Source organism: Peromyscus maniculatus, chromosome 15 (assembly GCF_049852395.1).
Source record: "Peromyscus maniculatus bairdii isolate BWxNUB_F1_BW_parent chromosome 15, HU_Pman_BW_mat_3.1, whole genome shotgun sequence".
In the NCBI taxonomy this organism is placed as follows: domain Eukaryota; kingdom Metazoa; phylum Chordata; class Mammalia; order Rodentia; family Cricetidae; genus Peromyscus; species Peromyscus maniculatus.
Genome location: NC_134866.1, coordinates 55,696,308 through 55,840,486, shown reverse-complemented (window position 1 = coordinate 55,840,486; position 144,179 = coordinate 55,696,308). Strand labels below are relative to the sequence as shown.

Here is a 144,179-nt window from a genome sequence, read left to right as displayed (position 1 = left end):
ATGCACACATGCACACATGTGCACGCACACACTGCTACATTGGAACTAAGCTGCATTGCACAATGCAGCCAACATTCTTAGTCACAGATTATCACATATTATGTGTTCCCCTAATACATGGGAGGGTGATGATTATAGACCCTTCTGGTTGCTGCTGTTTTTCTAGGACCATAGGAAATGTGTGGGTGTTTGCCCGTACATGTCTGTGCATGTGGTGTCTTCAAAGGCCAGAAAGAGGCGTCAGATCCCCTAGACATGGAGTTACATACAGTTGTGAGCTGCCATGTAGGTCCCGTGGAAGAGTAGCCACCGCTCCTAACTGCTGAGCCATCTCCCTGGCCCCAACTTCAGATATTTTGCAAATTATAATGTCTGAACTCTTTAAGGAAACAGTTAAGAGGTAGATTGTTTACAGATGTTTATCTGCAAACCTTGTTTCAAAAGTTCAACACACACACACACACACACACACACACACACACACACACACACACATATGCCCAGGTACTAAGCCTTATACTTGCACTCTGAACTCCTAACACAACACAGTGCAGGGTTTTGTTGATGAGGAACTGGCCATTTCTCAGAGGAGGCATTGGGGACATTTCTTAATGGTACAGAACAAAACTGTAGTTCCCTAGACCTGTTGTTCTGTGTAACCTGAAGCTCTAGGTCCTGTTCCTGACTACATGACTAAACAATTACTCCTAAAGTGGCAGCAGCCAATCCAGGCTTTCCTTTTGGAGCCGAGCTTTTGCTAACACTCACTTCTATCCATTGCTTAACCATGTGGCACTTGTTGAAACTATTTAAGAGACTCTCAATGTATTTTGAGCGAAGCTCCTAGTTCTGCAGAAACTTTAAGCATCTCAATAGTGGGGTCACTGAGGTTAGTGAAAGACTCTAGATGTCCTTGCCTTGTGGTTCTGGAGGTAAAGTGAAGGATTCCTGGGATTCATGGTAGGGTCATCTTGAGCCCACAGTTCAGGCTATCATAAATAAGTCCTAACTCTGCTTTACCTGTTAGTCATTCCTCTTATAATTGTCACTTTACTGGAAGTCAATGACTCACTTATTTAGAAGCTCCTCTTTCTATTAGTTGTCAGCATATTCTCTCAAAGCCATGCTGAAGGATCTATAGAAGAAAGAAAGAAACATGGATTCTCACAATTGATGGCATAGCACAGGCCTATTGCTCTTCTCCTTAAGGCTGGAGGTAAATCCTGATTGGAGGAGGATTGAGTGGTGGCATTATGGGAAGAGACATCAGCCAAGATGTCTGGTCATCATCCCCATCTTAAATTTTGTTCCTGGCTCAGAATACCGATGAGTACCAAAGTCTCCCTTAGCTTACAAAGCAAATCCCTCCATCCTGGAGGAGTAAAATTATATTAAAAGAAAAACCACATGTTACATATAATCCAAAGCCAGAGCAGAGAAGATAAGTGCTATAGAACAATCCTTTTTTACACTATGAATATGTACTACTCTCATTAGTTAATAAAAACCTGACAGGCTATTAGTTGGGCCGGAAGTCATGTGGAAAAGCCAAACTAAGTATGCCAGGAAGAGGAAGGGCAGAGTCACCAGCCAGATACAGAGGAAGCAAGATGAGAATGTTGTACCAAGGCATGTGGTTAAATATAGATAAGAATTATGGGTTAATTTAAGTGTAAGAGCTAGTTAGTAATAAGCCTGAGCTACTGGCCAAGCATTTATAAGTAATATTAAGCCTCTGAGTCAATTATTTGGGAAGCAGCTGTTGGGTATTTGGGACTTGCTGATGGAACAGAAACTTCCACCTACAGATAAGAGAGAAGAACATGTTAGCAATTTAAGGCATAGAAGACTATGAAAAGAAGTATGTGGAAATATTGAGGTCATTAAAACAAAGAATACAATATAGGAGAAAAATGTGATAGAGAACTTGAATGAATTCATGAGTTGGAAGACAAGATTAAGGGACTTTTTTTCCCTGGGAGAGAGATGTTCTAGAATATTATTTTAAGGTGTGTTACTTTTGTTTATGTTACATTTCTTTAATTCTGTGAAGCTGTGCTACTGTGCCTGTCTAAAACACCTGATAGTTTAATAAAGAACTGAACGGCCAACAGCAAGGCAGGAGAAAGGATAGGTGAGGTTGGAAGGCAGAGAGAAGATATAGAAGGAGAAATCTGGGAGGAGGAAGAAGAAGGAACAAGAGAGAAGGAGGAGGACCCAGGGGCAGCCACCCAACTACACAGCCAACCATGGAGTAAGAGTAAGATTTACAGAAGTAAGAGAATGGGAAAAGCACAGAGGCAAAAGGTAGACAGCATAATTTAAGGAAAACTGGCAAGAAGCCAAGCTAAGGCTGGACATTTATAATTAAGAGTAAGCCTCTGTGTGTGATTTATTTGGGAGTTGGTTGTTCCCCCGCCCCCCGAAAAGAGCAAAAACAAACAGCAATAGAGAGAAGGAAAGGAAAAGAGATAAAATACAAGAGAAAACCAGCACATGAGGAAGCCAGAAGTGTCGATTTCCTGGTAATAAGAGTCAGAAAAAAGAATGGCAAAGCTGAGACTTGGAAATTTTTGAAGTAAGGGAGATAATGTTCCTACAATTCAGGGACCTGGCACATCCTCAGCTGAAGGATCTGTAGCACAGTGTTCACTGACACAGCCATTGTAGGACCTCCTATCAGCTACACTTTACACAAGAGTTTGCGGATCTGTGTACATTTCATATCCAGAAAATCCATGCGGTGTGTGTGTGTGTGTGTGTGTGTGTGTGTGTACCTCACTGAGGGCTACACACCTCACACCCCATTCCCAGGTGGGAGCCTCTACCTCAAAGTGGCCTGGCCAGGAGCTATTTCGGTCGCTGAGTCCACAGGTTGAGTCCCAGGCCTGGACTAGGCTGTCCCCACAGCTGTTCCCTGGTCACGCTGCCTGTCTGTTGGCCTGTCCGAGGCTCTTCACTGCCCGGTTCAATGTTTCAACAACCTTGTCTTTCAGAGGACTGGGGTCAGGGACCGCATTGTACCTTCTCGGTTCTGTTTCCTCTGTTGCCACAGCTCAGCTGCCTTGTTTTACCCTTCGGTTAGAGCAGTGGTTCTCAACCTCTCCCACTCCACTGGGACCTTTAACACAGCTCCTCATGTTGTGACCCCCGAACATAAAACTATTTTTGTTGCTACTTCATGATTGTAATTTTGCTACTCTTATCAATCATAATGTAAATAACTGTGTTTTCTGTAACCCCTGTGAAAAGGGTATTTGACCTTCAAGGGATCATGACTCACAGATTGAGAATTGCTATATTAGAGGGACGTGGAGAAATACCTGGAGTTAGCATATCTGTTTGAAGGGCTTAGCATGACATTTATGTGAACATCTCATTTTTTAAACCCCATAATCCATAGTATGGATTAGTGTTTTACTTGTGTAAGTGATAATCTCAAAATGGGATCGATGGTCAGAGTATTAAAGACATGAAAGTAGGACTGTTTTGGCTAAAGTAGAGATAAGGGCCATGAGCTCTACTATCCTGCCTAATTCTCCTGTGAAGACCCCTGAGAAGGCATCATGTAGAGCCTGTATTCCAGCACATAAAACCCAAGATGTGACCACCTGACTGAGTTCCTAGCTTAAGCAAAGAAGAAAAGGCTGTACCTAAAAGCATCACATAGCTCCCCACAGCTCTGCAGGTATGGAGGATCAAAATGGCTTCACCAGGGGAAAACCGCAAGTCTCGGCTGGGTTGGGCTCCTTTCTCTCTCACTTGGCGTCAGGCTCTTCTGCAAGGCTCTCTGGCAGGTTAGCTGGACTTGTCCAGGGTTTTAAGAGACCAAGTTCTTTCTTTTTTTTTTTTTTGTCATTGTATTTTTATTCACATTGTGTGTTTTAGCATTTCTCCAGAGGATCAGGAAGAGGCAGATTGGAAGACTGAGGCACAAGGACAAGGGGGATGGGTCCCTAATTCCCCTATAACCCCTTCTGGCCCAACCACAGGGGAGCAAACATATGGTGTTGGAGGGTCAGGGGAGGCACAATCATCCCTCTCCTGGAAGGATGCATAAAGCTGCACTCATGCACACAGATAAAATCCCTCCCCATTTCAGGGGTCATTACAGAGAAGCAAAGCATGTGGACTCAAGGGGTAGGAGAAGGAAGCAACAATGCCCTGTTGTGGATAGGCAGTTGTCCCCATCCTGTCCCATCCCTACTCTGTGCCCAAAGTCCATTGAGCACCCCTCCTCTTTGTGTGGCCGTTCTCCCACGGCCTCCAGCTCCTTCCTGCTGCCAGGGACAAAAAGACAAAGGGCACAAAGCAGAGGGCTAAAGTCCACCCCTCAGTCCTTGTCCCTCATGTTGGATCATCTGTCCCCTGAGTGACATGGTAAAGGGTAAGAGCAAGTAGAAGTAGATGTGGCCCAGGTCCTTGGTGGCTTTTTGGAGGCACACACTTCTGGTTATTGTAGATCACCCATCTACCTTCCTTTTTGATGTGACAGACATAGTGAGTACACATGGTAGAGGCACCCATGTGACTAATGAAGGCTAAGAGCTGATACTTTCCAGGACCATCCTGGAGTTTGGGTCTCATAGCTCAGACTCAGCTGAGAACCCTATGAGATGTCCATGGTGGCTTCTGCATCTAGGTCATCAATGTGACTGAAGAGCCAGTCTACAGCCCATTCTAAACTATTGTTCCTTTCCCACAGAGCTTTCAGGTCCTGATCTATTGAGAAGCCCATAGAGACAATGGTGGTCACACAGTCCTCTGGTGGGGGATCGGTGGCTGCAGTTGTATAGGCATCCATAGGCAAGTCTATTTCCACCAACTGTGTGATGACTGAGTCATCCAGCATGGGTGCTATCCGTTCAACTGAAGTGACCAGGGCTGCGGTAATGTCAGGCATTCCCCCTCTCTAGGCTTTTGCCGTGTGTCCCTCAGCTGGTAGATATCTAGTCCTCTGGGATGTCAATGGACACATGCAGTTTCTTGGACACCCAGTCTAAGCCAAGAGGTGGACTTCTGGATGACTAAGGGAGTCAGAGAAGGTGGCAAACCACGTGAGACACATTCTTTTTAAGACTAAGCTTGGAGCTAAAAGAATTCCACTTCTACCATACTTTGGTGGTTAAATTGACAGGATCTAGGATCATCTATTAGAGAAACCTCTGGGCATGTCTATGACAGTGTTTGTAGATTGGGGAAATTGGGATGGGATGATTCACTCTAAATGTGGGCAGTACCAGCCTAGGTGTGGGATTCTGCAATAAGTAAAAAGAAGAAAGTATGTGGATTGCTGGTATGCATCTCTCTCTGCTTCCCAAGTACAAATGGCCAGTTCCTGTTGCCACTCCTTCCCACCATGGTGGACTGCACTTTGAACGGTGTGCCCAAGGAAACCCTTCCTTAAGCTGCTTTTTTTTTTTTCAGGTATTTTGCCATCATAACAAAGAAAGTAGTGAATAGAATCTCAACTGGCCAAAGCTGTCATATACCAGCCCAGGTTCAGAGGAAGAGAAACAGATTCCACTTCCTGGTGGAGGTGTCAAAAGTTTGAGGCTGCCGTCAATCCTTGGTAATGACCACCTGTGTGTCAGGAACAGTGTTAGGATCCCTCAATGCAAAACCAAACACATCTGTAATTCCAGCACTTCAGAGGCTGATGCAGGAGGAGGCAGAGTTCCAGGCCACCCTGGCTATACAATACAGCCATAGCTTATATGAACAAAAGAAGAATAAAAACCTGAATAGGACACAACCCTGCCCTGAGGAGTTTACAGTTACACAGTTTACAAAATGAGCGAAGGGGTCAGAGCAGAAGGAGGGTCAGTGTGAAGCAGATCACAAGCTCAACAATCTCAACAGGCAGTTCTGAAAACGGGGTGGGGGTTAGGGTGGAGGGGGGCTGCAAATCCAGGGTCCCACCCCAACAGTGTCTGCAGCTCTGAAAACAGGAGATGTAAATCCAGGGTCTCATCCCACCCCACCCCACCCCACCAGTGTCCTGTATCAGTTACTGAGCATTGCCAGGTTTGCTAAGAATCAGGCCGAGTTCTGTTAGCCTCATTGCTGATTCTCACACCAACTTCACTGCAGCAGCCCCCACACACTAGAATCTTCTCCATGCTTCTTATTTGATCACATAATTCCTTGGGTCAGTCATGTCTCAACACCTGCCCCTATTTACTGATATATGCCATTTCATAGATGCTTCAAAAGAGGCCTTTAGTGATGGACAGAGAGCATGTCAACCCAACGTTAGATGCTCTGAACTGTTCCTCTTGACTCATTTCTTTAGTTAAATTTCTGGTGCCTTTTCTTGGGCTATGAGGCAGCTATAGGTTTGTAGGTTCCAGGAGGATTGAAGTGACGTGTTTAAAGCTGCCTTTGTTTTGTTTTTATCAGAAGATGGAAAGATCTCCCATGTTTATGGATCAGTAGGATTAATACAGTAACAATGGCCATCTTACCAAAAGCTCTGTATCAGGGCTTGCCTGAAAGACACAACTAGGAAGCTGTTTTTAGCTCCATTTTAGAATATATTTTTTTAAAGCTTTCTTAGGTTTTGGGTGGAAATTCTTGCTACCACATTGGGCTCCAAAATGTAGTCAGAAGTTCTCCTGTGTCCCGCCCAGCCCTGAGGTACTTCAGCTACTTATAAAATAATCACTTAGAGGCTTATATTAAATACCAGCTGTATGGGATTCCCCCCCCCCCTCTATCCTGCACTGCCATAGGCCAATGCAGGTTTTTTTTATCAACCAATCAGAGCAACACATATTCACAGCACACAGAAAGACATCCCACAGCAATTGTAGGTGCCAGAGGGGCCAAGGACATGACAAGAAAACCCACAGAAAGAGCTAACTTGAGCTCACAGGGGCTCACTGAGTCTGAACTGACAACAAGGGAGCCTGCCTGGGACCAAACTAGGCCCTCTTCATAGATGAGACAGTTGTGTAGCTTGGTCTACTTGTGAGACTCCTAACACTGGGAGCAAGGTCTATCTCTAATGCTTTGGCTGGCTCTTGGGAAAGTGCTTAGTACTGCTGCAACTTGATAAGCCATGTTTTGTTGATGTCCATGGGAGGCAATGATAGGGGAGGAGGGAGGGGAAACTTCAGTGGGGATATAGAATAAATAAATAAATTTAATTAATATTAATAAAAAAAGACTGACCAAGTACGTTCTTGTTGTGTTTAAGAAAGCAAATGATGAAACTTGAGTCTGTTCCTGCCTCAGAGATTTGTCACCTAGATAGGATTTTAAAACTATTTTTTTAAACCTGACTGATAAAGTGATACTCAAATAAAAGTAGCATATAGAAAAATAGAATAACAATGAAATGAATAAGAAAATCTCTACAATCAAAAAATTTGGTTACTTTTAGGTAAAAAAGTTTTAAAAACATCTTTGTAGAAAATCTTAGATTTATAGTAAAATTGAATGGCTAAGAGTGGGGTATACTAGTTACCTTACAACCCAACATGAAGACATCGTTATTGTGGGTGGGAGTATAGCTCTGTCTAGTGGGTGCTTGTCTAGTGTGCTGGAGGCCAGGGATGGAGCCCCAACGCTGAATAAACCAGGTGTGGTGGCACACAAAGCCCACTTGAGAGTGTATGTCAAGGTGTGATAATTTCAGCACTTCGATACTGTGTACAGTAGCACTCACCTGAATGCAATGGTTTTGTTGTTTTGTTTTTCATGAGCCTAAAAAAAGCCTGCTTTTGTTTCATTCCCTGTTTCCTACCTGTTTATAAACACCCACAAACTGGGATAGACCATTGCCCTAATATTGGACATTCAGATTTTCACTTATCATGCAGGAATTTTTAAAATTAGTTCCTGGAAATAGCTTTCCAGGTTCTTGGTAGCACCGGGGGTTAGTTTGGATGGAAGTGATGTGGGGTGGCCTCCTGGAAGCAATCTCCTGGACAAAAGGCTTTTGTCTGAAGGCTGAAGGCCTGTGCTGCCCAGAGAGAGCCAGTTTCTGGTTTCTGCATGGCCTTGGCACCTGGAGGCGGCTAGGGCCAACTCTTCCTTGCTGGCCAGAGCATTTATTCCTCTCTCTCAGCCATCCAGGGACCATCCCTCCATCCCTCAGGGCCCCACCCCCCACCAAACTCCCACCCCACCGAGCTTTTACAGCAGTGGTTCTCAACCTGTGGTTTGTGACCACCTTGGGGTCACACATTAGATATGCTGCCTATCAGATATTTACATTGTGAGTCATAATAGCAAAATTATAGTTATGAAGTAGCAATGAAATAATTTTATGGTTGTGGGGGGGGGGGTCACCACAACATGAGGAACTGTATTAAAGGCCAAAGCATTAGGAAGTTTGAGAACCACTGCTCTAGAGTCTAAAGTTTAGCCCACACCTGGTGCCTGGCACCTGTTTGTTTTCCTGCTGTTAGGGGCTGTTGGCTTCATGGGGAAACCAGACATAGTGTTGGCAGAAGTGAGCTGGAGCTGTGAAGAAAGATTTTGACAAAATACATCACTGTGATTACCGAGCAAGTTCAAACTGCATCCTGGAATTTGCAAACGATGCCAGTCTGTCCAGAAGGTTCTACCAGAGGGCAAACGATTACAAGCATGACACCCCTTTGCACGTCTCATGAACATGGTCCACAGACCGTGTGGTGATAACAACACCTGTGTGTTGTGGGACTGGTGGGGTAAAGCTGAGTGGCTGTAGAGCCCCAGGGCGCCCGTCTTTCCACAGCAGCGCCTGTTCTACATCAAGAGTCATTCCTGTGCTGTGGGATCATTGCTGCTACTTTAAAGTCACAAGCCTGGGACTCAAGCTCTCAAGGCTGATGCAGCCTCACGTGGCTCATACAGGACATGCTTTCCTGGCTTGCTCTGGCTGCCTAAGGATGAGCCAGGCAGCATTCCAAGTCTGTTCACTGAGGGCAGGTTTGTGAGCGCAGGCCTGCAAGCTACTGTGAGAGGCCTTGTTTGTTTTGCCCTAGAGTCCAGTCTGTCCCCTGACCTCTAACCCAGAACTATTTGTTCCAGCCATTTCTCAGTCTGACACTCTAGTTGAAAACAAAGTGAAGGAAAGCTCTCTCTCTCTTCGATCACTCAGGGATCAATGGGAGCCTGTTACCATTATGGTTACTACAGTTCCTACACGTTGGAGAGGGGATGAGTCAGTTAGCCTTGAAGCAAGTAGCAAAATATACTGAAGTTCAGAGGCTGGCAGGTCACCAGTAGCAGGAAACTGCAAGGAGCAAGAAACCAGAGAGCTGGCCAGAGCACTTCCTTCCTCCTCGTAGGCTGTGCGTGCTCAGGCAGCTGACTCTCCCTCCCTGTTCCTTCTCTGAACTGGTCACAGAGCACGTCTCAGAACAGTTTCAAGGATTCCAGGGGAGAATCAGAGGAAAGCTCCAAACACCCCAGCCTCCAGCTCAGTTAGCCAGGAGATTAGAGCATAGCCCATTTGTGGGCTTGCCTGTAGCAGGAATCTTAGAAGGTCTTATTAATAAAATCAAACCTGAGGCCAGTTATTGGGGTGAATCCTGGAAGATCAGAGAAGCAGAACAAGCTACAGCTACCTCACCTTGCCAATTCCTCAGCTGATCCTGTTTCCGCAGACTGGAAGCCTCTGAGTCCTCATCCAGAATGAATCTCAGCTGAACCACTGCTCGAAAGCCTGAAGCTTACCCAGCCAAAAGCTTCTAGTTCCTGGTCTTCACGCCTTATACACCTTTTTGCCACCACTCCCTGGGATTAAAGGCTCACTTCTTGGGATTAAAGGCGTGTGTCACCATGCCTGGCTGTTTCCAATGTGGCCTTGAGCTCACAGAGATCCAGAAAGATTTCTGCCTCTGGAATGCTAGGATTAAAGGTGTGAGTGCCACCATTTTCTGGCCTCCGTATCTAGTGGCTGTTCTGTCTCTGACCCCAGATAAGTTTATTGGGTGCACAATATTTTGGGGAACACAATATCACCACACTTGCCCGTGTTACAGAACAGCCCCAGATCTCCCCATGGCCAGACCAGCAGAGCCCCTCTCCAATAAATGTCCGGTCACCTTAGAAACCTCCTCAGTAACATGATTGTGCCTTGTGATCGTGACCTAAGTGCATCTCCGATCTGCTAGAGGACCTGGCAAAAACCCAAACCTGTTGCTGGCCAGAGTTTTCTGAGACTCACTTCCAGACCCAGAAATAATTGAGGTTTGAGCTCAGACTCCTCAGAGCTGACTGGGTTTTACTTCATTTCCTCCTCATCCTTGGTCAGCCTGCTTTTTTTTTTTCCAGGTGGGCGAAGAGTTTGGTAAAGAAAGAAGGAGCACAGTTAGCTGCCATCTCAGCCGTGGCTAAGCCATGAGTAACTCTGCTAGCAGAGCCAGGATCTGGTACCTCCCCCTATGTGCCCCCCAACCCTTTCTGCTTATGCAGAGCAGTGAGAAATTATATGGGATTACTTAAGCATGAGTTTCTGTCAGCTGTAAAATTTCATACAAATCCATTAATGAGAGTGGTGATGGTCAGTTTTCCTACCTTTTGAAAGGTCTTGCCCCCTTTACAGACCACACACACACACACACACACACACACACACACACACACACACACACACACACACACACACACACACACACACACACACACACATCACAAATGCACCTGCCACATCACATCCTAGTGTTCCTTGCAGGCCTTGCAGCCGGGCCTGACTGCTACCAATCTCAAAGCTCACAGAATTCAGAAATTGTTGGTCTATGCATCCAGGCTGCTGCTTATCCCAGAGTGTCCAGGAGATGGCGCTGCACTCGCACGGACGCACTGGACGGCACTGGCTATCAGGAAGCCAAAGCGTCACTGTGGGTCGGGAAGTGGGTCCGCGCGTGCACCGGAGCAGCCCTGGCATACGCAAACGATGACACACAGGCTTGACGAGGCCTTTGTCAGAAGCAATGGGATCTGGCGTCACCACCCAATGGAAAACAAAGTGCTTCTGCCTGGCTGGCCAGAGACCATGGTTGCTCACCGCTGATGTCTGGCTTTTACAGGCAGCATGAGTTCATGTGGAATTTCAGAACCTTGCTGTGACTCAGGTTTACTTTCTGTAAACTAGGGTCAACATTCCACTTCCCTTCACTTGGGCCATTAATTGAACTTTTAGCTCACCAATTGATCTGGTCCTTACTGAAGGCTTTTGAGTATTTTGTAAGTAACATTTCTTTCCTTCTCTTTTTAAAAAATTTATTTTGAGATAAGGTCTCAGTCTGCATGACTTGGAACTGGCTATGTAGACCAGCCTGACCTCCAGATCCACCTGCCTCTATCTCCCAGAATGTTGAGATTAAAGGCATGCCTCACCACCCCCACGTCTTATCCCTCCCCCCCACACCCCCAGCAACACTTGGCACAGATCTGTAGTATGAAATTTTTAGCACTCAGCCCTTCAAAAATGGGTTAGTCTCAAATATCACATTGCTCTGCCTTTGCCTTGAGGGCAGGGGAGTGACCTCCATAGAGTGCCTGAAACTTTTGATGGTATTAAACCCTATATACACTATTTTAATATACATATATACCTTATCATGTATGTGGCTGTGTCTTTTGTAGTTTGAGAAGCCATAGAAAAACTAGTGCAGGCTTTTCCTTTCTTCACAATTTGATGGCTAGAAGATCCGCCGTCCTTATAGATGTAGATCTTAGCAGCCCCAGCATACATTTATTTCTTTCCTTATTAGTGGAGATCTTTATCCACTTAGACATTTTACAGCTCTTCTTTGGTGTATCTGAATTGTAGGCGTCATCCTCTTACACTTTGTGGACTGTAATTGAGTAAAGCTGAGTTGGACACAGTCAAGCACTGCAATACAGTAGTCATTCTGACTAATGGGTGGGTAGCATATACAGTGTCTATACAGAGGCTAGATGATTCAGACCATAGGCTGGACTGTGTGAGACAGGATGAGATTTCATCACAATACTCAATGGTGTGGGTATGTATTTTAAACCTGAAATGTATGTTTTTAGAACTTTCTATTTAAGACTTTTGGAATATTGTTGACTGTGAGACTAACTGAAACAATAAAAATGAAATAGTGAATAAGAGGGAAATGAACATCTACTAATGAACATCTACTGTCTACGTGCATATGTACTTGTAGAGAAATTCACGTGAATTTCTTGCAGCAGGAAGCCCCAGAGGGGATTGCTCACGAGGACAGTGATGACCGCGCCAGGTGTGCTGCTGACTGGTGTCAATCTGCTCCCGAGTCTGGCGGGACTGGATACACGTGGGAAAGACACCGGATGTGGCTAGACACAGAGGAGCAGCAAAGCCAGCAGAGCTGGGAATGTTCATGACCCAGAAGAAGCTGGGTGACAGGAGCACCCCGGGAGACTAGCTTCGGGGCTCGGCGGTAGGGGTTGGGCTCGGGAAGGAGTTGACAGCTTCCCAGGATCCTGTGGTCAGTGCTTCCCTCTAGAGTTCTCTCTGTTCCTGAAGTGTCTCTACTCCTATTTAAAGGGAAATACACCTCCAGCAAGTTCCCCAAACTCCAAGTCTAATTCCGTTTAACTTGTCCCTCAGTTTTCTCCTCATCTTAGAGACTTTTTTTGGCTTGTGAAACCCCATCTCATTTACCTTCAAACATTCTCTTCACAGAAATCTTTATGTACATTGTCTATGTGGATAACATGCGCTTGTTATACAGGTTTTGGTTCTTTCTCGGGTTTTCACTTAGGAAAAGGATAATCTTTGGGACAGAATAAAGTGGGAACCTTCTTGTGGTCTCTCTTGGGCCTTCTCTTTTCTCTTTCTTCTTGGCCTCACTGGTGTGGGCTCTGCAGATAACCTGTTTAACTTTGGCTTTAATGGAGGAGTTGGACGAGGGCCAAGGCAGGGGTGAGTGCACAAGCTGGGTACCTTGCAGACACAAGAATATGATATCTCATGTGAGCAACTAAACAAGCAAACACATAAGCAAAACAGAGAAAGCAAACACTTTGGAAAAACAAGTCCAATAGATTTCACTTTGTCCAACTAAACTCCTCTTTGCCCCACAGTACACAGGGAAAATAATGCCCACATGTACACTCGTTGCTGTGCATGAATGCAGGGCTGTGAAGAGGTAGGCTTCTCTCCTCTTTTCTTCCTCACAAGAGAGACATTGGGGTTGAAGGAAATGAAAGAACTCTGGTTCTCTCTGAGTTTGTGTTGGTATGTCCTCTGTGGGAGCGGGGACAAATGCAGACTAAAACTAAGTTATGACTGACCCAGACATGGGGCGGTGGAGAAAACAACCATGATCAGTACACACATACTTCCACATGTATGTCCATGGTTCCTCTGTCACTTTTTAAAGTAGTGGTTGCGACCCCAAAAGACCATCAGAAAACACAGACATTTATGATTCATAACAGTAGCAAAATTATAGTTATAGTTATGAAGTAGCAACAAAAATAATTTTATGGCTGGGAGGTCACCATGACATGAGGAACTGTAAAGGGCTGCAGCATCAGGAAGGTTGTGAACCACTTTTAAAGAGCTTTTGTTTGAAAAAAATTTTATTTTATTTATGTGTATGTGTCTGTGTGGGGGTTGGGCACACATGACTGCAGTTGCTCTTAGAGGCCAGAAGAGGGCTTTGGATCCCTTAAAGTTGGAACCATGGGCAGTTGTGAAATGCCTGATGTGGGTGCTCAGAACTGAATTTAACCTCGCTGGAAGAGTAGCAAGTGCTCTTTGCCACTGAGCCATCTCTCCAGCCCCATGTGTTGCTTTTTAATCTGACTTTGGTATGGAGGGCAAGGTGGATTTGAGTGACATCAGCAAGCTTGAGGGAATTTCCTGAGCACTTGTGTGTGTATCAGCTGCGTGACTACGGTCACTTTGAAAATGACTTCAAATCTCTGCCTCCCAAACCTTTGTGAACTAACAGAGAAAACTAGTTTCGAGGCTGAAAAGTGATTCATTGCCTTTTCTAGAGTCAACAAGGTCAGGTACCACTCATGATCAAGAAGGTCTTGCCCGTAGGACTGTGAGCACATTCCCAGCTCTCAGGTGAATTTATACCCCTGAATGAGTCTGCCCAAAGAATCCCACTCTCCTGCAATACAGCCAAGAGAATGATTGGAAATTGCTCCATGTTCTCAGGCTGATTGGGTTTATGTAATTAGAGGATTGTAGAATGTCAGCCAGACTTTTTATTACGCACGCCCCTTCCCTTCCTGAGGACTGTTTGCATAATGGAGATTTCCTGTCTGCATCTTCAATGTCTAATTCTCTTGGTTGCTCAAGTATTTGCGGCCATGCTTTACTGACTCATGCCCAGATGCCAGTGGTAAAACTGATGACTGCAGAATGAAAAGAAGTCAGCAAGGAAACCCCAGGACTTGTCCCTCAGCCTGCCCCATGGGCTCCTGCTGAATCTTCAGAACAAGTTGCTAACAGTAAACTTTAGAATTGATAGTCCCCCTGGCCATTCTTCCTCATGTGGAACAGAATAAAGACATGTCACAGGGTACAGCCAATGGAAGTGGTCGTGTCGAACCTTCCTAGAGCCGAGCTTTCAGCTCTGGGCCAGCTGGCTCCCCAAAGCCCTGTCACTGCCGAGGCTTCACAGGAAACAGCTGAGTCACAGCTTTGCAGCTTCTCTACAATTATACGTGTTATCACCTCATCTGACACCGAAAGGGGGTGGGCGGGACATGAGACACACAGTAGAAATAAGCTCTTTGGTTCCAGGACAACTGCTTTCATGAGATGAGGGCTCCTTTGAAGAAGTCTGGGGCTGATTTTAAAGACAGGAGAGCCCCTTCCTGTGAGGAAAGGCAAAGAGCGGAGGGTCTCACGCCCTGGCAGTCTCTCATTCCTTCTAGGTGCCGTGCTTTACGTTGTGCTGGGCAGCCTGGCACACTACTGCTCTCTTCTTTTCTCACAGCTTCTTTGCTGGTCATCTCTGTGCCTTTTATTTTTAATTTTTAGAGACAGACACTCATGTTGCCCAGGCTTGCCTTGAACTCTTTATGTAAACAAGGATGACCTTGAATTTCTGGTCCTCCTGCCTCTACCTCCCAAGTGCTGGGGTTATGAGCTTGCATCACCAGTTTCTTTCTGCTTCAATTCTTGTCCTTCAGAGTATCTTACTTCCCTTCTGAATTGTACACACAGTGTCCTCAGGTCATTCTCTTGGTACATCATGTCTCTGACTGGAGGTTCTTTCAAGTAGAAGCAATGCCTTCAAATGTCTTATGTCCCTCACATCACATTTTCCTGCCCATGGGTGATCTGCAGTACAGGGAGTCTCTGATCTGAGATCGCACTCACTTCTTGCTTGTGGAAACCAAATGCCCTTTGAATGAGCTCAGAACAAAACCCCTTCCTCCGAAGCCTAGGCCAATGGCCCCTAGAATAGCCAGGCCACGCAAACTAATTAAATTTCACATTTGACCTCTACCGAAACATGACTTGCTGGTTCATCTCCTATTAGATGACAAATCCGGATGCTTCTATTGCATGGTTGCTGTTTGCCACCTGCTTCCTGGCCAGGTTTCCAGGTAACCTTAATGGTTATGTGCTTCTGGGGAAGGAGGGGTGGAAGATAGCTCACCTCTTTGGTAAGTGGCTTTAAAAATATAACAGCAGCCACGAGCTATTAAAGAGCAGTCTCTCTCTGGCTGCTAAGGCCCTGTTTGCTGTGAGACAGGAGCCCTCTATGGCCTCCACAGAAGGCAGCTGAAAGGGTAGAAGACTGATTTCTTCTTTGTAGGGCCTTCCATCTGGGATGTGGGAGGGAGACTGCTTGGGGAAATGGTGACCAAGGTTTATCTCTCCATATGCTCATCAGGCATGTGTGAAGCTAGACAAACTCCCTTTCCACAACTAATTCCCAAGCTGTGGGGTGGACAGTTTATCTTCTTGGGCCCTACAAAGTGTCAAAGACCTTGAGGACAAGGGGTTGAAATGCCTCCGGCCTTTCTGCCCACTCTCATTTCCATTTAAACATTGCCAGGGCAATGGGCCAAGATCATGTGCCTGTTTTAATTTGATGGAGGCACCAGGTGACTAATCATCCAGGCCTGCTTTGGTACAGGCGAGGCCAACCGAGACCTGCCTGTCCAATGGGAGGGAATCCTTTGTGTGAAGGCATGGGGCTTTCCTTCCTGAGAGCAGTGAGCATGGACCTCATGTTTATAAAATCCAAGGTTTACGGCATCTTCTTGTGAGTGCAGAGAAAGATGGGTACAGATAAGGTGCCCAGTAGATCTCATTTTTGTGGTATATTTCTTTGGCATTAAGTGTTCACATAGTCATTAGTTGCTAATAGCTGATAAATTAATCTCCAATTTTCTCTAGCATTTTCTAACCATTCTCTAGCATTTTCTAACCGCGCTGCTTAGGGTACAATGGTCCCGCCATTTATATACAGCCACCATGTTGCCACCCTGTCAACCCCACTGCAGGTCTTGCCCATAAGCTCCTCCATCTTTTAGTGTATACTGCTTCTTATAGCTGATGGAGAATTCTGTTACATAGTAACTACTAGGTCTTAAACAAAAATGTCAGTGTTCATCTTATATAGTACTTCTATGTAGGACCCAAATAGAATATGTACGTACGGCTTTTAGAAGACACAGAAGTGGGGTCATACAAGGCTTTACATATGTGAACCATAACTACATATGTATTTGGTGTTCACTGATTCTATGAAAATCAGGATCCCAGGTTGTCCTCAAACTGAAGAAAGAACTTCATTAATTCGATTTCAGGACTCTCAAAGTACTGGGCTCATAATTTTATTTTATTTTCTTCTTCTTTTCCTTCTTTTTGTTTTTTGTTTTTTGAGACAAGGTTTCTCTGTGTAGTTTTGGTGCCTGTCCTGGATCTCACGCTGTAGACCAGGCTGGCCTTGAACTCACAGAGATCCTCCTGGCTCTGCTTCCCAAGTGCGGGGATTAAAGGTGTGGGCCACCGCCGCCTGGCCATAGTTGTCTTAATTATTTGGAGTCCTGCAAGGGTGGAATGATAGGGACCTAATGGTTTATGTTGAGGCAGACTGAGGCTTGACAAGGCCCAGATCTCCAGCAGGATTTAACTCAGTCCTATCAGTGTTAGTTTCCCCCGGGAGCTCAGAGAACAAAAGCCCACCAGTCTCTAGAAAGATCTCAGAGTCCTCACAAATCAAAACTACCAAGGTTCATTTTCTACTTCACTCCCAATCTCAACTCAGAAACAAAGGCTATTCAAAGCCACAGATAAATATTAAGTTCTTCAGTGGTGGTTACTTGGTTGATAAAATACTTTCAACTTTGCTCCCATGTGTGGCCATCTTAAGCCTGTACTTGGCTTGCTAGCTTAGCGTAGTAGGCAAGGTGGCTGCAGAGGTGACCACTGGAGAGAATGTGTGCCCGCAGCTGGGAACAGCTCTAGCTGGCCTGCTTAGCCCAGGGCCAAAGAAAAAAAGGGACTGTTACAGCAAAGCTCGTGTGGTGGGTGGATTTCAAAGCACAGAGAAGAGTTCCTGTTAGTCTCTGAGTGCTGGTGCGCAGTTTATGATTTTACACATTCGTCTTCTGGCTGGATGGCTGCAGGCAAACAGACAGCTCATTAGGAAAATAACCAAAGAGCTAAATATAATAGAGGAAGTAGGCTAGGCAGAACCTGGGCAGACAAGAATGGCTCACAGGAGATCAGAGCCCAAGCCAAACCAGTGTGTGTGTCTCTGAGACCAGCTATCCAGGGCTTTGTCAAACCAGGAAGGGAGGAAGTTTCAAAGGACCTTTTGTGGAACACACAGAGCTCTGGCCCCTGAGATTCAAATCAGGATCTGGAAACTTGTGTAGCAACCACCTGCATAATGCTTAGAGACAAGCCAGAGTTTGCCCGCTCTACCCCGCCCACCTCCGCCCCACTGATACTACCTTTCTCTTTACGAGCTCTATGGTTTCCCTATTGCTAGGAAAGATTGTTTAAAATAAAATGAAACCTTCCAATTGCAATATAAAGTATAAAAGTTATTGGCTTATATATATAAAATGAAACATGGTAGATAATATTTTTTGTTAGGTGTTTTCAACAATCTATATAGGAAATATATTTTTAAACTAAGGCACTTTGTTTCTATTATAGATTATACTATGTGGAAGCAGTAAAAGGAGTGCATTAGAGTACAGAATAATATATATAATAAATATTTATTCACGGTCTTCCAACAAAATTTCAAACTCTGTCTGTCTGTCTGTCTGTCTGCCTGCCTATCATCTCTAACCAAAACAGAAATATGAATAGATCAGCATTAAACTTGGTAAAATTTGAAGTAAAACTTAACTTACAGAATCTTATTTATTTTGACCTCCAGTTTCTCTTGGTAGCTCATACCTTCAATGCATAGTATTGTTTTTTCTTTTCTAGAAAACGGACAGCGATGCTTTTGTGTTCTTTCCTATCTTCTGTATTATAAACAGTCTCAGAAAACCCAGGCACTGTGTCGATGCTTACTTACAGTTTTGCTCCTGGGTCTCACTGAGTTGTCAATCAGTACACAGTTCTTGTTTTGCTCAAGCAACTTAGTTTTATTAGAGCACATCACCAAGGGCTCTGGGATCTAGACTGGATGCTGTAAGGAGACCATACCAAATAGTGGACGACCTCATGCCATCCTTGCTCCTGTCCCACTTTCTCTTCTGTGGATGGTCCTTTGGGTTCTCTGAGACTCAGCTTTTGCAGCTGCTTACCTTACAGAGTTGCTATGGGCATCAAACAAAGGGATGGCTGTCAAAACACTACTCAAACCTAAATTAAGTGCTATTATTGGTAAAGTTTCTATTTTCTACCGGGACAAAGGACATTGGTAGTCACTCATTTGGTATGTTTTCTTCCTATTCTTGACATTTATTTAACATGCTTCCCCTTTCTATTTTTGTACATGGTTCTCTTAGAATTTTTATAAGTTTAAATGATTCTGTCATTATTGAGTCAGAGCTGAGTCAGCCATTGAGAACAAGGATCAGCTGAAACTTGGGCCAGAATTGCCTCAAATCCCCTAGGACCAGACTATACAGTCAGTGCTTGGTGGAGACAAAGAGTCTTGCTTCATTGTAAAGTGCTAAATGAAACCCTGAGCTGAAGTTATAAGCACAAGATACTAGGGTATATAACTAGGGAACTACATGGACAGCCCCTTCAAAGTCAGAAACATCTAGAACAGATGCAGAGGGCAACTTTGAACCTTTAGGCCTGGTAACCTATAATCATCCTTGAAGACAAGAGGATCATCATCTCAGCTGAACAAAAGAAGCCAACCAGTGAATCAGACCTATGGTTACGCAATGGCTTGCCTTGCAGTTTGGAAAGCTTGCTGACAATAGGTGCGCTCTCTCTCTCCACCCTTTCATTGAAGTTTCTTGGCCCAGGAGGGTTGAATCTCTGTTCAAGGCCCATTTCTAAACTGAATTCTTTAAGCATTGGTCATTATTACCTGTCTTGTTTCTATTGTGACTGATGTATTTATAAACCAGCTGTTCAAATTTATCTGTGAAGTCTAACTGGTACTGAGACTCTCAATCTTTGGTTTGGAACCATGGCCTCATTTTAAATATGATGTAGCCTTTGGCTCCCTTGCAGAATGATGATGTTGTATGCTTAAAATCACAAGGCAAAACACACAAGACATCAAGAAAACCAAGTACGTATATGTACTGCTCTACTGGTATGTTTAATAAGTATTTCATACTCAAAATGTCGGAGGAATTGTTTTGCATAGTTACTTTAAGGTGTTGGTAGCAGCTGTCAGCACCAGTAACTATGGTGCTTTGAGACTGAGAGTGGTTCTAAACTTCATCTGCAGCTAGTAAGGACATCCAGGTCCTTTCCATCTCCAGAACTAGGGACTCTCAGACTTCTTCCTCACAGTTCTCTTTCATAGCTATAGGCACTAGAGTAAGCACCAACCACAGTGGGTTCCTTGCTGCCCGTCCAAAGCACAATCACATGGACAGCACTGCCTATGTCTTCTTGATATATCTACTTTTAAAACCGAGGTTTCAAGGTTGGGGGTGAGGGTCACACACACACACACACCAGCTTTCACAGCTTATCCTCAACGGGCCGGCTTTATAATACAGTTTAATGGCAAGAACTGGCAAAGCTGGATTGGAATCTACAGTGAATGCACACGGCACTTGGACCAGGGCTTTGCTAAGATGACCAGATATCCAACACCGATGAGCAAAGTTTGACATTATTTTCACAGCCTCTTGACTATGCGGGCATCCAGGCTTTTTAAAGGAAGTCGAGAAGGTTGGCACAAAAGTGGGCCAATGGCTGCCCATCAGCTGAGGCTCACATCCATGGGTGCGGTGAGAGCGGGCGGAAGGAAGAGATGCGAAATGTCTGGGCTCAGGCACGAACCCAGCCTGGATAGACTTTTGCATAACTTCAGCCCCACATCCTTGACCTGGGCAGAGTGTGGGCTTGATGAAAAAACTACCTTACCAGCAAGGAGATATCATGTGGTAGAAAAAAATGCAAGAGTGGTAGCTCATACCTGTGACCCCAGCACCTCTGAGGCTGAGGCAGCACGGCTGACATGGGTGTCAGGGTGCTGTGACCACAAGATCAAGACATCCTTACAGTAAATAAACACGTCTATAAGGGATGGCTTTATTCTAAGGACTCAAATGAGGCAAAGGAGAAACTGATTTTTACATTAGGCAGCTCAACTCAAATAAAAGCAAAAGGACTTAATGGCTTCCAGAAATCACACACTTTAACCTGTTTAGTGGTAGAGTTTTAATTTTGGCATAGTTCTTAGGAGAGATTGTTATCAATGTCTTTTTAAAATATGTCTAACTTTGTCAGTAAATTATATTTTCATTAGTTAACTTTAATGCACAAAGATAGGCATGTATGTAAAAAATGTATCATACACATACTTTATGGTTCTTTCTGTGAACATGTTAATAGGTCCATATAAAAAGAAGCTAGATAAACATCACTTTAGAAAATGAAGAAAGGGTACTAAATGGAAGGCCTGATATCAGAGTGCTCATGCTTCCTTGTTTGTCTCTGAGTCATGAGCACGTTCTTTCTAGATAAATATCCGAGGGAGCTACAAGGCTCTGGTGGAGGCCGAGTCAAAGCTACACAAGGGACCAGAAAGTTTAGGAAATGTGGAAAGGAAAGCATGTCCAAAGAACAACAAATCTACTTTGGAAAGAAGCCCTTCTCTGAACTGGAGAAAAAACATGTAGTTGACAATGGAAACCCCAAACATTGTGAAGGGTTGCCCACTGGCTCTGGATAGTGGGTCTCATGGACTACTGCAACTGTTAGCATGTTTTCTGGATGCCATGTGCTTCAAAGGCGTGTGAGTGTATCCTGTCACTTTCTTGTGATGTCTATCCTTCTGAGGAGCAGTATATTCGCGTTCGTTCTGAGCTTGATGGTCACAGCATCTTGTGGAAACTCCCTAGCTCTGCTTAGTGCCATCCTGTCCATTCACATGTGCTGAGCCTGATCCTGGAGTTGCTGCTACCCCTTTCACAGAGGTTCATGATTAAAACCCCAGCCATGGCTCTATACAGAGATACACTTTCTCATTTTGATCATGGGAATTACAGCATCATCAAATTTCACTAGATCTTGTCTTTGTAATGTTGTCAATGGAACTGTAAAACATTTAGGATTTTTTGCTCTCATGAAGAACGTGTTCCCTGCTTTGCTTTATAGAAGTCATTTCCTTCCTGGAACATAAAAAACAAAACACTGCACACAGCGTTCTGGGAACTGTGGGAGGATTAAGAATGACCTTTAGCTGGTGAGTGAGGCAGCACAACTCCAGAAGATTCTGACCTATTTTCTTTTCATGTGTATCATGTTGCACCTCTATGGAAACACGGGCAAATCCCATGCCAGCCTCGGGCAGGTCCTTAGAATTCTCAGCAGACTGGTCTAGTTATGTAAAGTCCGGGGGAGAACCCAGCTAAAATCTGCAGACGGTGTCACCTATTCAGAGTGGGGCTTGATGTCCTTTAGAAAAAGGGGCATAAACTACTGTGCTGACATGATAATAATACCTTTTTCTTACACAGGGAGCACTTGATAGCTGGAAGAACACTTTCACAGTAGCGTCATTTGAGCCTTCAGACAGAAGCTTACAGAGCAATATGACACTTATGTGCTACACAATTACATAACGTAATTAACACAGAAGAACACTCCTTTTTCAAAAAACCATGTATGTATCAAATAGTTAATAAAATAACCTGACAATTAAGGGATGGATCACGTTACACAAATCAAAAAAAGATGAACATTTAAAAATATCCGCTGTGCTGTGAACTGGTATGAAACAGACACATAGACCAATGGAGTAGAGTATAGGACCCACAGAAGAGCACACCAAGTCACAGCCACCTAATCTTTGCCAAAGGTGCCAAGAACACAGATAGGAAGAAACAAAGCCTCTTCTACAGATCATGTGGGGAAAGTGGGTGTCCACAGGCAAAATGGTGAAACCAGATCCACCCAAAATGGATCAAAAACCTTAATGGAATACTTATCTTCTAAACTAAATTCTAAAATTTATTGAGGAAAATACAAGCAACATACTTCAAGATATAGGCAGAGGCGAGAATGCTGCAACAGCCCAGGAAGGAATCACATGGATGGACAGTGAAATCAAAAAGCTCTCATCAGCAGAGATCCACAGAATGGGAGAAAATCCTTTGCAGCTACTTCTGAGCTGGGATTAATATTCAGAGTTTAAAAATTAGAACTCTTAAAAATTAGACTCAAAAAGACAAACATCAGATACATTCTCTTATTTAGAGAATGCAGATTTAAATTATACACATGTACATGTCTGTATATAGAACATGGAAGTACAAAGTAGACTACCAGAGGAGGGCGAAGGAAAGGTCATAGAGTCCGTGTGACATGAAAGCTGAAGGCACACTGTTTGGGGGAGCAAGTGGCTAAGCAAGGAGAAAGGGGGCTCTCAAGGGGGGAGGGGAGCAGTGAACAAGAAGAAAGTCTAATGACACACACACACTCTGTGTGTGTGTGTGTGTGCGTGTGTGTGTGTGTGTGTGTGTGTGTGTGTGTGTGTGTGTGTGTGCAAATGCCACAACGAAACTGATTTTTTGTATGGTGTGTGTGTGTGTGTGTGTGTGTGTGTGTGTGTGTGTGTGTGTGCAAATGCCACAACGAAACTGATTTTTTGTATGGCAATCCAAAATCAATAATAGTTAAAAAATACCTGACTACTATGAGCCTGGCACTGCACAGGGATTTTGACATACATTGTTTCCTTGATATGTAAATCAGGTTGGCTGTGGTTTTACCTAGGGCCCATGGTTAATGGTATGACCTGAGAGGCAAGTCCAGGGTTTATATAGCCTCCAAACCTGCCCTCTTGCCATTTTATGACCTTATATTGGACTACAGGATGAATAAATACTACTCATGATTTCTTCTGTCTCTTAACATCCCTCAGCTTAATGGGGTCACCCTGTGTCTAACTTTCTGTAGATCCTTTTACCATGCTGTCATTATCTTCACAATCACTGTCCCAGCAGTGGAGATTGATCCTTCACTGACCCACTTACTGTATCTTATTATGGTGACTCGTAAATTTTTCTCCTTACTGATGTTACCATATGTTCTTTGAAAGAAGGGCTTAAGTCTTTACTCATTTTTTATCTTTAGCATCCCCCCCACCCGCCCTGCAGTACTCTGCATCTATTTCTCTCTTCAATAAATGTTTTGAAGAGAAGACAATTTCTCTTAATTCAGGGATTTTATGAGCTGGAAAGCCTAGAAAAACGATTATTCTTCCTAAGAGGGGGAGGAGGCATAGAGTATGTTTACTTTACTCATACAAAACCCATCACAGGATCCTCTTTCTCTGTCCGTCCGTCCGTCCCTCCCTCCCTATGTGTGTCTGTCTGTCTCTTTCTCTTTTTGAGACAGGGTCTCATGTAGCTCAGGCTGGCCTCAAACTTGCTATGTAGTCAGGGATGTCCTTAAACTGCTAGTCCTCTTGCCTGTACTTTCTGAGTGCTGGGATTACAGGTGTGTTTCATTCTACTTATATGTGGTGCTCTGGATGAACCCAGGGCTTGACTAATGCTTGGCAGGGTCTCTTCCAACTGAGCTACATTCCCAGCACCTACAATGACTTCTAAAATATGAAATTTTGATTTAAAAAGTCTATCTACAAGAAAACTAGGAAACACCTGAATGTCTAATCACATAATCTGTCCAATATGGTGAACATGCATAAAGATGAGGGAGGTGTGAGAACTAAGACCTACCTGCAGACTCATCTGAAGGGTGACAAGAGCCCCAGGATGCCCTTCTTTAATACAGGGACCAGGGACACAGAGACACAGGAGGAAGGCAGAGCCTCCCCTGGGACCTGGCTCTGTTTTTCACAGAAGGAAAGGATGGCCAGACAGATGGCAGGAAGTTATTGGGCAAGATATGTTTATTTTCTCTGAAAATAGACAGCCTATTTAGAAGGTTAACGGGAGTATAAAAAGCGGAACAGCAGACAGCTTTGCCTCGGCTGAGCAGATTCAAACCACAAGCAAACTAAACAAAAACAACAAAGATGTACAGCTGGTGTGTCTGTCCATCACGATCCTTACTGACTGACAGTCTGCCTGGGTAGGCACTCCTCTGCAGGGTCAGAGAGTGTAGCACATACTGCTAACCATTTTGTGAGCAGTAAGAGCCCATCTGCAGACTGCAGCCCAGTTTGCCCTGCTGACTCATCTCCACAAGGTTTCAACCTAGCAAGCCAGGAGGACCTCTCTCCTCTAGAACTCAGCAATGTTTCACATGTACTCACAGACGTCAGCAACGCCAACCTCAAATGAATGCAGAGTCCCGAACACTGATGCAGACACTGTACTTCAAAGGATGAAGGATAAACTCTTAAACTTTTTTATTACATTTATTTATTGGGGAGGTGATACATGTGCCCCAGTGCTTGTGTGGCTATCAGAGGGCCTTGAACTTGGGTCATTAGGCTTAGCAGTAAATAGCCATGACTGAGCTATCTTGCAAGCCCAAATAAAATCTTAGGAAAGACTGTTCCAGAAAACCAGAGTTTCTTTTGCATATTTGTCTATGTTCTCAAAAGAAAAAAAAAAAAAAGCCCTCTATCACTGACCCATATCCCCCACCTTCAGGTAATTACTTAGGTAAATGTTTTCTACCAGGCTGAGGGCTGTTCACCTCTGGAGTGATTTTCATCTTATCTTACTCTGAATACACTATGGATTTAAAAACAGTTTTTAATGAAAATACATTATGAATAATGAAAAACTGGGTTTGTACATTGTATTTTCCCTTAGTTTTTGAGTGCTTTTCTCTTGTATTAAGTTGGGCTTTAAATTGCTAATGGGTTAAATGAAATTAAATGAAACATAGAAGTAAAGAAATATATGAGAAATACAGTGAAAGAAAAATAGAGAAAAGATAGTAAGATAAAAGAATGATGAAAGAAATTGAAGATAATGAAACCATCAATGTAATGAAATCACATTAGAACAGATACGGAAAATGCACTCAATGGCTGGAGGTCAGACTGCAGAGAATAAAATAGCTTTTAAGCAGGGGGCAAAAAAATGGAATTAAATAAAAAGAAGATGACAGCTGCTATATACAATCACCTGCCAACCAGGAATAATGGTTGTCTTTGAAATAGAGAACAGGATAAGGAAGCAGGGAAGAATGCCTAAAGTAAAGTCAAAACTCCACTGAAGTCAAGTATGATGCAATTGTGCACATAAGAGGTCTCAGGCGTTAAAGCCTCGACTGAGATAATCAACAGGGAGGCGCATACTAACACCAGTAAGCTCTGATGCACAGAAACAATATAAGGATGTTGTGAATAACTCGGAAAAAGCAAACTTCATATAAGGGAAAGAAGAACAGGTTGATCTTGGGTTTTTCAACAGAAACAGTCGATTAGTAAAGTGAGGGGGAGGGATATAACAAAACTTTGGTAAATAATGAGTTAAAATACAGTCTCAGGGAAGGGGACCGCAAAGGCAGAGCCTTGGGTCATTTGAAACACAGGGCAAAACAAACAAACCCAGAGTCTTGGTTAAAGAACCAAGCATATTACTGGAAACCCTAGACCTATAAACACCATGTAACATGGACATGTTACGTAGTACAGCATAGAGACCACAGCCTGCACAGGGAGATGAAGCAGCCGCCGTTTCTTCCTCCCCATTCACTGTGGGGCGCCATAGCTGCCTCTAAAGTTGCCAAATTCAAGAAACAATCTTAATTTCTCACATCCAGAAATTAACAATGCTGTATTAAAAGTTTTTTTTTAAATTTGGAAGATTTCTGAGTATTCATTAAATAATCTTCATAATTTTAGGTTTTTAAGAGATTTTATGAGGCAAAGTAGGGCAGAGACTGTACAAGGGGTCAGCTATTAAATGTAATACACTTAGATACATGAGAATTCCTCTGGATATTGTTGCTGAGAATTCCAGATTTTCATAATTAGGACTAAATAGTCTAAATCTCAGGAATGATTATAATATTAAAATAGGCTATAAATCATGAAAAAAATATGCAGCTGTTAAAAGAATAAACCAGATCATGAGGGAATATCACAGAATAATGTTCAGGCATTGTTAAGTAAAAGCTTACATTTGATATCCTATGTGGACAGTAGAAAGAAAACTTCACGGATATGTGTTCTTGTAGTTACTTCTAACATCTGACTCCGGTGCATTGGAGTGGGGAGTTTCTACTTTTACTATGCCCAGCGTTACTGTTCGGGATTTTGCACAGTGCCTTTCCTTTCCTTTTCTGTTTATTCTAATTCTTTCCTTTTGTTTGTTTGAGACAGGGTCTCTCGATGTCTGGACGGCCTGGAACTCACTATGCAGACTAGGCTGGCCTTGAATTATAGAAATCCACCTGCTTTTGCCTCCCGAGTGCTGGGATTAAAGGCATGCACCACCACATCCCATCCAACCCCTCAATTCTTTCTCTTGCAATTTTTAAAAACTTTGAAGTATAATCACATAATTTTCCTCTCCCATCTCTTCTCCCCAACCATATTCTTTGATCTTTTTCATGTTCACAGCCTTTTTTATTGTTATATATATATGTGCACAAACCTAAAAATACCACCTGCTGGGTCTGTTTACTATTGCATGTATGCATCTGATTTCAGGGTTAACCATTTAGTATTAGGGGCTCATCCTGGATGACTTGTTCTCCCTCCCATTAGTTACCTGTAGTTCTCTGTTTAGGGGTGGGGCCCACCATGAGAGTTCCACCTTTCATGTTAGCATGTGTTATTGTTCAGGTCTATTTAGGCATCCATATTGTTGAGGTATCATGGGTATACCTTCCATGTCATTTTTAGGAGACACAATTTTGAAGTAGACTTCTCAGTCCTCTGGCTCCTAAAACTTTCCATTCAGTCTTTTGTGATGTCCCCTGAGCCTTAGGCATGGGGCTGTGTTATAACTATATATATATATATATATAACTGGGGCTGGGCACCCTAGGACCAGTTGCTCTCGCATTTAAGCAGTTGTTTTTTATCTGCGGCAAAGAGAAGCTTTTTTGATGAGGATTCTTTTGCTAAGCTAGACTTATCTGTGGGTGTAAGGATACATATTTAGGATACAGTTAGGAATTATACTAGTTTAGTGAAATAGTGCTAGGCTCTTCTCTAAGATTCATGATCTCATTAGCCCTGGACAGTTGGCTAGGTTTCCAGTACCATGATTTCCCTCCCGTTGAGCATGGCTTACATCCAGTTAGCGGCTCGGTCACCTCACCTCCAAGATAGAAGTGCTACTAGTGCGCCCGCAGGGATCCCCACGCTGGCTATTGCTGTGCTTCACGGGCATCAACAGCTGGAGAACTGATCCCCCTTCTCTAAGCAGATGCACAGCACTTTCCCATACTGTGAAAGCTAGTCCTAGGGAGGAAGTTCTGGGTCAGATCCAGTCCAGACCACACTTCTATCAACAGACTAAAGAAGGCAAAGGCTATGTTTTCATTTTATGCTAGATCACCATTAAGTCATGGGCTGGGAGTTAGAAAGACAATCAGGTCAAACCACTTTGCTTAAGAGCTGTTAGCTCATTTCCTGTCCCCATCCTGACCAAGTTGCTGGGAGACACTCAGGACCTGTTGTCCAACCCTGACCCTTTTGCCCTGGCCTGCTTTGTTGTCACGGGGTGCTCTGACCTGATAGGCCTCTAGCCTCATTATTGGGTTTCTAGCATACGCTTTATTTACCTCGGCAATCGGTTTTGATGCCTGGTAGTTGTTTTGGCTTGGCACTGACTTTCGGATTGCAGGCCTTTTGAAGGCAGTGAGTATGCTCTGTGTGTCAGTGCTGCCATAGGGCAAATGTGTCCTGTCTCAACGGACGGATGATTCTCTTCACTAAGGCAAGAGTCCTAGAGGCGAGCCATCATACTTCTCAAAGCTGATTACTTGTCATGTTTCCTTCCTTTTGGCCTTGGGCAGGCAATCAGAGGCAGGACCCTGACTAGGCATATTATAGATTGCTGTATGGTATTCAGTCTACAGCTTCATACTTTCTTCAGAAATAAGAGTTCTGAAGAAATAAGGGAAACTCTTCAGAAATAAGGGTTCAAGTCTACTATTTATTTTTTAATTAAAAACAAAAATGTGGGCATAGGCCTGCCATCCTAGTCCTAAAGAGGGTGTGGCTGAAGGGCTACAGTGGATCCAGCAGAGAAATGTTTGGCATGTTATTTAACCTGAGTCTGTACCCCATGTATTAGGTTATAAATCACTGGCTTTCATCTTGGGTCCTCTCTTTCTCTTCTTTCACTCTATCACCCTTTCAAGACAATTTCTCAGCCTAGAAACGGTTACACATGGTTACAGCTGTGGAGTCAGTCGGGAAGCAGATTCTCTGGACAGGTTACGATGGTTACAGCTGTGGAGTCAGCCGGGAAGCAGATTCTCTGGACAGGTTAAGGTCGGACACAGCTGCAGCTCAGCCAACAGCCTGACTCTCACCTTTCTAGGGACATTAAGCTGGAGCCACCCAGCTAAGCTGTTTCTCGAGTCCGCACGCTCAGAAACCACACGGGACAATAGATGCGAACCATTTAACCACAGCCATGTGTTTGTAAGTAACTAGGCATTTGTGGAGAACACTCAATGATAACAAAGAGGCAATTTCAGAAATACCCTTGTAATCACCATCATACACAGCCTTTGCAAATTTTAGGTCACCACCATGTCAGACCTCACAGGACACAGGAAATGGTGCAACGGATCATTCTGGAGTTTCTCTGTGATTCAACTTTTCCTTTTTTCTTTTTAGAGAAAGGAAACCCAAAAAAGTACAAAAACTATTTCTTTTTAAAAAAATTATGTGAAAGCTATATATCTTTAATCTCTTACCTAGGGTTTAGAATAGCTAACAATGAATACTGCCAAGTAAAAAAGTTCACAAAATGAAGACTTCATGGACTACAGTTGTGGGCTGAGAAGAGTATGGCACTTATTTGAGTATGACGGTCAGCTATGCTGTAACTGAATGCACAGAGCAACCATCAAGGCAAAGAAGCAGCTGTGTAGAGTTCTGCTTAGGGTTGAAGGGGGTTCCAATATATAATGCTACAAATGCCAGCAGCAGTGACCATACTTGGCACCAATAGGTAAAAAACTAGCCTGGCCATTGTGGGTGGCATCTCACTTCCAGGCAGGGCACAACCAGGTGGGGTGAGGGAGGCGGATGTGGTTACTCACTAGCTGGAGTCCTAGAGGGCTGCTAGTGACCTGTGGAATGGCCTCAAGGGAAGGGCTGGGAAGCAGAAGAGGGGTGCAGTTCCAGAAGAGGCAGGTGTTCATCCTCCGAGAGGGGACAAAGCAGTGGGGAGGACGTGCCCCAGCAATTTTACCTCCTGCCAGAATGGTTTACTTCAGTTTTCCTCGGGAAAATCTAAACTTCATAGAGGAAGAATGTTGATGGCCTGTGAGGTGTTAGCGGGTCCCATCTTGGGGACCAGCACCAAGTCAGAGGACAAACCCTGAAAGCAGGCTTACAGGAATTGGGGTCTAGTAGAGACACTTGGCCTGTATTCTTGCCTGTCTCATCCAATATGACCCTTTTGGCCCATTTCTTCTTCGTAGGTCATTACATCTCACACTAAAGATAGTTTAAAGCAAGAATCAAATGATGCCCGAGGAGTACTGTCAAAGTGGCAAATAAATACTGCCATTCCCCTCCTCCAAGCCTTTGGCATTTTCTTCTTGTTTGGTTACTGGTATCCTATATTCCCACCAATAACATAATCACAGATGGCCCGGCTACTGACAGCAGAGAGAACCGGTGACAGTTTTAATAATACAGGCGTTCTCTTTTTCTGTGTGGCCTAGATTTCTTGCTCTAACTCCAGAAGCATCTACCTAGAGAAGGCAGCAGCAGAGCTGGCTGTTGTGTGCTCATTATGCACCAGGTTCTCACCTCGTGGAAGACAGGCATCATGACCATCCCTGGGAAAGGAAGTCACCAGCCTTCCCCTGCCCACATCTCTTTATGTGAAGCCTCTTGGGCCAGCTGAGGTTCACTGGCCCATTAAAATGGTATCAGTCCATTTTGGAAGCTTTCCTCTGCAGGGATTAGCAACACAAGAAGGCTACTTGATAAGAAGCTCAAGTACCCAAACGCCTCTGATCAGGCCAGAAAATGAAGTGTCTGGCTCTCAGGAGAGCAGCATTCATGTCTCTGGCTTTACCTCTCCAGAAATGGTGAACAGAGGTGGAGCAGCACCAGAGGAACAAACGCAATGCAAGAGGGAAAGCCTGTCCTGGCTTATGAACAGACACAGGGAGCCAACAGTTTCTCTAAGTGGTCTCTTTCTTCCTGGCTCTCCCTTCTCAAGCTCCTGCCATTAGCTTCAGCTGCTTCCTTTGCAAGGTACGCATGTTCCTTCATTGCTAAGCCTCCTTATTTCTCATTCCCAAAGCCAAACCCTATTGTGTCACATTTTGCATAATTCACACTTGTCTTGTTCAGTGATGTTTTCCTGTTCCCAAACACAAAACTGAGGACCACATAAATATTTGAAACACAGACTAAACTAAGAAATTATGCAACAAGGCTTATCAGAGGACTTCCTGACAGTTTTTGTTGATGTCCCAAGATAGTTGACAGCATCTACCTCTGTCTAACTCCCTAATAGAAGCTAGACCCTGCAAAGAGGACTTTGCAGAGGGTGTATCCCTCCCTTTCGCTTCTGGATCCTCTCTTTGGTCTAAGGAACAGAGGTGAAAGTCAGTGAATACTAAACACTTCCTAAAGGTTTCCACAGACAGTGGAAGGCATGCTCTTCCTTACGAATGGAAAAGCTTCATGATGGTCTCTAAGAATGACTGGTGACTCCTCAAGTTGGTGAGGGACTCTGAAGTTTGATGTAAGTCTATAGCACAGTAGTGATGCATCTGGGAAGTTACTGCATCCTTAGTGAGGGCCAAAGTGCTTATCTAAGGGTGAGAACCTAGATATCATTTCTCTAGTTTACATGATGGTCTAGTTATTTAAAAAGAAGTTTTAGGGGGCTGGAGAGATGGCTCAGAGGTTAAGAGCACTGATTGCTCTTCCAGAGGTCCTGAGTTCAATTCCCAGCACCCACATGGTGGCTCACAACCATCTGTAATGAGATCTGGCACCCTCTCCTATATACATAATAAATAAATAAATCTTTAAAAAAAAAAAAAAGAAGTCTTAGATGTCTAGTTTTCTGCCCTCCAAAGCCAAAGATAGCCTATGAGAGGAAGATGCAGGCGGTTGGGGGAGGAGGGAATGGGGGCTGCCAAGGATGGCCAAAGGAGGGGCTTGGCCAGCAGCCAGAGGCAACAGAAAGGTCTGAGATGCCCAAGAACTTGACAGTATTTGGATGAAACCAAAAGCAATTTCATAGGTGCCATCCAAGACCTCTGTTGCCCCATGGCCTTCACCTGCCCCTTCCTTTCACCCTGCTGCAAGCTGAATGGTAAGAGGAGGGGATGGCAGTGCTTGGCTGTTAGCCTAAAGCAAGCTGGAGTTGGAAGAGAGGCGAGGCTCTAATTTTAAACACACTGTAAAAGTTCTGGCAATTATACAAGACTGGACTTATAAGGTACTGAAATGAGACCCATGCTACAAGAGACTAGGTAGCTGCTCTGGAGAAATTATGGGACCTGCCACAATTTCCTCTCTGAAGGCAGCTTACAGCGGGGCATGTGAGAACAAGCAATGTTGCTTTAGGATTACAGTATTTGGTCACTCTAGTTCAGTGCAACAATGTTTGCTAATCCATCCCAAATCATATCCTATGTTGCCAGAAAGGCCAGAGTTGAGGCAAATTGCCCTGGGTCACATGTTGACAATTCCACAATTAAGATTCATGGCAGGATGTAGGCCTACAAAGCATTTCAACTGCTACCTAAGCTTTTGGTGTATTGCTTTGCAGCCCGTTTCTGAGCTGGTGAAACAGGGTAAGCCTATACCTTTAGTCAAAGACAAATGAATAATGTTAAGATATGCATATGGACAGAGTGGAGGAGCAGGGTTGTTCATTCAAGCAAGGGAAGGGAGGAGCAAGTGGGAGGTGGTAATTGGCTCCTACAGCAATAGAGGCTTGTCAACAGCACAGAAGGGAAGGATGAGGGTGGATGTTGGAGTGGCATGCCAGCAGTCCCTAGTGTCCGTCACAGCTGTTCTCAGCTGCAGTGTCTATAGTCTAGGTGTCCATAGACCCCTGGAGACCCTCTCGATTCTCCTAGGCAAATCTGATGTAAATGAACTCCTTTTGCGAGAGGAGAAGACTACAGATACAAGGAGTCCTTTTCCCAGCAGCCTTGCCCCAAGGCACCTCACCTGCCATGAACCCTCTTAAGGACCCTCTACAAGGAAGTGGTAGGAAGCACTGTGCTTATAAACAAAAAGGCTTTTTAAACTCTGTTCTTTTTGTGCAAGTTGGGAATTCTTTTTGACCATTAGTACAATGAGAATCAGACACAACAAGTCACTTAGAAAAAAATGACTTTAAAAAAAAGATTTATGTGTACCTGTGAGTGCCTGTATATACGTCTGTGTGCCACATATGTATTCATGGAGACCAGAAAAGGACACTGGATTCCCTGGAACCAGAGTTTCATGTAGTTGTGAGCCTCCTGACCTGGCGTCCTCTGCAAGAACAGCAAGTGCTCTTAATCTGCTTGAGCCATCTTTCCAGCCCCAAAAGTGATTGAAAAATTCTACTTAAGCTGGGCAGTGGTGGTAGACGCCTTTAATTCTAGCTCTTGGGAGGTAGAGGCTGGAGGATCTCTGAGTTCAAGGCTAGCCTGGTCTAAAAGAATCTACTTAAAAGTAAATAAAACATTTCAGTTACAGTTTTTTAATATATAAATTGGATTGCTATACATTCAAGTATGGATTTAAATTAGAAAAACACAACCCTGTCCTTTATAAAGATAACTGGAAGAGAGAATGGACAATATTCACAGTTTAGCTCGTTTGGAACAAATCTACATCAACACCATGTGTAGGTTACTGGTAGTCATGGTGCTAAGTTAATGTGGTACTTAAAAACTAGGACCAAAGCCTTTAAAACACTCTGCGCTGTGTGTGTCTACCACAGGGGTTCAGTTGCCATCATGTCATTCTCTGAATGAACTCAATGCAGTTGTTCATTGAAACTACATACAAATAAAAGATGGAAAGGAATAATTCTCAAATACTTAATAAAACACAGAGAGAAAATGTACTAGGTTCCAGGTACACCTCCATATTACCATAACCCCCGAGGTATCTTATCCTACTTCCAGGCTGAGGACAGAGGCCTTTTCCACTCAGTCACAATCTGTAGTTTGTGAGTAGCAGAGCCTCGATTCTCAGCCACCCGTTTAACTTAACTTCATGCTCTGCACCGCTGTAGCCAAATGCCTGTGCTTGTCTGGTACACCTCCCGCGTGTGTGTCAGTTTCTAGTGGCAGCTGTTCCCCTACCTGGGGCCACATCTTGCTCTGCCATGTGCTGTCACTAAGCTTCATCAATTACAAGTTGAAGGCAGTTTTTGGTGAATGTGATTGACGGGCTTCACTATCATTACCTTACAGAAATACCTGAGTCCTTCTACTATCCTCAGAGTGTCTACCATTTGGAAGGCTGAGCAAGTGCTAAATGTAAAATAAATGTCAATAAAAGCATGTGTTGAATTTAAAGAAACATTGCTAGAGATGCTGGGATTATGCTGGAACATTGGCATACCAACTTTAGACTGTTATCTTTTACCACGACCTTGAGAGATGAGAGAAAGCCATTGAGCAAAACCATTGGGCCATCTAGATAGCTCAGCAGGTTAAGGTGCTAGCTGCCAAGCCTGATGACCTAAGTTCAATGTCTGGGACCCACGTAGTGAAAGGAGAGAAATGACTCTTCAAAGTTGTCCTTTGACTGCTACATGTGCACCTGTGGGTGCACACACATGTGCACACACACACACACATAAATGTTAAACAAATAATTTAAAAATTTGGAAAATAAAATCAGAACCTATATGCAAGTTGCAAGTGTGGTCAATGAAAAATGAGCCCCAAACCATTTCACTTCAGATTCCAAAGGAAACTGAATGAATGGAAAGTGTAAATGGAAAGAAATGCCCCCTTTGAAAATATCCAGTTAATCACAACAAAAAGAAGGGCCACAGGCAGCAACCTGCCACTCTGACCAATGTCTACATCCCAACAGCCTGACTTTGAGAAGGCAGCAGCAGGGCTCAGCCTCCTGGACGACCCATGGACTCTTGGCAATAATCCTTACCCTTCCCACTTCACTGTTAAACATGACCTCTGTGAAGAGTCTGCCTTGCTCATTCTTCCAATACAGCATTAGTGAGCACCATTTCTATGCCATGCCCTAAGCCAGAGGCTGCGGATACTGTAATGAACAAGACAGTGTCCTTTCTATTGCATCTTAAGGATACAACTAGTATCCAGTTATAATTGTGACAAGTGCCATGAAGGAGAAACAGAGAATCAAAAGAGCATATATCAGTGTGGAAGGTCAAGCAGAGTCAGGATAAGGATTCAGCAGAGTGAGGAAGTGGAGCGTAGAGCTAGTGGTCCAATGGTTGTTTTTAGCATGGAAGGCCTTGGGATGGGAAGAACAAGCAGTACTGGACATCAGGAAGTGAGAGTGGTGAGGCAGAGTAGGGCGATCATGTAACAAACACAATTAGCTGTATGCCCATTGGGGAAATACCAAGTCTGAAGGCCAGGCAACAAGTCCTAGGCCGGCTAATGCAAGCAAGCCAGCTAATCATGTGGGCTCATCTTCAGGAAGCCCTCTCCTGCATCTCAGGGACCTAGACAGGGGATACTTATTGTCCACTTACAAGCCCCATGTTGTAACAATAATCTAATCATAGTAGGAAAAAGTAGCCTGGTGGGTCAGCTGAATCAGGCAGGCAGAAGTTGAAAATGACATGTCTTGGATTCCCAACTTGAGAATTAGGCAATCATAAAATGTCAGAGCCACCTGCCTTCCTCCCCGTACAACCTCTGAGAAGTGAAACCAGAAGCGCAGGTATGGACAGGCCTAGCATTCAATAACCCCAACACTCTACCTTCCAACTTCAGTCTATCTGCCTTGCCCCCTCTGCAGTCAGTCAAAATGGATTGACTCTTGTCTGAAAAGCAATGTTTCCATAAACATTCTCTGTATTGGACAGATAGTCAATGACCTAATTTAGGTGGCTACTTTTCACTGAATTCTCAAAAGTTTTATGTAATGAAACTTCCACCACAGCTTTACTTGGGCTGAGGACACAAAGATGTCTGATGGTGAAGGGCTGCTGACAAAGGGTGACTTCAGGACCCTCTTTCTCCTTGAGAATCCTTGTAAACTCAGAGTCACTGCTGACCCAACAGTTGCAGGACTTTAATGTCAGTGCTCAACTGAAGCCTTTCCTTTCTTCTGCATTATTTCCTCAGAGAACATTTAGAAACTAGAGTATAGATTAAACTCGGGTAGTCTTATACCTAATTCAAACTGGACATCTGTTAAAGTTGGAGTCTATAAATTCAAGATTTCATGATGAAGGGACTTAAAATTTAGAGCTACACACCCAAGGCAACAGAATTGTTATATATCAGCTTGCAAATGTCACTGCAGGAACCTTGTGAAAATGCAGATACCTGGGCCCTCCCAAGGGACTCTAGTGTGGGTAACGTAAGCCATCTAAGAAGCCCCCTTTTGAGAAACATTGCTCATAGTGAATAACAGCAGCAATCTCTGGTTAAAAGGCAAACACGTCACTAGAGTATCCCACTGAAGTCATTACCTATAGACGCTGTATGTCCCTCAGGAGACTGCTGTGGTAACATGAGGCCCTAATTTAGCCACAACTAAGCTTTTCTTTGTAAACTCAAAAGTTCGATATAAACGTCCATTTAATAATGGTGTACCAATACTGAGGTCAAAGAGTACCAGAGATCTCAATGGAATTCTCTAGAAGGACCATGCTACACAGAGATGAAGTTTGTGTAGTGGCGTCTTCAGTTGCAGAGTGAACGTGATCTTGTCTTAGGAGTTAGAAGGCCTCTGCACTTCTAATACATGAGCCAATTTTTTAAAAATTTTACTTTATGTAAAAGATAATTTTGCCTGAGTGTATGTTTGTACACCACTTGTGTGCTCCTGGACTGAAGTCAGACAGTTGTGAGCTGTCATGTGGGTGCTAGGAATTGAACCTGGGTCTGCTGGAAGAGCAGTTAGTGCTCTCAACCTCAACCTCTGAGCTTTCTTTCCAGTCCCAGTTAATGTTTCAGAAAAACTCCAAAGAAGAAAGTTAATCAACATATTCTGTCACATGACCTCAATACTAACATTTTTTAGTTTACAGTGATACACAACAAAGCTACTCACTTTTTTTTGGATGCTGGAGACAAACATCTTTATTAAAGATACTACCAAAATTTTGGCAAACATTTCAAAACAGATTTGTAAACATAATGCTTCCCTTTTCAACCGGCAGCACTTTGAAAAGACAACACAAGACAACACAACCTGAATCAACATTAGTTCAAAATCCTTATATTTTGACCACATAACTTATGTTCCCACATGATAAGACGAGATAGTTTAAATCAACGTTAACAGATAAACTCCATGAAATGAAAGTTTGTGCTGTTTGATGAATCACAGTATGTTATGGTTAAATATATCTACTCTTTTTATAGTCCTGGTATCCAGGATGAAAAAAATCTCTTAAATATACATCTGATGTAGGTAATAGCTTCTTTGCATATCTCTCTTCAAAAAATACTTTATAGCAGTATATAAATATGTTACCTACACATTTAATTTTATCATTTTGCCCCAAAACTATAGATCTGTTTCATTTTTATAACATATCAATTTTTTTGCCCAACATTAATAAAGCTGACAAACTGTTGAAATGGAAATGCTTTGTCTTCTACAATAGAAGTAGCAATTTGACAGAAACAAACAAACAAACAAACACCAACAACCTACTGTAACACTCATCAGCTGTTTAACCTGAGCGTCCGGCCTACTGAGGAGCAGCTTTTTACCTTCATGCAGCTCACATCCACATCAGTTCTGCAGACATACAAGCTGAACACACACGCATTCTGACGCTGGTAGGCCACAGTGTGCTTCCTGTGGCTGTTAGCACAGGGAAGCAGTGTAGCTATTGATTAACCACACGATGTACACACTAGCAAACACCTTAAGGCAGTCATTGCAATGGGGGGTTTTACTTGCAGGGCAGATTTAACACTCTAGAGCCAGTCAGCCCATATGTATGTATGTATGTATGTATGTATGTATGTATGTATGTATGTATGTGCATAGGAAACTACACACATATTCACACAACTTTCTATTTTTCAACCCTCCAAAACAATGTTTTGATTTTTTTGAATTTTGTGCATATGTCTAAATATTCTACCATTTAAGGCAAAGAGTTTGCATTAAGAAAGGTCAGAAAATAGGCTTATGAAAAGCATTTCACCTTGCACATTACTGTTTTGTTTTGTTTTAAACATAAGCAACTCTTAAGTGTGGACATTGCATCCCCAATACCTAAAAAAATCATATCTAATGACAAACACAAGTTTTCAAGGAAAAATTGATTTGAAGTATAGACACTGGATCCCCAATATCTAAAAAAATTGCTTCTATTAAAACAAGTTTGGGGGTGGGGAGAGGCCCAGAAAAAGAAAGCAGCTTCAAAATTCAAGGAAGCAAAGTAGAATGAAGAGACAAAAAGTAACTCAAGTTTACTAATACTGAAACTTCCCATAAGCAAAGTTTCCTCTTTTAGATCTAGAGCAACTCATCTGGAATTTTAAATAAATAAGTTTAAGTTTATTCACATCTTCTGGTCCAAACAGAGTTCTAGTGCCATGACTCTGCTTGCTGTTGGTCAAATTCACCTATTAGTCTTTTGATGTGAGCCAGCTTGTTATGAAGATACTCGCATCTGTATTTTTCTTCATGGTAATTGGGACTGGACTGCAGACAAAGAAAACAGTGAGGAATTAGGTCACAGAATCTACAGTGCTTCTTACTGCAGGCCAGGTGGCACAATGGTGATACCCACCTGCTTGATCTTCTGATATTCTTGTAAGACTTCTTCATGAACATTCTGCAAAATTAAAAATTAGAAATGAGAAGAGAAGGCCTTTGAGGGGGCAGTACAGTATCTAACTGGCATCTGGCAAGGTATGGGAAATATTGATGAGGAGATATAACATTTTTATGGAAGGCAATTTGGCAGAAGCTATCAAAATAGCAAATGCAAAATTGACTCAGCAATTCTACAAGTTCTGCAGGTCTATCTGCCTGAGCTACGATGCAGACAGACACAAGGCTAGCAGCTCTGCCCAGCGAAGGACAATACACACTATGGGAATGCCACTCCGGCTATACAAGGGCTATCAAGAGGACAGTAAAAACAAACAAACAAGCAAACAAACCAAAAGTGTTTTCTGGGCTGATGTAAAGATTCTCTATGAAGCATTGTACTAGTAGAAAGAAAAATCAAAGTACAAAATAATATGGGTAGTTTGACACTATCATTAAAAGCAAGACACAGTACTATATTTTAATTATTCAATAACTGAAGATTTCTTCTAAATTTAATGAGAGCAGGAAACACAATAATGATTTAAGTTAGTAGAATGTAACATTGGTGTCTCTTACAATTGCAGAAAACGTACTCTACTTAGTTGTGTTTTGTATGCTTCACAATACATTATATATTATAATGGAATACATTCCCCCCCCCCCCCCCTTACTGTGCCTACTTATTTAAGAACTATTTCAAGTACATTTGTTTCCTAAAGCAAGACAGCTTGGTCTAAGGCTAATGGGATGGTGAGAAATGAAAACCAGTCCAAGAACATTCCACCTACCTGATACTCTTTTGAACCCGGAGAAAGGCGTTTTCGCTGTGCATCCAGTTTAATAAACCTCCTGGCTACAGTCTCCATCCTGGCATGCAAAGCTCTGTACTCGTCATACTCCGCATTGAAGTCATCCTTATAATTCTGGCGTTGCTCATAGGAGACAATAGCAATGTATTTTCTAATAAAAAAAGAGAGAGAAACAGGATAAATGGAAAGAACAGGCATGGAGGCACGAATCTGGAACGCTGCCTTCTCGCATGTGTCTCCAGTGAATGAATGCCACTCTGCTCTGGTTTGTTGCCAGGGCACTCAGAGAGCAGCCTTCAAGAGTGTCCATGGCGAAGGAATGTGGAAAAGATCTCAGCGGCAATGGAGTTCAAAGGGAACCAGAGAAAACGAAAAGTGTTCTTTCAGACAATTTACTACCACAGCGGAGGAGAGCGAGCCATCTGTTAGCAGTCACGGAGGTGCAACAGGAGAATGCCACAGGGCCACTGAGCACTCAAGTCAAGGCTGGACCAGGATCCCCTGCTTTGCTCTCTCCATTCCTCTCTTGACATTTCTGACTAGACAAATTAAAGAAAACATTTTTGACAGAGAGTGGGGCCCTCTACCAAAGAAAGTTTCTCTAGTTTTATATATCCCCCCCTTTCAGATAAAGAAAGATTTATTTAATCTGGGTGCCTGCATGTATGTGTGTGTACCATATGTGTGCCTGATATCACATGGAATCTAGAACAAGGCACTGGATCCTCTTCAACTGGACTCATAGACAGCTATAAGCCACTGAATATGAATGCTGGAAAGGGAACCTTAGTTCTTGAAGAGCAGTAAATGCTCTCTTAACCATGGACTCATCTCTCTAGACCTCCCTGTTGGGTTTTTGGAGAGATAGCCTCATATTGTCCAGGTTGGCCTCCATTTTACCATGTAGTTGAGGCTGGCCTTGAAATTCCCATCTTCATACCTCTCTTTTCTGAGTGCTAAGATTACAAGTGTGCACTGTCACAGCAGAGGATTCCTCCAGCACTTTCTAACACTAAGTTACACTTACACAGCAGAAGGCCAGCCTTGTGCTGTTGAGTCTAATTCACTGTCTTACTAGGATGCCGCAAAGCTGTGACTAGTCCTTAGAATCCAGTAAGTAAAGGCCATCTTCACCATATGCTGGGTGATTCAGCAGGAAATCAGTTACAAGATCTTTTTAACAGTAAAACAAGCAGTATCATTAGTGCACATTCTGCCTTCTTTTTTGCCCTCTGTTTTCCTGTCAGGGAAGGCCCAATTTCCTTGATTATTCTGGGTAAAAACTGAGATGGGCAGCTGGCGCTGCAGGATGCATCCTGAGGTGCATACTTGGGCCTTCTGGTGGCACATCTTGGAACTGGGGCCTTTGCAGATGGTTTATATAATCCTACCAGTTTTATTTAAGTCACTCTATCACAGATGCCTTGCTGGGAAAGTGAGAAAAGTGACGCAGTGTGCAAACTGAGCGTCCTCATTAATATTTTTATTTCTGCTGAGTTAAGACAGTGTGGAGGTTGGGTCTTCTAAGTGTAACTGAGACAGTGGTAGTGTGCTGATTTAAGCTGCCCGGCTGGTCTCAGCTGCAAAAGGAATGCTGCCAGCCATACCGGGAGTGGTCCTCCCCAGACAAGCTGTCTTATAACACAACGGAGGAAGCCCTGAGGGCGAATGAGGATCCTGGGAATAAGCATGTACAAGTAAAGACTAAGCCAATCTTGAAACTCAGGTTTAAGTCATTGTGTAACACATTTATTTCACCTTTAGTATTTTATTTAAATCTAAACTTTAGTTAAAATCTGACCTTTAGTATTTTATTTAACAACTCTGTTAAGGAATAATACCAACTAGGCCAACAATTGTGTTGCTATTTGATACTGGCATTTTAACAACCAATATTTTTAACAAATTCTTAGGATTTTGCAGTTGATTTTTTAATGAGGTGGCAGAGTAAAAACGTACAAATACAAGCAACAAAAGCACTCTTGGTATATAAAAGTAACATTGCAGTTACATATGAATTACTCAAAGACTGACCATGGATGGAGGTTCTATTGAGTCTCCTTTTGGTTTTCTTGAGATAAGTTCTGTGTTCTGGAAATGTTCCTGTTATTTTAGAAAATAGCTGTAGTGGTTGGTATAAAGCTTTTAGTTTGGGTAGAAGATAGTGCTTTTATTTAAGCAAATTAAGCACACAACAAAAGCCTTAGAAATGTGACAAATATACAAGGCTTCACTCAGGCGGAGGACCAACACTTCTTAGTGATTATACTTTCCTGCTGAAAGCCTACATAAACACATCAGGACTAACCTAAAACACTTCTTAAATACAGTCAGCCAGTTAGGCTGGCAAACATGGCAAGAGCTTTGAATCCATGGCAGAAGTTTTAGGATACATTTTATATATATCACTACTAATAGAAGGATTTAAAATCTATCACAGGAGAATGCTGTGCTACTCCAGGACTCAACTTTCCCAAGTCTAAGGAGAAGCAGGTAGGTGAGAGGGTGGAAGCCCTCAGCAGTGGGTCTGTGGGGTCTGTGATGGCAGGCTGGCTGCTCGCCTAATGCAGAGTACTGAGGAAGGTTCCTCAGGCCCCGGTTAGCTGAGGGGTGATCATTAGCACCATGTTTTCTCATTCTCCAGCAACTGTAGCTCTCTACTGGTGGTAAGTAGAAGTGACAGCTTTGTCCATCTACAGTGTTCTCTCCTCTGCAAGAAGCAAAGTTCAAAGTATCTCCTCACTTTGCCTACTGTGAGGTGGCACTAGCAGAAGAGAATGTGCAGACAGCTCCGATTACATCCTCAGGCTCTCTGTGGTGCCCGGTTTGCAAATTTGTTCCATTTTGAAAGTTATCTGCTATCAGAGATTTTTGCTTTTCCATGCTCCCCTTTCCAGGCACTAGCAACTTAATTATTTTCTTCTTACACAAGTCTTTTATTGTATGAAAAAGCTAGAATTATATGTCTAAGTTATAATTTCTGTGATAAGCACTTACAAAAACATTCCCAGCTCAGCATTTAGCAACTTGTTGTCACAAGAAAAACTTGTACCTGGTACTAGAGTGAAATGAGCTAACTTTACTAATCTTTCCCCTTAAAATTAATTTGAGAAAAAGACTTTTATTTACATAAAAATGAACCTATGCCTGCTCTGCATTGTTCAGCACACAAGTTCAAGCACTCTACAGCACTCTGGGCCCCTCTAGGGGCTGCGCATTGATGGACTGACTGTCAGCTTTGAAAGTTATGATGCTCAGCCTGGCCCTGGAACAAAGACAAGCTTCCCTGTACTTACAAACCAACAGACACTGCTCTGAGCAGGGGAGGCACAACCTGCCCCTGAAGACAGCGGTGCCCTGGAGTCAGCAGGCTTAGTGGCAGCCTTTCATTGCAGAGGTGGCTTCAGGATTCATATTTCTGGAATTTCTTACTTTTTTGATTTGCAAATTATGGGAAAAGAATTTGCAAACTTTCTAAAATTAAACAGCTCTGTCCACTGGCAGATGGAAAACTTACATCAAATAATCTGGGAGTTCAATTGTTGAAGAAGGCTCCATGGAGGCAGCGCAACCTTCTTTAACTCCTATGAAGGGGAAAAAAATCAGAGCGTTCATCAACCAGAATGGTTATCAAATGCCTCTAACTTTCAAATAGATTAGAAACATCTGGAACACTTTTCCTCAAATTCTTTTCTTCCACCTCAATAGGCAAGAGCAACAAGGAACACAATGGAACACAACAATGGAGGCCTGTGAGCAGAGCCAGCAGAGCTGACGCCAGGCTTTGCACGCACCCCGGCTACTGCAGTCTCTGCACAGAAAAGGAATTCCATCCTAACCCAAGGTCAAGCTGCTATTCTTTCATCAACAGTTGTGGCATCTGCCTGGCAATTCAAAGACTGTGGTGGCAGATGCAGCCAGACAATGAGAGATACAAATTTTACAGCAACATCTACTCTTCATGAGATTCAAACAAGGCAGAAGAAATAATAAGTCAGGTAGCAGTCTGTTTGGGTCACTGGATATTTAGGTAGTGGGACCAGATAGGACATTTTCCTATCAATTCACAACAAGGCATTAATGAATGTGGATTCATACTCCTCTTACCTTTGGCTCTCACAGTACTAGACAGAGTTTAGGGAAAACAATAAAAAATGTTTAGTTACTCATGGCAATGCTATTAAAAGTGGCTTAATTCTCAGTATTACATTGCTTAACATACAACTTCCAGGGGCTATGTTTAAATATTTTTATTAATGTAATTTTTTTTTAATTCAAAGCACACTCAATAACTCAAACTCTAATTTGCTGGCAAAACATATGTCCACTATAAAACAAATGCGAATATCTGACAATTTCTCAGTCTTTTGAAAGATAAAATACACTAAATAAATTACATAGCCTCAGTGGACTTATTGTTCACTTATACAAATTTGACTCAGGCGGGCCACAAGAGCCTGAGTCTTCAAGGCAGAGCATCAAGTACAGCATCCTTCTTTGCCATAGATGGCCGACCAGTTCTAACGGATACAAAGGACGTGGGTCTGGACCTTCTTCCACTTGTGATGATCATACTTGGTTCTGAAAAGTTTTCCTACGTACACAAAAGAAGGATCCAAAGACAGTAGGCCTGTTTATCCAGATCTCTAACCCTGAGAACACACAACTTTCTGTGGTAGTCTCAGCACACTGGATCCAGTTCTCTTGGTACTAGAACGACTCAGATCACCCTATAAGGGTTTAAGTGTGGGAAGGAGAGGTCCTCTGGAATCTGGCTTATTAACTCAAGTACAAAGAGTGGTGTAGGGCGGGGGGAAACAACTTATACTTGGGCCATTATCTACTATTATGCTGATCTACATACTTCAAGAGATATGCTTTGCTATGCAATACACCCAATCCAGGTCAACTGTATCTTACTGTAAGTCCTCTGCAAATTTCACTAAGAGAAAATCATGACAGATCTTTACATTCAGCAGAGGTGGTCAGTTAAACCTCAAGATTTCAGGTCTTCAGTGTTATGAGCAGGATATGGAGTAACAAGTGATATTAGTTTACTAACAAAAATACTCTTAATCTCTATCAAGCTAATAATAGCCAGGAAGCTTGTGAAGTAAATTACTTTTACTGCAAATGACGATGATGTGAGCTTGCCTGTTTTACAAAGAATTTGACAATCTTTCTGTGCTAATATTGACTACAGCAGGGGTACCTCTGGCTTTTCAAAAAGGAGGAAATGGATAATTCTATTGCCTATTGTGTATCTGTTTAAATTAGTTCAAGAATGGCATGTACCTGTTACACTGAGGTTGTACAATATGACGGAGAAGGAAAAAGTGCCCAAGGGGAGTCTTTGGAGAATGGTAAAGTCATTTTAAAATGCCGTTATAAATCTACATAAAGAAATCATGTTTAATACTTGGCTAAAGAGAGACTGAAAAGACAGCCACAAGGTGGAGGAAAACAATGTGCTACAAAAGCACAATATTAAGATTAATTCAATAGAAGGTCACTTGCTTAAAAATCACTGTTCTACAGAGCACCACCTACAGCTCATGCTCCTCCAGTTCATGTAACACAGAAAGCATTTTTTGTTGTTTCTTTTAAACAAATGTAAAATACCTTCACTGGGATTCGGACTGGAGTTCCTCAACTTGCCAGTTTCTTCTCTCTGAAGGTCTTCCTCCTTTTCCTCCCCTGTCTCAATGTCATGCTTTTTTATTTGGTCCTTTTCCTTGTGTTTTTTAGACTTCTTTTTGGACTTCTTGTGAGACACTGGGTGGTTTTCTTCCATAGGCTTTGGACACTTTAGCAGAACTGAGCCAGGGGGTAATGTTTCCAGACAAGTCCTAGAGGTATATTTGTCTTGCTGGTCCTCAAAGATGCTACCATTTTGACTAAAACTGTCAACAGGTAGGTCTTGAGTCCCCCGGCCTTCTGGAGTGCTAGGGGAATTGGAGTTGGAATTTACAGTCTGAGGCGGATTTGAGACAGGCAGGTGGGTTGAAGGCAGCGGTGAGGGCGTGGGGATGGCAGCAGCTGCAGGGGGCGGTAGGAGGCCTGCAGAAGATTTTTCACTGGTGGGGTTCAAATGGCCATTTAATGTTGGTGGGACTCTGTTTGTCAGGTGAGATATTCGAGCTTTTTTGTTCATCAAAGGATCAATGAAATCTGAATCCAAAGGTCGTTTCTGTGGGTGGGGGGAGAAAAGGGAGAGATTTGACAGCTGAGCAGCCTTATTCATCATACTATTATTCTAAGCTTACTCAAAAATGAACCTCTCCCAACACACACACACACACACACACACACACACACACACACACACACACACACACACTCTAAGAACCCCCAACCAAACAAAAAAATCCAATTTTAGTTCTGTCAAAAGCAAAATGGGGAACAGTGCCAAATGGTGCCTTTAGGTCTTGCAGGCAGGCCACCCTAAATGCCAGAGACTAACTATTCTGATTTATGTGCATTAGACCACTCGTACAGTACTAAATCGAAGTATCATCCTCGATGCTAGCTGCAGCTGGCCTAGTTCTAGCAAGTGAATGGAGAAAGCAGTTTGCACCACCTGACTCTGTGAGTGCTATAAGGCTGGTAAAGGGCAATGTGCCCACATCACACTGTGAACCAGCTCTCTTTACATTAATTTCTCTAAGTACATCTATGTATTGATATGCCATTTCACTTTTTCACAGTACATGCATGTTCACAATGTTGTAAACTAAGTCTGTGAAGACTGGCTCATTAAAATGGTGTAGATATACTTTAAAAATCTTGTTGTATTAGTTCAATCCAGTACTCACAATAACACTATATAAGTTACAAAGGAAAATGAACAATTGAAAAGTATAAAATTGCAAACCAGTTAAAATATTTTTGTATTGTGACTTACAAGAAAATAATAGTTAATCAACCCATTAATTCATTTCTGTTTTCACTTTAGCATCCTGTATGTGATTCGGTCAGAGTAGAAATAGCTACACAGTAGTTGGCATTAAAAGTAAGTCTCCACAGACAACTGACACCTGAAGATGGACCTACTTATCTGTCCTCTGGCTGCGTTTTTCTGAGTGGACACACAGCTGGCCTCTTACTTGTGTTCCCTACACATCTGTCTGCTTTCCCCTAGTTCTTCAGGAGGATACAGAGAAAGGAGGTACTGTGTTAGTAATCCGGGGGTGGGTAGGGAGGGATCTGACAACATTGGCCCGGAACACTCAGGATAGGGGAACTCTCTGAAATGTCCCATTGAGATGATTCTAAACTAGAAAAGTCTGATTAGGAATCTTCTGATTATGGTCAAATTAAAAAAAAAAATTAAGAAAATACATTTAAAAAGTGCCACCATTTTTTAATTTGCCCCAAAAATATTTTCTACAAGAATGTTCTTCCAGACACATTTCAGATAAAATCAAATATCTTCAATTTTTCATATAACTTGAGAATTGGATTAGTGACCAAACTGAAAAGCAGAAAATTTTACAATAAATTTTGAAAGTGACAAGCAAGATATGCTTTAAGCCCTCAAGCAGTGCAGCACTGTGTTTACACTCTATTCTAGACTGAGGTCGAAACTGAAAGCCTGGCCATGAACGAGTTTGTGCTTTGGGCAGGTCATCTGTAGTTTCCCTCATTTACAAATTAGAGACTGTCTGAGTGCTGAGCTGCAGGGCAGGCCGAGGGTTTTGTAACTTCCTGACATACCTGCGGAGATGAGGCAGCATCTTTGCTGGAACACATGGGAGACTCTGATCGGCTAGTGCCAGCATTCTGAGATGGATTTAGTTTTCTGTAAAGGAAACACATTTTCCAGGTAATAAAGAGGACTCTGAAATACACAGAACAGAAAACTATCCCTGCTTCTCTTTCCCACCTCAACACTAAAATAACACTGACCAGAATATAGTAATATCTATACAATTTTAAAGACAAAAGGGGAAGAAAAAAGGAGCTTACCTAGAGAGCACTGACTCCAATGACCGTCTGTCTATCTCACTGTAACCCGGCCAGTCTCTCTGGAGCTCCTTAAACACATAATCCTTTAAGGTATAGGAGAGGTCCTTAGGATTCAGATTGGCCACCTAGAACACAGGATGCAAACAGAGCATTAGCTATTTTTTGCTGACTATATAAATCTTTTTTATGATCCTCCTGGGAATATATCTAAAGGATCCTACATCCTACCACAGAGACACTTGTGTATAATGTTCATTACTACGGTACTCATATAAGAAAGGAAATGAAGCCAGCCTAGCTGTCCGCCTTCTGTTGAAGAATGGATAATGAAAATGTGGTACACACACACACACACACACACACACACACACACACACACAGTGGAATTTTATTCAGCTGTTAAGAAAAATGAAATTTGCAGGAAAATAGATGGAACTGGAAAACACTACATGAAGTGAAGGAATCTAGTCTCAGAGGACAAAAATCCTCATGTTCTTTCTTATCTGTCTACTTGAACATTTGATGTTTGTATGTACATAATGCTGTAAGCTAACACATGCATGGCACCCCTAGGAGGACAGCTTTGTGTGGGCTCTGAGGATCAACTCTAATAACCAGGCTTGCAGAGACGCACTTTGACCCACTGAGCCATTTTCAATGCCGCTGAGTCATAATGAAAATCCTTGGTCACTTCTATTTAAGCAGAAAAATGAACAGGATCCTAATGGTGAGTTATAGCTTCTCGGCCAGCAGCATAAAGTGTCTCTACAAATACTACCAATTTTTATAATCCTGCTCTTTATTTCTTTTGTGATAATCAAGTTTATTTCTTTTATCAGCCAACTTTCCTGAAGAACTATTTATTCAAGGTCCTTGAAATCCCCTCGAACCCATAAAGTAAATCACAAACTAAAGGCTCCTCAGATATCTGTTAGAGGGCTTATTCCCAAGTGAAATCTTTTCCTACCCCTTAACTACAATTCCTAGAATGTCCAGGTCAATAATCTACTCACTACACAAATCTATGGGCTTAGGCCAAACTAAAAGTACTTAAAATTTTTTTATTGACAGTTTCATATTTTATATAATAAATTTTAGTCATTTTGATCCTGTATTCTCCTTTCTTATCCCTCTCAACAAGTCTCCCTCCTAAACACCAAAAATACTTCTTAAGGCTAGAAAATCCCATAAATCTGGGAATGGTCTTTTCAGTAATTTCACTTCCTGTTGTACCTTTAAAAAGTACTATCATATTTAATAGTTTGTCTCATATGAGCACTAATTTAGTATTAATGTTGTCATAAAGCAGCCTTTCAATCTTGTAAATAAATGAATACAAGATGCAAACCAGGCTTCCTTTGAAGTGGACTACACACAACAAGGGTTTTCTTTTTCTGTTATCTCTGACAACATACAAAACTAATACCACACCCCCACCACAACCACCTCTTGAGGTTTGTGTGTGGACAGTCTCCTGGTCACTACCCTTCCCTCAGGACCGTTCTTAAGTCTCCAATGCTCATGCCTTTATATAGGGATGTGTTCAGTAACTGCCTTCTGCCCTGTTTTTTCCTTCTTCTCCTTCCTGAATTCACTCAACTGTAAAATTCACACTGCCCAATCTATACACCAATCCCTAGATGAATGGCTCCAGCCCCAATGTCCTCTGAATACTTACGTGCGATTACCCACTGACATCTATTGGCTATGTCTAATCAACATTTCCAAACCCACCACAACCCTTACACCTGTCCCTTTCCTGCACTTCTCTAATCAGTAGCTCAACATCCACTGAACTGCTCTGGTCAGAACCTGTTCATAACTGCAGGTCCCTTTCTTTTCTTCATCTCTGTTAGAAGGTTTTCTCAAAAACGCATCTCTAGTCGATGAAACCAATTCCACCAGACCAGGTCGCCAACACATCATACCTTGACTTCTGCAGTAGACTTAAGTAGTTGTTCTCTTCCATTCTCAACCCCCAAAGCCATTCTTGATACCAAGTGAGTGGTCTTATACAAAGTATAAATCAGATTATAGTATAGTGTTGCTTAAACTCCACTGCTACTTCTCATCTCACTCAACATAATCTCCTTATCTGGTCTGCAATGCCTCCTGAAATTTAGTCTTCATTCCTTCTACCAGGCTTCCAAAAATGATGACTCTTCTTGTCTTTTGCTTTTTATTTCAACTAAGAGATAACTATCGAAGAAAGAGGTTCCCTAAACTTCCCCTTTATGAGAAAATCTCTTGAGACTCCATGAGAACCATGAGACTCCACACCTACAGTGCTATCTGGTATAGTCTAGGGACAGTTATCCCTTGTGTTCAAAGGGGATGACCCCATAGTCCTCCATGTAAAATTATGTAGATTTAATGTATCTTTCCATATACTATAAATAACCTCTAGGTTATTTACAACAACCAATAAAATATAAATATTACCTACAAGGTTCTTATATGTTGTTGTTTGAGGAATAATGATAAAGAATAAAGTCTATGTATGGTTAAAATAGATGCAATTAAAAAACTGTGGTCTTCAATTAGTTGAGTTCATAGAAATACAGCCTGTTGATACAGAGAACCAGCTGTACTAAATGAAGAGAATGAATGAGCGATGAATGTGAGCTTGATTCAAACATCCTAAGATTAAGATTCATGTTTACTGAGTTGTTTTGATTTTTTAAAAAAGGTTTTCCAGGAAAAGTCATTCTAAGGAAAAGGAAGCTATACATTTGTATACTAACTTAATGGTAACAGTTTTAAATCACATCTAGTACATTATTAAGTATATTTTAATTAATAACACTCACAAGGTACTCAAAGAAAACTACAATGTAAGTAACAAATCAGCAAAAACATCTAGTGGCACGGGCAAAACAGAACTGATCATTTTATCTAGTATGTTTGTCAACTAGCTGGTGACAAAATAACCAATTTTTTGATCATCTGCTTATTCTGTTACTCTACTCCTTTTAATGTCAGTTTTGGTCAGTTTCATGAAGCAGTTGTATTAGCTGTTAGGAATGTTCAGATAAGGAATGTATGGGTAACTGGCTTAAGTCAAAGTTCTTAGTATGTGTCTGTTTTCTTCCTTCTAAAGATGAAATGATATGTGCACGAAATGCCTAGCCATATTGTGTCTGGCATATAGTATAAGCTGCCAAAATGGTCAGTGTTACTGGCTTCTCTATCTGTTTTCACTAGGCTAGTGGTTCAGCTCATATCAAACACCCAAATTACTCAAGGACTTTCTACATATACAATTTGGTGCTCACATCCTTCTTTCAGATGCTTCACTGATTTGTGTAGAGTAGATTCTGGCATAAGCACTTCTCAAAAAGATCCTTGGGATATTCAAATATACAGCCAGGAAAACTATATTCAATGATTCTTCAAAACAACCCAATCACTAACTCTCATATCCAATTGTTAAGGGTCAAATTTATTCATTTTAAGATACAGCTATCTATACTCACAACACCACAGAACTACTGCCAGGTACAGTAGTAGCTTCTATGAGGCTGCCCTCCATCACTTTTCCCTATTTCTCTTCTGTCTTAGAAGGTAATTCATAGACTTTCTGTAGATGCATTTACCATGTATTTTGTGATATGCAACCTGAATACTGAACCAACACACACTCTGTCTCACTTACATATTAATTTCCCTTTTATCCTTTCTCCTTAGTTTTAATAAGGGCTATGTGCCATGATGATGATTTTATTCTCTTATAACATCATAGTACTATTTTTGAATGTAAGATATGAATGAAAATTTAAAACGATTATTTCTTTAGTATCGGATAAAATATGTAATTTTAAAAAATGGTGAAATTTAAGAACTTTGAAAATGTCATTACTTTTTTAGAAAAAATAATAGACAGAATTCTGTTTATGATGGATCTGAATGTTAATTTATATTTATTACCTGAAGTAAGTATGAAAAATATAGGAAATCACCATCTGATATTTCTTTAATGAAAAACAAAAAGCCTACAAGCCTACTTCACATATAACTTGTGATTATAAAGTAACTGATCACAGTTGCTCTTGAAATACTCATATCCCTTAATAAAAACAAGTGACCAATCTTAGCATACACAATGGCCAAAAAATACTAAGTAATAAGAGCTTCAAAGGATATGGAAGTAACACCACATTCTAAACGACTCACTAGTTAAAGTATTATGCCTCACCCTACCTGAAGACCAACACAGGACATTAGACACCTTTGCCTCTATAAACAGTGAGACGTAGGTGACAGCTGAGGTGACCTACAATGAAAACAAATAAAAACTTCCCCAGTTCTTAAGGAAATTTTGGGCAAAATTGGTTTTAGCCAAAAGAGGACAATGCTCACATTTCAACCAGTTTTTCATGAAATGCTCTAAAGAAAAGATTACTTAAGCCTGGCATAATGGTGCACACCAGTACCATCAGCATTGAGGAGGCTGAGGCAGGATAATCACTAAAACTGAGTTCAAAGCAAGCCTGAGAAACTTAGCAATCCTCCATCTTAAAAAACAAAAACAAAAAAACAGCCCAAGATGTCCTGTAATATTAAAGAGTTATATTTATACATGAATTTTTCCCTATCTCAAAAATAGTGACAGTATTAATGGGAGCAAGCAGAGGTTTTATTTGCTGTTTTTCAGACAGGATCCTACACAGTCCAGAACTCACTCTATAGCTCAGGATTATCCTAAACTTGTAATGCTTCTCCCGCCTCTGCCTCCCGAGTGCTGTCATAGGCATGTCCTGGTTTTGAGGTCCTAGGGATCAAGCACACTGGGCAAGTACTTTATCAATTAAGCTACACCCACAGCCCATCACGTGTTCTCAAGTGAGCCAGCCCCCCAGAAGGCGTAGACACCTCGTTCTAGTTGTCCTCACCTGTTGCAGAATTGCTCCCAAGGAGTTCTTGTCTTTTTGATTGACACCATCTTTCTGCAGGCGGGCAAGCAGCTCAGGTTTCTTGTAGGCTTTTAGTGCCAGTAAGTGAATAACCCTGTCCCTGTATGGCCTCTGAGAAACACTGCTGCCACCGTGTGTCTTTCGAATTGTATTTGCAGGGTTCATGGGGGTTGACCTTTTCCTCTCAGGCACTGCATCTGAGATGGCTTGAGGCGCTTTCCGAATTTGCACTCTTTTCCCTACAGTCCAGTGGAAAAGACATGGTTACAAATCTGGGCGTTATAATATAATGAGCCCTTTAGCTTCCACAACCCAATTTAGCTAACTTTTTATTTCTAGAAGACATAAAGGTCATTTTATTTCAATTTTTACTTTAAAGGAAGGTAAGAGAAAACATTCTAATGAAGTTGCCTCTAATATGTAGTAGGAATTTTTAATAAGATTATTTCTTAAAATAAGTACATATTATAGATGTACTTTTGCCATTTGGCTACATGTGGACAATAATTAGTGATACAAACAACAGAATAGGAAATTCTAGATTGTTGACTACTTGATGACAGGTAGAAATAAAGTAATTTCCTGTGTTACTTCACTTAAATGTGTGTAATACATCACTTATGAAAAAGTGAGAAGAAACAGGAACTCATATACTAAGGAGACATTGCCTCACAATAACATGGAGAAATACACCTTAGACTTCATAAGAAAACACACTTGACTAACCCAGACTGTGATAAATTCATAGACACAGACATCACAAGAAGTAGAGAACATCTCTACCAGGCAACCACTGGAGATGGTCTTTTTTGATAGGCAGTAACACATTTGGTAGGCAATAACACCAACCAAACACACACTCTCAGAAGACAAGACAAATAGATCTGTCTTTATAAACTATATAGGCGGACCAGACGGTGGTATGGAAAATGGTACAAGAAGACACACCACTCCCTCAAGGCCAGTGTCATTTGTGTCACTAATACTTTCTGCTTGTACAGAAGGCGGACAGTTGCCAAGTGTGTGTCACAAGTGACCTTAGAACTCTCTATATTCAAATCTATCCAGATAGAGCACCCCAATCAGCCTCTAGTAACTGTTCTTTAGCAAGGAACAGAAAGTAGTATACAATCTCTTTTCATTGTTTTGGAAGTAGAATCTCTTAGCTCACTTACTACACATCATGTCCAACTCCGTTCCCTCTGTTAAGGAGAGGAGAGAACTGGAAACGATACATCAGACGGGGGACTGCAGTAGGAGGAAGACTAGCAAGTAGGAACGACAGACAAGAAAAGCAATTCTCACGAGCTGGGTCCAGAGATAAACTGGCTTCGGGGATTCTGCTTATTAGTGTTTTTGTTCATCTGGGCCCAGACAAAACTTAGATACCATCCTCCTTCATTTCTGGGAAACTCCAGTCAGTCGGTACACTTCTTTGCAATTTGGACATAAGTGATGGCAAGTTATCAGATTAAATTCCTGCACAGTGAAGGAACACAACACTAATGGGACACTGCCTCATGATAAAAAAACAAACAAAAAACTAGTTATATAAAAGTTTTAAGAGATAGACTTAAAGCTGTTTTCTATATATTTCATAATTTAGAAAAAGCTGGATCGGATGGAAAAGGACTAATATTTATCATGTCATGTACCAATTATGGTGTAGTGAAGGGAAGGCTATATATGCTAAGGGCCTCATGCCAGTGATTTCTTCAAGGTGAGCCTTATTTCCATTTCACAGTTGAGAAATCTGGGTTTTTCAGTGGGAGATGCTCAAAATAGTAAAGTGCTTACTTAGCATGGTGGGAAGGTCTGTGGTTACGCCCAAATCTCCTCACTTGTACCTCTTCGTGGGAAAGGATTTATGAACAAATGCCTAATGCTTTCCTGTTGTTTCATGTTGGGCTGTAAGCTCTGTGAGGGCAAGGCCATGGCTGCTTTCCACCAGCAGAATGAGTCAGTACTAAGGACTGCAAACGACAGCAAGCCAGCAGAGAGGCAGGAGTCAACACAGTCTGTACTTTCCCACATTGCCAGACTGCCAGTCCAAAGACACACAGAAATCTACAATGCAAACCCCTCTAGTCTATCATTTCTCAGCTGTGACAGTATTAATGTCACATTCTTTGACTATTCAATAGAAATTTCTGGGGAAAAAATAGGGTCAGTGTCATGAAAATTTAGGAACTACCCTAAATTCCACACTTCCATCAATTCCTGTAGAAAAGAACCTGCTTAACTCAACCAAGCTGTCACTCAGAAGTCACTTAGCCTGTTACTCTGTTTCTATCTGATCTATCTCAGACCCTTGCTCTCAAAATGGCTCCCAGGGACTGCTTGGTTTGCTCACACCCTCCCAGAAGGAAGCTCAAGGAAGACCAAGGAGGCTACCTTTGCCCGGAAGAAGGAAATGAGTATGATGTTGGAGAGGAAAATGGCTTCTGATGAAGGCAAGGTCTTAACTGAGGCCTGGTGCTGGGCCCTCTGATAACTGCTCTCAATATACCAACATCACCATTCCTTCCAAATGACTGAAAGAACAACCCAACAACACTGGCACCGAATTACATTTAAACATCACTTGCTTCAGTCTCTCCAAGCCTTTTGTGCCTATTCAATCAGGAAGGAGACCCGAGACTAAGGAAAGAGAGGCGACAGATGAAGAAAACCGAGTCATGTAAACAGTAACAGAATTGTGATGCTAAAGAAAAAGAAAGAGGAAAGACGTTAGGTTCAAAGGAGGCAGGTGTATTTTATTTTTAATATTTGCCTCAGAAAGGCCCTTTTTAATAAAGCCTGTGGGAAAACCTAATTCTCTTCCCAGACTCAACTGCTAATCAATTCCCCAGGCTCTTTTATATACAGCAGCAGTGGTACCAACAGAGTTGGCTAATCTGGGACTGTATCTGAGTCACTGTTACATTTATGAGTCCATCTCTGGTTCCTCCATTTAATACTAGATGGTAAAATTATCCTTCAGCCAATGGCTCTGAGTCAACAATGTGAAAGAAAAATGTTAACACAGGCCATCAGAAAGAAATTAGCAACCAAAGCCATCTTTCTGTAGTTGTTTTTCTGCTTGACTTCCAGAAACTGGCCAGTACCTTTAGCAACAAAGACCCAAGGTGGCAGATACTATCTGCAGGGTAGGAAGGATGGCTTAGACTCTGGTTCGTTATATAATCTATACAATGGTCTCTGCTAGTACCATTTGGCACCTGTGGTACTTTCTCAAAGTTTCAGTACATGCACACACACAGGTCTCCAACAGGCACAAAAATATCAGAACTACAACAGATCTCAGATGATCTCTCATTCAGATATTCCTTATCTAATATCTGAGAAAATTAAGGTAGTCAGTGACTAGTTCTGTCACTCAGATATATATGCTAACTCATCAAAAATAAGGAAGATGGAAAAAATAAGAAGAGAATCATACATATTAGAGTTGCTGGGTTATTTTATACACCTGCATAAGTATTAATATATACAAAGATTGGTAGTTTAATGAAATTCCAGAATTTAGATAGGAGTCAAGAGGTGGATTTAGCATATTAGGGAACAAAGTGGTAGGGACTAGGGACTTTTCCTTATGAAAAATATGATAATGTTCACTACTGATGTAAACATCAAGAGCAAAAGTGGAAGTGTTACAAAACAAGTTGCCATCATGCTGTCTAAGTAAAAGCATCCCTAGTTCCTCTCCAGATAAACAGGGTTTGCTCTGTTCCCCACAGGAAAGTTTCAGAAGCTCACAGCCCAGAAAACTAGGCAGGTGACCCCTAGACTCCTAGCAGTGCGGACTTCATCCCTTAAGCTTGGCTTGTGGCCTAGCTCAGCTGGCAGAGCCCCAGCCTGGCACTGTGCCATACCACACCACAGCAGGACCAGCAGGACTCTCGTCTGCCTCCACCCAGGCTCACACCACTGAAAGGAACCTTGTTCTGCAGGTACCTTAGGCTGGCATAGGTGAGCGTCTGGTGTCATTTTACATGGCACAGTCAATTATAAACTAAGTATTTAAGAATGAGAACACAACTTATTCATGAGTACATGCCTCTATCATTATCATTATTTTTTTTTCTGAGCCCGACAACTTGATGTGTAAAATGGGGAGATAGTCATAACCTACTTCATAGAGTAATCATGAGATTTAGATGAGGAACTACATACAAAGTACTAACATATACATTGTATGTAATGAACACCCAATAAGTACTGGGTAATATTAGTACTACAGGTTGGTTGACCAACATTTTAAAGAACTGAGTGAGCTAGGTATTACAAAATGTAGGAAAATACAAACAGCTGCTCAGCAGGAAAGGATCATGTTGTAAAGAACAGATGATAAAAAGCTCAAATGCAGCTTATCCAGGTAGAGTAAAACTCAAAGTAAACAAAAGAAAGTCCAATGGGACACTAACATTTTCAGAGTTGATCTGGCTTTGACTAACAGTACTATTTGGTTCTCAACTGTGAGGTGAAGAACTGGAGGCAGTCCAGATATTACAATAACTAAATACAATAACTAAAAGTTTGTGACACAGGCCGTATTAGGGAGAGTTAAAAGGAGCCTGGGTTATGAGAAAATGCCTGAGGAGGTTAATGAACGAGACTTAGGATCAGAGAAGAGCACTGTGATAGCTGAGTGGTCAAGAACTGAGGACAAAACTGGGAGGAAAAGGAAAAAGAGGACACACAGGATGGCAGAGATACCCGCAGGGCTCTGATGAGATGAAGGAGACAACATTTTTTTCAGATTTATACTTTGATAAGTTTAGGTTTTTAGGTTTGATAAAATAGGTTACTCCTAAAGTACATGTAAATTATAATCCCTGTAAGAAAACTTTCAAGCTCTAAAATCTCTGGAACCACTAGAAAGTACATCATTGGAGGGATTGCAGATGCTGAAATGTTTGTCATACGAACTGGATATGGGGGCTCATGCCTGTAATCCTAGCTCTTGAGAGGTCATGAGGCAGGAGGTTTGCAAATTTAAAGCCAGCCTGTTTGACACAGTAAAGTCCAGAGTACCCTGGACCACGGTGTGAGATTATCGCAAGGAAGCAAGCAAGCAAGTAAACAAGCCAGCCAGCCAGCCAGCCAGCCAGCCTACCCACCTTATAAGCTAGAGGTATAAACTATAAGTGAACTGACTCAGTCCCCACATTATCGAAACATACAAAATTCATCACCAACACAAGGGACATTTAAGTACCAATCATAGGAAAAGTATATTAGTTTTTGCTGATTTTCAAACTTTAGAATAAATCTAGGTACGAGTTCTCAGCTAGTTATATTAGGGGAAAAAATCATTCTGATGATTCGAGTCCCTACAGTAACTGCTTATTGTTTATAAAATGATGGTATTAGATTAAAACACTTTTAAAAATAGTGACAGATAATTCACATTTTATAGTTAAAATGTTAAGTGGAAGAATATCTTATGGATTTAAAAATAATTCAGCCAATTAAGTTTTTAATAAGAAGAAAGGAGAAGAAAGAAGGAAAGGGAAGGTGAGAAATCTCATTGTTGGTAACGTACGAGTCAGTGTACTGGGTCCTGTGGGTACAGATGCCTGGGGAAGCCAGGAATTGTTGTTAAACCAAACTAAATGTATCTAAGCTGAGCACCAAGTCCCAGGAGCATTGGCTTTGCTCCAAAGACACTTATTAAAGGCACTGGTGGAGGCTTTCAAAGTTGAACGTAACATAGCTGGGTCAGCAATGCAAACCAGAGCAGAGTTATACAAACCTGGAGAGGTGCTGATAAGGGATTTGGGTCTATTAAGAAACTGTTTTTGGAAACATTTACTTTCCCAAATTAATATCTATTCATCATTCGGTGATTTGAGTTACAAAACCGATCAGGGACTTGAGCAGTTTATCTTCACTCTATCATTCTGTCCTTGCTAATCACTATGAATTGACTTATTAAAGCTGTTCAGGACACTGCTCACAAAAGAGACACTCACCTTGCTGATCTGGTCTTACTTCCCTTCCATCTGATTTGAGTGAGTTGATGATAAAGACAATGGGGAAGGGGGAGGGCCTTAATTAAGGGATAGATGAGGATGGGGATCATAATTGTAACTAGAGAATCATCATCCTGCTGCTTGGCTGTGATACTCTGCCATAAGCACACTTTATACTTCTACAATAAAAATTGTGTAGTAGTCTTCTGAAAACACAAAATCTGTAATAAGGAGGTTATCAACTTACTTTTGTCTAATAGATTTTGATTATAAAAATAGCTCTATAAAAGTACAAACAGGAACCACATTGTCCATCACTGAATTCACATCATGCAATGACAAAGAAAACACAAAGGACCACTGTTACAACCTCCTTAGTATGAGTATTGTGAAGTAATAATAAGGAGCCAACAGAAGGTTCAAGAATTGTAAAAGTCATAAAACTTTGAAATATGTTCAACTTACCAGCAACCTGAAGAAAAAAGAAATGACTTTTTATGTCCTGAAAATTAATTTCTGTGTTTTCATTCTTAGTATTACCAGTATTTACCTACACCCATCCTGAATTAGTCCAATCAAGCAGTGTGAAGGAGAAATATGTCCATACAAACCTACATATGGTCCACCGGGTTTGATAACTTTGGTGCTTCGATTACGGGATTCCTCCTCTGCCTGGGTCATTCTTTCTCGGGTCATCTGATAGGAGTCATTTGTTGCACACACTGTAATTTTATCTTGTATAAATCCCAGGCAATTGAGCTGGGAGGCCCCAGAGCTGTCAAGTGAGATAGTGGCTTTGTTAGAGATGACTATCGTTTTCACAACAAAGGCAAACAAGAATTTTATTACCCTAAAATCGGTAGCTTAAATAAGTTAGCAATCCTAAAATAACTGATGCTAATTTTAAAATATGATGATTTAAAATGTTTATGCCCTTAATTTTTTTTTAAACATCCTGAACAGAATGAGTAAAATGAGCTCCTGCAGACCAAATCCAACTTTTAAACACAGTGCAGGAGCGGAGAGCAGGACCCCAGCAAGCCCTGCAGTTCCACTTTCACTTACTAGTCAACTGTTTTTAAACTTTCTTGCCCGAGAAACGCTTAAAACCTTACTTTTTTAGAGGAAACGATGTACATATTTTAGAAAGAACAACGTAAGACCTTGCCCATGATTCTTTTTATTTCCAATAATGTATTAGTAGTACAGCTAAAATTTGTAGAATCTGTATTTACCACTTCCTTAAATCTCTACATAGCAATACTGAAAAATTTGGGGCAAGTGGTTCTTCCTGAAATATTAAAAAAACAAAAAAAACAAAAAAAAAAGGAAACACTGAAGTACCCTGGATATTAACACAAGACTTTAAAATGGCCTTGCTTTAAAGTGTCATGTAAGTTTGAATAACTTTGCAATCCTAAAATCACTAATATAAATTTTTACATGTAGTGATTATTAAAAATGTTTATGTCATTATTTGTTTAGAGATCTTGGTAAAGTCACAACTAATATTTTAAAAGAAAATACTACATAGCTTTAAAGCAAATGAGAAAGTATGTAATGAGAATTGGCACTCCTGCTCCTCTATTTCCAAACTGAATTGGAAACTAGAAAGTTGATTAAAATTTTGCTAATAACTCTCTTTACAATATTATTCTTTAAAAAACAGTTAATTCATCTCATAAATATTGGGCAGAACAAAACCCAAAACAAGGACAAGGCAGAAGTGGTCCCTCCTTCAAGGAGCTACTTCTCAAATGGGTGACAAAGATGGACGAAGTAGGCAAAAGGCAAGAAATGGGGAATATCAGGAAGGATGCTTCACTTGCCCTTTCGAGAGAAAGTGATGTCTGCAAAGGTCATGAAGCCAGCTTAAGATGGATAAACTTCCTAAAATTTAGGTGCCTAAAAAACTTCCTTAAAAAAGGTGCCCCAGAAAGATCATCAATTTGTGCAGGCCCAGGGTGAGCACAACATTCAGGTAAAAGACAGGCAGAAAGGGCAATTAGACAGGAAGTTGAAAATAGAATGAAAAGTGTATCATGCAGGGCTCTGGGGCGATGTTATGGACTCTGAAGAGAGTAAGAGGCTGAAAACAGAAGCAGCTCATTTGTGTTGTAGGAAGATCAATATACATGGAGAACAGACAAGGAAGAAGGGGGATGCAAGAGTGAACAATGGGAGACCAGTCAGGGGTCAAAGGAAGTGATGTTTGAATGAGAGCATAGTAGTTAGAGATGTGAAGTAGCAAAATTGATGGGATTTGAACAGTGATTAGACACGGGAGGGAAGAAGAGGGAGAAAGGCAAAAATAAAGACAGTGCCCAGGAAAATAGCCATAGACCCACCTATTGCATTAAAAAGGGCAGGTTAAGGGATAGGGTTGGAATCCTTTGAAGGAACAGGAAGAAGAAGGATACCGAAGAGAGCAGCCAAAGAAGAGGGGAAATAAATGACTTAATGAAGTCAAAGTCTGGTGTAAGGGAGTCTGAGTTTTAGCATCTCTCCCTATTTCTTAAAAAAGGAACACACACAGGGTGAGAATAAGCTGAACTCATGTCAGTCACGATGAACTAAAGATCTTAAACAGTGCTCATCTGGGGAGGTCGGAAACTTTGCTCCACAGAATTCTTTACTTGTGTTTTTCAGCTTAGTTACCGGAAAGATTTCAGTTCACCCGTACAGGTGTTCCTTTTGTTTCTCTTGGGCCTAGATCACTGTTCCCCACACTTGGGAGGGCATCACTATATCTTTGCACATTTTCAATAATTTCAATAAGCTTGTGCATAAGTATATTTTTAAAGGAATCTCTGATAAGGTAATTTTGACTTGAGATTTCCTCCATTTTGTATGTGAGAAAGTTTTGAAGGTGTAGAGAGAAATCAAAGGAGACCAGTTAATATTTGCTAAATATCCATTTATTGAGTTTCTATGTAGAGCTCAGCCTGTACTGAGAAAGCCTGGGCCTTTGAAGACATGGCACTACTAGAGTCCAGACTAGAAAAGATGGAGCTAGATGACAGATAACTTACTTATATCAGACTGAGAATTAAAAGGTTTTTGTTTGTTTGTTTGTTTGTTTGTTTGAGACAGGGTTTTTCTACATAGCCCTGGCTGTTTTGGAACTCACAGAAATTTAACTCACTTGAAAGTGATGGGATTAAAGGTGTGTACCATCACACCCAGCTGAGAACTAAAATTTTTTAGTGCTTTTGTTTTCTGGTGGAAAAAAACAAACACTAATGTATTTGTCTGAATGTTCTCACAAATTTTTGTTTCTCTTCTCTTGCTGCATCATGGACAGTTCTGCATATAATCAACCTTAAATCCTTCCCTAAGTAAGTACAATACAAATACACAGTGCATATGTCATGTAAGGATAAACCACATTACTTATTTAAATATGTTTTACATTAAAATTTTCATTTTGTGTGTGCACATGTGGGTGCATGCGTGCCACAGTGTGTGTAAGTCAGAGAAGAACTTGTAGGAGTCAGCTCTCTCCTTAACCAGGCTCCTGGAGATGAAGCTCAGGTGGTCAGGTTTGCTGATAGCACTTTTACCCACTGAGCCAAATATATATTACTTTTATGATAGAACATAGGATTATGATGTGCTATGGTTTTGAAGGAAGAACAAATTTTTCATAAGATTCCTCAGGGGATAAAGTTCAATTCAAGTCCTTCAGTATGATCCAGGGTACTTTATAAAACAATGTGGACTAGGTATAAACTGAAATTTATTGCCATGCAAACAAAAGTATATCATCATATAGTCAATCATATAGTCAGACACTGGTATGCCTCTGCTGCATAGGTAACCCTGGATTAGATATTTGGAGAACTGTTTTGCTCAGCCACAAGCTAATAGTTACATAACTATGGGTAGGTCACCTGTTAAATGAAGACCCTGAGAGCTGGTGATCCCACAGTCTATTGCAATGCTATCCAGAACTTCCTGCAATGGTAGAAATATCCTGTGTCTTTGATGTAACTGTGGTAACCACATGTGCGTTTTGAAATGTTCGTGTGAGTAAACAATGAAATTTGATCTATAACGTATGCAGTTCATACCCAAGTTTTAGGGGAGGCTGTTTTAAAGCAACACCAATATGGACTTAGGCAGTTTAAACCACACGGAAAGAGTAACTTGGAACTTTCAGGAAGGTGTCTTTGTCTCCTGTTTCAGGTTTCTTTCTCATGGCGGTTCTTACAGATTCAAGTACTATGTGGATGAGCCACAAACACGGACCAGTGTTCGTACTGTGCTCCAGTATTAAAGCCTTACACTGGGGGACTGATACTCACAAGCTTCCATCTTCATTGGGGCAGAATACAAACTCCTGCTTAAGGGTTCCTACTTTACCACAGACAACCACAGCAAAACAAGCAAATGGTTCATAGTTTCCTGAGTCAAAGCCAGTGAGAGAGTCATGGCACCCGGAGAGGTGTCTAGTCTTTTGCCCTTATTTTATCTTAAATTTTTTCTTACATTTTTTTTTGTTGGAATTAAATGTCTAGTGTCCAGCAGGCTGTTCAATAAAACTAAAAGAAGTTCCCCTAGGCAAGAAGACTTGATGGAGCAGAGGTGTAGGAAGAAGGTACACAGGATACATATTTTTCCTCCTTATCTTTACAGAAAGCCTTGGGTAGAATGTAAGACAACTTTACTTAAATACAACAAACATTTTTAAAAAATCTTCAAAATTGACTTTAATTTAAAAACTCATTTTATGATATTTTTGAATTTTATAACTTTTGTGATTATACTCCAGCGACACACACACAATTTCTAGTATATGATAGGTGGTTAATATTTTAAATAAATGAGCTGTGTAATTAAATCAATAAACATCAAGGGACTAGTTAATTTTGTTAATTAAAAGCAAGCACTCTGAACTGGGAAACACCCCCTTCAGCACGTCCTGGGAAGTACTCACCTGGAGAGTGTTTGCTGGATGCAGTCAAAGCTGCCCTGAGGGTTATCTTTCCCCACGTTTGACAGGTAGAAGTTAAAGTTGTGGACTTCACTGAGGGGATCATTTTTGGGAATTTTGACAAGCTAAAAGGTGGGAGAGAGAGAAACACTTCAGTGCTTATGAAGTTCTGCCTCACTGGTTGTCCAAGTCAATCATCCATCTTCATAGCATTTAAATTTAGTTCAAGCAACCTGACATGCTTATAACTCATCACAATCTTTCTTCATTTCTACCCTTAGGTGTGGGTATCACTCCTGTTCAGATATGAGCGCTGCTGAACAGCTTCTAGATGATATGATGGTCTCTAAGGTATATTCCACAATCTAATCTTTTTCTGTCTTAATACACATTTCATATCTTTATTTCTTACTTTTCTGAATAGTACTTTTGAAGAATATTAACTAGCAACACAAAGCATAAGTGGTTTGGGGTTTGTCTTGATGTCCCATGGTTCCCTCATCCACTCTCATGTTTATGCAACAGGGTCAACAGCCCCCAGAAGACATACTGCAAGTCCTGCCCCAGCTGAGCTCTGAGCAACACTTGGAAATGGGCAGGCATGGTTTTCTTTCTAGTTGTTTTTGAGACAGGGTCTCATGTAGCAAGGCTGGTCTTCAACTCATAGAAGTTGAGGCAGGCCTTGTACTCCTGTCTTCCTGCTTCTACCCTCCCAAGTGCTGGAATTAGAGACATCTAGCCAGGTGTTTTGTTTTTTTTTTCCTGAGGCCTTGCTCAATTCTTGTTTCCCTACTAGGTGAGACTAGAATGCCTATCAGCAAGGATTCCTTTTGATGCTCTGGGTCTGAATCAGATATACTTCCTGTGCTCAGTAAACTTGTGTCAAGGAATTAGAATCTTCTATCAATTGCTTCTCCTTTCTCAGCACCTGAAGCTATTCTTCTCTTTGGTTTACAGGGCTGCCACCATGTTTAGTGATGGTTATAAAAAAGGATATGTAGGTATGTAAAACATACTGGATCTAAGTAACATAGCAGGCAAGTAGGAAGGGACATCATGTTCTGCAACAGCCATTCTGCTCAAAAATACATCCTCTCTTTGTGAATGATCACAAAGCAGAGTTAACGGGCTCTACACACGTGTCACAATCACAGATGTGCTACTGAGTGTATCCCTGTGCCATCCCTGTCTGAGCAGAGGATACCCCTGACTCAGGCCATATAGGGAAGTTCAAGCTAAGATGGTCTTGCAGCCATCATCTCCAACTCCCAGAAGAAAGGAAGGAAGGCTAAGAATGGACTAATGTCTGTTGTCTGGCAATGGTAATCATGTAATAATTAACTGCTCAAGGAATGAGAACTTGAAGAGATGCATGTTTTCCACAGAGGTTCAAAAGATTGTGTAGAGCTAGAAAGATTGTTGAATATCAGATAATCCATACAGCTTCTATTATCCATCAATTTCAATGATCTTTGTCTCTTTATTTTGAATTAGTCCCAATTCCTGAAGAACCAAAGTGTCCACTTATTATTTACTATATAAATATCTGGGTGGGGGGAGAGGTTGCTATAGTTACTTTCTACTTCCTTTATATTTCTACCAGTTCTAAAATGCATTACCTTTGTGAACATGTCTTAATTTACTATGTTTATAGGTACTTATCAAGCTTACTTAGCAGGTGTACAAATACCATCCCTAGTTGGTATATATGCAACAGCTCGATCCTTTATTTCTGAGGAATGTAAGAGTCAAAAGGATGCTATTACTGAACATAGGTGTACATAAATTCCACCTTCATGCTAGTGCATGCACATACTCACACAGTGTTCATTTGTTTCTTTTCCCTGAGAGGAGCAGGGTACTGTTGACAAAGAAGTACCACAGCCTAATGCCTTCCTAAGGCCTGGGAGAGGAAGTGAAAAGGTTGGAAAGGTACAGACTTCTGAATGAAATCCTCCTCGACCATGATTCTTAACTTATATCCACTCTCAAGCCTAACCCTCCATTTCAGTTTGCAGAAACTGACTGTTGGGGAGATTTTTCCATAGTGGTTGAGGTCTCATTGTCAGGCTGTGGCCTAAAGTTTTCCTTTTGTGAATCTCAGACTTGGAAATACAATACCACTTTTCTGCTGAGAGTATAGAAGATTTATCCTACTTATTAGATTTTAGCCTACATTTAAAAAACTAGAATCATATTTATATTTTTCATTTTTTAAAGAGTAGACATACATAAATTTTACAAATGTATATTACTCTTTCACCAAAAAGTTTTAGCTAACTCACATCTTTAGCTCAAATGTCTAATAAACAGAGCTTCACAGGAATAGCTGTCTTTTAAAAACCATTAACTTTTGTGTGTGTGTGTGTGTGTGTGTGTGTGTGTGTGTGTGTGTGTGCGCGCGCGTGCACACAGGCCTGAGGTTGGTGATGGTAGCTTCTTTGACTGCTCCCCACTTTATATATTGAGGAAGGGCCTCTCACTGGATGTGGAGCTGACTGTTTCAGCCAGTTTGCTTTGGGGCTTCCCTGTTTCTACCTCGCATGTGCTGGGATTACATGTGCAGCCAAGTCCACCCAGCTCTTTATGTAAGTTTTGGGATCCAAACTCCTGTCCTCATGCTTCTCTGGCAAGCACTTTACCCACTGAGCCATTTCCCCAATACCCTGCAGTCTTTTATACGAAGTATATATTTTTCCTTTCTTATCTTCCAAATTTCTAAAGTAACACTGAGAGCCTTAAAGATGAGACAATTATCTTCTTAAACATTTACTTTAATTTAACATGCATGCATGTAATTAGGCTATTATCTCAAATTGGAGAATCCCATCACAAAAATATTTTGCTTGAAGTAATCACTGTGTACACTACTCACCATGTTCAGATCTGGCCTAAGGTAGATACAGGAGACTTTCATATTCTCATTCTTTAAAGGTCTCTTTGAGTGGTGGAAAAAGCTATGCTCATTTGAAAAATATGATCATGACCAGAATAGGAGAGAATCACAATGAAAAATATGTTTGTATAACTGGCTCAATGCCCTCACTGAAGGGTTTGAAATTTATTACACACAGGTTCAAACAGAACAAGAGGTGATTTGGCCACCCCTCTAAGAGGTCTGGGAAGATATTTCTGGCACCTAATGGGAAGTCAGAGATACTGATGAAATACAGTGCACAGCCTCCGAATTGCCCAGACTGAAAAGCCAAAGATCATATGGAAACTTTGGGTTAGAAACAGGTTTAAGTTGATGCCTTTAAAAAGAAGTTGGAATTCATAGTCCATTGACTTCCATATAAGAGAAAACTATGTTTTTAAAGAAATAAAGTATCTATTTCAAACAAAAAGAGCCATTTTACTTTGAGTCCTTAGTTCAGTCTTATAACTTCCAATGAGAAAATTGAAGAGCAGATAAGTAAGAACACATGAGCCAGGGAGTAGCTAACTCTCCTTTGAATATGGCTTATGCACATTTATTTCCTTTTCTTTCTCTAATTGGAAGTCACAAAACTTAAGGTATTTAGCTAAAAGTTTCAAATAGATCATGAGTCCTTAAAGACATTCCCCTGACTAGAGGAGAAGCTTAAAATACTCAAAATTAAAATGGAGAAGTTCCTCTCTCACCAAGGGATGTTCTTGCAAGATTGCTTCTAAATCAGGCCTCAGAGCTGATTTCCCACGGTAGTTAGCCCAGTCCTCAAGGCTGAGCCCAGGTCCATGCAGAACAGTACGTGTCCTCCCACACCCCGCTGCTTCCTGTGCACCATACATCTGAAGGCTGTATTAAATGAAAATAAGGTGCCATCTAGATAGAGGATAGGACAAGACCCCTACGTCACAGCAGAAGGGTGCATACTGTCAGTTCTACTGAAATTCTAGCTCTCGAATGGCTCTGAATTAAGGTCTCAGACCCACCCCAGATATGGTCTTCACTGGATTCTCCTAGTTCAGTCTTCTGTCCCCCCACCTGCTCTAACTGACACATACAACCTGCCTTTTCCACTATGTCAGTTTTTCTGCTCAGGGGCTAAGGTGCTACACAGAGTTGCTAGCTGGAGACCTAAGTGTTACTTTGTATAGCCATTTCATTCTTGAAGGCCTACTTAAATACCTAAAAAATAAACTGCATCCAATTTTTATCTTGAGACTCAATATTATTTAGAAAGTATTAAAGATTGCTGGTTTCAGTTTCTTATTTAGGATGAAGGGTATAGAAATGTATCACCATATCCAGATAATTGGAAAAGTAGTTATTAATTTTCATTCCAAAAATGAGACTAAACATCAAAGGCTTAGGTCCACCATCCACAACCTTCCTCGCCAACAGCAGTCTGTCCTTGATAAAAAGCTATGAAGAAAAAGTTCCAGGAAACTTTCAGACATTTATAATTAATATAGGCACTGTATACCATGGTGTGTAAGTCAAGGCTTCTAATTATTCAGATACAGGCTCAGGCATGTGGCAATGGAGTACTGTCGAATGGTCATTTCAACATCAGTCACAGACCTGCTACCTCAAGGCTCTAGGGCAGAAGTACATGCACACACTGCTGAAACGTTCACATGTATGTACACTGATATCTGCTCAACAGTGGTTGGTGCCTGTGCTGCAAAGATCCCCCCACCGTTAAGTAAAATACTTTCCACTCCATATTGGATCAAAGTATATGCTACATTAAAAACAAAACCAGTAAGGCTTTTTCATTTAATTAACTGTTTTGTATTGTGGATATTACAAAAGACTTAAATGGCAGTGCTCTTCTTTGGCAGTAGTTATATGAGCGTTAATACCTAACCTTTTCTGCTCCATTGACTGTAAATGCTCAATAAGACATTTAGGAACCAGCAGTGCTACAGTTTGATATGGCAGCTCTTGGGGTTAAAGCTGAACCACAGGACCAGGAGTCCAGGTCATTTTTTCACGTTTCTTCATTTTATAAATTAGAGACAAAGAGGCTCAGTGAGCTGTTTGAGGTTATATTCACACTTAAAATTGCCACCCCTATTCTCTCAGACCACTTTCTCTGCTCCATGGCTGTCTGAAACACTCATTACCTTGTAATACTAAGATATTATGTTTATGGCATTTCTTCCCCCACTAGAATATAAGGCTGTTCAAAGACAGATGCCTTTGTGTGCTCATGAATGTACTGCCAGCATCTTAAATGGTGCAGAGCACAAAGTAGTCACTCGCTATGTATTTACTGAATGAGTAAAAATGTTGATTAATGTCTCAGGCAGAACTAGTATTGATGTCTGCTTTCTTTTCCCCAGTATTTCCAAAGTATGTTGAAAAGTTTTATTTAAAAAGGGTATTCTGTCCTCAAATAAGTTTGGGAAATGCCCAGTTAAACAAAACAACTGTATATTTGAACCAAAGAGTCACTTCTCAATTAGTGTGACCTAGAAGTCTACCTCTCCCATCCCTCCAGTATCTCAGAAAGCCAGCACGTATCTTAGTATCACCTGACTGGTACACTTACCACTCAACTCTACCGCACGTAGGCTGTACACTAAGCTTAGATATAGGTGAAACTTGCTGTAAGCTTGAAAGCATTATAATTCTCTATTGCTTTCAAATTCTTCACAGACTGTTAATGATTCTGATTTCCTATCAACCTAGAAAATGGTTTAGAGATGTCTATTTGCATGCAGTATACAGGCCCCACAGTACTGGGGCAGAATAGATAACTCAGAATCAGGACAGAAAATAGAAACCTCAACCTGAAAGCCAGAACAATGAGAGCTGCTGTTCTGACTCTAGGCCCAACATGATAGGTTTAAGGAAGTAAAGAAATGGCCTCAGAACAACCCAGATGTAGAAACCAATGTGGGGGGCAGAGAAGCAGGAAGTAGAGGTACCCACTGATAACAACAGAAAAAAATTAAGTACAGAAACACAAGAAAAAACTAAGGGCAGAGACTGGAGAGATTCTAATACATGCTAGAAATATCTGGAAGTTCATGACAGATACTTTGTTGATGACAGTAGTGTAAAATGTCAAATGCAACCAGCACAAAGAGAAATCCTGGAAATTCTCCAAAAAGTCGTGTAATGTAGCAATTTACATAAATAATTCAGGATAATATAAATTCATTTGCTTCTTTGATTTCTTCCTTAGCAAGATGCATGCTAAGGAAGGAAAATAGGGGAGAGAATAGCTTTCTTTCCTAGTCTCCATAGACCTTACCTGGACCCAGCATAGCCTTTTTGAAGTAGTTTGGGGTTAAAAAGTGTAGCAGCCCCAAACTGAGCTATACCTTTGCTGCTGTTGCTATTTTGGTGGGGTAGAGACTGACTAAAAAATGATTGCCTAGCTTAACACTCTGACACCTTTTATGTGTTCTTTTCAATTCATCACCACTTTAGAGGAAACACTGATGGCAGTATTTGCAACTGGTATTATTTGTAAAACTATAGTTTCACTCATCTATTCCACAAATATTCAGTGAATGCTCTTATGCTGGGCACTGTTTGAATTTCTATGGTATACTATTGAATAAACCTGACTAAGATCTCTGCCACTGTGTATATGTATAGACATCCAGCTGTGTGACAGTGGTGGCTAGAAGTAAGAGATAGGGAGCAACAACAGCAGCAGGACTCCTAGACTAATACATGTGAGGGAGAGGAGGAACTAAATGATGACACGGTGTTCTGTCTCAAAGAATGGAATTGCTTGAATGTGTGCACACATAGGAATGTCCACCACCTCCCTCTTTTCTCTCCTTCCAGCCATCTTTCATCTTGAAAGTCATGATCAATACCTTAATGTAACTGAACCCACTAACAAGCTGGGCACATATCTTAAATATAATTGACCATAGTTGGTTTCACCAGCTAAAAAGGGCTTCAATATGAGTTCTGCTATGACTCATTTTGCAGCTTCATGGCTAAAATTACTTAGAAGACACCAGGTGGCTAGGAGTAAGTTGGTTAGTAGATGGGTGTTTCCAGGAAAAACTGGGGGTGGGGTAGGGTGGGCAGTTGTCAGGGGAAAGATGCAAATAATAGATATTAGAGATACACCACAGAAAAGCTATATGCCCTAAGGAGCATGAGGGAATAAAAATTTATATTTAAAAATGAATGGAAAATTGAACTGAATGCTAAAGGAGCTTTTGAAAGAAAAGAGAGCCATGGGAAAAAAAAAATCTAAGTAGTTTGTTCAAAATGCAGTCATGGCTAGACTAAAGTCTTTGAGAGCAAAAACTCAAACCTCCCAGTGAGTTCAGCAACTCTCAACATTCTTATTTTAGAAATCATTTAAAAAATCTAAATACACAGAATTGATGCTGACATAGAAAAGAACTAAATATTCTTCACATCTACTGCAGTACCTGGTTTAGATATCGAGGCCACTGTTATCCTGGTGATACAGCCTCCACCCCTCTCCTCCTCAAACACCCTTGATGTCCCAACTCAAAACATTCACACATGCTGCTTCTCCTCCCCGATTTCTTAAATGTGTGTTCTCATCTATCTCCCTTGCTTTGGTTCAAATCCTCTTGTGCCTTCGCCAATGTCTTTCAGCTTCCATTTTGATCCCTTCCCAATCCCATCCTTAAATCACTCAGCTCTTATCCCCTAAATAACTCAATTTTTAAATTAAAACTACTCTCACACGTCAGTCTGAACACATCAGTCCATATACTGTTGATTTTTTTCATCCAGCTCCCTCCTATCCAGAGTGGTAGATCAGAGCTGCTTTATAGACACACACAGTTCTCTTCTACTAAACCAGCTCAACTGGACCTCACTCTCCATGGTGTACTTTGTCCCAGAGGCAGTACCATGTCACCAGAAAGCACTGGGCTATGTTCCTACTTCTTGTTTACCTTGTGGTAACATTTTTTCTACTTATGACTCAGTGCAGGTCCTTTTCTCCTTGAGGGAGCCTTGCCTTCCGTGGTGAGGTGGGCTTAGTTTCTCCTTTTCTAGATCCCCACAGTCTCCTCACCCTTTACTGCTGTCTTCACTAACTTGAACACTGAGTACTGTCTTAAGTCTTTCTCACCAGACTGAGTTGTTTAGAATCAAGGGCCACGGTCTTATTAAATTTTATTTATGTTTGGGACACTGTAGATGCCTCATCAAAACTTGCAGGATTTATCTGAAAAATTAAAATAAAAAAAGAAAGAAACATGCCAGTGATTAAAAAAAAATCACAAATGAATTTGAAATAGCTCACTTAAGGGTCTTTGGAAAACCAGGATGCCCCAGAGAAGACACAGAGGGAGGGTAAAGCTGCCTGCTGTGAGGCACAAATGTCAGGATGAGGAAGTCTCTAACTCTTGTGCTAGGTTTAGCCCAAAAATCTGGTTGAAGTGGCTGCTTGGGTTTGAGGTACTTATATTTATATTGCACCCTTGTCTTTTTATTTTTAAAAAAAAAAAGTGTAGTTCATCTTTACATAAATGCAGAAACTCTTGTCCTCACCAAATTACGTTTGAAAACACTCCCCAACCTCTTAAAAAAACACTGCATCTTAAAGAACTCAGGGAGAGACTAAAAACTTCTCAAATGAGGCATTCTCCTGGTCAATTATAAAGCAGAAATTTGTCTTTTGAAAAGATGGTTTGTTTCTCTGAAACAAAGCTCAAATCTGAGTTCTACAAGGAAAAAAGTTACATGTGATTGACAAGTTCCAAATCCCTGCAGGTCTCCTCTCTTCCTGCTCCCCTGCAGCTCTGAGGAAAGTACACCATGCCAAGAGGAACTGTAGGCAAATGCTGGCAGACCTAGGGTTTGTGCCTGGCAGTCACCAGCAGTGGTGTAAATCTAGTGGAGAGACGGAGACCTGACAGGTGGGAGCTGCCCTCAAGATCAACAGAAAGGTTGGCCTAGGCCCGAGATTTTGCAAAATGCATGGTTTTAGTCCAATTCAATCAACATCACCATGAAAACTTGTATGCTCACTAACATAAACAACTCTTGGGTTTGAAGAAGGATATTTCCAAATTGAAACAGAGGGGTGGCAAGCTCTGAATTCTGTGTTCTACTTTCAATCTCAAGACTCTTTTCTTGGACTTGTTTCTTTTTAAAGATATCTAGATTTCTTTTTTAAAATCAATCTTCAGCGAGCTGTGTGCATGAGGTGGCACACGTCTCTGACTCCAGCACACATCCTCCCTGGTTGTGTAACAGAGTTAGTTGGTTGTCCCTACTCTCCTGCCATTATTCTCTCCTTCCTTCCGACTTGACTCCTAGGAGCAGGTCGACCAGCTGGCCTTTTAAACTAAAATAAATGTAAAAGAATGAGGTCAGTTAGTTGTTTAATTATTATTACTATTTTAATGGATGTTGACTACTTGGGCTTCCTTTTTTGTTTTTCACACTTTTTTTTTTTTTTTCAAGACAGGGTTTCTCTGCAGCTTTGGAGCCTGTCCTGGACTAGCTCTGTAGAGCAGGCTGGCCTCGAACTCACAGAGATCCACCTGCCTCTGCCTCCTGAGTGCTGGGATTACAGGAGTGCGCCACCACTGCCCGGCCTTTCACACTTCTTGTATCAAAACACAGTCCTAAAGATGAATGAGCCGCTAGTACTTGAATTTTTATAGACCTTTCTCCAAATACCTGCTCTGAAAATAATTCCTGTGGTAGAATATACATACATAACTCTACAAAATGTATTTCTATTTAATTTTCTTAAGTCAAAAATCATATGCTAAACCTATAAAGGAATAAAAACTATTTCTGATTTCACAGCTGATACAGAACATCAAGTGCTAAATGAGAGACCATAGTTTTGATTCCTAAAGAGACAAGGCAGCTTGATGTCATATAGGAGATGTAAAGAGGAGAACCTGTCAAACCTCCAGATAAGTTGATTTATGATTGTAAGAACAAAGGGTTAAAAGATGTCTAGGGATAGTATGGCTGGCCTATTGGGAGAATCATTAAGGCAATGTCTCCACACACAAGAAGAGATGCTGTCAAAGGGCGAATACTTACACATCAACAAAAGAGCAATATTGCATGTGGACAATGCACACAATGAAATATTTAGGTGATTATCCTCTGAACAGTCACACACTTCTAGTAGGGCATAGCAGCACCACTCACCATGCAAGCACTATAGGACAACAGTGCTGTATGAAGTAGTAAACCGTTTTTACCTCTTCATCAACAGCCAATAACTCACTGAATTCCTACAGTGTGCAGACATGTGAGGAGGTAAGCTTTGTAAGTTTGTAATGTCCCTTTACAGGAGACAGCCATCAAAAGGAGAGTGCAGAAAACCAAGCATGTTAAATTATTAGGACTATAAACAATGGTGTGCAGAAATGTCAAAACAGTAAACTATGTAAAAGGGTACATAAGTACTATAATTATCTCATAGGTAATTATCTCAAAGAGTCTCTTACATTATGAACATAAAGACTAGCTCCACTATGTTGGGAGAAACATGAATAATATAAAAAGAAAAGAAATCAAATACACTCCTTCTGGCATTATCAGAATGAGTGATCTAAAAACACTGTGCAGTACTTAGCATATGTCAGATGTTATTACTCAGGTCACACTGTCAGTTTTTAAAAAAGATGTATTTAAAAAATACATATTTTATTTGTGTATATATATATGTATGTGTGTGTGTGTGTGTATATCTCTGTGTTGTGCCTGCAGAAGCTAGAAGAGGATGTTGGAGCCCCTAGAGTTACAGGCAGTCAGGAGCCATCTGACATGGGTGCTGGGAACTAAACTCAGGTCCTCTGAAAGAGCAGCATGTACTCTAACCACTGAGTTGTGTCTCCAGCCCACCTGGTAGTTTTTTTTTTTTTGTTTTTTTGTTTTTTTTGTTTTTGGTTTTTCGAGACAGGGTTTCTCTGTGTAGCTTTGCGCCTTTCCTGGAACTCACTTGGTAGCCCAGGCTGGCCTCAAACTCACAGAGATCCACCTGGCTCTGCCTCCCGAGTGCTGGGATTAAAGGCGTGCGCCACCACCGCCCGGCTCCACCTGGTAGTTTTTAAACATTATCAAATGATTACTTTGAAAACAAAAACACAAAAACAAAACAAAACAAAAAACCAAGCATGCATTCAATATTGGCCAGGGGAAACATCTCCTGAGAGGACTTAGAAAAGCTGTGGGAACAAAAAACAGCATCCTTTCTGATCCAGCATGTTCCACATCTCTGAATCTATCCTAAGGAAACAGAGATGAAAACAAAATGAATGCCAAGGATGTTCCATACACTGTTATTTTATAAGTAATCAAAGGATCGCTAAATGGGCGACAGTGTATATGGGCGACAGTGTATACACACAACAAAAGGTTGGGCAGCTATTTCAATGTGACCTTTACTATAGAAAAGCGTTCCTAATACAGTTTTAAAAGTAGAACATTTTAAAAGTAATCAATAAATACACTGCCTATGTAATTTTAAAACTTTATTTATTTAGTTTTTTTTTTGTTTGTTTTGTTTTTTAAGATGAGGTTTCATGCAGCTCTGTCTAGTCCCAAACTCACTATGTAGCTGATGCTGGTCTTGAACTCCTGATCTTCCTGCTATCAACCCCAAATTCTGGGATTACAGACTACCACCACTGTATCCAGGTGGCTCTGCAACTTTTAAAAATGTGTGTGTGAGAATGGAAAAAAGAAAACTATAAGAAATCCAACAGAATTGCTTTTGACTGGTCGAGACATGTTTGTCTCATTTGTCTATGCTTTACACAGTCCTAAAACATCCATTCACTTTGTTTCTCAAACAGAAACAATAAAGGATAAATAAAAATGAATTAGATTCTAGGCTATCACTATGAAACTTACTGTTCATGACTTAATCAGCTTAAATAGTTTGAAAGCTGCATTTAAAAAAAAAGTGTCTTCAACTGTAAAATGTTTCTCCAACATCAACCTTGGACTTGTAAGTCTACCCCGAAAAACAAGAAACAAAACTGCAAGTATCCCTAGAACTGTTTTTCTTTATAGCCAAATACAGAACTTTCAGACAGCTGTGGCGAGACAAGTTAGTACTTGCTCACTGTCCAATGGAAACGGGACCTCCCTTCCTATCTTTGAAGACAGACTTTAGTGAATAACCAACACTTGATTGAGAAAACCAAAAGCATCCACCTGAGCTGTACAGAAGTGCTCAGTAGTGGTTAGTCGAGTATTACTATGTTCATAATGTGGCTATGATTTCTGTTTCCACTCTGATATATCCTCAACACAACACAGGGCTATCAGCTTTTGAAATATTTCAGACTGCTTTTCTTCTAAGGGGCCTGAGCTGTCAGCCTACTGGCACAGACCCAATTTAACTCTTAATCACTTTCTACTGAATTGAGTTTTGTTAGCCTAGCACATCATCTCTGCAAATCCAACCAACTGCTGCAGCTTATTCCCTAATCTGTCTTTTCCAGACTGAATACCCCACCCCTCAGCAGCCTTCACAATACCACTGCCCTGAAGTCTTAACTCAGAAGGCACACACCTCCTCCCATACCTTTGATAATGCTAGTAACTTCGCCTGGGGAGAGAGCAGAAAGGAGGCTTCTCCACTGATAGATGACAAGGCAGCTCTATCAAGCAGCTGAGTAGCACAATAGTCAGCTGTGTCTAACTACAGATAAGTTCTCAAGACCTGCCTTCTCCATCCTCCTTGTCAGCTTCTTTTTTTTTTAAACCTTTAATACTCAGCCTTTTACCTATATTTTCTGACATCTTGGAAAATTTCTTTTGTGTTTGTTTATGTACATTTAGAAAATATAGTTAACAAATTGCTTTTGGGAGACATCTATTGAAATATGTTCTAGATTTCTTTTACATTTAACCCGTGAAGATAAGTATTTATATTTAAAATTAGTAATAGCAAGGGCAAACTTTAATTTGCATATTTAATTCTATAAATAAATACAACCTGACAAAGTTGTATTTACAAAGCTTGACACCTGTCCCAGCACCACGGCAGGGCCGGGTCTCCTCCTCTCAGGCTCCACTGCCTTTCCCTACCAAAGGTGACCAGTACTGGGGCTTCTGCAGTTACCACTGTGTTTGCTTTTCAATAATTTTATCATATGAAAACCACACGATATACCTTTTGCCTGAATGGCTACTCAAGACTTTACTCATTTGATAAAATAACATTACCCTATGTGGTCTTCTGATCACCTGACAATTTCACCGCCATGTTGCAGAGCTATAATGATGTGCATAGCTGTTGTGTTTTCTACCACTGAGTTAGGACACAGCCCTCTCTCGTCTGTTGCTGTTCTTTGTAGCAATGCTCATTTAAGTATTCATAAGTAAAGGAGTATTCTCCACAGCTGAAAAACAGTCTGTAAGTGCAGATTCACTTCAGAATCTTCTCTATAAAGCTGCCTCCACCTTTTACTAGAAAAAAACCTACTTTGAAGTTGCTTTTTGAAAACCCTTTTGGTACAAATTTCTGGTGCTGATGGCAACCAGAGAGCTCCATTTTGACAAGGGAAGACTGGTAGAGCTATGGGAGAGCTAACTGAAACAGCTCCTACCCAGCATGACCCAAACATTTACCACCCTCTTGTTTCATCCACTTCAATCTTGAGTAAGGTGTCTCCATCCAACCAAATACTCAAGCAACAAACACAGAGCTATCCTTGACTTTCCCATTCACCTCTTCTCCCATCACCCAAACAAAGCCTGGTAATCTTGTCAGGCAGCTATTGGCAAAGCATGTTCAAAGGCAATCTGACCACACGACTCTTAGCCTAAAACTTAGATGATGGTCTCCTGTAGTGTTTGAAAGACACTGCTTGTAACCTACTGGGAGATAACAACTTTAGTTCAGTGGACTGTGATCGGGATTCTTTCTACTTTTATTTATTTAGGTGTGTACCATGTGTGTGCCTGATGCCTGCCTGCAGACAGACAGCACAAATTTTAGTTTTTAATGGGAAATAACTAACAAAAACCCCAAAGCTGTCAATGACAAATTTGATCATAAACAATGTATTACATGTCAGCTAGGAGTAAGAAGGTCCCGATTGCCTTTGTCACCTGCACTGGCGACCCTGGCGCCTGGATGTTGCTGAGTGAAGACTGGAATTTGCAATTTATAGTATCTGTGACCCTTCCAATCAGTCAAAAGTTCCAGTCACTCCTCAAAGTGAAGAGTAGAGTGGGGTGAGCACTCCTCTCCACACTCAGCTTTGGGGACCTATCTTACTGTACCCCTTATTGGGGTCTCTGCAAAGTTATAGTCAGAAACTACTGTCAGACAGTTCCCTGAGGCCCTGCAAACAGACAGTCATCTTCCTACTTTCTGCCATTCTCAACTCCTGAGAGGCCAGGGCTCGGCTCGGTTTTCTGTGTCTTAGAGCCTGCAATGATACCCACTAAAGCTGTAAAGATACTGAAGTTAGCTCATTGCCTCTGCTCATTTAGAAAGCCCAGAGGCTAGTCCTTATCCAGAAAGAAAAGAAGGGCAGACATGAGTGACAATATAAACTTAGAGAAGCTGGTTAATTTACAGTAGCTTCAGAGTAGGATTTCATTTGTTGGAGATAATGAGTGTCTGTGGACAGCTCATATCCTTAGCTAAATGAGATTAAAAAAATGTTTGTGTGCATATAAAAGTTAAATAATTAACTAGCACCTTAGACTAATTAAGATGCAAAGAATTGTAATTCAATATAAATATTAAAATAAATGTCTCTATTAACCACTATAACATTCAAAATGTTAAAACAAAATATCATTATAGGAGAATATAACTTTAACAGTCTTTTAGTATTAGTCATATTCAGAGAAAAGAGTCTCAACCCCTAATCAGCAACTTTTGAGCAGACGGACTAGACACAATTGTTGGCAAAACTAGTGGGCTAGCCAAACCAGAAACAGCAGGGGGAAAGAAGCCAGAGGAAGGCATATCATCTAAGAGGAAAGGCAGTGCTGGGGATTTATTTTTGTCTTTGCTGCTTGTTCCAAGCTGATAGTTATCGCTGCTTTCCAGGTACCAAGTCGGGAAGGGAAGGGCAGTCTGCGGGAAGCATATTCAGGGTGGGTTGAAATTGCCTACTAATTTCAAATGCTGTATAATTTAGTCTTTTAGATCCAATCTTCTCCCTAGTCCTGACAAAGTAAAATAAATAATTAGCAAAGTATTTCTGAATGATATGCTAAATTCAGAGCTTAAACAAAAAAATTTAAAGCAAAATCTAAACCTCTGTCCTTTGCAGTTAATGACTCTACTGCAAGAATTTATAGCACTATTCAAGCTGTTAAAGCTACCAGTTAAATGGATTCAGGAGGTCACAGTGTGCCTTTTTGGAAGGCATACATTTAGAACTTGTTTGGCTGGCTTGTTCTGTCTTGAAAAAGCGATGTGTGACTGTGTTTCATTCTGTATACAAAATACATAGTATATAGAATTTTTTTTGTTTTTATTTTTATTTTCAACAGCCTTAAGATAGTTTCTAAAAATTGTATATGCAAAACTACTATTAGTTATAGCCTTTGGAGTGGCTCAGTCTGAAAGTAAGCAACTAAAAAGGCCCTTTAGCAATCTCATGATAAATAATGAGTTAATATTGGTTCCCCAATCTTTTACAGTGACAATGTTAACATTATTTCTCATTTTCTTGGGGGCAATCACACTCTGGGCATTAGTCCTTGGGGCCACAAGCAAATCAATTGCAAGGGCACCACCTGCCAGCAAATGTGGCCATTATTTGCTATTGAAAATCTTGCTGTTTCAGATTTTACCCCAATTATCACACTTCTCACATCTATTTGTATGTGTAAAATGTTGTGTGCGTACACAGTTCTTAATGAGGCATTTAGAATTTTATACATTTATTGCCAAAGTAGAACTTTCCTTTTTCTTTTTTCTTTTTGTTTCTCTTTTCTTTTTCTGTTTTTTTGAGTCAGGGTTTCTCTGTTTAGTTTTAGTGTCTGTCCTGGATCTTGCACTGTAGACCAGGCTGGCCTTGAACTCAGAGAGATTTCGAGGCTGCCTAGCTCTGCCTCCTGAGTGTTGGGATTAAAGGCATGCGCCACCACCGCCTGGCTCCTTTTTCTTTTTAAATACAATACCATGCTGACCTTGAACTCTAAATTTTCCTGCCTCAGCATCCCAAATGCTGGCATTACAGGTATACAGCATCATGGATAGCTAATATATACCATTTTTGAAGTCACAAAAACTTTTGATTAAAATGTTGATTCACAGCAGTCAGAAACACACACAAAGCCTTGTTATTGATAGTCCCTACAGAATAGTTCTATAGAAGTGCTGTGTGAGGGTTCTAGCTAAATCCTTTATTTATTATTAATTCTTTCCTAAATGTTAGTCTGCATGTATTTGTCAGCTAGAAATTCTGTAAGAGTGAAGACCATGTCTTATCTAGCTTGTTCATAGCAATGCAAAGCTTGGGCATGCCAGCACATGTCTGTAATCTTAGTGTTTGGGAAGCCAAAACAAAGGATCTCAAGGTCCATGCGAGCCTAGGAAATATGGGGAGAGCTCACAAAATAAGAGTGTCAACTGAATGCCTATAATTCCAGCATTGGCAGGGAGAGGTCGGAGCTTTGACTCTTTCAAGTTTAAGGTCAGTCTGGCCCACACTGAAAGTTCCAGGCTAGCCTGAGCAACACAGACAGGCCACATCTGAGAAAGCCAAACCCAAAAAAACAAACCAACAAAACTAAAAAATACCATAAAACCAAGAAGCAAGCAGAGTAATTAATAACTTACCCTGTCAACTAGGTCCTAGTTTATGAAATAATTGTTGTCAATTTTATCAACAGCTGACTTTATTAAACCCTGAGTGAACTTCCCAGATACACTCTTTCAGAACTCTCCAAAACAGTGGGAAGAGTTGTCCCCCACCCCACACACACCCCGCAGTATCCTAGCCTCTACCAACTGTGTGCTCTTAGAAACACCTAGTCTCCACAAACCTAAACAGATTGGTTTTTCAAACTTCACTGGAATAGACATCCTTGGAAAAGTCACCTGCCTCACTTTCACTGTTTAACTTTATTCTTCATAAAGCTTGCTTGACTTTGAAGATGCAGCTTTTAGAAACTGGTACACTGTGTTGTCATTTTCCTCTGAATATTCTAACTTAAAGATCTCAAGTAACCCTGAAGTTAGAAGATTAACTGGCTGACCCACACTCCAGAATAAATGAGGATATTTTTAGTTGACATACTCAGTTCCTAGCATTCATGAGGTCAGCAATCAGAACCAACTGCTCCCCTACAGAAAACACCTTCAGTGAGCATCCAGTTTTCTATGTGCCCTTTCCCACTATGGGAAAAAGCTGAGATGACTCTGAAAGACAGTTTTCATTTTCTGCTAAGAAAACTCCTGCCCAGCTCTAGAGGTGAAACTCAAATAATCAATGACTCTCAGAATTCCACTCTTACAGTATACTGCCATACTTTCATGTTTCAGTCTGTATTTATATAGACGTTAACATCAACCTAACAGAACATGTTCAAACGGAAAAGCAAATAGGCTTAAAAGCTAATCTGCCAAGCCCTAAATTCTGACCTATAGACATTACCCAAGTGGGGGAAAATCCTATAATTAGCAATGAGGAATAGCATAACCATGCAAACTTAGCATGAATCTCATCAAGCAAACAGGAAATATCTGTAACACAATATGTTCACTTTTAAAAGGATACTTAACAATGCTTCAGTTACACTTCAAATTTGCTTACATATGGCACTATCATGGAGTTAAGGTACATTTCCAATTGCATTTGATATAAAAAGACAATATCTCTCACTAAGGAACAGTATCTTTTGGGGGAATTCTAAATTTAAACCTTCCAATTTAAAACCCTAAACATTTTCCAAACAGGAAAACTCTGTAAGCATACTTCTGAAGGGTTTAAAAAGCAATCAGCACAGGCAATGTTAACTTATCATGGCTCTAAAGAAAAACAGAGGAGCACTGTATAGAAGACCCTCACAGTTATGGCTCTGCGTATTCCCTGTGGGCTGTGCCAACCCACTCTCTCCCCTGTAATGAGTCTTTGTTTTTACTAAGTCCCAACGGGCTAGGGAGAGCTCTGCAAAGGGAAGGGGGAAGGGCAGATGGAATGCAGCTGCAGGCTCTAAAACAATGCTGAGTCCATAATTTTGTTCCCAGGAGAATAATAAGAGGGCCAGGGCACTGATGAGATAGACAGAGAGCAAGCAAGGTAGAGCCAAGCATTCCACTCTTTCAGTCTACAGTGTATCCAAGTCTCCTTTACTACACAAAGAATTCCAATTTATTTGGGCTCAATGCTTACCTGTTAATCTGTCATTTTATAACTAAATTACCCTTGGTGGCAAACTATATTCGAGCAAGAGATACAGTGGTAGAAAGGAAAGGTAAGTACTGGGGAGAGGGCTGGACACATGGGCTCAAGGATAGCTGTGCAGAGAGGTAAGGTATTCAGAAAAGAAAGCCCAATGTCTCAACTGTGAGTTGCTTTGTGGTACCCAGGACCTACGAGAGTAAGGAGTAGACTGCAGAAATCCATGCCTCTGTGGAGACTGCATGTCAGAATCAGAATCAGAGTTTGGTAACCCCAAGTATTTATTCCCTATCATTTGGCCATTGAGTCTAACTTGGTGCTTCCTAAGAAAATGTCCTTAATTTGCAGTTTCTTAGCCTGAGATCTCAACCAAGTTAAAGAGAAAATTAGGAGATGTGGCAGCTCCAGCACAGCAGTGGCCCTGCCAGCTCTGAGAAGCACAGCTCAGACCTTACGTGTCTTGCCTGATGTGTTGCTCCCCGGTTTCCTGAGAGCCCAGAGCTCCCCAGGACTCTAGGACTCAGGCCTGCCGTTGGAGCTTTCCTCCAAATATTACTGATGCCATTAAAGTGTGCAGAAAACTCCAGAAGCCTTAAAAAAAGCAACTGAACCCCTCAAGTATAGAATCAGCATACAGTAAGTAATCCCCACCTAGAAGGCTATACAACAGATTCAGAAGAATGCTTGTTTCAATAGGATCCTATCCATGAACACTTAGTTACTAAGAGGGAAAAAGGGCTTCATTGTAAGGCTGACATCCACACAAACATCTCCTTCAAGTTAGCATTACACAAAAGAATCAGAAATACTGGACTCTTAGTCCACTGAATGATATAAGTAGTCGGGCTCCAAAGATTTTCAAATTCTAATGTTTGGAAAGACTGCATTTATTTATACAGGCACATTTTCATATTTCTGATGTTACAAAACATCACAATTAAGTAGATTTACAGTGATCAAGCTCATGACCCTCCTCCTTGAGCTTGTCTTTTCTCTGGAAGCCCGAAAGTCCACTTATAGGTAATCCAAATGGCCAAGCTATAGCTAGCATATAGGAATAAAAATACTTATTAATTCAAGCAAGGAAGCAAACTAAACATCTATTTAGTTTGTTAATGTTAAATATCAATAGCAACAATTAAAAAATAATACTAGGACTGAAGAGATGGCTTGCTGCTTCTGAAGAGAACCCAGGTTCCATTCTAGGCATTTACTTACATGGTGTCTCACAACCATCCATAACTCCAGCCACCCTCTTCTCACCTCCAAGTGCACCAAGCATGCATGTGATGCACATATATACACACAAGTAAAACATTTATACACATAAAATAAAAGTAATAAATCTAAAAAAAAAAGGTAACACCAATGCTATACCTATTAACAACACAAAATTCACAGGTCCACTTAATTAAAAGTTATATATTATGCTCATTGGCTTTGGTACATACCACCTCCAAGCTACATCCTGAGTGTAGAATAAAACAGACATACAAAACTGCCTATATTAGCAAAGCTCATTCTCTACTTATACATTTAATTCCCTACCATGTAAAATTAAGAGATTAAGCACACAGCTACATTTTATGTAGTGTGGGAGTCCAGCTCCAACCTGCTCCTACCTATTGAAGGGTTCTTAGGTGGAGGAGAGAGGAATGAGGAATTATCAGATAGACTAAGAGACCTAGATGGCGAGAGGAAAGACAGAAACACAGGATAGCTTCGGGAGGGCCTGGGTCAATATCCACCAGCCCAGAACTTTATTCAAAAGGGCTTTTTATAACAATGCCAAGGGGCGAGGCAAAGGACCTCCCCCTTGCTAGATACAGCCAAGTGTAGACCCTACCAAACACGTGGTACCCAGGGCCATGGTCCAATCATCCTCTTATGTAGTCCTGCTGGGTACAGCAAGCTCAGATCTCACTAGGAAACCTCTGTGGGCTACCACACTGTAGTACTAACTTGCATGAAATTCTTTGTTTAGTTGTGGTAAATACAATATATTTCCATAAAATCGTGATATTTAATCCTCAATGAAAAGGTTCAAATGCAAGAAACTCTGTAACTGGCGCTGAATTGTTTTCTACCACGACAGAACTCATTTAGTCATGAAGCTCACAAAACGTGTGATTGATTATATTGACAGTAAAAGTGGAAGCAAAATTTTAAAGCTTTATGGAAATACGACAATTAGATTGTTTTTCCTAAATTGACAGTACTCACCCCTTGGAGTCCCTGGAACTGAATTGAAGGTCGAAAAGGAATTAAATTCTATAAAAAAAGAAAGTAAACTTTAGTTACTATGACACAGAACTAAATAATTAAACCTCAAATCTATGTGTTTTCTTCATCTCACAATATGAAAGAAATTCTTTTTATTACATGCTGACAGTAATTACATTAAGAAGTATTGATGAGCTGCTTACATTTCTATAGTTAATACAACCAAAAAGTACATTTTGGCAGTATAGCAATCATGATTGCAAGCTGATTGACATGATTTGCAAGAAAAAAAATACTAATTCAATCTTTCATAAAAAAAATTCTTAGTTTCCCATTTTTGATAGGAGAGGGAAAAGGGAAAGGATAAATGGAGGAACTTTGAAAAGAACACAACAGAACGTCATAACACACACAACATAACAACATAAATGTAAAATTTTAAATATCCAGGAATCAACTGTAGTTCTCCATCCCTCTCTCCATTTTGTCAGAGACTAGTTTTTACTTAAGAGTCAAAAAGGCTGCCAATTCGCTCACAGAATCCTCACTAGGAGAGTATAATTTCTTGAGAACTGCTTTGGCGATTTAAAAAAATTTTTTTATTTATTTTGGTAACTAACATTTTATCACAGAGCTGTACATTTGGAGGAATAGCTGTATTGGCAAATATTTGCCACCATTTCCAGGCATCCCCAGTCTATGTTTTAAGGGAAGGCTTTCCGAATTATTAAGAGAGTCACAGGGAAATTATAGACTTGAATATTATTAATAGAAACACATCAGCTTGTTAAGTACCTTTCATTCCCTGACATTTAAACCCAATGAACAAAAATAAAAAGTGCTGTCTGTCTCATTTCTGCCTGAAATAAACAGAGAAGCATCTACGTGCCCCCCACTCCACCCTCCCACCCCTGGGTCCCACTCAGTACAGCACACACCCCTTCTGTTATTCCCAAAGCCTTTGCAGACTTTTAACAAAGTAAAGAGGGTAGAAAGAATGGGTTTTCTGTAACGATGGGAATATCAGAATATAAAATAAAGTGGTGTTATTATTTATAAAAATGGATAATGTCCTAGGGAAATATTACACTAGAATGGTATTTCAGTTCTACCCCATAAGGTGATAAAATTTCAGACTTAGGGAAAGAATCATAAAGCTTTCAGGTGACAAATTTACTTCTTGGTATAGGAAAAGTAAGATTCTTTAAAAAAAAAGAAAGATTAAAAGATAATTGTTGATTTGGAAGAAAAAAAGTCAATGATGACTCATTCTAATTCATAGGCTCTCATGAAAACAGAAAAGTATGGACTACTTTTCTTTCATGGGATAATCTCACCCCAAACTCTCTTCCATGGCTAAACTTACACTTCCTGAAGTAAATAAACCATGAGCACAGAGCCTGTGGAGCCCCTCTGTGTGGAATTAGGGTGGCCCTCCATAGTATTTTGGGAGTCCTCAGCATTTCCTTCACTCCTGCCTTCTGGACTCCCCTAATTACAGCACTCAACATTCCCTTGGAGGCGGATCAGGGTCAGCTTGCACTCCTGACTCACTTGCTGCAGCTGAAATTCTCCATCAAGTTCATCAACTGCTCTGTGCCATTTAAATGCAAACTACTTTCAAACTGCTGACTTCTCCACTGCATATTCCCTCTTCTTGTGCTAAGAGATACCAGCCCTTATTTCAAAAGCTAGAACCTGCCATTTCCTCATTCTAGATCAGCCCCACCCTGCAGGCCTGCTACACTTGTACCATGACAACTGGATCTCTTTTCCATTCCTCAGCTGTCTTCCAGAAGATGGCTGCTTATTACTGCCTACAGGACAGTCATTAGAGACCCAGTGGCAGCAAGCATTCACTACTGACAAGCACTAACATAACTCTGTGACCAAGCTGGCAACCCTCCTACTTTTCTGGCAATGGCTTCTTGGCTCTGGAGACTCACAACCCCAGAATTAACTTACAAGTTCTTCTCACTCTCCCACATCATATTCTGTTAGTCAATTACTTGCAATCAGAATCACAGAATTCCAAATTCAGAAGACCCAGAAATCACAGCTGATGTCCTCTCCTCCATTCCTGGTCCTGTGTTCCATTAATAACTCAGCTGGTAACAGAACCTAGGACTTAGCGTCTTATTTCATCCTACTTTTCTCATCTACACACATCTGCTGTGGGAGATATGAGAGCATGGGGGCCTAACTCTCCATGCCAGAGTTCACGATTTTGGAGGGAGAAACCTGAGAATGACCAAGCACTAGGTTTTAAGTTTACCAGGAAACAGAGTCAGAATTCTAAGGAAGTAGAGCATATGACTTAGAACAGATACTAGAAAAGCCAAAGGGACTATGGGAAGGGTAGATCTTGAGTAGCTGATTAGAAAAACATGCTCAAGGGAAAGTTTTTTTTTTTTTTTTTTTAAGGATGGCCACTCAGTGGGCAGATGGTAGGTCTTCTGCACAGAACAGAAGGAAGGACAGAAACTAGAGCCGTGACTCCTGCCTGTGCTCTCCTGTCCTTGATGTGTCTTTGTGTTTAGTTCCTGTCTGCCACAGAGTAGGTAAGACAACTTAAATGTCAAACTTCAAGGACTCTGCTCAAAAAATGTATCACCCTGTTGAATAACCTTATTCCAACCCCTCCTTACTCCCTCTCTGATGCCGCCTGAGCCTGTCTTCAAGGTGATAACAATTAGAGGCTAGCACTTTCCTGAGTAAGAAAGTGATCTGAAAAAAAAAGGTTTTTTTTTTTTTTTTTTTTTTTTTTAAGGAAGGCAGCTTTTAAAACATGGGAAGGGAGATGGATTAGGGTAGGGGAAGGCTGGGAAAATGGCTTTGAAAACAGTTCCAAGGGGATGCTTTAGAATACTCTGGAAGTCATGATAAATGACTCAATTAGTATGACTGGCATTTGAAGCCATTAGGAACTGGTGAACCTGAAGAACCCAAGGTGGAATGATAAGGTGTGTTGATAGCTGGAGTATCAGTCACCAGAGAAAATGATATCAGGTGGCTCCAAGGCTAGCAGTCATCCACTCCAGTCACTCTGCCCCGGACTCCCTCAAATTAAGCTTTTAGTCTCCGTTGGAGGTTCATGGCCCATTTCAGGCATTTATTACCTGGCAACCAAATAAAGGCCTTCCTCTGTACCTCTAAGTTAGCACTCTCAGAATACGTCCCATAACCCCACTGTCTGCTAAAGCAAAGTGAATTTTATACACATACACATACTTATTAACATGACCATTCCAAACTAGGCTTGCTATCAGGAATTGACGTTCTAAAGTAAATGATGCTTGGCTGGGTGGTGGTGGCACAGGTCTTTAATCCCTGCAGAGGCAGACGGACCTCCTAGAGTTCGAGGCCAGCCTAGTCTACAAAGGGAGTTCCAGGACAGCCAGAGCTACACACAGAGAAACCCTGGCTCATAAAACAAAAAACAAACAAACAAAAGAAAAAAACAAACAAAAACAAAAAAGGTACTCTAAGCAGATATTTCAAACATGTTAGTTTTTTTGTCCCAGTGGGATTTTTTTTGTTTGCTTGTTTGATTTTTTGCCTAGATACTATTAAAAGAGCTATGTTCAGGGCTGGGCAGATGGCTCAGTGGGTAAAGTGTTTACTGTGCACACATGTGGGCCTGAATTCAGATACCCACCACCCACAAAAAAGCCAGGCATAGTCGTACATGCCTGTAACCCCAGCACTGGAGACAGAGACAGCTGATCTCAGGACCTGACTGGCTAGCCTGATGAACTGCAACCTTGAGCTCCAGGTTTGGCAAGCACTTTTGCCTCCAAATAAATAAATAAATAAAGTAGAAAAGCGACTAAGGAAGACATCTGATGTCAAACTCTGGTCTTCTTACATGCCTGCATGGGAGATTTGTGTGGGTGTCTGCGCGCGCGCGCGCGCACACACACACACACACACACACACACACACACACACACACACACACACACACACGAAAAGGAATAATGCTCAAATCATCACATATTTAAAATAAAATATAAAGCCAGGTGGTGGTGGTGGTGGTGGTGCAGCCACATGCCTTTAATCACAGCCCTTAGGAGGCAGAGGCAGGTGGATCTCTGAGTTTGAGGCCAGCCTGGTCTACACAGTGAGTTCCCGGACAGCAGATCTGTACAGAGAACACTGTCTAAAAATAATAAACAAATAAATAAAATATAAAGTGCAAGTCAATTTCAAAAGATAATTCTAGGTGGCCCAATATGATATACAGCATGCTTTACAATAATGCTTAATTCACTAAACACATTCCTGTTAAGTTTCAAACCCAGGACAAAGGGCCCAGGTGCCTATTTAACTATCAAAGCAGACTCGGGCTGCCATGTTCTCCCAGCATCCCTCAGACTCTGCCTGTTAACAGGCCCTCTTAGCTAGCATGCCCCTGCCCCACTGCTCCTACCCTGAACTACTCTCTGGCCCAGGGGGCTGGGCTGCCCTTCCTCATATAACACAAACATTTTGGTTGCCCTTTCTTGTATCTTTGGGCATCCAGGCTGCTGCAGCTGGTTCTCTCCCCCCTCTATCTGGCTCAGGGTCATGTCCACTCTGGACTCTCAGATGTCTCTGCCTCTGGCTATGCTCTCCCATATATCTATAATAAACTTTCTCCTCCACCACACCTAGGTGCAGTCATGTTCGTTTCCTTTTCCTTTTTCATTCAGTTCCATTTAGGAATGGGTTTTGATGGAGCTTCATTCTTTGCTCTTTAGCTTTAATTAAATATTTGCAGCACGTAGCTCTTTTAAAAAAAAAACAAGTAACTCTAGGGCAGTGATTCTCAACGTTCCTAATGCTGTGACCCTTTAAAACAGTTTCCTCATGTTGTTGTGATCCCCCCCAACCATAAATTTTAGTTGCTACTTCATAACTGTAATTTTGCTGTTATGAATTTAATGTAAATATTTTTGTAGACAGAGGTGTGCAAAGGGGTTGAGACCCACAGGTTGAGAACCACTGCTCTAGGGTTGAACTGAGCATCATCTGAGCAATAAGCAAGATAGCGATTTGATGTCTACATCCAGCCAAGAAGCACAAGGGCAGATTGGAAATAGCAAGGAAAATGACTTTTGATGTTACTAATCAAAAGAGTCTCTTAATCTCTTAGCAGTTTCACCGAATTTATCCCTTAATCCAAGCCTGTACACAACTTACAAAACAGAACAGAAATAGACCCTGGCTTCTTAAAACCTGGGTCATGATCTCTTATATGGGGTTGTATAATTGAATGTAGGGGAGGGGTGCAAAAATCTTTAACAGTAAAAGGTTTCTGATCGTTCAATAATAAAAATTATTTTCATTTATGAAAATCAAACTCACTGTGTTGGAATACATGACTGCATGGCAGCTTGGGCTCTGAACACATGACAGATACATTTATGCATTGTGCATGCTGTCACTTTACACAATGTCAATGGACACTACTTGAAATATCTCAGCTCATATTCAAAAGTGCTGTACGTTAGGAACTGTAGTGCTTTTTGGTGTATATACTACAGCAAAAAAAGTTTTCTGCTCTTACTGAGATGGAAACGTTTAGTTACAGAAAGCAAAGACTCTTGACTTGGGATTAGGTTAGGATTTCCAGCAATTTCTAAAATGGCTGTAACATAGTGCTATCATTTTATACTATGTGCTCTTAGCACTGACAATTTTAAACTAAAAATACTGACCAACTCTAAAAAACTTTGAAGATGTTTACATCCTGCAGTATCAAAGATTCTGTTAAAATTTTAATTCTTTGTGTAAAAACAAGCATCCAATCATACATTAATAAATACAAATAATTTTGTTTTAATAAATTTAATTATATATACAAAAGAACTGTCTTAAAACAAAAAGGTAGATTTCTGTATAATTTATCATCAATGTTCGATTTATATATCTAATTTAATATTTATAAACTAGGGGCATGTAAAAAGGTTTTTGGACAAAAAAGGGTCATGAGTGAAGAAGGTTTAAGAAACTGGTGTAGACAACACTGAAACACTAGAAGTCAGGTAACTCTTCCTGTCACCATTTCAAGCTGAAGCTACAACAAGATCTATGACCAAAGATATGTATGTCCATATAGTTCCAAGTACTCAAAAATACATCAGAGCCATAAAAGAACTCTATCATTTACTACAAAACTATACTAAGTGACAATAGTCTTTTTGGGTAACGCTGGGTTCTGACATGACCTGCACGGGACAGACAGAAGCAAAGCTCAGGTTTCTTGGGAGCTGAATAAAAAAGTCACACACACCCTTCTTTGCCTCAAATCCTTAAGAGGTGTTAGAGTCACTAAGCTTCACAAATCCAATCTACTGTTCTGTCTAGTGAGTCAATCCAACCTCAGATGGGAAGAAAGAGAAACCCTCTTTTTACCTATTTGGGAGAACCAAGATTACACAGTATTTAAAGTATTAATTTCTTTAGCTATTACACCTAGATTACCCCCCCCCAAAAAGAGTGAAATAACTAAAATTCAAGTAAGAAGAGGACACCCCCCCAAAAAAATCTACATAATGCAGTCCTTGTTTTGAAATAGAGCTTTTGAAAAACTGTATTTAATGCAGGCCAAATTTAAAAAATACATCGTCTTAAATCTTAGGATTTGAAACAGCTCTTAAGTGAACATGGAAGACAAGAGTCTAACCTGGAAAACCAGCCAAAAAATTACTGTGACCCAGACTTCTCCAACACTTGAAGCATAATCCCATCATTTCCCCACAGGAACCGAATGTTGGCTTTATAACTGTATAAGCTTAATGCCAAATATAACCTTTAATATAATAATAGAGCCTTTCCCTAGGAATCATGATTGTTGGAATAGAAGTAGTGAAACAGAACAAGGTTAAAATATCTGTAGCAGCTAAGTCACAAAGGGAGCCATTATAGGAGCTGACACTGGGACAGTTTGCGATCATATTCTGTGTTTTTAAAGACCACTCTGGAGGCTGGTCTAACAGACCATGGGGAGAACAGCGGAAGCCCAGAGGCCAGCTGCCAGCCCAGGGATATGGTCCTGAAGAGCGGTGATGGGGCTAGCAGTGGAATGGTGGTAATGGCTGGGGTCAGATTCCAGATATTTTAAGACTGACAGGACTTGATGATAGATCAAACATACCAAAAGGAGAGACAAATCAAGGGCTATGAGTTAAGTTCTAGACAACTGGAAAATGTGGTCATTACCTGAAATGGGGTTCATTCAGGTGGTACCAGATCAAAAAGTGAAATCAAGTCAGAGGGAAGATGGTGAACGGTGAAATCACTAAAATTAGTTATGTGAATGATCGAACTGTCAAGCAGTAGAAGAGCTGTATTTGATTACAAATTTTAAGTGCCTATTAAATGTTGATGAATAAAATGCCTAAAGCTGAATAGAGCGTTGCTTTTTTGGTTTTTTCTTTGTTATTGTGTTTGTTTTTGAAGACAGATTCTCACAATGTAGCCCTGGCAGTCCTGGTACTCACTATGTTGCAGACCAGGCTGACCTCAAACTCATCGAGATCCACCTGCCTCTGCCTCCTGAGTGCTGGAGTTAAAGGCGTGTAACATCATTCATGGCCAATAAAGTTTTTTGTTGTTGTTTTGTTGTTATAGTTAGTTTTGAGCTAGGCAACTTGCTATGTAGACAAGGTTGGAGTCAAGTTTGTGTTGATCCTCTTGCCTCTCTTCTTGTGTGCTGGGATTATAGCCATATACCACTACAGCCACTTTAAAAAGGTGTGATCTGGAGATTTGCAATTTATTAGTATATAGCTGCTATTTAAATCCTCAGAACTAAATGGACTCACCTAGAGAGAGTGAATAGGCAGGAGAGCTGGGACCTGCAAAGACATGCAGGGACGATCTAAGCAGAGAATGGACAGCAGAGGAAAGAGAAGAGAGGGAGGAAAATCCTACGACTGTTTTTAATATAGAGATATGGTCAGCTGGACGGAGAGCCAATCTTCCCAGACTGCCTTGATTGTGGGAAGATAAAGGTGGAGATGTTTGGAAATAGGACACCTGGTCAGGTACACTTTCAAGGGTGTGGTAAAGACAGTACGCTCAGCAGATGACAAGTGAAGACACCACTCATCTCCATACATATACTTTCTCCCTTTTGATAGTTCCCCTTTAACACAGGCGAGTGTGTGTGTGTGTGTGTGTGTGTGTGTGTGTGTGTCCACATGTTTACTTCTATACATGACAACCACTTTAGTGATGGCAAGGGCTATCCATGTCCTACTTAGTTTCATATCTCTAGTAACTCATTCTATGTCTAGGTAGGTCAGAAGATGAATAAAAATGTTTACAGAATGAAAAAAAAAATCTGTATTTGGTAGTTGTACCTGTTGTTCCTCTTTCTTAATCTTTCATTACAGGAAAAAAAATACAACTGAGTTTTTTATGACATGGGTACCTCTCCCGATCCCTTCAGGCAGCATGGTTTCTCACATGGAACCAGAAGCAATGATACTATTACTTAAAGATACACACAGGCTACTGAGATGGCCCATTGGGTAAAGGTACTTGCCACCAAGTCTGACAGCCTAGATTTGATCCCTAGCACCCTTATGGTGGAAGGAGAGAACTGACTCACACAATGTCCCCTGATCTCTGCAAGTGTGCCCTGATCACTCATATCCACAGGCAAACATACAATAAATAAATAGATATAATAAAAACTTTAAAGATACACTAACAGTTAGGTACCCAGTTAAGAATATTAAAATATCTAGGCCAGTAGTTCTCAACCTGTGGGTTGATACCCCTTTGGGGTCACCTAAGACCATCAGAAAACACAGATATTTACATTATGATTCATAACAGTAGCAAAGTTACAGTTATAAAGCAGCAATGAAATAATTCTATGGTTGGGGGATCACCACAACATGAGAAATTATATTAAAGGGTCACATCATTAGGAAGGTTGAAAACCCCTGCTCAAGGCAAATCTTACAAGAAAAGTTCAAGCATGGTGTTACACCCTTCAACAAGCTTGCTATTGACCAATAGTCCCCAAGCCAAGGTTACCTCCATTAATCAAGAACACTGAATCTATTCATCACAGTGTTTAATACTCAGAGACAAGCAATTAAGGAATCAACACATATTCTCTCCTCTCCTCTCCCCCCCTCCACTCCCCTATCCCCTCTCTTTTCCCTGAGTGTAAGTGTTTCCATGGGGTACAGCTCAATGGTACAGCAAGGAAGTACTTAATTCTACTCCCAGAGCCCAAACCAAAATAACCCACCAAAACAGTGAGGAGTAATCTGGAAGTAGTGCTGGCATATTCAGGGCCTTCAGCCTTCAGAAATTAGGGTATTTAAGAATGACACTTAAAATGTTAACCCAGGTATGTTATACAGAATTACTTAATTTCAGTAGTCACTAATGTCAGAAACAACGGAAGTTCTGAATTTCAGGCTAAAGTCAAATTTGATTTTCATATTATCTATGTCCTATGATAGCCATATTAAGGGCAATTTATAGAGATTATTGAATAAAGGAAGTCTATAAAAATACAAGCAAAAGTGTAAGAACTCTATTCAAACCATTTTTTTTTCTAATTTCAATTTTCCTTAAAACATCAACAACATCCATAATTTCCATCCTATAAAGGATCAGGCATGATATATTAAACAAACCTATCTGCCTTGGATTCATATTTTCTTTCTCTCCTCTCCTCTCCCCTGTCCTCTCCTCCTTTCCTCTCCTCTCCTCTCCCCCCCTCCCTCTCCTGGCCTCTTACCCCCCCCCCCCCCCCCGCCCCAGGGTCTCTAATTCCTGTAGCCCTGCCTGTCCTGGAACTCAACTTTGTAGACCAGGCTAGCCTTGAACTCACAAAGATCCACCTGGCTCTGCCTTCCGAGTGCTGGAATTAAAGGCGGGCGCCACCGCTGCCCGGCTCTCATCTTTATTTTTAAATATAGACTATCTAATCAACCAATGTCTTTCGATTACCAAACAAGACGGAATGAGTTTTCACCAAAAATGATACTTATTGCCTTAGCTCTCCTACTTCCCACCCACTTCCATCTCAAGCTCCTGTTTTTGACTTTCCTTTTTTTTTTTTTTAAAGACTAAGGTACCTTGATTATTATCAATGCCAAGAAATCCCAACATGCTCTTCCTCGTTTAAAAATCTAAGGTCTAGTGACTCTGTTCATCTCTAATAAACACCAACAGACCTAGCACAGACTGCACAGTCATCTCTGGCTCGGACCACCACACCCCTTCCTAACTCATCTCCTTACTTCCAGATTCACATTATAGTCCCAAACACCAAATCCAGCATGTTAAAGCAGCACTCAGGGCACCTTAAATTTCCACTCAGTCTCCCCACAGTAATGAAGAACAAAGTCCAAACTACTCAGTAAGATAATCAGCCTGCTCCAACCTGCTGGTACGCCCTTAAACCCAGCTGTTTTTTCCTCCCTCACTCGGGCTTAAGAGAAACAGGTTCTTTCTGGCAATTAGCAGAAACTGCCCCAGCTTTTCTACCACTGTTCCTTCCTTACCTATGACACTTGGTATGATGGAGATGTGGTCCCCCAGACCAGTTTCTAGTCACCAAAAATCTTAATGCTCAAGTCCTTTAACACCCAAGGCTTATTTCTAAACTAATAATACAAAAGACTGAAGGAAGCAAGGAAGTCCATGCTAGCCTAATGATGTAATTACTATGAAGCCAGTAGCCAAATGTCCGCAGAACAGAGGTCAATGCAAGGTGCTGATCTGACTCATGAGTTTTTAAGTAGCATGTAGATTAATACGATTTTCCCATGTCTTCTGTTACACAGCCACAGCAATTTGAGAGAGGTTTGGACTATGACGGCAAAGTACTAGTAGAAACTCTTAAACCAGTGCTTTCTGAAGTTTTAACTTATTCACAAGAGCCCTAACACCACAGCAGGAATTACAGATGGTAGAAATTTAGGGGAAGATGAAAGGACAGTTTTTAAAAAGATGAAAAAACATTAATAAAACAAAGACAGAGAAAGGAGTTCTGTCTGGTGAACCTGACCTGAATTATGCCATGTCTTTTAGCTTTAATTTGGCAGTAGAAACACAACCATTAAATTATACTATCTTCCAGACTGGCTTTTCTATATTTCTGCTTAGGTCATAGGAAATGTTCTATACAGCCGTGTGGTGTGTAAGGGAGTCAAATGTGGGGCTCTATTATATGCTTTCCCCCACTTTATTGTAAAAGCAGAAATGACCATCATACCGTATTTCAGAGCTATCTTCTCAAACATTCCACATTTATCCCCAAATGGCTGGATGATGGTGCCAGTTCCAGAGCATCCTTATGGCAAAGAAAAGGTTCACTGCAAATTACGAAAAATGACCCAGCACTGACTTCATCTGGCCCTATCACCAACTGCCTGGCAAGTGCTACAGCACAGCCTCTGTAGTCTTCCCTGAGTGTGAAAGGAGCAAACGGAAAGGCTGAACCTAAGGACTGTCCTTGGTAAGCCTCCCTGGAAGCCATTCCAAGAATGCTATACTCCTTTTAAATTCTTTTCTTGAACATGTTCCAAGCCTTCACATATGATCTTTTTCTCTCTTCCCAATCTGGGTGCCAAGGTCCCCTGGCTATCTTTTTAGGCAATCTGGCTATTATTTTTCTTCAGGAAGGAGCACTCTCCTTTGCACTGAGAACTGAGCATTTGGATAAACTTTTCAAGTGATACAGAATTGGGGCATGAAGTTATCTTTCCTTGGTTAAAAAATAACAGCATGTGAAGCTCAAGGACTGACTGAAAATGGGTCTAGAAGTAGGAACATTTGAATTAAGTGAAATCCAGCTACACTTTTGAAACCAAATAATGGAATCTACAGCAAACCTCACGGTATTACTCAGTAACACCCGACAACACGGGCACTGCTGTGGCACAAGTCTAGACCCCAAGGTGGCAGCTGGATTTACACAGCAGACTGTTGAAAAGTAACAGACATAATTATTTGGGAGCAAGAAAGAAGCATGGGGTGATTATTTTTTTGTGTCTTTTAAAAAATGATTTATTTCTTTTTATTTTGTGCACATTGCTGTTTTGTCTGCAGGCATGTCTATGTGATGCTGTCCAACCCCTACAACTGGAGTCACACAGTTTTGAGCTGTCCTATGGGTGCCAGGAATGGAACCTGGGTCCTCTGGAAGAGCAGCCAGTGCTCTTAACTGCTGAGCCATCTCTCCAGCCCCCCTATTTCCTGTGTCTTAACCCACACTGAATCAATTGCTGAAAAATTTATCTGGAAGAAAGCCTCAGGGTGGAAGCTTGTCCTACCACCTGCTGAAGCAAGGGCTAAAGAAAAAAAGATCACGTGACACACAACCTGGAGCTTCCATGAAGGACAATGACATAGCAGGCTAACAAGAGCATATGTTTTGACATGTTCAAATGCATGATTTTAAAAATACAGATAATGAACTCCACTCAAAATTAAGTACACTTGTAAAAAAGTTTCAAACTAACATTTTTCTAAATGACAATAATCAAAGCAAAATAATAATAATAATTTCAAGCCAATAGAGCTGACAAAAGAATTAAGTGATTCCTACACAAAGGCAGCTGCTCTTTGATCTTCAGGGACACAAAACGAATATCTACGCTCCTGAAGGCAGCCATGTTAGACATTTATGCTGTAGTTGAGAAAGCATAATACTATTTGAGCCAACCACTTCTGAAGGCTTTTGTTTCTTGTTTTTTGAGACAGGGTTCTCTATGTAGCCCTGGCTGTCTTGGAACTCACAGAGATCCACCTGCCCCTGCCTCCTGAGTGCTGGGATTAAAGGCATGGGCTGCCATCACCACCTGGCTTCCTTTTGAAGCTTTAAGGGAACATTTTTATAAAAGGCTGAGGGAAGGGAGTTACAAGTTCAAGGTGTGCCTGAACTACTGAGTAAATTCAAGGCCAGTTCTAGTAACTCACTGGGATTTGCCTGAGCTATAGAGAAGTTCAAGGCCAGCCCTAACAACTCAGTAAGGCCCTGTCTCAAAACCAGGAAAGAAACAGGAGAATATAGCTCAATTGGGAGTAGAGTATTTGGCCTAGCACAAAGAAAGCCCATGTTTGCAAACCAACACTACTTCAAACAGCTTGCAAACCTAGTACTTGGAAGGTGGAGGCAAGAGGATCAGAAGTTCAAGGCGACCCTTAACTATATAGCATTTTCTAGGCCAGCCTGGAATGCGTGAGATTCTTTTTCCAAAAGGGGTTGGGGCTACAGTTCAGTGGTAGAGAGAGTGCTTGCCTAGCACATGTGAGGCCCTACATTCAATGTGAGGCCCGGGGAATCTAAAAAAAGACCAAATTGATGGGCTCAGCAATAACAAAATCTAAAAACAGTGGTTTGAGATCTTTTTTTATTATATAAGTATATTATTAAAATGTCAAAAGAAAGAAGGCTGTATTAGTAAGAAAGTCAGCTAAAATGTATTTTAATTTTATATATAGTTTGACATTTGGGGGAAATACACAATAGTAATATAAGCTCTTCTCACATATGCTGAGCACAGGCACACCACACAATCACAGACCATAAAGCTGTAATTTATGATGACTTTGTTCTTTGTCCTTTTAATTCAAAGTCATCTAAGTTTAGACAAAGCTTGACATTCTAGATACCCGTATTAAAATACGTTTTCTGTAAATCATGAAAATAACCTTCCAGTTATTATTTTATATATAAGCACTTTTGAAACTGGTTCCATATTCCAGCAGCCATTCATTCCACCTGCATCTTCCAGCACGCTCATTCACATTCTCCAAATTTCTCTGAAAATAGAAAACTTGAATAATGAAGGCAAATGAAGTTCTGTGTTATGAAACAATGAAGAATTGTGATCTGTGAAAACCAAGATTTCAGTATCTCTATCACATTCTGTTTCCGTGAGCCCTGAGAACCCAGAACTTGTGCTTGATTATATCTAGAGAGTTATACACTTTGCCTACATCATAGCTTCTAAATTCCTAACTCGACTTCTGTGAAGCCCCATGCCAAGTGGATTATTTAGAAGAGCAAATCAAACAGATAAAATAATATGGACAAAAAGAACTCTTGGCACTTAATTTAGCAAATAAAGTTGTTAACACTGTTGGCCCTTAGAAAGTCATTAAAAAAATTCATCATCCCTTTTATTAAGTCAAAGCTTCTTGGTAACTATTTGCCATCAAGTACCCTTCTCTACTAGTACAGGAGCAAGTTTATGTAAGAAATAAAAATCGCCCCCAGCCCAGAGAGATGATAAGCTTAACTACCCCCAACTTTTCCATTATCTACCACAAGCCAACAGTCTCCAACAGCAATTACTTCTTAGGATGGGAAGTGAAAAAGACCAAATAAATACCCTTGCACTGGCGGAGTAAAGGGGTCAGGCAGATGCCCGCTGCCAGAAACCGTTTCTGTGCCATGTGGGGAGCCCTGGTCTGGCTGAACCAGGAAAGACACCCAGGCAAGCCCCTGGGCGGCTCAAGCTCTGTATTCAGAGAAGCCTGCCATCAGTGGTGGTGAGAAGAGTCCTCAGCGCTGCATCTCCTCCCCATTTCCCTACAACAGGTCTGTCATCTTCACCCCAGGTTAGACTCCATTTTCCCAGCCTCTTAACAAGCGTTCCTTAAAAAAAAAAAAAAAAAAAAAAAAAAAGTATCCCTTAAGTGACACAACTAAGGGCAGGGCTGCCAACCCAGGGACAGGGCGGCACCCAAAACAAAGTGCTCCGTCAGCTTATTCAACCCTCCCGCCACAGCACACCACTGTTTCCATCACCAGGTTTTCAGGAGAATGGGAATTCTAAGGCTAATTTAACCAACCAGGCTTCACATTTAGAAAAGTAGAGACACGTGACTGATCCGATCCATTAATTTAAAAGCCAGAATGGAAAAACGAGTGAGGACAGAACTAGGCACTAAGGACAGTTAAGAACAAAGCCACCGACTTTAGTACTTAATTAAAACAAACAACATTAAAAAATAAAAATAATCAACTAAGTAGAGGGTTGACAGTGAAGTAATTTTAGATCTGGAAAGATACTGACATGTAAACAGAGGTGAGCTGACCACTCTAAACGCCCTGCAAAACTGAACTTCCCTGTGGAAACACCAGGCAGAAGCCAAGGCCACACAAACACAAGAAAACAAACTCCCTTCTAGGGCTTCAGGGGACATGCAGACCAGTGGACACTGGGGCTTCTCTGTCCCTCCAGTTATCCTGGGCAACACCTTCTCTTGTCTTCCACTCCCGACAGAGTGTGGTGTAATATCACTGTTCAACTGCGCGGTTTGCCTGTGGTCTCCCAAAGGGACTCCCCACCCACTCTACTGCAGCCTTTCCTATCCCCAGGTCTGTTTTGTTGTTGGCTGGGGCCTAAGCTCCTCTTCTTACACCCCGACCTACCTTCTTCCCACTCCGTTCCTTCCTATGCCCTTTCCTTAGAACCCACAACCTTATCGCTCCATCTTGCAGGGCTGAATTTCTCTCCACTGTCAGCCTTGGCCCCCGTGCTTGCCTGTACATCTGGCTTTCCCCAGATGGGCCTCCCACTCCATGCTGGTGCTGGCCTCTTTCTTGCCTGTGAACCTGTCTGGAGAGCAGCTCCTGGCACATTCAGTTTGAAATTTCTTTCTGGGTCTTTACTGGTGGCTGTATTACTGGCCTCCTGGCCACGTCTGAGGTCCTCTGCCAGGGCATTGCGAAGGTGTATTTCTCTCTGTGCTCGCACTCTTCCCTGTTGCCCTCTCTCCATCCCCCACAAAACCTGTGACTACTTTTCACCATATGCTTCTCTGTGCATAACATGTGTCCAACCAATTCTTTGGGAGCCTCCTGAGAGTATGCTCTGAATTTCCCTTTTCTGCTTATAAAATACCCTGTCATGTGAACTCACATGCTCCCAAAATGTACACAACTGTTTGTGCCCTCCCTCCTCCGTGTATATGCATGTGTGTGGGAGCCTCTGCTGGCCCAGGTTTCTGCCTCTCTGGTGGCTTTGCTTAAGACTATTTTTCTCGGTATGCATTTAAAGTGCCTGGCACTAGTGGGAGCTCAACAGATGTTAATTCTTTTCTCCACTTTTATCTAAGTATGTGAGGTCTAAGTCGGGTGTCCCTCTGCCGAACTGTGCCTGTTTTTTGAGACAAACTGGAATATATTCTTGAGTAGGCACTGAGCTATTTCAGAAAGCCCCGCGGGGTGTAGCTCTTTCTGTCTCTCTGAACAAAATGTCACTGGTCCCACATATGGTATAGCTTTCCCTTCGACAATATATCCACTTTCGTCTCCCTACTCCACGTCCACAATCGGCTTCCTTGTACCCCCAGCTAGTTAAGTGTCTTTTTGGTGCCCCACTCTTTCAGTGTGAAAGTGCTGCTGGGTTTGGACTCCAACTGCGGGTTTTGTGCCTCTGAGCCTCCTCCCGTAGAAGTGGAGCCGGGCGCTCGGAGTATGGCATGAGAGGGGCACGCAGGTTTCTCCCCGGGGCCCGGGAAGAGATCAGAGTCTGTTCAGGATGCCCTGTGTGCCCCCACCGCAACCTTCGGGCTCGCTCCTCGTCTACAGATGGCGAGTCAGCACAGGACGCGGTGCGCCTCTCGGGCACGCCGAGCTTCCGAGAATCCCTTTCCCCAGAACCTGCCGTCCTGTTCCCGGGAACCCTTACGTTTTGGGTCTTTTGGTGTCTCTTCCCGGGATGTGGTGTAGGGTCGCTGCCACGCGGGACGCGGTGCGTCTCCGGGAACCCAACGCAGAGCGCCGGAGTCCCCGGGAGTGCAAGGTGTGCCCCCTCCCCCTCCCCGCAGCGCCCGTGTCCCGGCCTTCCCGAGTACACGGTGTACACTCCCGCCTACACGCGGGGTGCCAGTGTCCCCACGTCCCTGAGAGTGCAGGCTGCGTCCTCACCCCCACGGAGCGCCGCTGCCCCTCGCTCTGCGGCGTCACCGCCCCTCGGCGTCCCCCCGACAACTCGGACCGCCGGCCCCCGGTCCGTACCGGTAGCTGCGCGCGCCCCCTCCGTGGGGAGGGCGGTCGCCGCACGTCTCTCCGCGGGACCGAACAAGTCAGGAGCCCCGCGGGCGCCGTCGGAAAGTCCCGCAGCGGCGGCGCAGCCCAGACCGGGCCGACCCCGCCGCCAGGGGCCGCCCGCCCGGCCGCCCGGCCGCCCGCGCCCCAGTCCCCGCCGCCCCGGACCGCGGCGTCGGCGTCCCCGGCCGGCCCCGCTCCGCTCCCCTCCGCGGGCGCCGAGGCAGCAGCGGGAGCCAGCGCCCCACCGGCGCCGCGCCAGGGGCCGGGCAGAAAGCGCAGCGGCCGCCGCCTCCCCGAGCGCCGCCCGCCCGGCCGCCCGGCCGCCCCGCCGCCTGGCCCGCCGCTCACCTTGTGGCTCTGGTAAGTCTCCAGCGCCCGGATCGCCGTCTCGGTGAGCTTCACATGCAGCACGGTGATGTTGTCCTGCCCCAGCCGCCCGCACGCCAGCCCGTAGCGCTGCTCCTCCCGCAGCCCCGCCGCCCCCCCCGCCGCCATCTTAAACGCCCCGGGGTGCCACCGCGGACGCCGCTCGGGCTCCAGCCTCCACTGCGGCCGCGGCTGCTCGGGCTCCTGCAGCCGCCGCCACAGCTACGGCCATCCCGCTGCTGACGTACTGTCATAGACTGCGCGCAGCCAGACCTCGGGCTTCCACGGCCGCCGGCCGCCCCGCCCTCGAGCTCGCGCCCCGCCCCGGCCGCTGCTCATTGGCCTGCGTCCCCACAGAGCCGCCCTCATTGGCCGCCCTTCGCCTCGAGGGGGCGGGGCCCAAAGTCGCCGGAGTTTTGCTCGGGACGGGACGTCCGACAGAGGAGAGGTTGACGTCGGGGTGACGCGCCGAGTTAATCGCACCTGACGTCACGTCTCTTCTTGGCTCGCCTGCGGCGATTGGCCGAGCCGTTTTGGGGATCCCCTGCTAATTGGGCGTCAAGGTTACCAGATGTGGTCGTCTCAGTCAAGGCCCCGCCCCCTGGCGGGTAATAGTGGACCGAACGCAGGAGTCGGTGGTGAGGACCCCCATCCCGCACGGGTCGAGGCCGGCCAGGCCACCAAGTACGGATTTTGCCTTCCGACAGCTGCGGAAGCTCTGGGCCTTGATGTCCCTCTGAGGGGCGGACGCAGTAGGCAGTCTCCAGAGCTTTTCCTTAAAAGGAAGTTCGGTAGAGGAGTGAACCGAGGATACTTCATTCCAGACTTGAAATTACGTAGTCGGCTGTCGTCTTCAGCAGTTGTGTGGAGCAACTTCAGTACAGAATTATGCCCGAAGGTTAAATGTGTTTCGTGCGGTAGGCATGGTACAATAAATAGAGTTGAACATCAAAGCCTTTCAGGACCAACTCATACATGCGTGTGGTCTTATGGGAACAGAATATGGCCTGGCACTCACCCCATGATCAGGATTACGCCTTTTAATGAGGCATGGGAAAGCCGTGCCGTTTGGGGTTTCTTCTTTCAGAGGACCCTAGAAGAGTAGAACTGATCTTAACCTCGGTGGAAAGAAACATGGACACCCATTCTCTGAGTCTGTTCGAGATCTCTACGTTTCATTGGACAGGACTGCGAGGAAACCTGGCTAGGCTTTAGGCTAGTAAAAGGTCTTCTTGAGGTTAAATGAAGGAGGTGGAGGCCAAAGTGTAAGGAGGCTTGGCTTACTTTCTGGTCCGGTTTATGCTCTGTGTGGGCATGGCTAGAGGAGAGCGCCTAAGCTCTTCAAGCTGTGTGTGGATAGACGAGATAGGTTTTCCCTGAAGAGGCCAATAATTGGGTGACCAGAAACACAAGACAAAGTCGGTATGCAATATATGTGAGAATAATAATAATAATAATAATAATAATAATAATAATAATAATAATTTTAAAAATACCACACACCAGACAATTGCTGAGCTGAGGCTGGGAGATTGACTGTGGAGGGTTCTAGGCCAGCTGGACTACAAACCAAGCCCGTCTCAAAAGACAACAGCAACAAAAAATAACAACAAAGAATCAAGTGAAAGATTTGAAAGCTGGGATAGGCATTCTGTAAAAATGCCCTTTTTTCGTTTTTGTTTTAAAATTTGAGATGTTCATTATTCTCAGATTGTAAAACCTTACTATGTCTTTGCTGGGATTCTTTGTTTGTTTGTTTGTTTTGAGACAGAGTTTCTCTGTGTAGCTTTGTGCCTTTCCTGGAACTCACTCTGTAGTCCAGGCTGGCCTCGAACTCACAGAGATCCGCTTGCCTCTGCCTCCTGAGTGCTGGGATTGAAGGCATGCGACACCACTGCTCAGCTCAGGGATTCTTTTTATAGGTATTTAATCAGTATTTCTCTAGCTTTTTAATACAGTTGGGGCTATGATCTCTTTTGATTCCTTATCCACTCCACACCTAAGTAAATGCCCCCCCTTTTTTTCCAGACCCTCAAGCCTTCTATGTTTATACTGCGAGTCTCAGAAGGAATTATCTTCCTGTAGTGTAGGGACTAGATAAAAGCATGGGTATCTAGTATAGTTTCATCAAGAGAGGTCACTTTGTAAATTGTCCTAATTTCAGCCCACTAGTATTACTTCTATTAACATATGGTTTACACCTGTTAACTTGTGCCAATTCCCTTAAATTCACTGAATAGGGAAATTAAAGCAATAACAAAGGATGAATTACAAAATTTACAGGGGAAAATAAAAGCTTCATCTTTCCTCCTAGAATACCTTACTCAAATACTTCATATCTAAGTGAAATATAGTCTGGAAAGAAATTGTATGTGAATTCTTTATTCTTGTCTTCTTTACTTCTATAGGGAAGAACTTACCTCACGTCTAAAGCCTTGGTTATTTGGGGGTGGAGTGAACATGGAGATGGGGGAGGTTTGGCTAGAACAAGTTAAGCCTGTACCCACTGCTTTTCCGGTGAGGGTGGGTAAATCCCCGCCCACAGGAGATCCTAACTTAGTCTCCTCTTACTAAGAATTCTGATGACATCCAAAGGGTGGGGGAGTTTTCACTGTAGTTTTCAAACATCTAATGTCTGCCCCCTTTTCTAGTAGGTGATTATTTTCTTAATTTTAGGTAACTTTTTCTCACTCCTTATTTTAATGGAAATCAAACATTTTAATGGGTAATATGGTGTTGTAGTGAGTTAATGTTTATTTGCACATTGTTTTTCCCTTTTGAGCTTTCCAACTAGGGGTGGAAGCAATCTTCATGAGCAATGTCTAATAGACTTCTTGATTGATTATGCCAACCCAAAGCAAATGGTAAAGTTGTGCTGCCCTTAAAGATAATTAATTTGAAGAAGGCTGATGAAAATCACCCTTTGGGATGGTTACCACTGTATACATGTTTTCTGTATTTTTGTTCAGCTTAAATAATTAGTCACTAAATGCCAGCTAAGTGTAACATGCTGTGGAAAAAAATTTAAAAATTAAATGTTATGGTTTCCAGGGGAGTTTTCTTCATAAATGTGAATGAACCAATACACAGCAAAGCAATTAGAGAATTAGTAAATGCTAATTTGGATATGTTGGTGATGAGCTTAAACCATGCAAAGAAAGAAGTCTGGGGAGGTTTTGTGGAGGTGGTAAAACTTTTAAGGTCTCTTGACTGCTAAGTAGATTCTTGATAAGTAGAGGTGGTACAGACAAAGAGAGGCCAATAAAAATTACTGTAATAATCACTCTAGATAAACCCATTCATTTTGTGAATGAGGAAACACAGACCCCATTAATTTAAAAGCAATGCGCCTAACCTATTATAATTGGAAGAGATGGTTCTGAGTCAGCTTTTTAATCTAATGCCTATGTATGTCAAAGAGATACTGTTGTGTTTCACTGAAGAAACCCACCTTAATGCCACAAAAGGACAACGGGAAGTAATCTGAGCCAGGGCCTACCATGGCTTTGTACATGTGTACATGTGTAGTTCAAGCAGAGGCTGCCTGACCTTTAAACATTCTCTGGCCTTCAGATGCAGCAGCACCCTCATCTGTAGTTGCTGCATATTTAAGGACCATTTCCAATGTTTCTGATATCTTCAGGACCCATTTGGTACCCAAATAAGTGAAACGGGACCAAACAAAATGTCATAGGGATGGTGGTACTAGATTATGGTGAGCTGGGATTATGTAAAGGCCTGATAGTTTCTTAGTCCAGCAGATTATTTTAAGTGATCGTGAACGGGTTCAGTATCGACAGATTTAATTTTTAGGCAAATCTGGAAGACCATAATTTTTACTCAAACCTTTTGATTTTTATTAGCATCTACCCAGACATTTTTAATGTAAATTCTCTGTGTAGTAAAGTCTTTGAGGTGGGCACAGTGACAAACCTGCTATCCCAGCACTTGAGAAGCTTAATGTAGGAGAATTAAGAGTTCCAGGCCAGGTCGGGCAACAGAGTGGGGGCTTGTTTAATAATTTCTTGTTAGAAAGGGTTAGAGGTGGACTGGAGTGCTATGTAGATAAAAAGAACCAGAGGACTTGGACTGAGGTGGGTTTCAGCAAACATCTTGTATTTCTGTCGATTGTATGTTTATCTAGGCTTGGGTTAAGAATGGTATGTATATGGATGTTGGGAAGGGAAGTTGAGTCCTTCTGTAGCCATATATACAGAGAAGGCCCAAGACAAATGGTTTTTTAAAAGGGACTTCCCATGATGGCAGTCCTTCAGGTACCCACTTCTGTGATCATTCTTGGATACTAGAAGAACACTGGGATTGGTGTGTGCATACCCTGGCACAGGCAGCTCCTGCTTTCTCCCACAGGCTATCCTCTGAGCATCCTCCTCTATATTTAGTCTCCCTTTAGGACAGTGTGGCACTTTTAAGTGCTTGATCTGGATATAGGGAAAGTTGGTTAATGTACCCTATCAGCTCTGCCGCATCCTGCATCCTCTTCTGTTCTGTTCCTTCCTTGACACCAGGAGCTGAGTAGTGATAGCATAGTTATCTTTATTTTTTTTAGAGCTATTGAACACAACAGGTTCTTTTCCAGACATATAACACTTCGTTTTTTACTAACCCCCTTGTAACCTGTTTACTGCTCTAAAGGTGGTGGCACCTGGGAGAATGGAGACAATAAATGAGGCAGGCTAAAGTCTCATCAATAGCCAACTTTATTCAAAGCACCAGGCAATGTATACTCCGAGGGTTAAGAAGAGTCACATGAGTAAAGTGTGCAATCACAACAGCAAACTGAACATGGCAGGCAAGCGTCAAACAGCACAAACATGTTTTTTCATAGAAGCATATAAACAAAAACAGCCAGTTGTAATGAATAATCGAAAGTAAACTCACTCCTGTCCACTATGCCTGGGAGGGGCACGAAAGAATAATCAAGAACAATTCTGTGTTTTTGAAGGAACTGAGGTCACAAGACTCTTGTTTCTTGGAGTTTTTTCACAAGCACCCAGAAATCTCCCCACATGACATAAACTTCTTTCTCCCTAATTTTGTTGTTCTTTTTTTTCTTTTCTTTTTGCCTTTTCTCATTTGAAGACACATCTTTAAGAGGTTGTGTGTCCTTTGGAAAGAAAAGTCAAATTTTATTATCTTGCTTACCAAAACAATAACAGCAAAACTAACTCCTGTCTTGATGAGGGGAACCCTTCATAAGACAATGACCAACAATCTCTTTTTCATACATGACAATTGCTTTATGGCTTCTCAGCGTAGTGTGAAGCCCCAAAGGAGGTCAAATAGACTCTAAGAAGAGTGCTGCAAAGAAGCTCAAATGTTTCCAAATAAATTCAAGATTTAGGTAGAAGGGGAATGTGCTGCTTGTCTGCCCAACTTTGCACTTCTAAACGTGTTTACAGTGAACAAATACCATCAACACTAAGAAATGGTCTGGATGTAGAGCTCAGGCCTACCTCAAACTCACTGTCTCCAGTCTCTTGAGTGCTGAGATTACAGTCGCTTCCCATCGTACCAGGCTTACTCGCTTATTCCTGATAAGGCTTTATAGTTTAAAAGCAATTAAGTTATATTATCTCTGAATTTCTTTCTCCTAGAACTTTGTGAGGTAGCTATTGTTCTAGACTCTCTGTACTTTTGAGATAAATGAGGCTCAGAGAGGTTGTGTATGATTCACAATATGAGTAACAGAGCCAGGCCAGATCTCTGGCGTTGTTTTCCAAATCTATCAATCTACTTTTGGACATGGCTCAGAGGTCTGAAGGTTTAAACTGAACATGAGACATTGGGCCCTTGTAGGCACATTGGGAACTGATTTTGTTGATGCTGTTGAAAGAACACTGAATCATCTGAACCATCCCCTTTCACGATAAACACTAAACATATTTCTAAATAGCAAGCAAGAAAAAAAAAGTGATCCATTTAGTTTTGGTGACTTATTGGGATTTATGAAAACTAATTCTAGTGTTTGTGTAAGTCATGTATGATTTGTGTTGCATTGCAACCTTTTGTGTAATAAGTTTGCAGAGTACATACATGCCCATTTGAAAAAACCTCACATGACATTTCAAAATTATTAGATTTATAGTTCTCATATCTTTGCTTGTATTGCATGTCATTCATACCCATGATTTATTTGACAATGTGTCTTTGGTCAAAAGTACTCCAATGATATTACCTGTTCCCATGGGAAAATGCCAGTTACTTTATGACATAATTTCTAGTACTTACTATGCAGAAAGTATACAATAAATATAGCTCACTTATAAACTTGGAAGATCTTTGTGGTTCAACTTAGAGGGCTAGAATCACAGCTGTGGTGGGTCACATTTTATATTCAGTCATTCAAATACTGATTCAAGTATTTGGTCCTGGGTCCTTTATAGTGTACTGTTTGGGGACCTTTTGCTACTGCTTGGGATTTGGAAAATTAAGCAACATGATACTTTCAGGTTAGAATATTTACAGAGCTAGAACTAGGCAGTGCAGTCTAACAGGAAATAAGCTACAAGGATAAGGCATGTTATGCAAGAAGCATTGTATAGACATCAATTAGTGACATGACAGCAGTTCTAGATTGCTAGAAATCATTCAGCTCAGCATGCAGGGAAAGCGGAAGAGTTAGCATTGGGGTGTAAAGCTTGTATTTGGAACTAACGTCTCCCCAGGCTCATAGGATTCAATGCTGTCCCCAGCTGCTGCTGCTGTTTTGGAGGATAGTGGAACCTTTGGGGTGTAAGGCCTAGCCTGCAGATGTAACTACTAGGGGTGACTCTCAAGGGTGATGTCCCCATTTCCAGTTTGCTTCTTGACCTTCTGAAATGTGAGTCAGCTCCTTCTAAAGATATTATACTGTGAACAGAGCCAAGCCGGCCATCATGCCTTCCCACCACGAAGACTAGTTGATAGTCCCACAAACTGTGAGTTAATATAAACTTCTTCCTTAGGATGCTTCTGTCTGCTGACTGTCACAGTTATGAGAAAAGGAACCATTGTGTTTTTCACCTGCGATAAAGTATTAAAACATTTTAAATATAAGGATGCTGTATTTATATAGGAGCTAGTAGGAGATGAGTGAGGCAGAGACAGCACTTTGGTTTGACTGTCATATGAGACAAAGGGGCTTTCAAGAGACGATGGAGAGAGTTTTTCCTGTTGGTTTAAGGAGCACAACTTTGCTAGGCAGTGGCAGCACACACCTTTAATCCCAGCACTCAGGAGGCAGAGGCAGGGGAATCTCTGAGTTGAGGCCAGCCTGGTCTACGACAGCCAGCGCTACACAGAGAAACCCGGTTTTGAGAAACAAAACAAAACAGGAGCACAGATTTGTGAGCATTGGGGAGCTAGTGGAGGCTCTTTAATTGGAGCTCTCTAATCCAAGGTGGAGCTATTCAGGGGAATGAAGAATAAGTAATGGATGATAATGGGAGATACTTGAAGAAAGAAGCCAAATGAGGGGCCCCCAAATGGATCAGGCCCTCTGAATAGGTGAGACAGTTGATTGGCTTGATCTGTTTGGGAAGCATCCAGGCAGTGGGACCTGGTCCTGTGCTCAGTGCATGAGTTGGCTCTTAGAAACCTGGAGCTTATGCAGGGACACTTGGCTCAGCTTGGGAGGAGGGGACTGGACCTGCCTGGACTGAGTCTACCAGGTTGATCTCAATCCACAGGGGAGTTTTTGCCCTGGAGGAGATGAGAATGGGGGGTGGGTTGGGGGGAAGGGGAAGGGGGTGGGAGGGGGGAGAACAAGGGAATCTGTGGCTGATATATACAATTAAATTATATTGTAAAATAAAATAAAATTAAATTAAAAAAAAGAAAGCAAAACAAAATGAACCCCATAGTCAAGTACTGATTGGGAACAGAACAGAAGAGGAGGACATGAAAGACTCTAAGACAGTAGGAACGGCTGGTTTGGCAAGGCTGTTAAGGTCTGAGAGGTGAGTATGTACCAGAAATTACTATCTTCGTGTTTGTTTTCCTAGGAAATGTGATAGAAAAAATAAGGAAATCAGGAGAAGAGCTGGCTATATTAGAGGTACCGTCAGACTCAGTGCCCGGCAAATATTTGAAAATGTGGGTCTAAGACCTCAGAATCTATACCTTGGAGTAATAATAAGAGGTGGAATTGAACAAGTTTTCTAAGGGAGATGATGGGAAAGAGGATGAGAAAGGAAAGGACTTGGAAGTCTTCCCAAATTCCAAGCCCACCCTAAGGGTTACACACCTCTCTTCTATTTAGAATTATGGCAACATGGACTACTGATACTGGTACTGATATTTGTTGCCTTGGTGTGTGTGTGTGTGTGTGTGTGCTCCTGTGTGTGTGCTCCTGTGTGTGTGCGCGCATGCGTGTGTGTGTGTGTGTGTGTGTGTGTGTATGTGTGTTCCTGTGTACGTGTGCGTGTGCGTGTGCGTGTGCGTGTGTGTGTGTGTGTGTGTGTGTGTGTGTGTGTGTTCCTGTGTGTATTTCCATGATCTTCCTAGCTTGACATTACTTGCAGTCACTTGCATGCAGACATGTTATATTTTTGGAATGGAGGGAAGAGGAGTTGGCTTCATACTGCTCTTTAGGCATTATGATTATTTGTTATGATACATGCCCATAGAAAGTTGTCTTGGCTTTGCACACCTCACAGGAAGTATGTTCAGTTATAGTTTGGGAGCTTGATGACACGTTGATCTGGAAAGTACAGAGAACAAAAGAGATACAGGGAGAGTAAGCAGGCAGACCAATTACCAGGTGGTGATGTACTAGAAGTTTGAAATAAGATTTTCTAGTGAGATGATGAACAGTTTGAGTTTTAAATAATTGAAAATATATTTAGTAAAAGCTCATAGCTATTAATCATTATCATAACTTACTAAATAAAGTTTGCTGACTATACACTAAATTCCATCTGTCCTAACTGGACCAAAATTTCACTTCAGTCCAACTAAATTGTATTCAACTTGGAAAGGAAAGGAATCCATGTAGCTCCAGGGTCTAGTATTGATGCACAGCACTAAAAGTGATGTCACTTTCAAATTGTTTTAGCAAATTAATTTTAATGATGTCTAATTAACAGAAATGTATCTGGGACTCTATAATTTGGTCCCAGAAGCATGACCATTGACTGAGAATAAGGGGAACTTTTGTTTCTGATTCTGTTCCTCTAATTCTTGCCCTGGACAAATGACTTCTGTTATGTAAGAAAATGATTCTAGATAATTTAAAAGCTCATGCTATTTGAACTGCAATGTTTTCCCCCCAATATCTCTCAACTAAACCAGTGTAAAACACACAAAAAGTATAAGGTGTGATTTGCTTTACCTGCACAGGAGTATTAAGTTCTACCAGAGGTACTCACATTTCTTAAAAACAACAATCTAGAATGTTGATTTCTCATGACTGTGACCGAGGGTGAAGCTCTGAGACTGGAGTCAGCAGATTATATTGAATTTCAATAGTATAGACAGCCAGGCAGCATGATTTTACTTCATTGAAAAGTGTGCTTTACATAAAGATGTCTGAGTTAAGTGGATTTTGATTTGCTGAGTATCTTTGCATCATTTTTAAGTTCTTTTTCTAAAAACAGTTCTCTCCCATAGTTTAAGAAATTAATGTATTTTATGCACCCACTCTGATATATAGCTTTGAGCAGATTGATTGCATGCTCATTTTGAATGTTTGACAAAAAAACACACTGGACATTTAACTTAACTATATTAACTGTGAAGGAATTTTGGGGGGTTTTGAATGGTAACTATCCCAAAAGTTTATTATAAAATATTCAAGTACTAGAACAAACTTTTCAAATTCAATTATAATTTTTATATGGTAAAGTTTCTTCTTTGGGGCATGTAATTGACAAACAATGTTAATCCCCCCCCCCATGCTGTTGCTTTAGTTAGGGTTACTATTGCTGTGATGAAACAGCTTGTCTTATATAGCCTAATTTACAGTCCACTGAGGGAAGCCAAGACAGGAACTCAAACTGGTCAGGAACTTGGGGCAGCTGATGCAGAGGCCATGGAGGAGTGCTGTTTAATGTCTCAGTCTTCATGACTTGCTCAGATTGCTTTCTTATAGTATTCAGACCACCAGCCCATGCGTAGCACCATTCACTATGGGCTGGATTTCCCCCACATCAATCATTAAGAAAAGTCCCTGTAGGCCTGCCTGTAGCCTAATCTTATGCAGGCAGTTTCTCAATTGAAGTTTCCTCCTCTGAGATGACTCCAGCTTGTGTAAAGGTGACATGAAATTAGCTAACATGGCCACCAAAATTTTCCTTGAAAACATGCTATCCATTTGAGTTTAGACCATCATCCATTATGGCTTTTTCACTAAGCACAATGCACTTGAGACTCACCCATGTTACTGTATGTACTTGTAGTTTGTCCCTTCTTGTTGCTTAGAAATATTTGTGTATGTGTGTGTTTGTGGATACAGTTTATATAACGGTTAAAGGATATTGACATTGTGTCCAGGCTGGGGGCATTATGTATAAAGCTACTATATACATTCATTAATGGCTTTTGCTTGAACACAAATATTATTTCTCTTGTGCAAATACCTACAAGTGAGCTAAGTATGTATTACAAGCATGTACTTGGCCTTGTAATAAACTGTAATTTTCCAAAATGTTCGTACCATTTTGTGTTTGATGGTTTAAGTTTTTCTGCAACTCTAGCATTTGGTAACTTAGTATTACTAGGTTTTTATTTATCTTAGTTGTCTTAGAGCGCTGGTACTCAACCTTTCTAATGCTGTGATCTTTTAATACAGTTCCTCATATTGTGGTGACCTCTAATCATAAAATTATTTCATTGCTACTTCATAACTGTAATTTTGCTACTGTTATGAATCATAATGTAAATATCTGATATGCAAGGTATCTGATAGGGGTCATGACCCACAAGTTGAGAACCATTGTCTTAGAGGATACTAAAATAATTTCAATTTAAACCTGGATTGGTACATGGCCCCAACAGCTCCTATAGATAGTAAACAATATCCTAGCTTGGAATGGAAATAAGTTATAACCTAAACTAAGAATGTACTGTTGTCAATGTTTTTTGGGTTAGGGGTATGGTGCTGGCTAGTTTTATGTCAGTGTCTTAGTTAGCTGTGAAGAGACACCATAACCACAGGAACTCTTATATAGGAAAACATTTACTTGAGGCTGGTTTACAATGCAGAGGTTTAACCCATTATCATCATGGAGTGAGACAGCAGCATGTAGGCAGACATGGTGCTGGAGAAGGAGATGAAGTTCTACATTTTGATGTGTAGGTAACAAGGAGACTGCGTACCACACTGGGCATAGCTTGAACATATGAGACCTCAAATCCTGCCTCAGCAGCAACAGACTTCCTTTATCAAGGTCATACCTACTCAAACAAGACCATACCTCCTAATAGTGTTACTCCCTATGGGCCAAGCACTCAAATACATGTGTCAGTTAGGAGCCGTACCTATTCAAACTACCACATTCAGCTTGACACAAGCTAGAGTTATCTGAGAGGAGGGAACCTCAATTGAGAAAATGCCTCCATAATATCTGGCTGTAGGGCATTTTCTTAAGTAGTGATTGATAAAGGAGGGCCCAGCTCACTGTGGGTGGTACCATCCTTGGACTGGTGGGCCTGGGTTCTATAAGAAAGCAGGCTGAGCAAGTCATGAAGATCAAGCCAGTAAACAGCACTCTGTGAACTCTGCATCAGCTCCTGCCTTCAGGTGTTGTAGAATATTATTTCAAGGTGTGTTACTTTTGTTTATGCTCTGAAATGTTTGTCTAATGGTGCAAAGATGTGTTTGATTAAATCAAATTCACCTGCCATCAGGAGGCTGCATCAGCTACTAGCTGACAGGAAGTGGTAGGGAGGAGCCAGGTGAGAAAGGGTTTATAAGGAGGGGTGAGGAGCCCCACAAGGGCTTTTTGGAGGATGCAAGCAAGGAGGGGAGGGGAGCTGCTTGCTATTCAGCCTCTCTGAAGAGCAGAATTCCACCTTAACCTTTGAATCTTGAGTTCTTTAGAGGGAGAGAGGTTTATTTAAGTTCCCTTCGTAGCTTTGCGAGAGTTGGAGTGGAGGGAATAGATTTCCCTCCAGCTACAGCCCTTGCAGCCTGACCAGTGCTGGTAGTGGTGCAGTTGCAGTTGCTGACTCAGACAGCTGTGGCTTAAAAGGCAGAAACCATTAAAAAAGGACAACATTCAGGTTCCTGTCCTGACTTCCTGTGATGGTGAACAGTGTGGAAGTGTGAGCCGAATGAACCCTTTCCTCACCAAGTTGCTTTGGTCGCTGCTGCTTTTCATCACAGCAATAGTAACTCTAAATAAGACAGGTTGCTTAATTTGAGTCAGTCTTCCTATGTAGTCCAGGCTTGCCTCAAGTTCCCATTCTTCCTTCCTCAGCTTCCTTAACGATGCCATTATGGTTCTGTATCCTTAAAGCCAGGATTAGAGAATATCAAGCTACTAAATCTCAGCCAATCACAACCTTTGAATTTCAGCCAATTGCAGGCTGCAAAAGTTACTCACTTTGATCAACCAGGTGGTTCTCCCTCCTCCCCCTTCCCCTCCTCCTTTTTCTTTTCTTAGAAACACTTAATAGTAATTTTGAAAAGTGTTCCCATATCCTAGTATCCTGTGGGTTTTTAACAGTAAAGACTGTTACTTGTGCAAACCAGAATCTGATACAAACTAAAGGGGACAGCCTTGCCAATAAGTAAGATAGTTTTTCCATGAGGTTGGTTCTTATGCATAATATTACTTTGTCTGTGAATGTCACCTGCACCTGTGGTGTGTGTGGCTTAACCGTCTTTGGAATAATGTGTGTTTCTATAACTCCTTTTCATGGTCAAATATACTTTGTTAGATTTAACTGGTCTCAGTTTTTCTTTTGAGAATTAGTAATGTCTCAATTGTGGCCTTAGTTTGCATTTCCCCAGGGACTAATGCTACAGAGCTGGTTTCATGTGCTAACTTACCATGTGTTTCTCATTTGTAAAAGTCTTCACGTCTTTTGTACTTTTGAAAAATTGGGTATTGAGATATTTTCATCTTAAGTTTTTTTACACACACACACACACACACACACACACACACACACACACACGCATGAACACATGCATGTACTTTTTTTTGTCAGTAGATTTCAATATTTGCCCTGGGTCTCTGCCTTTATTTTTTTATTCTCTTAAAACTCTCTTTGGCAAAGCAAACTTGTTTTTAACTTTGATGAAGTACAATTTTTTCCTGTTATAGATAATACATTGATGGTATGTTTAAGAACTCTTCCTAGATCAAGGTCATAAAGATTTTCTCATGCGTTCATTTCCCTCCAAGTCTTAGAACTTCCCATTGGTATTTAACCCTGTTGCTCATTTTGAGTTAATTTCTGTCAGAGATAGTGTCTGGCTTCACTTTCTGGCATTTGGCATTGCACTGTTTGTTAAAAAGACAGTTCTCCACCGAATTACCTTTGCACCTGTGGCAAAAATCAATTGACTGGTATCTGCGTGGCCTATTTTTGGCCTTAGGGCTCTGCATCGACCTGTGTGTCTCTTCTTCGTCAGCACTGCACAGTCATGTTTATTGTAACTTTACAGTAGAATCAGCTTTGGACCATCACTGCTGGGAAGATTGTGAAGTACCCTAGCCAATTTTCCTTTCAATAGTCTTAAGCAAATGAATTATTTCTCAACAATTTTACTGTCTCTTAAGTTCAACTTAGATACTGATTATAAACCTAAAATAAATGGCAGCCATTTCTCTGTTACCCCTTATTGGATAGTGTGAGATCTCAGTCACTGTGGCATTTATGTTGTGTTTTTCCAAATCAATGTCAAAACAACAACAACAAAAATTACAAGAAAACCATCTACTAAACTCTCACCTCCAAAACTTCCTTTGAGGGGCTTCCCAAGAAGTCGCCGCCTCTGACAGGCCCTTGCATCTGCCTGAGCAGCCAGACCGTGGTCATATCTTACCAGTCATTAATAAGCAGGTTCCTGTCTGGAGGAGTGGCTGTTGGTGGGGCCCAGCTGTTATGACTCACTCTGTTTAAGACAGCCTTTGAGGAGTGATATTTATAAGTGAAACTGAATGATGTCTGATTGGGAGAATTTTCTTTATAAAAGTAGTTTGATTTCTAGTGCCTGGGAAATTGAACTTTCTGTCTTAGCAGCTATCCTCCAATTTCCATTCTGTGTGTGAGCTTAGTGAATAGATAAATGTTATTTTCATCAAGTATTTGTACCAGCTATTATTTTCTCCCTGAAAAACAAACAAGCATTTCAATTTCTTAAGAAAGAAAATAGAAAAAGACAAGAAAATACTTTTGCATTACTTCTTTTTTTTTTTTTTTTTTTTTTTTTTTTTTTGTATTTTCTAAGCTTTGTGTCTGTTGATATTCTCCCAAAGTCAGGCTGTGATCTGTTTGTTACACCTGGATATGGTGGGAGAATTCTTGGGCTTCTCAGGCAATAGGTCTTCATGCCTTGAGAGTATGCATGCCTTTCTCCTGGGTTACTGAGTGCAGCTCCTGTTTTATTTTGTATTTGTCATTTTCTTACCTCTGACAGGCTTAGGAATATTATTTTAAAAGACAGACTGTTTGGGAGTGGAAATCTTTATAGTCAGAGGATAAACTGTTATAAATACACTGAATAGGACAATATTGGAACAGTATGCCTTAAAATGTTGGTCAGGAAAGATGTACTTTAAAAATTAGTTACAAAAATATTTTTCTTACTTTAGAAAAAATGAAAGCACATGCAAAGAGAAGAGCCTGTGGTTAAGATTGAGACAGGGCTCATATCGAGCTCACCTGTTACTAGCAGCCTTATACGGGACAAGACAGATTTCCTCAGCATCTTTGGTACATAAGTAACTATATTCCAAGATAAAAGGAAATAAAATTGCAACTGAACTGCTTCTAATACTAAGAAGTACTGGTTTCCTGTGACCAATCCAAGTTCTCCTGGAAATACAATATTTTCTAACGCTTGGTGATAACAAACGATTTAAGCTGTGGATTGGTGACACCATAGGGCAGAAGTTCTTAGACCTTACTATACATGAGTATTACCTGGGAGCTTGTTAAAATTTAGATCACTGGGTCTCAGTGCTAAGAGAGTTAGCAGGTCTGGGAAGTAGTCAATAATCTGCATTTTAATAGCCTTGCTTTCAGCACTATTGGTCATTTTTCACAAGGTTGCCACATTTTTCAAACAAATTCTTTTGCTCCTAGTAAACTTTAAAAATTGTATTTCATTTAGCATAAGTATTATGAGATTTAATGACTGAACTTCAGGCTTAGTGGTAACTAATTTAGAATTCCTAGGTGTAAGCTAAGACATAGTATTCAATAAGTATTCAATACACAGACTTAATTCAATACACTAGACTTCTTTCAATTAGAAGTTATTAGTTACACAATTTCCACTGTCAGGTTATCTGTGCACCCGCAGATAGTATTAGATAAGGGTATAGCCTGGGTATAGCCCAGGCACAGATACCTAGGGAATTTCACAAGGTTCTTTTATAATCATTTATTGCCTACTGTGCCCTTAATGATGTTACTCAGTGTCCCATTAGTTTAGTTGTGAGTTTAGTAATTGGTCCCCTGATAATAGCCAGGGGGTGTCAAACTGTGTTGCTCCATCCCATAATGGTCATGCTGAAGATAAGACAGAAGTTGCTGCTTTCTACCCTGTTTCCTTTCTAAGAATAAGGCACACTGCTCATAGGACATTTTCCATAATACAACAGGAGTCTCTAGGGAGTGATAGGTCTCTAACTCAGGAATGTACCCATGACCTACTTCTAAAAGTAATTTGAAGATGCTGCCAAACATGATCAAAACCTGGACTACCTCACTAGCTATTCTGAAGAACTAGAATAACATTGATATTATCTGCCACATCAACAGCTTTAGTCCATTTTGAATAAGGTTTTCTCCTACCTCTGTTGATACTTAGACGAAATGAAACATGTCTAGTGTCTGGATTCAAAGCAGTTGCACAAACAAACTCATGTAAGTTATATATATATATATATATATATATATATATATATATATATATATATATATATATATATATATATAATGCTTGTTTGGATATGGAGTATCTCCTAGAAAGATACTGGTTATACTGGTTTGCAGCCTTGGTCTCTAGCTGGTAGGTCCAATAACTGAGAGGTGATTGGATCATGAGAGCTCTGACTTTCTCAATGGATTAACTGATGGATTTATAATTTGATGCCAATGTTGAGAAGTAGTGGCAATATTAGGAAATGACTACTGGGGTCATGCACTGGGAAGATACACGTTGTTCCAGCCCTCTCTGCATCTGCCTCTTTTCTATGGTGTTGCTCCAGGAGAGTGAGCATCCTCTCCCGCATGTGCCCATTGCCACGATGTTCTTTGTCTCTCAGGCACAAGGCTACTAGACCAAAACTCCTGAGACCATGAGCCAAACTCAGTCTTTCCTTTTTCAAATTGTTTCTGTCAGCTGTTTTGTCTCAATGATAAGAGCTGACAACCCGGGGCTGAAGAGATGGCTGGGTTGTTAAGAGCACTTGATGCTCTTGTAGAATATCCAGGTTCTATATACCCACATATATGGTGCCTCACAAACATTGGTAGCTGTATTTACAGGGATTCCACACCCTCTTCTGACCTCCATCATCACTGTATGAATGTGGTACTCATACATACATGGATGCAGGGCACTCATACACATTCAATTTTAAAAGGTATTTTTAAAAATAGCTGACAAACCTAAAAGAATAATCAGATTTGCTGACCTGGTATTTATATTCAGAATTCCTCAGTTGGCAGATAAGAATCCTAAGAATCTTTCCCTGTTGAAATGAATCCAGTGCTTGTGGTTCATTTATAAATACTTGGCCTAATAAAACATCTCTGGATTTTTGGAATCCCCAGTTTGTATCACTTACCAGTCTTTTGGATTGTGAACTGAAGGAGTTCTATTCCTGCCAAGGACTCATTCCTAATCACTACCAGCAACATGGTGCTGACTCAACGTTAATTGGTTCAAGGTGTCTCTAAATGATTGATCTCATCTATCCTATTTGTGCTGGCATCTTTAATAAAAATCAGTCTGTATTTTCTAAAGTTATTCACCTAAAGCTGTATTTTTGTTCAGTAGAAACTCTATAGCAGCAGCAGCAGCAGCAATTGTGTGGACTGCTGTGGCCCTGGGAACACAGGCTGAAGGACTCTGGGAACACAGGCTGAAGGACCCTGGGAACACAGGCTGAAGGACCCTGGGAACACAGGCTGAAGGACCCTGGGAACACAGGCTGAAGGACCCTGGGAACACAGGCTGAAGGACTCTGGGAACACAGGCTGAAGGACCCTGGGAACACAGGCTGAAGGGCTTTGGGAAGACAGACTGAAGGCCCATGAGAATGGACAGCCTAATCTAGGTACCACAGAGCCTGTGTGTGATATTCGATCTGTTGCTTCATTGTCTGAACGGGCTAAGTAAATTTACTTTGTTAAGACTCAATTCATCACAGGTAAGTGAAGGTGACAATAGTCCTTATGTCATGGGGTGAAGTATTAAATGATTAACATATGCAGAAGCACTCAGAACCATTGACTAATACTGGTGAAATAGCTCCTGAAGGGGACTCCTGAGCAGCAGGGGCTCCCTTCCAGACCCTGGGTTAGGCACACACCACACTCAAACACCTGTTTTCACAGAGAGATCCTTTATTAAGTGGGGAAGAAAAGTTAGTGACTGCTTTCTTTCTTGGACAAAAAAAAAAAAAAAAAAAAAAAAAAAAAAAAAAAAAAAAAAAAAAAAAAAAAAAAAAAAGCAGCAAATGACCTTGAAGGTGTCATTAGGAAGAGAAAAAGGGGAGGTCTGTGGTAGAATGGTCTAGGGTGCAGTGGTAAAGGAGACAGGGACAAGGGAGAAGGGGAAGGGGAGAAGGGAAAGGGGCAGGGATATTTGTCCCAAAAGGACTGCCTCTGGATAGAGAGGAGACAGATGTGGCTCGTAGGCAAATGGCCATTTATAAAGGTAAAGGGGGAAATCCCATGTTAGGATGAGGTGTTTAATTTTAACTGGGCATGTTAATTAGATGAACCCAAGGGGGCTTCTGATTGGTGGACTTTGGTAGTCAGCCTCAGGAGGAAGAAGTGGTCAAATAAGGGAATAGACCTTGGTGGCTAGCTTTAGGAATGTAATCTAACAATTTTTATCAAGGCCCAGGGAATCAGGGAGAAGGGCAAGGCCTGCCAGAGTCACATGTTCAAGTGGACCAGTGTCCCTTCTGCTACCATATCCAAAACTTGTCCTAAGATTTTGAGCAAATTAAATTTGGGGTGGGGCTTAGGCATTGGCTTATTGTATCAATTCTTACATGGCTTTATTGTGCAGTTAGGTTGAGAGTCATTGGACTAGGGTCTCAAAGTCTAGGCTAATAGATGCTGTTATGGTGTATATACTTGCGCTTTTGGTATTTCATTTTGTACTGTTTAGAGCTGTTTGTGTTAAGTTCTGTTTAGAAGGCATGACATATTAACAACAAATGCTCACTAGCTATACTTTATAATGGAAGATTCTTCATTACTCTTTTTTACACACACATGCTTGTGTTTGGGTGAGCACACATGTGTATGTGTATATAGGCTAGAGGGCAACTTTGAGTATCATACAAGAAATTCATCCATGTGCTTTGTGACAGGGTCTCCTGTTAGCCAGTTTTCAAAAAATAGGCTAGTGTTGTATGGTTAAACTTTACCTGGGGAGGTGCTACATACTGTTCACCCCAGATAGGGATTCCATGACAGACAAAGTACTTATACCACTAAAGCCCAACTTGATGAACCAATGAGTTTTACTGGGGTTACTTACAGGAGCAGAAATGACTCAAAGACCAAAGCATCACTGGAACCCACCCCAGCACGGGTGCCAGCTAATAAAAGCTGGGAACCTGGAGCACACTGCACAGTCTGCAGGCAGTTTCAACAGGTTGGAAAGCGCCCTTTCCAGGTGCCTCACTTGGTCTAAACCTCTTCCAGGCCGCTTGGCTGGCTGGTTTCTGCTTCTCCGACATGACTGGTCTGGTCACAGAGTCTTCTTTGTAGCTCAGTTTCCTTCAGTCTTAGAGGGACTCTAGGCTTTTGTTGTTCACTCTGGCAGAAAGTGGTCTAGTGAATCTGGTCAGGTTCAGGGACTTTTCAAAGCTTTTCTTGGTGGTTTGCCTTTCTGTTTAAAGAGCTTCCCTGTGGGGTGGGATGTTTCAGTCTTAGAGGAAACTATCACACAACAGCTAGACAGGCTGCTGGCCAATGAAGCCCAGGGACGCGCATGTCTCCATCTCCCAAGCACTGATATTATAGGAGTCATTTATGTGAGATCTGGTGGAACTCAGGATCATGTGCTTGCATGGTAAGAAGAGATCTATCTGCCTGCCTCTACCTCCCAAGTGCTGTCTATAAAGGTGTCCATCACCACACCTGGCCTCAGCTCAGATTCTTGATGATTTTAAGCCAAGCAGTTTTTCTAGCTCAAAGCATGGCAAGTTTTGCACCTTAGCAACTTAAACTCCCTGTCCAATAACATCGTATGGAAATTCATGCCTCATAATAAATATGATTTATCTGTTACTAAATACATGCTACTAAATTCAGGCATGCTCATGTAGACCAGAATAATATATTGATTGAATATTTGCAGTCTGAAGAATAGGAATGAGTTGGGTTACTAGGTGGCTACTTATTATGCTATTGAATGAATTAACACTTCGCAAATGTGAGGAATTCACACCTAGCTTTATTGCTTCTTCCAGTGGCAGCATCCAAAAGATTGCAGTACATTTCTGAAAAAGTCCAAATGTGGTTCATGTTAAAGAATGATGGATTTTAGAAGCTTTGGGGCCCTACCTATTATGTAATGTTGATAATTTCTTTGTAAACAAAGTAGGAAAATGCAGAGAAGTAGAGATAAAACAACCACCACCTAATTACCTGAAACTCTATAACCTAAAACATTATCACTAAGAACATTACATACCAGTTCTTTCTAGAATGCATATATATGGTGAGATTATACACACACATATGCAAAAGATTAGTCTTCAGGTCATATCACAGTTGAAAATTTGTAAGTATGCAATTAAGATATTTTCTGAGAGTGTCATTTATAAGGCAACATACTTTTTAAGTTTTATCTTTAGTATAGTATGCTAGATAACATTAACTCAAGATAAAGAATGTAAGTAAATGGAATAGTGATATCACATGGGGCAGATAAACAGGATTATGAAGAATGATGTATGTTATTTCAGAACATCATTTTACCAATAAGTTATGTTATGGTTGAAAAAATGTGGGGTTAAAATTATGGAAAAAATATAGGATCTTGAAAGTGCTTCTAAGAGAATTAGTTTATGTTCACTGTTGTTTTTTTGGGAGTGTCCAAATGCATAACTTAATTATGTGAATGGATTTAAGAAATGTTAAATATATAAGAATATAAGTATAGTCCCTGATATGGCTTGAATGTATTTCTCAAAGTTAATGTGTTGGGAGCTTGTTCTTCAGTTTAAAGTGATGAGAAATGTAAGATGATGAGGTCATGAAGGCTCTGCCTTTATGAATGGAATGTTATCGTGGGAGTGGCCTTTCTATGAAGGTAGTTCATCCTTCTCCTGTTCTCTCTTGTCACATGAAGCTTGTTAATGAATAGCCAGAAGAACATCACCAGGTGTGGCCCCTCAATTTTGGACTTCCTGTCCTTCAAATCCATGAGCATATACATTCCTATTCTTTATAAATAAGCCTGTCTATACCTGGGCATGGTGGTACACACCTGTAATCTCAGCATTTGGGAGATGGAAGTAGAAGAATTATGAGTTTAATGTGTCAGTCTTGAATACATAGTGAGCTCAAGGACAGCCTAGGCTATGTGGCTATGGTAGATACAATTCCCCTTACTAATTATCCATCCTCAGGTATTCTGATACAGCAACACAAAAGGATTAGTAAGACAGTGCCTATAACCTTGGACCTTGGGATCCCTGCCAGGTACATATAGATTCTCTCAAGCCCTTACCCTGTAATGAAGCACTCATACTGCTGTAGGAATTTAGCAGAATCACTGTATGGGGTAGAGATTAGAATGAATAGCTGGTTTATTTATTTTCTTGTGTTTATTTATTTTTTAGAGGTACTTTGACCTTGAAGAATCCTTGCGGAAAATAGGGATTGATTCCCATGATGTGTAGAATTGTTTTGCTGAAAGGGCATTGCAGCCATCCCCTGACTTTGGTCACAAGTATTATGGTGTATTGTGCACAATACATAACAAAGGACTAGAGTCATGGAGGCATGTGATGTTCTCCTTCAGTAAGACATTTAAATTAAGACTAGGGACCTTGGAATGAGGGAATACTTTGTGTAACTTTCAATAAATACGTCTTTGTACAGCTGTTCAGGGTTCAGTCCATCAGAGAGGCTAGACCTTCCTGCTGCCACATAAACATTAAAATTTCATCTTGGTACATGCTCAGCTATGTTCATAGCAGCACTATTTGTAATAGCCAGAACCTGGAAACAACCTAGATGCCCATCAACTGAAGAATGGCTGAAAAAAATGTGGTATATATACACAATGGAGTACTACTCAGCAGAGAAAAACAATGAAAGCATGAAATTTGCAGGCAAATGGATGGAACAAGAAAAAAATCATCCTGAGTGAGGTAACCCAAATCCAGAAAGACAGTCATGGTATGTACTCACTCATAAGTGGATTCTAAATATAAAATAAAGAACAATCAGACCACAACCCATAGAACCATGGAGGCTATATATATAGCATGGAGGTCCCTAGGATGACTGTGGCTTATAATAAATTTCGGTTTTACTCAATTATTGAAAAAAAAATAGCCAAATGAATGGAAACACATGAACCAAAGGCTGAGGGGCCCCCAGCTTGATCAGGTCATTTGAACAGGTGAGACAGTTGATTGGCTTGATCAGTTTGGGAGGCAACTAGGCAGTGGGACCAGGTCCTGTGCTTGGTGCATGAGTTGGCTGTTTGAAACCTGGAGCTTATGCAGGGACACTTGGCTCAATCTGGGAGGAGTGGACTGGACCTGCCTGGACTGAGTCTACCAGGTTGATCGCAGTCCTCTGGGGAGGCTTTGCCCTGGAGGAGGTGGGAATGGGGGGTAGGCTGGGGGGAAGGGGAAGGGGTGGGAGGGGGGAGAATAGGGGAACCTGTGGCTGATATGTAGAACTGAATGGTATTGTAAAAGAAAAGAAAAGAAAAGAAAAGAAAAGAAAAGAAAAAAGCAAAGAAAAGAAAAGAAAAAGAACAAAAATTTCATCTTGGAATGCCATCTTTCTTCAACTAACCCGGGATACATGGTGCACCCTGACATCAAACAACATATTGGCCACTTTGTTCCCTCCTTCTGTTCAGTAGCCTGAATCATGCCTGTGTTTTAGGTATTTAGGTATTTTTCTTATTACTGTGACGAAAGCCTTGACAAAAAGCAACATAAAGGAGGAAGGGTTAATGTTGGCCTACTGTTTGATGGGTACAATCTGTCATAGCCAAGAAAGCATGGCAGGAGTGTGAGGAAGCTGGTTACACATGTTAGCAGTCAAGAAACCAAATGCAGATGTGCTTCTAAAACAGAATGGGTGAGTTTGAGGGAAAGGCATGGCAGTAGGAGCATGAAATACACGGTCACATGGTATCGACAGTCAGGAAGCAAGAAGGTGACAGGAAGTGGGGCCTGGCTGTAAATCTCAGGATCTACGGACACTGTCCCACCTCTAACAAAGCTCCATACATTCCACAGTCTTCTAAAACAGTGCCATCAGCTGGGAACCAAGTATTCCAATACACGAGCTTGCAGGAGACATTTCGCTTTCAAACCTCCATAGCCTGGGAGACAGCAGAGAAGAGGTATTGCGCATCTTTACTTTGTGCCACCCAATGCCTTTAGTAACCCCCAGTGGCCAAAGATGTTCAAGAATAGGACAATTGCTATGCTGAATATGCCACATATCTAGTTTGGAAGGTGAGTAAGAGACTGTCCTCTCTCTACCAATGGCCATGAGGATCCCATAGTACTGCCACTGGAGAGAGATTGCTGTTCCTGTGTATCTCCCTGAGATCTCAAAGACAGCTGCTTAACCTACTAAGTCTTGATGTCAGCAGACATTTATGGGTAAGGACAGGGACAAAGAGGTTAGAACTGCAAAGTGCTGGAATACAAGGAAACAAGTAGCTAGAAACCCATTCTAGCAGGCTGACGTGTCTGTAGTAATTAAAGACTAATTTTGAAACACAGGAAAGGACCTCTCCTTAATTGTTTCTTCATCTATAGTCAGAGGCATAATAGTACATACCCTCATAATTTTTTAAAGAGTTAATAAATAATCTACTTAAGATTCTTGACTTGAACTGTACGGTTTTAGTTATTCTGTTAATTGATTCTTGGCTATCCTAGGAAATTCAGATAGATTATGAGATTCTAAGGGTGTTTGGTACCACTCATTTTAAATTAAATAGAAAATAATGTCTTCTAGCTCAATGGCTGGTGACATTTAGAGAACATCGGGAAATCCTATCTACAAATTTCCAGCTGTGACCTTGACTATCACTACTTCCAGCATCCATCTTCTTTCTGGCAATTGACCTCAACTTGAAGAAGGCATGTGGGCATAGAGCTAGAAACCACCCATTCTCGACTCTCTCATAACTATCTGTGGTCATTTTTTCTTGGTTTGGCATATGTGTTTGTATGTGCGTGTGTGTGGGTATGTACATGTGTTCACATCTGTGTGGAGACCAGAGGTTGATTTGGCTGTTGTTCCTCAGATGTTGTCTATTTTGTTTTTTGAGACTGTATCCTGGAACTCACTGATTATGCTAGGCTGATTGGCTAATGAGCCCCAGAGCTCCACCTAGCTCACCCACCCTGGGTGTATGTACCACTACACCCAGATTTTTACATGAATGCTGTGCATCAAACTCACATCCTCATATTTGTACAGCATGTACTTTACTGACTCTGCAATCATCCCAGCCTAGGGACGATACTGTCTGGCAATGGAATGTGCAAACCTCTGTTCTTCCTCATGAGAAATTATTTATTCTCAATTTCCTATTTTATCTTCATCCATTCTGAACATATGTACATTGTGAAAGAATAGACCCTACGCACAAAAAAATAACATGTCCCGAGAAATCTTGGAATCTAAGACAGCACTGATTTGACTGCACAGACAACTTTTTGGACTAGATCTGTCTTCTCCATCCTGGCTAGCACTGTACATAGCACTGGACTGTTATATAAATGAGAAATAACCTGTTTTGTTACCATGACCGTAATTTGGAGTGTCTTGGATCAAGAGTTGGGGATGAGGGACTTCAAGAAGGCTGGCAATGTTTTACAGTTTATAGTCTGTGTGGTGGTGTTTGGGAACTTACCTTATTGGTCTGTTCATTACATATGTGTATGTTAGATTTCATAATGATAACTATTTGAAAACATATTTCATAGTTCTGCATATATATTTATGTGAAATTTCACAAGACCACATACACAGAAAGAACTATGGTTTTTCATTACTATTTTTAGGCTGTAAAAATGTGGAGTAGGGAAAACTTTACTTTTTTTTTTCATGCAGAGGAGCCATGGATTATATTTCTATATGTTCCTTTGGTTGTACTTATGAGCCATAACAAACTTCAAATAAGCAGATGAAATGCATTTGCAAGATGTAGAACACAGTGATACTGGTTGTGATGGTAGCAGAGCAGATGTATTAAATGTCACTGAGCTGTTCACATAAGGATGGTGATATGATGGGATGTGGATTTTCCTTACATTTTTAAAAATATTTTTATGTTATAATTAACTTAATTTCACATATCAGTCACAGATTCCCCCATCCTCCCTCCTCTCACCCCCCAGCTCTCCTCCCCAATCCACCCCCCATTCCCACCTCCTCCAAGGCAAGGTCTCCCCTGGGGAGTCAGCCCAGCCTGGTAGACTCAGCCAAGGCAGGTCCAGTCCCCTCCTCCCTACACCAAGGCTGAGCAAAGTGTCCCAGCATAGGCCCCAGGCTCCAAAAAGCCAAGGACACCAAGGACAGGTCCTGGCTCCACTGCCTGGGGGCCTCTCAAACAGTTCAAGCTAATCAACTGTCTCACTTATTCAGAGGGCCTGGTCCAGTTCTATGGGGGCTTCTCATCCATTGGTTCACTGTTCATGAGTTTCTACTAGTTTGGCTATTTGTCCCTGTGCCTTTTCCAATCATGGTCTCAATATCTCTCGCTCATACAATACTTCCTCTCTCACTGATTGGGCTCCCAGAGCTCTACCTGGGGCTCTGCCGTGGATCTTTGCATCCGCTTCCATCAGACACTGGATGAGAGTTCTATCATGACAGCCAGGGTGTTTGGCCATCCAATCACCAGAGCAGGTCAGCTCAGGCACTCCCTCGACCATTGCCAGTAGTCTACAGTGGAGGTATCTTTGTGGATTTCTGGGGACCTCTCTAGCACTCTGCTTCTTCCTATTCCCCTGGGGTCTTCATTCATCATGGTATCCCCCTCCACATTCCCCCACTCTGCTCCTGATCCAGCTGGTACCGCCTGCTCCCCTGAACTCTCTTTCCCTCTACCCTTGCTCTCCATTATCTGCCCTCCCACCCCCAATTTGCTCATGTAGATCTCATCTATTTCTCTGTTGTTGGGTGATCCCTGTGTCTTTCTCAGGGTCCTCTTTACTAGGTAGCCTCCCTGGAGTTGTGAGCTGCAGTCTGGTTATCTTTTGCTTTACATCTAGTATCCACTTATGAGTGCGTACATACCGTGTTTGTCTTTCTGAGTCTGGGTTACCTCGCTCAGGATGATTTTTTTCTAGTTCCATCTATTTGCCTTCAAACCTCATTATGTCATTGTTTTTCTCTGCTGAGTAGTACTCCATTGTGTATATGTACCACATTTTATTTATTCATTCTTCAGTTGTTTCCAGGTTCTGGCTATTGAACATAGCTGCTATGAACATAGCTGAGCATGTATCAGCATAAGCTGTCTTCAGTGTTTTTGATCTTAGCCATTCTGATGGGTGTAAGATGATATCTCAGAGTCGTTTTGACTTGCATTTCCCTGATGACTAAGGATGTTGAGCAATTCCTTAAATGTCTTTCAGTCATTTGAGCTTCTTCTGCTGAGAATTCTCTGTTTAGCTCTATAGCCCATTTTTTTTAAATTGGACTGTTGGGTGTTTTGATGTCTAATTTCTTGAGTTTTTATATGTTCTGAATATCAGCCCTCTGTCAGATGTGGGGTTGGTGAAGATCTTTTCCCATTCTTTAAGCTGTAATTTTGTCTTGTAGACCTTGCCCTTTGTCCTACAAAAGCTTCTCAGTTTCAAGAGGTCCCATGTATTAATTGTTTCTCTCAGGGTCTGTGCTACTGGTGTTATACTTAGGAAGTGATCTCCAGTGCCAATGCATTCAAGACTACTTCCTACTTTCTCTTCTATCAGGTTCAGAGTAACTGGATTTATGTTGGTCTTTGATTCATTTGGACTTAAGTTTTGTGCACAGTGACAGATATGGATCTATTTTTAATCTTCTACATGTTGACATCCAGTTATGCCAGTACCATTTGTTGAAGATGCTTTCTTTTTTCCATTGTGTAGTTTTGGTTTCTTTGTTAAAGATCATATGTTCATAGGTGTGCGGATTAATGTCAGAGTCTTCAGTTCATATTGGTCCACATGTTGGTTTTTATGCCAGTACCAAGCTGTTTTTATTACTGTAGCTCTATAGTAGAGCTTGAAGTCAGGGATCGCGATGCCTCCAGAGGTTGTTTTATTATACAGGATTCTTTTGGCTATCCTGGTTTTTTTCTTTTCCACATAAAATTGAGTATTATTCTTTCCAGGTCTGTGAAGAATTGTGTTGGTATTTTGATGGAGATTGCATTGAATCTGTAGATTGCTTTTGGTAAGACTGCCATTTTTACTATGTTAATCCTACCTATCCACGAGCATGGGAGATCTTTCCATTTTCTGACATCTTCAATTTCTTTATTCAGGAACTTAAAGTTCTTGTCATACAGGTCCTTCACATGTTTAGTTAGAGTTGCCCCAAGATATTTTATATCATTTGTGGCTATTGTAAAGGGTGATGTATCTCTGATTTCTTTCTCAGCCCGTTTGTCATTTGTATATAGGAGGGCTACTGATTTTTTTGAGTTGATCTTGTATCCTGCTACATTGCTGAAGGTGTTTATAAGCTATATGAGTTTTTTGGTTGAATTTTTGGGGTCACTTATGTATACTATCATGTCATTTGCAAATAGTGAAAGCTTGACTTCTTTCTTTCCAATTTGTATCCCTTGATCTCCTTATGTTGTCTTATTGCTCTGGCTAGAACTTCAAGTACTATATTGAAACTTTATTTTTATAATTTGCATTTTCTTTGATAACCATATGTTACTTTACTTAAAATGTCTCTTAAAATATTGCATGTGACTATAGACTACTATAGACTACTATACTTTGATCTACTTCTATATTTTTTACATTTATTTACAATCATGTTACTATAAAAACATGTTCTCAAAACTTGAATATATGTTTATATATGTATACATATGTGTATACTATTCGTATACAGCTATTATTTTGGAGAATTCTGGGATATCACTTTCAACAGTGGTCACTGCTAACAGAAGAACATGGGGATAATGCTTTGAGAGAGGAGAACTTTTACTTTTCATTATAGAGAATTCTGATTTGTCTAAATATTTTCTTTAACAATGTGTATTACTTTTAAATTTATAGCATTTGCTGAATGCAGTACATTTTGTTTTCTAAGAAGAATTGTTTTGAAGGAATAAGAAAGAGTGGTGGCGCACGCCTTTAATCCCAGCACTTGGGAGGCAGAGGCAGGCAGATCTTTGTGAGTTCAAGGCCAGCCTGGTCTACAGAGCAAGATCCAGGAAAGGTGCAAAGCTACACAGGGAAACCCTGTCTCAAAAAACCATATATATATATTATATATTATATATTATATATTATATATTATATATTATATATTATAGTAGAGCAAAACCCTCATCTCCTCTGCTCACCCCTCACATGGCAGAGCCTCTGACAATGGCCTGTTGAAACCTTTGGAATTAAGCCACAAAGACAGATACTCTTGAACACAAAGCATAATTCCTGGCCAGTAGAAGGTATTCAAGAGCATTTGTTGAGTTCACTGGAAAACAGTACAATGGTTAAATGATATGTGACCTATTAAAATTTCACTGCTTGCTATAGTTCAAATTTTTAATTTTTTATGAGAAAGTTGATGTATAGAACACGATTTATAGAAAGCAAGTGATTGGTTTCTGCAAAATTAGTTTCTGTAAAAATAAAAAGTAAAAACATTAGCCTTTTGGGTCAGCTAGCATTTTAATACTATTCAAAAATGCACTAGATATTTTTAAACTATTAATTCATAATTATATTGTATCCCAATTTTTCTGTGAAGTTTAGAGTCAAGACCTAACAACCAATCAAGAAAACTTAATTTGAAAACCAAATGTATTTTAGGGAGATGAGCTGCTATTAACCAAAGGTCTGATACAGAAACTGAGTAATCTAGGTAGTTTACCATTTAATGCTGATGACTGGATATTGTTGGTGAGTAGTAATCTTTTGTAACAGAAACAGTTATACAGATACAAAATTGAACTTCTTACCAAAGTAGAAAATCTTTGGAACAATGTCTAGTACTGGTCTAAAAATGCCTTGCCCCAAACACTATCCAACAGACATATGTGCTTGTTGAGGACTTGAACTGTGGCTGTGAATTAATATTTTTATCAATTACATAGCATAATGAACGCCTAATAGATTGGAAACTGTTAGTAATATTATCAAAGTAGTAGTATTTTTATAGAGATTATTTGTTGAGTAGTTAATAATTTGAATATGCTAGGATGAACAAAAACATTATTACAATTCATTTTCCTTGTTCTAAAAACATTTTTAAGTGTCTACTGAAAAATTTAAGATAACATATTGTGCTTAAATATTTATTTCTAGTGCCAGAAGAGGACTGAATTAGAAGCAGACCAAGAGTAAATAATCTGTCCTCTGTTAATTCCTAGAAAGGGAAAGGACCTTCAAAGAGAAGAAATTTTTAGTTCAAAGGCATAAAACCGGTAGGAAGAGCCGAGATGCTGGGCATCTGTCCTCTGACTCTGTCTCAGTTCTTCAGCAATTCATTTCTCTTCATGATACAAGCAGTAGTTTAAAATTTGGGAGATTCTTAACAAGGATTGGAAGTAAAAACTGGTGCGGGCTTGATATTCTATTTTATACACCTCTGTAAACTCTGTGGGTTTGTATGAGTTTCAGAAAGAAACGGGAAGCCTAAGGAATAAGAAAACAAAAGAATTTAAAAAGTAGTCATAGCTTGACATTCAAGTTTGTTGGTTCCTCAAGCAGCCTTTTCTACTCCTACCTTCTTTCACATCTCTGTTTATTCTCCCTGCACCCTTGGAGTTATTTTATTTTTACATTACTAAAGCAAAGCCAACTGGAAAAAACTACTTTTTCTTCAATCTGCAGCTGTAGATGGAAGAAACATAAATCTGTTCTTGCTTTTGTAAGCAGAAGGCTGATGAGAATGATTGGTGATTTTGCTTTAAGAAAATAAAAGTTCTGCCTTCTAAAGGGCACTTGTCAACAGATGAGATGTTTCTATCTTTGCAGATTTTTTTCTTTCATTGCTCTAAGAGCTGTTACTTGTCAAAACATATTGTTGGAAGGCAAGTCCATTTAGTTCCAGAACACACAGACTCCATGTTGGAGCAGCTGGGCTGAGTTCCTGAATGGAGAAATGACTTCCCTAGCACATTTTAGAGCCACACATCATTCCGAATGCTATTCAAAAATACAAATTATTTTTATTTTTACTCCTTTATTGTATCAGAGAAAGAAAAAAAACTAGTCTGGCATTTTCTATTTTGATGACGGTTTACTTTAAGCATTTTCATCTGTTGACATTCTCAGTCCTGAACTTGAACCAAATGGTCTCTAACCAAAAATGCAAGTGGCCTCTACAGGGCTCCAGGCATAAGCAAATGCTACAGTTTTTCTCTGTTCATCCTTTTAGTATTCTCATTTTCTTCTCTTATTTCATCACCCTCAGTCAATTTGGCATCTGGATCAAAGAAATAATTTGTCTTAAATATTGATATCATTTTCTCTAATCACTTTTGTAGGACAAGTGAAAATGTTGATAAAGTACTTTTAAACACATCTTCAATGTGAATAATTCCAGGTGTCTGAATTCCAATATCTGCTTCTGGCCAAGAGGCTAGCTCATTTGGAGAGTACATAACTAGCAAAGACAATGCCCTAAGTTTATTTGGCAACACTACAAAGTATGAAAGAGCAAAACAAAAACGATTCCACTCACTTTACAGCAATGTTTATAAGTACTTCTTCTGTGCAAGTGTAGGGTAATATACACTGGAAGTAACCTTGGCAGGATGAAGAATGAAGCACAGAAGCTTTTGGACACTTTAAAAGACCTTCGGGATGACAGGGAGGAGAACACAGGATGAGCTAGCTAAGAAGTCTGGAAAAACTGAGTCTTCTTACGTCTAGGAACAATACAGTGCTTCATGCTGTTAGCCTGGGTCTACTCTCAGATTTCTCTTTTGCTACCTAGTCTTCTGGTTCCTCAGTTGAGCTTTCCTGGCTTGTTATGGTCTGCTGCCTTACATTTCAGAAGTCAGAATATCTACCCAGAAACCTAGACTCCACTGTAAAACACAGAAACAGCCAACAAACCTACCGCAGCAGACCATGAATATTGCAACACAGATGAAGCACAAGAAAAAACCCTTAAGATAGCCTTTACAAGTATGATAAGAGGTCCTTATGATAGAGGTCCTTAAGAAATGAAAGAGAATCTCAGACATTAAAGACATGATAGAAGTATTAGATACCTTGGTAAAAAAAAATGTTAAATCTACAAAACTCCTGGAACTGGACATCTAGGAAATCTGGGATACTATGAAAAGACCAAATTTAAGAATAATAGAAATAGAAGAAGGAGAAGAAACTCATCTCAAAGGCACATAAAATATTTTCAACAAAAGTTCCCTAACCTAAAGGATATATGTTTCAAGGTACAAGGATTCAAAACCTCAAATAGACTAGACCAGAAAAGAAAGTGCCCTGAGCACATAATAAAACACTAAACATATAGAATAAAGGAAGAATGTCAGAAGTTGCAAGGGAAAAAGACCAGGTAACACATAAAGGCAGATCTACTAGAATAAAACCTGGCTTCTCAATGGAGACACTAAAAGCTAGAAGGGCCTGGACAGATGTTCTACAGATTCTGAGAGACCACAGATACAAGCCCAGACTACTATACCCAGCAAAACTTTCAATCACAATAGATGGATAAAATAAGACATTCCATGATAAAATAAAATTTAAGCAATGGAACATCTATCTACAGATCCAGTCCTACAGAAAGCATTAGAAGAAAAATGCCAATATAAAGAGGTTAACCACACCCAAGAAAACACAGGTAATAAATAATCCCAGATCAGCAAATCAAAAGAGGGGAAATCATCATCATCATCAGCAGCAGCAGCACCAGCAGCAGAACAAAATAACAAGAATCAACAAATATTGCTCATTAATATCTCTCAACATCAATGGTCTCAATTCCCCAATAAAAAGACACAGACTACAGAATGGATGCAAAACCAGAATCCACTCTTCTGTTGCTTCTAAAAAACATCATACCTTAACATCAAGGATAGACATCGCGTCAGGGTAAAAGGATAAAAAAAGATATTCTAAGCAAATGTGCATGAGAAGAAAGATGATGTAGCCATTTTAATATCTAGCAAAATATACTTCAAATCAAAACTAATTAGAAGAGATAGGGAAGGACACTACATACTTATCTAAGGAAAAATCCACCAAGAGGACATTGCAATTCTTAACATCTACCAAGGGGACATTGCAATTCTTAACATCTACATATCATACACAAGGTTACCCGAGTTTGTAAAAAAATACTACAGCTTAAGTCACATATTGACCCTCACACACTGATAGTGGGAGACTTCAATACCCCACCCTCACCAATAGACAGGTCATCTAGACAACAACTAAACATAGAAATGAGGGAGCTAACAAGTAATGGAGCTAGCATATTTACAGAACATTTCACCCACGATACTCTGTACCTCATGGAACTTTCTTCAAAATTGGCCATAAACTCAGACACAAAGGAAGTCTCAACAGGTACAAGAAAATTGAAATAACACCCTGCATCCTATCAGCTACCACAGGTTAAATCTATATGTCAAGAACAGAAACAAGAGAAAGCTTGCAAACTCATAGAAACTGAATAACTCACTACTGCATAAAAAATAGGTCACTAAAGAAATTTAAAAAATAGACTTTCGAGAGTTGAATGAAAATGAATACACAGCCTACCCAAACTTATGGAACACAATGAATGTGGTTGTAAGAGGCAAATTCATAACACTAAGTGCCTAACTTAAAAAAAAATGGAGAGCTCTCATACACCTGAAATTTCTAGAACAAATAGAAGAAATCACACCCAAAAGGAGTAGACAATAAATAATCTCAGGGCTGAAATAAGTAAAGTAGAGACAAACAAAAAAATACAAAGAATCAATGAAACAAAGAGTTAATTCTTTAAGAAAATCAATAAGACTGACAAACCCTTATCAAAATTAACTGAAAGATGGAGAGAAAAGATCCAAATTAACAAAATTAGAAATGAAAAAGTGGACATAACAGGCACTGAGGAAATTTAGAGAATCATGAGAACATACTTTAAAAACCTGTACCCTACCAAATTGGAAAATCTAAAAGAAATTGTTAATTTTCTTGATATATACTACTTAGCAAAGTTAAAGCAAGATCAAATAAGTACTTTACATAGGTCTACAACCCCTAGTAAAATGGAGCAGTCATTAAAAGGCTACACAAACCAAAAGCCTAGGGCCAGATGGTTTTAGCCCAGAATTTTACCAAAACTTTCAAAGTAGAGTTAATGCCACATGATAATCTCATTAGATGCAGAAAAGGCCTTTGACAAAATCCAACACTGCTTCATGATAAAAGTCCTTGAGAGATTAGGGATACCAGGGACATTCCTAAATATAATAAAAGCAGTTTACAACAAGCCCATAGTCAATATCAACTTAAATGGATAGAATTGCTCTGTCTCCCCAATTATTTTGTACTTCATTTAGATAACTTTCCAGGAAGCTTCTACCATATTAGGATTGCATACTGCCCCTCAAATGGCCCTTTCTCATGAAACTTGCAAGCAAATGGATGGAACTAGAAAATATCATCCTGAGTGAGGTAACCCAGACAGTCTCAGTTGGACATCTCTTGTCACCAAATGGAGCTTCCAGTACTGGGACTGGGTTACATCTAATTGAGTTGTTAACCAAAGGGGTCCATCGCAATAAACCTAGCTGTTGCCAAGACAAGGTTGCTCTCCTACTGACAGCAAGGTTCCATTGCTGAAGACAACACCTACACAACTCATTGAACATAGAGAAGTTGAGCTGGTGCCTTCATAGAACCTTTACCCCATGTGCTAGGGTCTTTGGTACAGGAAGGTACTCTGCAGGATACCAGAAGAAAAATGTAAATATCCACCCAGCCACAAATTCTTTCATCTACAATGGTATAGAGCCTGCAAGATTTGCTAGGGCAACAATGGCACAAAATTTGTGGGAGTAGCCAACCAATATTTAATTTGACTTAAGTTCTTCCCCACAAGATGGAACCCATATCTGACACTGTTTGGGTGACCAAGAAGCTGAGGCTAGATAGGCCAGGGATTTAGGGTAAAACCAAATTCTACTGTTCAAAAAAGAAAAAAAAAATAGTAACAAAATGCTCCTAATGACATTCTGCTATACTCATAGATCAGTACCTTGCTCAGCCATCATCAGAGAAGCTTCCTTATGTAGCAGATGGAAAGAAATACAGAGACCACAGCTAGACATTATGCAGAGTGATAGACCTAGGATCACTCAGTCCTAAAAGGGATGCTTTCATCAAATTCCTCCCCTCAGGGCTTGGGGAACCTTGCGGGAGAAGATGCAGAAAGAGAGTAAGAGCCAGAGGGAATGGAGGACACCAAGAAAACAAGGCCTTCTAAATCAACATGATCAAAACTCATATGAACTCAGAGACTGAGGCAGCATGCACATGGCTTGTATGGGTCTGCACCAGGTCCTTTTTGTACATATTGTCTTCCAGTTTAGTGTTTTTATGGGATTCCTGAATGTTAGAACGAGTAGGTCTCTGATTCTTGTGCCTTCTCTTGGACTCTTTTCCTTCTATTTTTTTGTCTGTTTTTTTTTTTTTTAAATCCAATTCCAATGTGTTTTTGTTTTATCTTCTTTTGTTTTATTATTATCCATCAGAAGCCTGTTTATTTTCTTTCTTTCATTTTTTTCTTTTCGTTTTTGTTTGTTTGTTTTTCTAGACAGGGTTTCTTTTTATGTAGCCCTGGCTGTCCTGGGACTTGCTCTGTAGACCAGGCTGGCCTTGAACTTACAGAGATCCACTTGCCTCTGCCTCCCAAGTGCTGGTCAAATTTTTGCTTGTTTTTTTTTTTTTTTTTTTTTGTTGTTGTTTTGTTTTGTTTTTCAAGAGAGGGTTTTTTTTTTCTGTGTAATAGCCTTGGCTGTCCCAGAACTCAGTTTGTAGACCAAGCCGACCTTGAACTCCCAGAGATATGCCTGCCTCTGCCTCCTGAGTGCTGGGATTAAAGGTGTGGGCCACCAAGCCAGGCTACCTGTTTGCTTTCTAATGAGAGACATAAAGGGAGGGGAGATAGGGAGGAATTGGGAGGAGTACAGGGAGGGGAAATTGTAATTTTTATGTGGATATATTATGTGGGCAAAGAAATCTATTTTCAATAAAAGGAAAAAGAACCACAAAATATAGGTAGATATACACGCAGCCAGTTTTGAGGACCACTATTTATGAAAACATCAGATCTTGAGAGGGACTGATATATTTGTAAAATCTAGAAATTACCACTTGCTAGTTATATATCCATGGCCAGGTCACTTAGTTTCCTTAAGTCTCATTTTTTTTTTTTATCTGTTAAATGGAGACATATATGTACCTTCCTCAAGGTAGCTGAATAGCAATTATCAGGGTTCCCCAGTGAACAGTGGTTAAAGTGGGTCTCAGCTGTTCTGCCTAATACACTAACCACTTGTCACATGTAAATGTTTAAATTATACAGTTAAATTGTTTCTCAAGTTTCACTTTCACATTTCAAGTGTCTATCAGTTACAGGTGGCTAGTGGCTACCACAGTGTGTAGTAGTGATGTCCAACAATGTTTTTTGTTTGTTTGTTTTTTGTTTTTTAATCTTAGAATGTTCCATTCACTGGAAAACTCCTCTTTTAGGCCTGCTTCAATAGGATCCAAGTATCCTCAGAGAAAATTCATTTCTAACCCTGTTTGGGAAAATCCAGCATTTCAGCCTCTACAAATTATCAGTGGACCTTCTGGCTTGGGCAGACATGTGAAGGAAATCCAGAAACAAGGCTTTGTGCAAATACTTTTGTCTCTTGTTCCTTTAGACCCATAAATGAGCTTACCTGCAAGTAAACAGGCAGTGGGAACATCCAATCAATTGAGTACACTCTGATCTGGCTCCCCTTCCTGACTCATTTCTGAAGACACACTCACCATTTTGGCTGTTTAGTAAGTTTGTTAAGGTGGAACATTAACTTCTCTCCCATTTGTTACTGCCACTGGCAGCGTACTGTGTGTGTGCCTGTGTGAATGTGTGCGTGTGTATGTGTGTGTGCCTATGTGAGTGTGTGTGAGTGTGTGTATGCCTGTGTGTATGTGTGTGTGTGTGTGTGTGTGCCTGTGTGAGTGTGTGTGCCTGTGTGAGTGTGTGTGTGCTTATGTGAGTGTGTGTGTGTTCCTGTGTGTGTGCCTGTGTGAGTGTGTGCGTGTGCATGTGTGTGTGTGCCTATGTGAGTGTGTGTGAGTGTGTGTGTTTATGTGAGTGTGTGTGCCTGTGTGTATGTGTGTGCCTGTGTGAGTGTGTGTGTGCTTATGTGAGTGTGTGTGTGTGCCTGTGTGTGTGTGCCTGTGTGAGTGTGTGTGTGCTTATGTGAGTGTGTGTGTGCCCGTGTGAGTGTGTGTGCTTACATGAGTGTGTGTGTTTGTGCCTGTGTGAGTGTGTGCTTGTGTATGTGTGTGTGTGTGCCTGTGTGTGTGTGTGTGTGTGTGTGTGTGTGTGAGTGTGTGTGTGTATGTATGGTGGAAAGTGCAAGAGTCAGATGATAGAACAACCTGGCACTGATAGGAAATATTACTATCAGTTGGAAGGAAAAGGCCATAACTAGGCATACTTTAAGGTCTTAGATGTAATATTTATTCCAGGTATTTGGTAGGTCTTCTATTCTAAAAGTCTTTACTACCATTTTTGGTTTGCCTGTAGTATATAAGAGCATAAAGTTCTGAAGTTCAAACCATGTACTAATATTGGTTTGATAAGAGACCTGAGATGATTTTCTTAACCTTCCTAAGCCTTGATTTTTCCATTTAAAAAATGGGATCAGTATTGGTATCTATATCTCATAGAATTAATTAAAAAATTGTGTATATATATATGTGTGTGTGTGTGTGTGTGTGTGTGTGTGTGTGTGTGTGTGTGTGTGTATCCTTATAATACAGTCCACTACTGGGGAAATTCTCTATGAATTAAAAAAATATTTTAAGATTAAGTTTGGGATGGTGGTGAATACCTGTAATTCTGGCATTTGCGAAGTGGAGGCAGAGTTCAGAGTTCAAGTTTAGCAGTGACTTCATAGCAGGCCAGTCTGAGCCACAGCTGTCTCAGACAAACAGACACCAGATAAAAAGACAGACAGAAAAGAAGATTATTTTACTGTCAGCTGACAGACAATGTGACACCAAATATTATACATAGTATTTTACATATCCTCAACAGGACTTCAAAGTGTATTTAAAATGCGATGTTCTCATCCTTTTGCCTCTCTTTTAGAACGAGGAGGCCTATTTCTCCGAGAGCATTTATAGCTACTGTGTTATATAAGCCCTCACTGTGCTGCTGTACTGGTCAAGTGCAGGCCAGCAGCTGGGAAAGCAGCAAAGTCTGAAGAGCAAGTAGAGCCTGCCTGGAGTCACTGTGTGTTAAAAATTGCTAATAGAACCAAGCAGTCTCAAGACTAAGGCTGGTAGAGGTTCCTGATGTAAGGAGACCATAACCTGCCCCTCAAACTTGTTTTGTCTCGCAGAAAGGATGTTTTTGTTGGCAAAGCTACGTTGTTATTTTTTAACACTAAAACATGGCATAGCTTTGGGATTTTAAATTATTTATATATTTCACACTATTTCGTAACTCGTGAGACTGTGTGCAGTGCCTTAAAGCACTGAAAATCAGCCCAGCGAGTTGGGGGTTATCATTTATTTTTAGTCGGGAAGCTGTGCTGCTTCATATAGCTGTTTTCCCAGCTGAAATAACACAGCAGATTGGTGATGTTTGAACACTGTTAATTGCTGAATGTTCTTAAACTAGTAAAAAGGTCTGATTAACTGGAAGCCAAACAGTAACCCAAACAGACCAGAGCACGTGTGATAAGATAAACACTCTATTAACCTTAAACCTCCCCTTTGGATCATTTTCTGGTGGTGTGAAATGTTAACCTAAAATGTTTTATTTTCCATTTAGGAAAATGTTCGGCATATGAAAAACTGAAGTGTTGATGTATGACTAGTAGTTGGTTATTAGCAATGCTAGCAGAATACCATTAGTTTATGAGGATTAGTAACAAAGATTAGATCATCTCAGAAACTCCTGATTTACAGTTCATCCTGTATCTTCCCAGTTCTCTTTGGAAAATTACAAACAATAATTTAACCAAGAACAAAGAGCTTTCCATACCATGTAATTTGGGTTCTTTATGAATCATTTTTTATCTCAAGGCTAGAAAAAGTTTTAGAATAAAACTCTGGCTAGGCAGTGGTAGCGCACTCCTTTAATCACAGCACTTGGAGGCAGAGGCTGGTGGATCTCTGTGTTCAAAGACAGCCTGGTCTACAGAGTGAGTTCCAGGTCAGCCAGGGCTACACAGAGAAACCCTGACTCGAAAGAACAGAATAAAATTCTACTTCTGCTCACACTTTCAAATAATCATTGGAAATATAGCTGTAAATTTCCTTCCATTGTCTATGTTCCAGAACATTCATGTTAAAATTAGGTTTGAGCTTATATTTTAAATTAAGCATTAATGATGTGAACCATGCTTATTCTTTTAAACTTGAGACAGACTGGACAAGAGTGGCCAGATTACAGTGTAATGTCCAACCAAGAAATGTCAGGTTAGAGCAATGCCAGCTTGCCTTTTTAGCTTAAACAAATGTTTTAAACTGTTTGTGTCTTGTATTGACAAGGAAACTTCCTCATTAATAATACATAGAGACAAACTACTTTTCTAAAATACTTTCTGGCCCAGAAATTCAATGTGCTTAATTCTTAAAAATTTGATGAAACTTACTTCCTTGACTCACTATCCGAAAAAAAGCAAGTGGAAAAAACAAAAACTTCTAAAAGTACCGTAAGCTACAGTTAAGGATTCAGATACATTACCTTCCAGGCTTTGGGTCTGTGCTTTAAAAAGTTAAAGTTGAAGGTTGACAGAATGGCTCTTGCCTGGAGACTCCCATAGCGGGAAAGAGAGAACTGACTTCCAAACAACTTGTCTTCTGACTTCAACACAAATGACATGGCATATGCATACACACACACACACACACACACACACACACACACACACACACACACACACACAAGTAAATGTAATTTTAAAAATAGAGTTGAGCTTAAAAAACATATTTTTAGTATACTGTTTAGAAGCTATTTATAAACATTTTAAAATGATTGTGAATATCAGCATGTATTTTCCTGTTGGACATTTTCATGGTTTCCTTGGTAGTACTGCTCATTGGTAGAGCATATATCCACATTCACATGTATAAATTTTAGTATAAGAGTCACTCCTTTCTCTGTCTTAAGTATTATTTCTATAAACTAAAATCTCAGGAGTAGAATGCCAGATCAGAAGGCTGAAAATGTTAAGGTCCTTCTGTATATGCTTTTCCAAGGAACTAACTAAACTGTACCATAAAACTACACTATAGAAAAAAATAGCAACTTTACCACAATCTGGACAATACTGAATGATTTTACCAAGAATTCAATGAATGATTGTCTTGTGTTTGGTATGTTAGGATTTGCAATTTTAACTAATCAATTTTAACTAATTATTCCAGATGGCCAGTTTGCTCACACTGAGAAGAGCTATATCATGGTCATACAAATGGTGAACTTTAAAATTGAAGGTTGGCTTGGCACAGACTGTGATCATGATCCGAGAGCACCTAAGTATAATAACACCATCTTTTCATTTATTTTACTCTGGCCACTTTTAGAAAGTATTTGAGGCAATGATGGGTTCCACTTTCAGAAATAGCTGAGATAGATATTGCTGAGCTTCCCCATTTTAGATAAAAACCAAAGACAGAGAAGCTAGAAGTAGGTACTTATGGTACAGAAGAGCAAACAGAAGCATAGGAGCCCCTTTGGAACATTCTTGCTTGCAGAGAGTGAGGAAACTTAAGTAAAACCCAAAAGCCAAGGACAAGCTATTTACGTTATCTGATTTCATTTTTACCATTAAGCTATAGCACCCAAACTGTGTATTATTGGCATAAATGCAGAAATATAGCAATGAAATAGAATAGCAAGTTCAGAAATAGATCCCCCCAACAGTGTTCAACCAACCAAATAACTGTATGGAAAAGTGAACTTTGATCCTTCAGCACTTATACAGACATTAACTCAAGATGGATTAATGCAAAAGCTAAAGCTATATTTATGACATTGGGTTATACCAGTAGTTCTCAGAAATTTCATATCCCAAAGTCAATTGCCAATGTGTGGAGATATATTTGGTAGTTATAGCTGATATAACTGATATCTAAAAGGCAGTGGCTTCTATTATATTCTGTAAGGCATGGGATATCCTTCCAAGAAAGTTCAAATGTCAGTAGTGCCAACTTGGAGAAAGTCTAGTTCAAGCAACAATTTCTTAAGTGAGTTATAAAAATTATGTATCATAAAATAAAACAACTGATAAAACAGCAAAGCTTAAGATTTTTGTTCTGTGAAATATACATCAGAAAATGAAAAAAGTCATCAGCATGAAGGAAATATTTGGAAATGTAGCTGAGAAAATATTTGCTCTAAAATATATGAAGAGCTCATATACAAAATAATAAGGAATAAACATTATGCAAAGTTTTTTAGTCAGTATCTTAGAGAATAACATACACATATATCCATGAAGGTGATGAATAGTTGCTTAGTGCCACTTGTCAATGAAATGTAAATTAATGTCATGATGTGGTGTCATTTCATACTAACCAGTATGACTACAGTGAAAAAGCCTGACAACATGAAGTGATGACAAAGACATGGGCATTGGAATGCTCATACATTGTTGATAAGGTTATAAAATGGCTGAATTACTCAAAAAAAAAAACTTGATACTGTCTCACATTATAAACATATACTGACCTTACCACTAGTGTATAGAGATTTGTTCAAGAGAAATAAAAAATTATGTGTGTACAAAGACTTGTGTGCCTGTTTTTATAAGCACATTATTCACAATAATTTAAAGAGAAACAAATTAATTGGCTAAAGGATAGACAATTTCAGAATACTATTTTGCAAGAAAAACAAAAGGAGATATTGATGTACAACAGTGATGGGGGAAAATTCAAAATGATAAGGATAAATTTAAAAAGCTATGCTAAATGAAGGAAGGTACAATATTGTATTCAGAATAATTCTACTTACATGGAATTCTAGAAAAGGTAGAATCATAGTGACAAGAGAGCAGTAGCTTGATGTTGAATGTTAAGGGGCAGAGAGGGGAGAGAGAGAGAGAGAGGGAGTTTGCAAAATGGTTTTGCTATTAGATCAGGCTGGTCAGGCTGGCCTTCACTTTGTTATCCTGCCTCAGCTTTCTGAGTGCTGATATTACAGGCCCATGCCACCAGCTGTCTAAAGAGGACACATTTAAAGATGGTGCAAATATACTATATTTCAAGTGGTGTGATGGTTACATGACTGTGTACAACTGTGTGCAACCAATTCCTTGAATTGTTTATGTAAAGTGAATTATTGCAGGTATGATGGCTCATTTCTGCAGCCCCAGCTCTTAGGAGGACCTTGAGTTTGAGGTAGCCTGGATCACACAATGAGACTCTAGCTAAAAAGAAAGAAAAACGTAGATCATATGTTTGCAAATACAAAGTGAAAAAGAGTTTGAGTGTTGAGTATAAAATTAGTATCAGGTTATTAAAAGAATATGAACCAAATAATAATGGATAAAGTTAAATATATCTATAAAACAGCTAAGAATAGTTCTATAATTGGGTACAATATTTAGCTGCAAGGCTCAGTAGCTAATACAAAATGAAATCTGCTTGTGAGCATTGGCTACTTTTGGATAGCTATGATCAAAATACCCAGCAGCACAACTTCAAGGAGAAAAGACGTAGTTTGCTCACTCTGTCAGAGGCTTTGGTCCATGACTGCTGGGCTCCTGAACCTGAGCAGAGCATCATGGTAGTAGGGGCATGTGGTAGACAAGGTTTCTCACTGTATGTCTGTCAGGAGGGCAGGGACCCAGTGCCAGACACAACCTTCAAAGACAGGCCTGCAGTCACTGCCTTCTTCCCACTAGGCCCCATCTCCCCAAATGAAGCTACCAGCTGGGGATAAGAGATTATGATGTGAGACTGCATATACAAAGCATAACAATGTGCTGTAGACTGCCTTCCTGCCTTTCTTCCTTTCTTCCTTCCTTCCTTCCTTCCTTCCTTCCTTCCTTCCTTCCTTCCTTCCTTCCTTCCTTCCTTCCTTCCTTCCTTCCTACCTTCTTTCCTTCCTTCCTTCCTTCCTTCCTTCCTTCCTTCCTTCCTTCCTTCCTTCCTTCCTTCCTTCCTTCCTTCCTTCCTTCCTCCTTCCCTCCCTCCCTCCCTCTCTCCCTCCTTCCTTCCTTCCTTTCTTTCTTTTACTTTTTTCCTTCCTTTCTTCTCTCCTCCTCCTCCTCCTGCTCCTCGTTTCTTCTTTTTCCCCAAAAAGGGTTATTCTTAACCTGGAATTCTCTAATGTCTTCCCTCACACTCCCTCCTGAGTGTAGCTAGAGTTTTCCTGCCTTGCCCACAGTCAGGACAAATCTTTGTCACCTGCCAGTCTCACAGCCGCTCAGACCCAACCAAGTAAACACAGAGACTTATATTGCTTACAAACTGTATGGCCGTGGCAGGCTTCTTGCTAACTGTTCTTATCGCTTAAATTAATCCATTTCCATAAATCTATACCTTGCCACGTGGCTGGTGGCTTACCGGCATCTTCATATGCTGCTGGTCATGGCAGTGGCTGGCAGTGTCTCTCTGCCTCAGCCTTCCGCTTCCCAGAATTCTCCTCTCTCCTGTCCCACCTACTTCCTGCCTGGCCACTGCCCAATCAGTGTTTTATTTATTGACCAATCAGAGCAATTTGACATACAGGCCATCCTACAGCACCTGAGTTCTGAAATCATGGCCATGTGTCATGTCCAGCTGCTTTGGTATGTCTTTTTTTTTTTTTTTTTTTTTTTTTTTTTTTTTTTTTTTTTTTTTTTGGTTTTTTCGAGACAGGGTTTCTCTGTGTAGCTTTGCGCCTTTCCTGGAACTCACTTGGTAGACCAGGCTGGCCTCGAACTCACAGAGATCCGCCTGCCTCTGCCTCCCGAGTGCTGGGATTAAAGGCGTGCGCCACCACCGCCCGGCTAGCTTTGGTATGTCTTGATGGTAAGATGTGGGAGGGA

The 144,179-nt window shown here is 41.0% G+C and overlaps 1 protein-coding gene and 1 non-coding gene across 2 annotated transcripts; both read right to left on the bottom strand.

Moving 5' to 3' along the window:
- Positions 1 to 38,371: 38,371 nt before the first annotated feature.
- Ell2 (elongation factor for RNA polymerase II 2) lies at positions 38,372 to 101,511 on the bottom strand. The gene is made up of 12 exons (XM_076551976.1): positions 101,108 to 101,511; positions 83,731 to 83,778; positions 63,262 to 63,383; positions 58,934 to 59,097; positions 52,324 to 52,583; positions 47,432 to 47,556; positions 47,180 to 47,264; positions 45,086 to 45,653; positions 42,981 to 43,047; positions 39,443 to 39,614; positions 38,629 to 38,673; positions 38,372 to 38,540 (listed from the first exon to the last, which is right to left on the bottom strand). The coding sequence occupies exons 1-12, from the start codon at positions 101,252 to 101,254 to the stop codon at positions 38,424 to 38,426; spliced, it is 1,920 nt and encodes a 639-aa protein (XP_076408091.1). The 5' UTR covers positions 101,255 to 101,511; the 3' UTR covers positions 38,372 to 38,423.
- Positions 101,512 to 113,797: 12,286 nt separating this feature from the next.
- On the bottom strand, positions 113,798 to 113,878 carry LOC121823019 (small nucleolar RNA SNORA24). Its single transcript, XR_006064313.1, has one exon. It is a non-coding gene; the product is annotated as a small nucleolar RNA SNORA24 (small nucleolar RNA).
- Between the last annotated feature and the right edge of the window lie 30,301 nt (positions 113,879 to 144,179).

Excerpts from the sequence above, each read along its gene's own strand:
- Ell2 (XM_076551976.1), bottom strand. The coding sequence starts at position 101,254 with ATGGCGGCGGGGGGGGCGGCGGGGCTGCGGGAGGAGCAGCGCTACGGG. Across the intron at positions 83,779-101,107 it reads AGACTTACCAGAGCCACAAG|AATTTAATTCCTTTTCGACC; the intron begins GTGAGCGGCGGG and ends CTTTTTTTATAG. Across the intron at positions 43,048-45,085 it reads CAGTCCGAATCCCAGTGAAG|GAGTTAAAGAAGGTTGCGCT; the intron begins GTATTTTACATT and ends TCCCCTTCATAG.